Here is a 119,360-nt window from a genome sequence, read left to right on the forward strand (position 1 = left end):
TTAGCTGAGGTAAGCTAGGAGATTTGATAACAAATACAATGCAGACCAGTTTTCAGATGATCCGTGTTGACAAGGAAGACTCCTGTTGTTTCTTAATCAGGAAGGAGGGCAATAAACCTCTTGCTGTGCCAGTTCGTTAGGACTGGAATGCATTGTGATTAAGTAAAGGAAAGCAGCTCTGACAGATGTAACAGAGGATTTTTTAATGGAAATAGCTCTTCTGACTTCAGAATGTTCAATAAATGTGTGCAGGGTAGAGTGAAGGTTGCTTCATCATTGTAATGAGATTGCAATGTAAATGCAGACAGTTATGTGAAACCAGGAGAATTAGTGAGAGTTAGTGTGGAGTATAGATAACTGCAGACATAGAGGTATCTAATGAGTATGGGAATCGGCTGATTTGTAGATAACAGTGTGTTTTAAAAAATTGTTCCTTGGAGCTCTTCCTCAGAATCATGTTTTGACGCTTCTTCACTTGTGTCTGCCATGATAAGCTTCTTCTAAGAAATCAAATGATTTCTGCATTCTTAGTACTGCTTTTAATTTTAGTAATAGAGTTCATTTGAATTTTTTCTGACTTCTGCTGTGCTAAAATACAGCCATGTTTAGCTGTGCTAAAACATAGAGAAACTGAACAAAAATGATTAACATTTTAAATATTGACATATATAACATTTTCAATATTTACAAGAAACAGTGCAGAAACTTCAGCAAATATTTAGCATTCTGCTCTTTATTATCTCAACAGAGAGTCTTCTGAATTATAGAGGACCAGGAAGGAACCCTGAAGAAGCTAATGTCCATAAACTGGAGACTTTAAAGAGTGTTTTAAAATCTACTTGCCATCTAAAGCCCCTCTGAGTTTTTCCCTTATTTTGTACAATCCAGTGTCTTAATTCGCATGGTTAAACCTCCCTGAAGAAATAAAACATAGAGGGATAAATCACTCTACATCCTAGTATTTAACTGGACTTAAAATCCTTGGGTGTAGTGCCAAGGGTGCCACCAGCCCAACGGATATCTGCCCCATCTCCTTTGCCATCAGAAGGAGCCAATGGTAACTTTTGTTTCATGCAGCATTTTCCTTTATAGACATGGCTTGCACCAAGTGCAATGAAATGCTAGTGCAGTGTGACTCACTTGCCCAGGGTTAGAAGAGGCAGTGAGCACCTCAGCAGGAGAGGCGAGGGTCTGTACGGTGGAACAGAAGACAGAGGACAAACTGCCCTTTGACATAGCATGTAGAGTGCATGTAGCTGCCAAACTACCCACCCTGAGGTGTCCAGAGCAACTCCTAATGAAATGGTCACTTGTGGAGAGCTTGTGTGTCATGCTGGAGCGCGTTCAAAGGGGAGACTGAGGTGGCCCACCTGAAGCACAGCATGAGGGCCACTCCTGGGGGCTCATTGGACCGCTGCCACCAGACAGTCTCATGGATGCTGCCTGCTCCCCTAGCCCCAAACGAGCCCCGCAGTCCCAGTGTGAAGAGGAGCGCCCGCATCTACAACCTCGATGCAGCAGGAGGGCACAGTTGTAGTATGTATTTGGGGAACAAAAGTTTCCTTATACCTTGACAGCAGGGCTGCCTTCAAAGCCCTTGTTCAAATAGAGCTATGTTTATCAAATTCCTCTGCACTGACTGTATACATGCCTGTTATTTTAATTCCTTTGAAACTGTTAAGCATTCAGTGATGTTTCTGTCTGAGGCATCAAAGATGGGGATTACTAGATATTTGTGCAACTTTTGGACTGTGTGGATCAAGATTGGGCAAAAATCAAGTATGTGGGACTTCAGAGGTTCCCCAGGCAGAGGCTCAGAAGGAGGGAAATCTCCTGTCCCTAGTGGCCTGTTCTGTGACAAAGTGTGTCATAAAATCGCAGACATAGAATAAAAAAGCCCACATATTGCTTTTGATAACTACTCACCCCGAGGCTTTCTGAACAGATGGGAGCACTAAACACCAAAATTCTTCAGCTTACAAACTGGCAAAAGGCCCGGCAGTACTGCTAACAGAAGGAGCTGTACGAGCTCTTCATTATTTACAAATTGAAATTCTTCTGGAAAGAATTACTGTAATATGTAGGACATGATCGCAGGGTTTTGGCAAAATGTATTAGAAACATGAGCTATTGATCCTAGGAATTAAATTAGATCTTGGAAGGTTAAAGTGTGATGTTGTCTAATGTACCGTGAGCATTACCTCTAATGGGAAGTTGTTTACACCTGTTGCAAGTGCTGTAGTTAGTGCATGGAAGTAGGTCTGAGCTTCAGAATCAGGGAGGCTGCAAGTCAGGCATGCATGGAGCCTGCTAGGGGTGCATCAGTGATACCGCTAATGGGATGTGAAGCCACTCTGTGGCTTAGGTTTTGTCAAATACAAACTTCGGGTCTCCAATATCTATGTGGAAACATACTGCAAATAATTCAGAACCTAGAATGTTTGTATTTAAAACAACAACAACAACAAAACCCTTTGTTTATGCTTCCAAAAAGCTTACTCTTTAGGATTCAAATACATCGAGTCTAACAGTTCCAGCATCCCACCACATAGTCAAATGGAAATAACACGGTGGTAAGATGGGGCTCAGTTACACTCAGTGGTTCCTCTACCTTCAGAGGTCTCACAGCCCTGGGCCCTGAGGTGGATAAGAAGTGGGTCCTGCTACTATGAGGTGAGGCAGGAGAGAGAGCTGCAGGACAGGGGCTGGATGCATCTTGCTTCTTGAGAAGCAGCCGTCTCCTGGTCTCCAAAGGGCATCTGCCAGTACGTGGGGAGGGGAAGATTCCATCTGGCAGACTGGCTGAAAGCAGCACGCTCTGGGTGTGAGGCCTATGTGCAGACTGAGCTGGTGGTAGCCTTGTCAGAAGGAAGACCCATGCCACTTGTCAGTAACATCCTCACCGTGAGTCCTGAAGCAGATGGTCTCTCTCTGAAATACCTTCCTCGTTAAACCTTCATCAACACTCATGTTGTTTCCTTTACGTGTTTGGGTGTTGACGTGATGTTTTGTTGAAAAATTCCTGTCCAGCTCTACTCAGTATCCTTTCCTTCACTGGGCTGTCAGCACTCTTTGATTTGCCAGGCTTATGGCAGTCACATCACAAGGAAGCTTGTGATCTGAATCAGTGATGTATAAGTGCTTCCCAGAGGATGCACATGATGGAAATCCCAGTTATTGGTTATTATTGGACCGATGGGAGCTTAGGACTGGGAAAGAGATCATCTTACGAGTCTCACTGTAGTAAGAAGAGCCCCTTTTTTGTTCCCCTGAAGTCACTAATTGCAATGGCAGTGCTGTTCAGGCCCCAAGTTTGAAACCATCCGCAGAGAGCAGAGGAGCCAAAGAACAGAGTAGCCTGTCTGAGTCATTTGGACTCTTCCACAGGCTCAATTTTTTTTTTTTCCTGAGCTTTGGTTCTTTTTTGGAGTATGAAACAAGGTCTCCAGGAGGCAGTCAGGCTAGGGTTATTTCTGCAACGCATTTCAGGAATATCCAAACCAGCTCTGGCCAAGACGTAGTTGCCGTGTGTTCTGCAAAGGTTGCACAAGCTCCAGCCCAAGCCTGCTGTCTCTGCACTGTGCTCAGAAAGCAGCAGAGAAAGGAGGCTCAGGCACCACATCGCGGGACTGCAGCACAGGCGGAGTATTTGTGCAGCTGTGCACATGAAGGTGGGCAGGCTCTTCCCCCTGCTGAGGAGCTTAGTAGCTCTCTCACTGTTTTATTCTCTTCACTACAGAACACTGCACTGCATTTTTCTGCAGGAAATCTTACATTCCTTCTCCCACCAGCTTGCCTGTGTGGGGCATCAATAAAAAGCGGCTGCCTGAATCCTTCCATGCCTTTGCACTTTTACTTCTGTCAGATTGTTTTTAAAAAACATAGCCGAGTTTGACCAGTGCTCTAACTGGGTGAAACCAGTTGTCTTCATTTGGCATAAACTCCTACGGTACACAAAACTCCAGGCAGTTGGGCTGAGTTACTACCTCCTCCCCACCGCCTTCTTCATTAGCTTACTTCTTTAAATATTGTTCTTTCCCATGTAGTGAATGCAGTTGTCAATCATCTGCCAAGAGGCTTAGCAACCTGAACCTGCTTCCTGAGACCTGTGAAAGCTGAAGGTGCTGGCTCTGCTTGCCTTCACACCTGCTGCATTTGAGCACGTGAGAAACAATGCAAACAGAGAGGTCTTTATTAAGGAAAAGGGGATTTAGTAATTGGTCTGGGAAAACACAGCATCGATTACATCTGCAAACAGATCCAAGTGCTTGTGCTTCCTTTCCAGTAACTGCAGTGTGCTCCCAGATCCCACGGCTCTCATGGGCAATCTGCCCCCTGGACACAAGCAGCAATGACCCCACATGGCACTATCCAACCTGCTAGTAATCAGCTCGTGCAGACAAAACCCCATAGCAGCACCTCTTTGGGGGGAAAAAAAAAAAAAAAAGTGTTAAAGACGGTGATTGGATTGCCAGAGCAACATGGATTTGTCTGGAAGAGGATTTGGGTATTTTTTGAAGGTGTTTTCCTCCCGTTGTGGAGCAAACAACCAAGTGTTTCATGTTCTCTGAAAGGAGATGCAGCTGTGAGTACACATCAGGGGCATCCCACAGCTGGCAGAGCAGGGCACAAACATACCACATCAACATCAGCAACAGGCTGACAGAGCTTCCTCTGAACTATTCTGCAGAGTGTTTGGATTCCTGCAGCCCGACACATTCCAGCCATTTAATGAGAATCTGGGGACTTTTACTGAGATCGCATTTAGGGACTCGAGAAGAATATTTGCTGTGGGAACATCAGTCCCTTATCTTGCATGGAAATGGCATGAAGCCACCCTGAATTTATTTTCTCTTCAAAATCCTGGATCTTGCAGAACACAGGGAAGTGAAACAAGGTGATAAATAACCAAAAAAAAAGTGAATTTTTTTTCAAAGGCTTGACATCGAAACGCATGCCTGAAGCTCACTGTAGCATGAGCTAATATCAAGAAGTTAAAAGCAACTGGCTATGAATAGAGGCAAATTTCTGTTTAAAATATAAAGTCCACTCTACAATCAAGAACGGCTCTGTGAAGTTATTTGTCAGACTCTCTCACTGCCACACTATCATAAATTGATTTCAGGCAGAGGATCTGTGAAATTTTATCTGATTTGGCCAGATTCCAGTAACATTCAAGAAGTTACGATTTCCAGGAAGGAGTTATGAAATTCAGAATGAGAACACGTTCTCTATCACCTGCAGAACCACGAATTCTAGGCCAGCGGCTCCCGGCTGTTTCATAAGAGAGGCTCACCAGAGAAAACTGCTAATAATATGTGCATGTACAACCACCCCTATTCTGCTGCTTTTTCCCCTTCCACTCACCCTCACTGCTGCTGCTGCTGCCACTCCTTTCCTCCCCTCCTCTGGTCACCCATCACACTCCCCTCTCCCTAGCTTTTGTCACCATTTCTGCTCTCTATCAGTGGCTTCCCGCTGTCACCTGCCCATTTGCTGCCAGAGACATGACTTCACAGCACTGCATTTTCTCTGCCTACCTGAAGTCACTGTGAAATGCTAATGGACTTTTTCAATAGGTAGTTGCGTGAGTTGAGATGCAGGCTTTTCCTGTGTAAGAAAATATGCACTTCCTTAACCACCGACAACTGCAAATAAAATCTCTCAAGTGTGAATGTATCATTATACAGCTGTGATTGCACTGTATTGCAGTTCTTGACGTAACAAAATCACAAGAATTGCGAGGATAATGTGAGGAAGCAGTCTAAGAAAATCTGCAATTGATTAAAAAAAATCTGAAGCAGCACTTTCCTGGTGACCACGAAGGACATGTTTGAAGTAATCCATGAGCTTTGAAATTGGATTAGTCGATCATTTCATTTCACTAACATTTTTTATAGGTTTGTATAATAGTGGAGTCGCATAGCTTATTTTCAATGGCTTCATCTGAAATCATATCATAAGAACCCGTTTTTTTTAACCCTTTTTATAAGTCCTACGAAGTTTATGAAATACCTCTTAAAATTCTTTTTTACATCCTTTTATTATTAATTCCACTCATCTATCACTTGCACACTTTAATAAAAAGCCACTCCTTTGTGAAGAAACATCTTGACTGCAGCTGAACGGAGCCCCGTTGGCGATGGCAAGAAGAGCGTTATTGCACAAACCTTTGGACAGCAGGCAGCCCCACAAACCCAGCATCACGGGCCGGGCTGTAACAATGCGAGCTAGTAAAATTACTCTCTCCTATTTGCCGAATTGCTTCTGTCAACTGAATGGGTAGCGGCACCAAGTGGCTAAAATACAGACTACAAATATCACCCGAGGATTTCCCAGCTGCACAGTACCTGTTATTGCCAGATAGAAAGCCCTGCCTGCCCTCCTTGATTTGGATCCATCCTAGCAAGTTCCCCTCCTAGCCTGCTTTAAACCCATGAGAAAGAAAAGAATCTGGCATTTGGGTATCTGATTACCCTTGGAATATTCCCTTTCTTTCACTGAAACAGCTATATACATATATTTTTTCCCAACATTATTTTCCTGTGCAACTGCTGCTGTTGCCATGGAAGTTATATAATTGTTTGTTGCAAGGGATTGCGATCCACATTATTACAAATAGGAAGCAAAATGTCTGCAGTGAGCTTCTGCCTATGTACAGCATATGCTGTAAAACAGGGGAAGCTGCCCGGCCTTTGATATGACGTACATGCATTTATACATGTGTTTATGTTATTTATATTCATATATGTGTGCACTAACAGCATGCTGTGGGTGAACAAACAAGCATTTCTAGAACAGAGTCCAGTACTCACTGGCCCATGTTGTGCAGTATTTGAAAGCTAGCATGGAGCTGTGCAGTGTTAGCACTCAGAATCATAGAATCACAGAATCTTCCAAGTTGGAAGGGGCCCACTAGGATCACTGAGTCCTGCTCCTGGCTCCACACAGGACCACCCAAACTTTAAACCGTTATTCTGAGCGTGTTTGTAGAAGAAGCCTCCCTAAAACACATCCCCCCACGCAGACATGAGGTGAGCTGATGCTCAAACACCCTGCAGACTCCATCCCCAGGCTGGGTAACAGCACCAGTGTGGCTGCAATGGCGTGGGCTGAGAGCCAGGTCATCCAGAGATGTGCAAAGCCTCCCTAAAGCACAGATAAGAAGGCTTCCACTGCTCTGCTGCAGGCACAACTCTCACAGAGTTTCCTAACACATGGGTTTCTTGATGCATAGTCTCAACCCTTCAGTCTCAGGGCTGAACAAATGAGGCAGATCACAAGTGCTTGTCCATGGAGGGGAGCACATCTGCAGTACTTCAGAGAGAGAACCTGTGTGTAGGAAGCAGAGAAATAGCAGAAGACATGTGCTGCTTAAAAATGAGAGATACTGATAAAGGTGAGAGAGAGCCCTCACTCAGGGCTCCCCACAGGCCAGGCCTTGCCTGCCGACTCATGCCCATAGCTACATTGCCAAGGCTGCTGCCAAATGTAGCCTACAGAGCTTAAAGTCAAGCTGCTCTGTCCTTTATCCTTCAACACGGAAGGATTGGAGGGACAGTTTCAAAATCTGATTTCCTTTCTGCTTCCTTCTGTGGGAATGGAATGTTGTTTCTGCATTTGATATTAAAAAGAGCAATTGGTTTGAAGAAGTAGAACCTAATGCGTTTGTATTCTGTAACTTATCCTTAGAAATAGTTGATCTAGGAAGTAAAATACCATATATGTTAGCGGCATGTTTTAGAAACATTATTACTGAATTATGTGATTAATTCTTTCTTGCAAAACTGTAATAGTTGTTAAATGTTCCAAACAATGTGAGTATAGTGCTAGGGATTAGAAAACATATTGTAGAGTTGTTCTGTTAGGATAAGAAACTCCCAGCAAAAGAAAAATAGATTTAGCAAAAATCAAAGAACTTATGGCCTCTACACAAGGCCGAACTGTCTCACTCCATGAGAAGGTTGGGATGTGACAGACAGGCACCAAGATACTCCCGTCCTTCTCCCGAGCTTATCTTTGTGGAAAGAAGGACAAGCAGATATCCACAAAATAATGATTAGGTGTGGAATAAGTTAATTAACTACAGATTTACGCTTATGTAGCAAAAATTTATGTTTGTCCAGTGTTTCCATATTTAGTGAAGCGTCAAGAAGATTGTGAACCTAAAGTACTCAGCCAATAAGGAACTAGTGGAGAAAGAGATAAACGTCGGGGAATGGGGAATAAAAGATGTAACTCTGTTTTCTGGGTGCGCTCCTGTTTGCAGGAGGCCCGCCATTGCAGTTGCGAATAAAATCTGCTTTATCAGAGATACCATCCCAGAAAATTATTTGGATATTTCCAACACTTCCTTCTACCACACCAAACTTCAAGCACTGCGGAGAAGCAAACCTGAAGCTTAACTAGTTACAGACTTTCACTTTATGGAATCAATCTTCATGCTGGCTAAAGGACATCCTGCTGCATGAATGCTCACTTCAGAGAGGAAGATGCTGTCTCCAGCCCCCACCCTTCCAACAGTGTTTCCTCTGCCCACAGCAGAAGTACATATGTCTTAGCCACCTACCCTCATGGGTTCACATTCTAGACAGTGAGTGTGGTGCTCTGGGGCTTTCTCCATATTAGCTCTCCAGCTGCTGGGCAGAGACCTCAAACAAGATAGAACAGAAGAAAGTTAACAGTTGTTTCCCAAATAGCCAGAGAAAATCTGACAGATCTTACCCATGTGGACTCTGCTCCTGCAGTTAATGAAGCTTGGGAATAGATTGTCCTGGGAGGCAATAGACTCTCCATCGCTGATGACTCTTACAAACTGGAGAGATAAAAAATCTCTTGAGAACTATTTTCTTGGGGCTGTTCCTCCATTATGAGAGAGGGAAGTTGAACTAGGACATCTTAAGGTACTGTTCTGCCTTATTTTCTGTGTTTTCTAGTTGTGGCTTTTCAGTCTCTAGAGGTCTCTGACTGATGTGAAGGGACTTTCTGCACCCAAAAAAAAAAAAAAAAAAAAAAAGAAGCACAAAAGCTCCAGTACTCCAAGGGCAATGCTACTTCTTTGTAGTAAAAGTAAAATCCTATTCTGCCTTAAGCCTGTTAAGAAATACTTTCTGATTAGTTTTGGTCAATTAATAATATTCTGATTAATCCACAGTATGTTGTGTATTATGTATTGTGCAAACATTATAAAGTCTGCATTACATTTAATCTTGTACTTTTAAATAGAATCAACATCCCCTTTTCATGTTTCAGTCACTGCTGTCTCTCACATCTCAGATAATTCTTCTATGTTTAATAAATGTTTAGTAGTGAGATATTTTCTCCTCAGTTTTCCCAGACTACACTTTGAAAATATTTGGTCTGTAAAATCTTAGCCTCATTTTGCTTTATTCAAGGCCTTTTCAGCCTTCGTGTTCTTGGAGGCCTTCCCTTTTTCACAGCGATAATGAAGATGTCAGCAAGAGAAGGCTGGGAAGGGATCTCATCACTGTTTATAAATATCTAAAGTGTGGGAGTGAAGTGGATGGGGCTGGGCTCTTTTTAGTGGTGCCCAGCAACAGGACAATGGGCAATGAGCAAAAACTGCAACGTAGGAAGTTTCATTCAAACACAAGGAAGAACTTCTTTACTGTGAGGGTGTTGGAGCACTGGAACAGACTGCCCTGAGAGGTTGTGGAATCTCCTTCTCTGGAGATATTCAAAATCCACCTGGATGCTCTCCTGTGCAACCTACTGCAGGAAACCTGCTTTAGCAGTGGGGTTAATCTCCAGAGGTCCGTTCCAACCCCAATTATTCCGTGATTCTGAACCCCGTGATTGCAAGAGCTCTTACCTGTTAAACCTTTAACAGGTAAGCAGGGTGTTCTAATAGAATGAGAGAGTGAGAGCCCCCTTCCCTATTCCTCCCCATACAAAAGCAATTTGAAGGAGGAGAAGAAATAACAACTTCAAGGAGTGATAAAACATGAGAGAAGCATATAATATCCTTACATCTTATAGAATGTCACTAGCCTGACTTTGGGATGAAGACACCAAACATGAATGCAGAACATAGCTTCCCCAGTACATGTGTCATTCCTATCCACACACATCTCCTTCTTTCAGCTATTCATTGCTCATAATTGCTCAGGGTCAGTTATTTTCAGTAAGATGCAGTCAGAACATTAATTTGATTTGGTGGGACCCTGCAGAAGGGATCTTCTGCAAAGCAAGACCAACTATGTCTTTCCTTACCAAGATTTCCTTTCTTAAATACTTCTACTGGTTGATGCTATGAAACTTCTCTTTATTAACATTTCCTAATGTCAGACTTGAATCTTACAGGCTGCAATTTTCCTCTGAAGCAATCAACCACAGACATGGGGAACAAACAGTTTCCTTTCCTGTTGCATTGTTGAAGATCCTTGCAACCCCTCCCAGCTTACCCTTTTCTATTACTCTCTGGAGAAAAATCAGTCCAAAACAGTTCTAATTTATCCAGTCCTGTTTTCAAAGGCCCATTGTCAGTTGTGTGCTTCTTCTCCTGAAGGGTGATGCCCTAAAACTGGAGGAAAGCCTTTAGCTGCTGCCTCACCGCTGCTGAGTAGGGCGGAAGGATTACTTCATTCTCTTGCAGGCATTATTCCTGCTCATGTCAATTTTTCCTCTCCAAGTAATTTTTCACAAAAGCATGATAATGTTGACACGTGTTTCAGCTTGTGATATGATACCTCATGAATCCTTTCCTGTCAAACTTTTTTTCTCCCAACCTTGGGCCTAAAACACTGGTTGTTTCACTTAAAAGTGGACTGTTTTACTTTCAAGGAACTTGCATCATCTTTCAAGCCATGGGTATTACAGCCAAACAAATTATGTGGGTTTTTCCCCCCTACTGAATTTCATCTTATTTTTCCCCCAGGGTACTTCTCCAATTTGTGAAGATCATTTTGATTTATAATCCTGTCCTCCAAAACGCTTTAAGCCCCTCCCAGCCTCGTGTCTGCCAACGCTCACTGCAAACAATAACCCCAGGAGACTTTTGAACACAGCTGTTAAATGTTGAATTTATGCTGAGCTGCATCACCTTGGGGCAGTTTCTAAAAGTATTTCACCTTAGCAGATTAAGAGGCTTTAAGAACATTGAAAAAGGAAAGAGTTTATTTACTGTTCCTCTTCAAAAGGAGACTAATCTGGGCAAGTAAACCGTGGTAATCCAGAGCAGTCCTGTCTGGACTGTTTTTCTTGCCGCTCTTCCCTGTGTAAAAAAGCAAGCTTCTTGCTTTGCTCTTTGAGCCACTGTCTGATTTCCACATAGTTCTGTAAAAGATGTAATTCTTGAATTGTCTTTCTGAATCCAGGCCTAACTGTGCATACCTTGTCTTCTAATTTATTTATTTTTTTAACATAATGATGATTCAAAGGCTTTTTGTGCATGTTAGATGTTCTTAGAAATACTTAACAGAAATGCGCATGCAGAAAACTTGTGCTTACCAGTACAAATGAGATAAAATGATAAGCAGACAGAGTGTATTGAAATAGAGCACTATAATCTTTCAGACATTGATTTTGCAGACCAAAAAAAAAAAAAATCATGGCTTTTTTTTCTTTTAATTCAGACTAGAATGCTATAAGAATACTACAAGCAATATACTCGTCCTCTCCCAGAAGACAAACACATCTGGTACCCTTTCATGTAGACTAGATCATGAAAGATTTGAATCACAGAGGTTAGAAAAGATCACTAAGCTCATCTAGTCCAGCCATCAGCCCATCCCCACCGTGCCCACTGACGATGTCCCTCATTGCCACATCCACACTGTTATTGAACACCTCCAGGGACAGTGACTCCACCGCCTCCCTGAGCAGCCTGTGCCAGTGCCTCATCAGAGGTATGCTGTGAGAGCATGCTGTGGCTCAGTAAAGTTCCACTTGAGCTACAATCTGTACAGGGAATATTTTGTTCAGTATAAGTGGTGTTATTAAAACACCTAGAGGGTTGTTTGAATCAGAGGTCATCTATTACATTACCTGGTGAATTACTTAAGTTACAGGATATGGAGAACATAGATCATCTCTTATGCATGCATGGACGATGAGAAAAGCCACAGGTATTTGTAGCAAGAGAAAAAAGAAATAAGGTATTCCTACAGATAGTAATTAAGCTCAATGTCTTTTGCAGTGGGGAAGCTGAGTGACCGGTTAAACCCTGAGTTTTCTTCCTTCCACTGATCTTCATTCAGGAAAAGAATCTTCTGTTTCTATTTTTCTCTGATGCTCTCTGACTTTATATTTACAATGTGAATTTCATTCAAGAAACATGAGAAATAGGACATGCAACAAGGAACTGTTGCTCAGACCTTGCACTGAACAACATCCCGGATGAAAAGGAGAGGAATGGAGGAGGAACATGTTCATATATTGGGATGTAAGCCATTTCCACAGGAAGGGGAATTTGTAAAGAAGCACACAGCACTTTTAGAAACATGAAGACAAGTCAACAGAAGAAGGGAAAAGGGGGGAGGGGAGGGGAGGGGAAAGGAGGGGAGGGGAGGGGAGGGGAGGAAGGGAGGAAGGGAGGAAGGGAGGAAGGGAGGAAGGGAGGAAGGAGGAAGGAAGGAAGGAAGGAAGAAGGAAGGAAGAAGAAGGAAGGAAGGAAGGAAGGAAGGAAGGAAGGAAGGAAGGAGAAGAAGAGGGAAGAAAGGAAGGAAAAGATACTCGGGGTACAACCAGAAACTGCAATCTCTTCTGGGTGAATTTGTTGCTGAACCATCAGAGAGAACGACCATTCAGGTTCTTCTCAGAATTAACACAGTGAATAGAAACAGGAGAAGAAAAAGCTGTGTATTTCAAGCAAAATCCTTACAAATTAGGGGGATTGCCTCTGTTTCTTTAGAGCAACTATTGTTTAATAGCATCCAAGAAAAGGCACTTGTATTTTGTGCATGGAGCTAATGAAAAACAATTAAAATTGTAATTAAAATGATTGATTCCACTGTTCTCAGGTGCCAATGTTATTGCACATCTTGGGTCTTTCTATTGGCCCAGAGGGGAAGTATTGAGGAGATAATTCAGCAAAAACTACCTTTATAGCCTCTGGACACAGACCTGAAAGTAGTCTTTGTTATTTCACTAGGTTAATTAACTTGACTAGCTTAATTAAACAGTTTTTCATTAAAATGAATGAAAAGACAATTAAGTACACCTTGTCACATCAACACTGTTTTTTAGAATAAAATCTGATGGAAGACTGTTGATATCCAGAAAATACTGGAAAACATTCTCTAAAGAAATTGCTTTTTTTTTTTTTTTTTTTTTTTTTTGGTGTGCGTGTGTGTGCCAAGGTTGTCTTTCCCTCTGTTGTCTGTTTGACTCCTCTTAGACTACAATAGAAGAAAAAAAAAAAAAAAAAAAAAAAAAAGTGCAGCTTGCAAAGTGAAGTCCTTGAGTACTGATTACCCTGCAGCACTGCACCAGTTTGTCAGCCCCTGACATCCTGTTTCCACGGGAAAGTCTCCAGGACACAAACGAAAAGGAGGAAATGAGAGCGATGATAAGCAATCACAAGAATGATGACTAAGGAGTTAAGCTTGGGTCAGCTTTCACCTTTCCTGAAAGACACGTTTCCAAAAAACAGCCATGGAGGCAGCGAGGTGAGACTGTCTATGGAAAGGTTTGAGCACTGAGAGTGAGAGATCAAGGCTGGGCTGAATGCCAGAAAATGTTCAGGTTCCCCTCTGAGCAGAGTTGGCACTTCTTCATTGCCTTCCTATGCACAGCCAGTTGCAAAGTTATTCTTTTTTTCTGATGTCATATTTTTTTATGGTAGGTCGTAACTACTGTGATCTTTAACTTTGAGAAATGATATTGTTGTTCTTTCATCAACAGTACTTCAAAATACTTCAAAGGTCATTATAGGAGGAGACGTATCATACCCAAATAGGTGCCTAGATACACAGACCCTTGAAAGAACAACCATTTGTAAAAAGTCACTTTGTTTTCTATGGTGAAATCAACTTTAATGCCATGTATCTCCATGTATCAGTTTATCTAGCACCAGTGTATTGCTTACATGTTTAATTATAAAAGCCCAAGATGCTTTTATGCAGACATGTTGAGTCTCGCTCTCACAGATAAGAGCCTGTGGAGGCTTTTTTCCAAGTGTCCTGCAGAAGCAGATTCAGTGCGCTGTCATCTCTTAGTCCACACCCTGGGAATTAAAGGATGTGATGTCAATGTTACAGAGCAAAAGTGAGTATTTGGAATGTGATTGGAGGCTGGTAGATCCAACTGATGTCAGTGGGTCTACCATCAAGCAACAGTAACAGCTCCTGTCATCCATGAATGTCAGGGTAAGTGCAGGAGCACTTGCACTCTTTAGAAACTATAAAAAATTGAGGTCTGTTGCTTCATGTGTAACAGCCATTGGCAACTTTCTCTTCAGGCTAATTCCTGTCCGCTACAGCAGAATATTTCTGAAATCTGATGCAATTTCCAAGTGACATCTTTGTCAAATTACAAAATTCTGGCTGCGGCCAGATTAACAATCACAACCAAAAGCCAGAGTTATAAATAAAAGTCAGTATGTTTACGCACATCTGCAAAGAGATTGCACAAAATTGATATCATTTGAGGAAATCAGAGAAAAGAGCAGTGGGAATAAATAGTACTTGACCAGTTCAGAACCTGTTCTGAACCCTGAGCAGTTCCAGGTGCGAAAATGCTATGATGACTCTTGCACCAACCCTGTAATTAAAGTGGAGATGACAGTTCTTTAAAGCAGCCATTCATTTTGCCTGCTTCTGAGGCAGATTATAACAGCAGAGTGGCGCAGCGGAAGCGTGCTGGGCCCATAACCCAGAGGTCGATGGATCGAAACCATCCTCTGCTAGGGTGTGTTTTTTGGGCAGCAAGCTGTAAACTAGATTCGATGGGGGAGGGAGATGTACTTCTAAGTAACAGAGAAGAGACAGAGAACACTGTCACTTTAGGAAGCAGCAGGGAAAAAACTCAAAACTGCTCCATAGGAATTAGGGAGTGCTCCTCTAAGAAGATAACGCAGCTATCAGCATTCAATCACCAAAGCTATAAGAGTGTAATTCTGAAGTGGCTCTACACCAATGCACACAGCACAGGACATAAGCAGGAGGAGTTGGAAACCTGATGCAATTTGAAAATTGTGACCTAATTGCTTTCATGAAAATGTGGTGGGATTAATAGCACAACTGTAATACTTCAATCAGGGGCCAGAAGGTTTGTAGAAGCAGTAGGCAAGGAAAAAAAGGAGAGGGGAAGTTGCCTTCTGTGTTAAGAAATGGATTGCAAAAAGCTGCCTCTGAGAAACTGCTGTTGGGAGCCTGTGGATTAAAATCAAGGACCAACCCAATAAAGGGCATCTGGTGGTGGGAGGACTACTACCTGATCAGGGGGAGCCTGTGGATGGTGGCCATCTTGCTTCAATTAAGAGAAGTGTTGTGCTCTCACGCTGATGGGGAATTACAAGTACTCCAGATGTCTACTGGAAAAACAACATGGTGGCTGCACGCAACCCAGGAGACTCCTGGGTTCCATTAAGAATAAATTCCTGGTCCAGGTATTATACTGACTAGTCAGAGGTGCAATTTTACTGGACCTGGTGCTCACCAATGCAGAGAAGATCACTTAAGGAGGTTAAATTTGGGTGCAGTCAGTGCTGTAGTGACCAAATCCTGGTTGAGTTTGTGATCTCAAGGAATATGGCATTTTAAGACTTTTTTAGGACTTGAAGATTTTATTAATGGAATGATCTGGGCTTTTCCAATGCAACCAGGTGAAATTTTTTTTTAGTTCAAAATCCGTATTTCTAAAAAGGTTTTGCTAAACTTATCTATCAAAGATTGACTATAAATCAGTTAAATCTGTAAGGTTTGTAAGAAACAAATAGGTGAGAACAAAAGAGAGCAAGGAAAGCAAGTCAAAGTTCAGGAAATCCTAAAGAATTAGGCAGAGAGACACTCTGCAAATATCTGTGCTGATGGAAGGCAGCTGTTATTGTGTTTCTGTGATGGGGCACTGAACAAAAGTTCAACAAGTCTTTAATACATAGATAAATTAAGAAACAAGCAAAGCACCTGTGAAAAGGATGTGCGCATTTCACTCAGCCTCCTTTCACATCAACAGGTGTTACCAAACTCCTATCCACAGTCTTTGGGGACGGTCACCATTTCCTTTACCACTTCTAGACCATACTCAGCTGTTTGCCACCACAACTATCAGCCTGAGTTTATCAGCCCTCGAGATCTAGCAGAAGAAAAACTTGCAGAATCACAGAATCACAAAGGTTGGAAAAGACCCGCAGGACCATCCAGTCCAACCATCCACTGATCACCAATAGTTCTCACTAAACCATGTCCCTCATCACAACGTCCAAACATACCTTGAACACCTCCAGGGTCAGTGACTCCACCACCTCCCTGGGCAGCCCATTCCACTGCCTGATCACTCTTTCAGAAAAGTAGTATTTCCTAACGTCCAGCCTAAATCCCCCCTGCTGCAGCTTGAAGCCATTCCCTCTAGTTCTATCAGCAGTTACACAAGAGAAGAGGCCGACCCCCAGCTCCCTACAGTCTCCCTTCAGGTAGTTATACAGAGCAATAACGTCTCCCCTGTGCCTCCTCTTCTCCAGACTGAGCAATCCCAGCTCCTTCAGCCGCTCCTCATAAGGCCTGTGCTCGAAATCCCTCACCAGCTTTGTTGCCTTCTTTGAACCCGCTCCAGGGCCTCAATGTTTTTCTTGCAGTGAGGGGCCCAAAACTGGACACAGTACTTGAGGTGCAGCCTCACCAGAGCTGAGTACAGGAGGACAATCACTTCCATGTTCCTGCTGGCAACACTGTTTCTGATGCAAACCAGGATGCCATTGGCCTTCTTGGCCACCCGGGCACACTGCTGGCTCATGTTCAGCTGAGCATCAATCAATACCCCCAGGTCCATTTCCTCAACATAGTCTTCCAGTCACTCTGCCCCAAGCCTGTAGCATTGCCTGGGGTTGTTGCGGCTAAGTGCAGGACCCGGCATTTGGCCTTGTTGAACCTCATCCCATTGGCTTCAGCCCAGCTACCCAGCCTGCCCAGAACCCTCTGTAGGGCCTCGCTACCCCCAGGCAGATCCACACTTCCATCCTACTTGGTGTCATCTGCAAACTTACTGAGGGTGCACTCAATGCCCTCATCCAAGTCATCAATAAAGATATCGAAGAGGACAGGCCCCAGCACCGACCCCTGGGGAACACAACTTGTGACTGGTCGCCAGAAGGATTTAAGTCCATTCACCACCACTCTTTGGGCCCAGCCCTCCAGCCAGTTCCTTACCCAGCCAAGAGCATACCTGTCCAAGCCACGGGCTGCCAGCTTCTGCAGGAGAATACTGTGGGAGACAGTATTAAAGGCTTTGCTGAAGTCTAAGTAGACTACATCAACAACCTTTCCCTCATCCACCAGATGGGTCACTAGATCATAGAAGGAGATCAGGTTGGTCAAGCAGGACCTGCCCTTCGTGAACTCATGCTGGCTAGGCCTGATCTCCTGGTTGTCCCACACATGCCATGCGACCTCCCTCAAGACAATCTGCTCCATAACCTTCCCTGGCACCGAGGTCAGGCTAACAGCCCTATAGTTCCCCAGATCCTCCTTACAACCTTTCTTGTAGATGGGAGTCACACTGGCAAGGCTCCAGTCTTCTGAGACCTCACCAATCAACAAGGAGTGTTGGTAGATGATAGAAAGTGGCTCAGATATCACCTCTGCCAGTTCCCTCAGCTCTCTCGGATGAATCTCACCCAGCCCCATGGACTTGTGACAGTCCAGTTAGAGTAGTAGGTCTCTGACTGTGTCCTCCTGAATCGTGGGGGGTTTTGTCTGCTCCCCAGCTGAGACTACCAGGTCAGAGAGTAGAGTACCCTGAGGATAACTGGTCTGACTTTTAAAGACAGACATAAAGAAGGCATATAGAACCTCTGCCTTTTCCTTATCCTCACTGGTCACATTCCCAGCTTCATCCAGTAAAGAATGGAGATTCTCCTTGATGACTGGCTGGTTTAGACACCTTAATTGGCTGGTTTAGACAGCAGATTGGCTGTTCTAGACAGCTTAAATAGCAAACAGTCTGACATAGACTGCATAGATAGCAACTGCTTATTAGGCCCTCAGATGAGTATCTCCTTTGCAGGTGCCAAGCAGCAGTAAGCTCTCCTGGGAGAAAAACCAAAAGAATTTACAATAGGTTCCTGGTAATTTTTCTTATCTAGTGATGCAGCTAAATGTGGCAGGTGAAATCTGCCCTCATAATACTGAGGACATATTTGTCTAACGCTGAGGAACTGACCTAAAAAGAAGGCTTTGCATTTTGGCTCACATGGGAAGGGCTGTATCATAACACATTTGCTTGTTCCTCATTTCATCCAAATCAGTAGTGACCACACCTTGCTCTAGATCTTAGACACTTCCACTGTGTGGATGCTACCACTGTCTGAGGACACAGCCAGAGGAAGAGCTTGGGTCACTTTTGAAAGCACTTGTACTACCAGAGATTGTAACTCAACCTGATATCACCCTTCCTAGCAAGTCTGGCTTAAGAATGAAGCACTGGAAGGGGCCCTGTACCAATACCATGGTCTTGGAATGCCTTTGTGCCTGCCTTATTCAACACTGCCTTGGATGTAGCAAGATACACTGACACACTAGACCCATCCCCAATGAACTATGGGCAAAGCCAGAAGTCCTTCTGTGCAACAAAACAAAACCCATCTAAATACACCAGCAAATACAAGTTTTAAGGGCATTGCCACAGTTTGGCCTATGCCATCCAATGACTTTATTCTGCTTCAGCACAGTGCAAGCTAGACAGCACCACTGATCAACCCTACAGCTGTAAAAAAAAAAAATATTATATTTTTCAGCTCTGCTTCTTTGCAATTACTTCATGGAAACATTATTTTGCTGGATGCCAAGGTACAAATGTTATAATAAATAAAATTAAAAGAAAGTACATTCTAGATAAAACACAGCTGTTGATATATATCAGCTGTGGAAGATAAGTTAAGCAGAAAGCCTATTAAGTTATTTTCACTTGTGATTGCTATCTGTATTGCACGTGTGCCTTCCTGTAATCCTGTAATTTTATTTCCCGTGTATATAGTGCCTTTATTGGTGTTGACCCACGGAGATTCCTTGAGAGCTATCTGATTTTATTTATCTCATAAGCACAGAAGACATACATGTATTCAGAGATCTTTCTGTTGTCTGATGTTCCATAGGAAGGTTATGGCACAGATCACTCAGAACCTAGATTTCCTGTTTGTGTTTCTGGCACAAAATCTACCTTCTCAGTGTCACTTTAATTTAGATTATGAGTAATTTTCAATGTAGAGAAGAGCAAACTGTATTTTTCCTGTGTGTATTTCCTGTTTTTTTTCTCTGTATCATTGCTACTCTATCTCAAAGTACATTTGAGAAGAAAGGAAATAATGTGATATATTAAAAAAAAGCATTTTATTTATATTACAATTGTTTCTTGATCTCTTACCCAAAATTTTATAGTATTTGTAATGGAGATAGGATGAGAACCTCCTTCCTTGCTTGCTTCCTTCTTCCTTCCCTCTCTCCCTCCCTTCTTCCCTCATTCCTTCTTTCCCTCCCCCTTTCACAATACAGAAAGCATTAGCACCTGGGAATATTTCAACGTAGGCAAATACAAGTCATGAATTCAGGGCAATCTCCTCTACCCTCATCTGTTTTACTTGCAGACCTGTCAGACTTGATTGCTCATTTTTTGCAATGGCGATTGGAATTTCCTCCTAAGGGTCACAAAGGAGTTGTTCACGAAAAAAGCATTTCACCACCATGAAGACCATCAGAAAATGCAGAAGAGTCAGTAATTTTTTAGATTAAACGATGCATAAAAGCAAAACAAACCAAAAAAATCAGAACTGAAATCCAAAATTGCAAACTCAGTTTCAGTATTCAAATGCAGTTACTTTGCAAGGAAAAGAAACTCTCAGAAGAACTTTTTTGCAAAACTGCTCAGCGTTTCCTTTTTATTTAGTCTACATTTAGTTACATTGAAAACTGACTTAGCTGTGTAAAGAGAAATGCAGCTATTTCAAATATTACACTAAGGATGAAATGCTTGTTAACGGTAATACTACCTGCTGTTGCTTCATAAGCAGAAGGTTATATATTTGCCCTTAGAGAAAAATAATTTCAGAACCAAGCTAAGGTGACTCCATGTGTTAAATAAACAGATCAAACCAAATCTTAATTGGGCTCTGAGTCCCAAAAGAGGAAAAAATATCAAAGTTAAGTGAAATAAATTAAACATAAAAAAACACATTTCATTTATTGACTAATATTTTGTCAGGTCCTCTGCAGAGTCATCTGTTCTGGGAAGCTTAGCGTGCGGATGAGAAGGAGGGGGGAGGTAGGCAGCTGAGCCTCAATGGGAGAGGCAATCAGAAGTTAATTCAGGATGTGTTCTGCTAATATTGATGAAGATTTAAAAGAGAGCTCATTAAATGTAGATCCAAGCCCTGGTGTGATTCACATTCTAACTTCAGATCTCACGTAACTCACTGAAATCAATAAAGCTTGCTTCAGAAAGCCAAGCTTTTTTAGGAATTTTGTACTCCCCCAGCTTTTTTAGGAATTTTGGTTGGGGTGCAATGTGAGGCAGTGGGCAGACACCCCAGTTTGCCGTGTCTGGTGTGCCTGAAAAATAAAACAGAGACAACAGGAGTATAGAATTACCAAATATGGGACTGGTGACCAAGACTTTCCTTCTTCTGCTTAGTTTTTATAGAGTATCCCAAAATGATTGCACCATTTTCCGGACTTCTGTATTAACAGTGAATGTTAGCAGCATTACAAAATACACCCGCAGCCTTGCTTTCTATTTCCATGACATCAGTAGAAACTCAGCTCTGCTGGTATCCTGCTGGCTGCCTCTGGAAGAATGGATAGAGGACAAAAGCTCGTGTTTACTTTGGGGGCTTGGAAAAAAATGTAGCAGACTTTGCTGCTTCAAGAACTGGGCTACTTATGGGTAATATTCCATGAACTGATTCCCACTGCACAGCTGCTTCAGTGGCTCTCTGAAGCGCAGACAATATTCAGTGATGTAAGATAAGGACCTGGTCCTAGATACTGCTTCCTTTGGAAGAGAGAGGGGACAGAAATAGAAATGTGCTGCAGGCAGGGATGAGTCTGATTTATCTGGGGGTAGGTGGTGCCTCCTGCCCTGCCTTGGGAGCTCCTGTACCCCACACAGCTGGGCTGCTTCCTTATGCATGTATCCAGATGCAATCTATCTTTCCTGGGTTCTAGAATAAGCACATTTGGAAGCAGAATGTTGCTGTGTGAGCAGTTGGAGGAGCTTGCAGCCTTAGGAGCTATCACTGTTGTATAAGACCGAGCAAGTCTGGCATCACCCACTTCACCAAATCAATCACTCATTGACGTACACATGACATATTCTAAACAAAAACCCAAAGAAACAGTCAACTGGTCAGTACTGAACCAAATTCAGCAAATGCAGAAGTCAGTGTTTCTATGATGGGAGGATTGTCCACAGAAGTCACAGCAGGATGTGCTCTGTGGCCAGTACCAGGGATGTCTTGCAGGAAGGAAGCTGGCTGGCTTTCCCCATAGCCTGAGCAAGATGTGGATCATTGGGATCTTTGCATTTGCACTTAAAGAGCAACTAGAAGTCAAGGTGGAAGTCAAGGAGCTGCAGGCAGTGTTTGTTGGTAGTGCATCTTTGCATCTGGTGAGAAAAAAGACCTGCGCAAGGATTATCTTTCACATTTCACAGAATCATAGAATCACAGAATTGCAGGGGTTGGAAGGGACCTCTAGAGATCATCGAGACCAACCCCCCTGCCAAAGCAGGTTCCCTACACCAGGTCGCACAGGTAGGCGTCCAGGCGAGACTTGAATATCTCCAGAGAAGGAGACTCCACAACCTCCCTGGGCAGCCTGTTCCAGTGCTCCGTCACCCTCACCGTGAAGAAGTTCTTACGCACATTCGTGCGAAACTTCCTATGCTGCAGCTTATGTCCGTTTCCCCTCGTCCTGTCTCCACTTACCACTGAAAAGAGACTGGCCTCACCGCTATGGCCGCCACACCTCAGATATTTATAAACCTGGATCAGGTCCCCTCTCAGTCATCTTTTCTCAAGGCTAAGAGAAAAGACACGCTGGGCAGATTTTGTAGTCACTGTATGTGAGATAAGCAGATGAATCGTGCAGGGTTTTGAATGTTATGGTACTATGTGTCCTAGACCCTGATGAGTGCAAGATGGTACAATATTTTTGCTGACCAGAGCAACAGCACTTCTTGCACAATAACTGCTGTTGAGTGAAGCAATGGAGAAGGATAATACAAATTCGCTGACAAATTGTACTTACTTCTTGGAAATACTCTGCTCAACTCATATACAGAGACCACTTTTGTTCTAGCTTTTACCATTCCACTTAGCCCGGCCGTAAAGCCACTTTACAGTAAAAGCAGTGCAAATGGGTCGGTGTTTGAGAAACTGGCGTCAGTTTTGAACATTACGCTCACTTCCTAGTAAGAGCGGCCATGGGCCTGCACCATCCTCACCCAGGTTTACCAGAGACACCTGATGGAGAACATTAAAATGCATCTTTGCTACCTTTCACAATCCCACTTTTCATTTAAAAGTCAGCAAAAAAATCACATTAGCTGAGCATGCAGCCCACGGGTCTCTCAGTCCATCCCAGAAATGGAGGACACTGAGTTGGAACTGGATAGATCTTTCAGGTCCCTTCCAACCAGTGCCATTCTATGGTGCCACTTTCCGATCGGCCATACCCTCGGCGCCCGGTCCTCGCCCCGCGGGCCGAAAGCCACCCGCCCCGAGGCAGCAGGGCCGAGCAAAGCAAGGCACACGAGGCAGGCTCTTTGTTCCACCTCAGTCGGGACCGAGAGGTTGTAAACAGAGCTCTGACATCTTGCTCTCAGCGGCAGCGGCCGGCTGGCTTACTGGTGTTGCTCTAACGCAGAGCGTCGTAACGGGCGGCGGGGTCCAGCGGGGCGGCCCGCAGGGAGGGCGCTGCGAGAGCTGCCCCTCCGCCGGCTCCCCTCTCCTCACGGACGCTGACAGCCCAGCGGCCGCACCTCACGCCCATCCCGCGCTATTCCCCGGTGTGAGTACCGGCAGCCGAGGCGGCGGCACGGAACGGCACGGCGCGGCACGCCTTACAGCCCGCGCGCTGCCGGAGCTCGCCGCGCCCGCGGGGCGCCCTGGCTGCGGCCGCTCAGCACCCGCGGCCGGACACCTCCGCAGGGGCCGCACCCGCCGCCGGCGCCCGCTTGAGGCGAGGCAGCGGCGGCGAGGCCCGGCGCCACGCCTCGCCCCCTCCGCGGCCCCGTCCCGGCCCCCCGCAGCCCGGCGGCGGGGCCGCCTCCCGCCCCTCGTCCGCGGCGAGGCGAGGCGAGGCGGGCCGGGCGGGAGAGCGGCGACGCGCGGCGGCGAGGTGCTTGAGCAGCCCTCCCGGAGGAGCCCGGCCCACCTCTCCTCCCGCACAGGCACCCCCTCCTCCCCGCCCCGAACGAGGAACTGCCCGCCCGCGCGCAGCCCGGCCGCGGCGGAGGAGGGAGCGGCGGCGGCGGCAGAGGCGGCGGCGCCCGGCCCCTGGGCGCAGCATGGCGCAGCGGCGCCCGCCGCCCGCCGCCACCTAAGGCGCCCCGCGGCGCCGAGCGGAGCCCGCGCCCATGGCGGCGCCGCCCGCGCTCAGCTGGGCGCTGCCCCTCCTGGCGGCGCTGGCGGGCGCCGGCGGCCACCGCTCCTTCGAGCTGCCGGGGGCCCCCATCGACAACATCGAGGTGAGCGGCCGCTTCGTGCTGGTGGCGGGCGGCGGATGCCTCTACGAGGTGCGGTCCGACCTTTCGCGGTCTCGCCGCGTGGTGCCGCCGGGCGGGCCGGGCTGCGGGGAGCCCTCGGGCGTTCGGAGTAAGCTGCTGCTGCTGACCTACACCGAGGCCGGAGACGACGGCGAGCTGCTGGCCGGCTGGACGCAGGGGCAGGGCAGTTGCGAGGTGTGGCGGCTGCCGGACTACCGCCTGGTCCTCAACCGCACCGAGGTGGTAAGCTGCCTGCCCCGCGGCTCCACGGCCGGCGTGGTCTTCCGGCAGGCGGACGACTGGTACCTGGCGGTGGCGGCCACCTACTACAATGGCAGGCGACTGCCCCCCGCGGGCTGCGAGCCGTCGAAGTCGAGCGAGACAGCGGCGATTACCGTGCGCCCCATAAAGACCCTGCAGCCTCGCGGAGAGTGGGACATCATCAAGTACAACAAGGAGCCTTTGCATTTCGTGGACGCGCTGTGGTGGGGTGGTCGCCTCTTCTTTCCCTACTACCGGCTGAAGGCCGAACTGGACAAGGACCCAGAGCTGCCGAGCATGGTGGTCATGCATCAGCCGCATCGCTCAGAGCACAGCTTTGACCTGCAAGGCCAAGTGTATCTGGACTGTGGTTGCAGGAGCCTCCTCATCTCCTCCAGCCTCATCCGCCAGGAAGAACGGGGTTGGTGGGTGGGCGTCTTCCACCACAACCACGGTGACAGGGCCTGGGACTCCACCGCTGTCTGCGTCTTCAGGATGGAAGAGTTGCAGGACCCAACCTGTGTGTACATCACGCACTTCTACTCGGGGACCAACTGCGTAAGTCTGGGCATCGTTTCACTAACTTTTCATCCCATGTGCCATTGCTCTTGTTGTGGTGCTGTGTGCATGATTCACAGAGTGTCCCTGGCAGACAGACCCAAAGGCACACAAAGTTCAGGGGAGCTGCAGAGCTGGGCCGGGCTCTGAGCATCAGCACGTGCTCCATCAGCCCTATGGGCCTGTGCAGCGCTTCCTGTTTCTCGGAAGGTGATCCCTTAATGGATCCTGGAGCGTGCTTCCCATCTATGTCTTGGGAAAGACATGTCTGAGGGAGCACCTGAGGGCATCCTGGGTCACGCCCCAGTCTTGGGTTTTTCACTCCATGCACCCTTTTCTGCCAAGAATCATTCATCCTTCATTGTATTTTCCACAGAGCATCTCCTACCTCATTCTGTGCGTTCACATCTCATGTCATTGCAGCTACATCAGGAATAAAAAAAAGCCCATCAAGCTGACTCCTGTGCACTGGGCTGTGTGCGTTGCGCTGCCCGCTGCTCACGAGTTATTTATGGTTGCTTGTTCAGCGGTGGGTGTTCTTCAGCCCTGCTGCGACTGGCCGTGTTCAGGAGGGCTCACAGCCCTCAGCCGTGGTGCAGCAGGCAGCAATAGCCATAGATCTTTGTTGTTGAGGTGGTTACATTTTCGCAGGCAACGGTATCCCTTGGAGATCCCCTGGTCACCCACTTCTGCAACACTGTTTCTGAGCTCCTTCATCCCTTGTTGTACATGGGGAGGGAGGCAAGGCCACCCGCTTCACTGCAGCTTCTGCAGCTGGTCAAGAAATGAGGGAAAAAGGAAATTCAGACGGCTAAAAATGTAATTTGGGACAAACAGGTGCTATTGCAAGGCCCATGTGTGCTTTCAAGTCACTCTCAGAAATCTTTTCAGAGTTACGGTAAAAGGAACAATGCTGAAAAGACATGACCTATTGCAGCTTCCTCTGTGTCCATGGGGTCTGCAGCTTAACCCCTGGCTCCTTGCTCTCTTGTGGCAGGAGTTTGCTGAAAACTCCTTGAAGTGTTTTACCATCCCTCCTTGGCGACAGAATCTAGCCCACAGCGGAGCAGAGTGCTGAGATTCTCCCAGATAAAAAGCTACCTGAGGGCACATGTGATTCAGTCTTATCATTTCCCTGCTGAATTGCGAAACTATGGCCAGGGTTAGAGGATGTAGTTACAAACAAGAACCACATATGTGGATGAAATAACTGTGCTGAAGTACATAGTGAAACTGTCACTACAGTGCCAGAGCCAGATTGTTGGTATCCAGTGCCATTGTGAAACTTACTGCACAGTGCTGGTGCTCTCACAAGGCAAACCTGCTGAATGAATGTGAAGTCCTCCTCCCAAAACATCTGCCTGCTAGTAACTGCGTTCCTTATTTCTAATTACTTATGGGATTTCTTCACAAGGTTCTTTCTGAGCCTACAAAAGCAGAAAGAGAAACTTTCCTGGACTGCAGATACTTGATAAACACTTCTCCAAGCCCCACAGTAGGAATTCTGAAAGAATCTTTGGGAGTTCACAGAGTAAGGTGATGCATGTCAGGTGAGGCCGGTGTCTGTCTGACCTGTGTACCTCTCTCCTTTGCATCCAAGTGGCTAAACACCAAAAATGAGCAACCCACATCTTGAAGGATTCATGGAATCATAGAACGGCCTGGGTTGAAAAGGACCATAATGATCAAATAGTTTCAACCCCCCTGCTATGTGCAGAGTTGCCAGCCACCAGACCAGGCTGCCCAGAGCCACATCCAGCCTGGCCTTGAATGCCTCCAGGGATGGGGCATCCACAACATCCTTGGGCAACCTGTTCCAGTTCCAGCATCACCACCCTCTGTGTGAAAAACTTCCTCCTAATATCTAATCTAAACCTCCCCTGTCTCAGTTTAAGACCATTCTCCCTTATCCTATCACTATCCACCCTCATAAGCAGCCATTTCCTCTCCTGTTTATATGTTCCTTTCAAGTACTGGAAGGCCACAATGAGGTCTCCCTGGAGCCTTCTCTTCTCCAAGCTAAACAAGCCCAGTTCCCTCAACTTTTCTTCATAGGAGAGATGCTCCAGCCCTCTGATCATCTTAGTGGCCCTCTTCTGGACCCATTCGAAGAGGATTGATTCAGATCAGACTCCTGTTACTCCAAGGTTACTATCCCAAAAGGTCTGTCTTCCTCTTGGGAATGTAGGTTATAATTGGGAACCATACTGAAGAATCTCAACATTAAAAATGATCGAAGTGGTTATTTGCTTAACACTATGTCCCTGACTCCAGCGAGATCATTAATTGTGGTGTTTTGGCACAACAGTGAATACAGTTTACCACTGATGGGAAGATGGTGTTTTAATACTTTGTGAGATAGCGGGACATCAGAGTGTTGTGTAATACTATGACCTGTAACATTACATGACTAATTATATTCCCTATTTAAGCTAATGATATATGCTCTTAGTTTATAAACACAGAAATAAAAGTATCTAGTTCAGCTTTAATATGTTTTTTATAGAACTGAAGGTTAGGCGAGGCTGATGCAGAGTAATTTTGGAGATGACAGGCCCATATGCTGCTTCTTCTGGGTTGTTTTAGCCCGGATCCTTCTACCGTCTCTCACCAAATCATGAGTCCCTACAAAGTGGAACATACCCTTCTCTGACTCAGAAGCATGCAGAGCTCAGAGCTGGCAGACAGACAGCGTACAGCACGGTATACAGAACGTGTGTGCCACAGCTGGCAGGGGTTCTGGCCAAAAAGGTGTGCCTTGTAGCACAGAATGCCAAGAGCACATTTTAGAGAGTGTGTAGAAATAGCAGCAAGCACCAGTGCTTCCTTGTACCTTAAGTCCAATCTTTTACAGACAGTGTTTATACTGATCAGATTAATGTGCTGTGATGTTATAATTGCCTGTAATGCAAGACCTGCATGGTGTTTGTGACTGATGGACCTTGTTCAACAGAAGCATTGAAGATGTCATGTCTGTAGGGTGCTGCATGTCTTAGTCATCTTTGCCAGGTGTACTTGAGTTGCAGAGATGAGACAAGATGTGATGAGGTATGTGTGCACGAATATGTCCTGACAGTTTGTGGAGGAACTGCAAATACCATTTATTCACTTCAAAAATGAGGTTTATGGTAAGAGTATATGCTAAGGATTAGTGGCAGTTTGATTTCCTTCTGATTCTGTTATATTCTTCGCGTTTCTGTAACTATTCTGATTACTTTCAGGCACAACATTTTACTTGTCCCACAGCTGCTTGTGTTTGCACTGTGTTGGCACTGTGACTCAGTAGTACACTCAGGGCTTACCTGAAGTATCTGTGCTCCTGGATTCCTTGCTCTGTGGTGTCTGTGCTTGTGAATTTCCTGCCCTGCTATTGCTGCATGTTCCACTGTGAGCTTGTTCCTATAAGGTACCAAGCTTTCTGGCCCTAGCCCAGTAAAGCACTTAAGGGCATATTTAACATTAGGCATATAAGTACTTCCATCATTTTCAGGGCAGATACCCACGCATTTAAAGTTAAGTGTGAACTGGAGTACTTCGCTGGATTGGAGCCAAATTGCCTGCCCTCCTGTAGGATCTCATTGTAGGTGTGTCATCTCTTTGGTCTTGCATCAGTACTTAGGCTAGTGCTGACATTTGCAGTAAGGTTTAATGTAGGATTTGAGTCTGTCATTCAAAATGACTGATTTTTAAAATCCTTGCTTACTGGCTTTATCAAAAAATATGTGACTGCTGAAAACCCTTTGGAATCTCTGCTGATAAGAAGAAGCTAAATTTGCTTTCATTTCATACACAAAGCATTTTGTCATGGTTGGCAATTTATTCTGGAGGTGTACAATACTGTATTCCAGAGACATGATCCATAACCAGCAAGAGACAACAGAACTTGTGACACTTTGAAAACCTGTTGCAGTTCTGTAACTAGTTTGTTTTCCTCTGATCCATCCATCTCTTCATTTTGTGTATATCTCCTTACACACACTGTTGAGCTGTATGTGTTAACGGACTTGATCACACAAACTACATGTATGTAAGCACATCGTCTTCAGGATTTCTGTAGATACTAAATCTGAATTAACCAAATCTTTTTCTTAGTTTCTTTTCAGAAACTTGACTGAGACAAACTTTTTCAGTGATTACAATTATAAATTAGAAGATTCTTAGCCAGGACATATGAGGCATGCTAGAATCTGTCACAAATTTCTTCCAGTAGTTTGTGTGAGCTTTTAGAAAGCTATTCCTTCTGTTCTGTGGCTGACGGGGAGCTACAAGAATAGAGATCCAGGATCTAGTGGAACATAGATAAGCAGATGCTTTGGAAAAGTGTTCAAATGAGAGAATGACGACAGAAGAGAGTTGTAGGAAATTACCTACCCACAATGAGAAATCTGGAAATTAGATTTGTGGTTGAAAATTTGCATGGGAAACAAAAGGCTTTACAATATTTGAGGGAGGAAATCCTAAAAAAAGGCAAAGTGGCTGTGATAGCTACTAAATGACAGTTCTGTTGAATTCTTGTCTGCTCTTCGGTACAAATAGATACAGTATGGCCTGTTCACTGATTTTTTGTGTTATTCAGTGGGTGATAAACATTGATGTATGCTGCGTAATTTATCAAGCTTAGTTTAGAGTCTTGGGACAAATATTAGCTGGTGGAAGCTTGACTGAAATCCGGTTTTGAAGTCAACAGTTGCATCAGTTTAATCATGGCCATTAATTTGCAGAAATTACATTTGAATTTGTGCAGTAACTCATTCCAAAATGATTAATAATCTTTTATTTAAGGAGAGATTTACAGACTTCTAAATATCATTTGATATCAAAATTGATTCTGCAATTAATTTTCCAGTAGTAAAGTCGTCTCCCATGTATTTCACCTGATGTTTGACAGACTTCTCAAATTAACATTTTTAGAGTTAATATTTCTGTCCAATTACAATGAATTTTCAATTTCAGTGTCCATATTTGGTGTTGGAAATAAGTCACACGAGACCTGTGAGTTCTCACAATATCTGTAAGAAGTAGAGTTGCTTTTACTCATCTGGCTTCCCCAGGTGTTCTTAATGGAAACTTTTGAGAGCCTGGGGACTCGAGCAGAGGATTTTCTTCCTTGGGACCGCAGAGTCATTCAGATTGAAAGGAGCATCAGAGGAGGTCTCTATTCAGCCTCCTGCATGCAGCGGGGTGAGCTCTGAGGTATTGGATCTCAAAACCTTCATGGACGGAAACTGCACAACCTCTCTGAACAACCTCTTCTGCTTAATTGTTCCCATCATGATTTTTTTACACATGAAAACACTTGTAACATCCCCTTTTTCATTCTGTGGACAGAATGTTCTTGTTGCCCATAGTTTATGTGTCTTGCCATTTTCAACACAAGGTGAACACTGATTTTGCTAGCTAGCCCATCTCCTGTTATGTCTGCTTGTTTTTCTGAGTTTTGTGCTTGGAGCAGGTTGTCCTGAAAGCCCTGCCCTTCAAAGTTGCCTCTTGGGGGATCCCATTGACCACTTCCCTGAACTAGCTGAAGCCTGGAAGTGCAGCATCTGTACATTGTTGTTCTTTCCTCAAGATTCTGAACTCAGTGATTTCATAGTTACTACAGAGAAGATTGCCATTGATTATCACATCTCCAGTCAGTTCTTTCTTGTTTGTGAGTAGCAAATCCAGGACAGCATAGCATCACCTTTCACTGATCCTGTAGAATTGATGAGACCTGGACTCCTCCCTCCTCCAGAGCTCTGTAGTCCTCATTTTCTCTAGGCAGTATCTTAGATGTCCACGGGGGTGTGCAATACTGGATGGTAGCCCAAGGGATGGAACATCATTGGCAGTCTCTCTGCAAGAAACCTAAGAAAAGAAACCTGTTTTAGCAGCATTACTGTTTAACAGATGTGTGCCTTCATCTCTCAGAGAAGGGAATCTCCAGCCACTGTCACCCACCACTTCCTCTTGCTCTTTCTGTTACTGTTCATTTCAAGCCCAGTTGCTCTGCAAGCCTTCCTTAATAGAGCTTGATCTCCCTCCTCATTTGTTGTTAGGGCACTTTACTGATCCTGTAAATTCAGATCTGGGGGCAGAGGAGGAACATTTCTTCTGCTGCAAGAAGCTTCTAGCATCCCATGTCTCAGAAGCCTCAATCAGGCTTTTCCTCAGGTCTGGCCTCTGAGTGTCTCTCCTGCCCTTGCATTGTGAAGATCAGGATTTTGTGTCTACAGGATCTCTGTTTAGACCTTCATTTCCTATTGTCCTCCCTGATGTTCTGCAGTCTGCTCACCTGGGATGGTTTGTTCTCCTAGCATTGCTACGCAGTATACAAATTTAAAAAAACTGATAGATATCAAATTTTGGAACAGATCAATTCCTCATTCCTTAGCCATAACAAAGGCTCACAGCATGCACTGATATATGTTTGTTACCCACTGATGTCATAAAAATTGATGGAAGAGGTTGAAGGGTGGTCCCAGAATGAGGTTCCAGGAGATTTCTCCCACTGGGAAAGACATTTATGTGTTGCTGCAGTGTTGACTGTTGCTATACAGAGTTCACAAGTTTTATGTCCTTTCGTATAGTTGCTTCCATTTGTTCACTCCAAATTCTCAAACCCTTACTTTTTACTTATTGGCTAACTGCAATATGTTGAGAGCTGTTTGAGCTAGAGTGCTGCCCTTGCCTTCGAGGTGTGAGAATCAAGAGGAAATCGAGACAGAAAGACAAGTGTGAATATGGTTGCTGCAGCTGGAATCATATGGAGAGAAATCTGAAAATGAGATGCAAAATATGAAATGAATAAAAATAACTTTAATGCCAATAACCAAACAGCATAGAAAGCTTGATTTTAAAGACAAAATGTAAATTTATTCAGGAAATCTGTAGGCTTACCTATCGCTGTGAAAATTCTGGGAAACAATAGATTAAAATAGAAGAGCACAACTGAAGAATTAAAAAAAAAAAACCAAAAACTTTCTATAGCAGTATTTGTTGTCTTTTCGTTTGCATTTCTTGTTTCTGTATGAGCCTGGAAGTGTTACAGGATAGATGATTATGGAGATGAATGGCTCTTCAAGTATAAAAGAGGTTTAGATCGTAAATGTGTTTTAGGGCTGGGTTTAGCTGTGAAAGAGAAAAGCTTTGGAAGGCCCTAAAGTGCTGTAACCCCATTAGTTACACTGGAAGAAGTAAAAGGGCTTGTTAAAAAAATAAATGCATGTGGAAAAGGGATGACAGAAGGGTGAAAGCAGCAGCTGCACCCTGGAGGGAATGGGCAGAAATGGAGAAGTAGGTTGCAAAAGAGAGAAGACAATTTTTGTTGTGGTTGTCCACCATCTAAATTCCTCCTCTTCTTATCTGTATTAGCTCAATGTCGCATTGACCCTCCCTCTAGCAAGCAGAGTGAGGGGAGGAGGCTTCCACACTTGTCAGTACTGGTTCCTCAGTCAGATGAGGAGGATGCACTGATATGACACTAGTTATTTTACTTGCATGTGGGTCAAAATAAAATCTGGCAGCAAGGCTTTTCAGAGACTGGGTGAGTCCTCCCCTCTTCTGTGATCCTATTGTACCGAGTCTGCAGGAAACCTCGGGTGGTTTGTCTTCCTAACACTGCTATACAGAGCACCGAGAGAAAAAATCCTAATTCTCTTGGTAATCAAAGGCTGGAACACTTCATCTCCTCACTCCTTGGTCTGAGCAAGGGCTCATTGTGTGTACCAGTGCTGGAGTTTGTTACCCTCTGATGCATGCAATCACTTTTCCTTCCCCATATATAAAAGAGACCTCTGTGATACTGGAATCTTATGCCAAAGTGGGTTTTACTGAAATTCTGTGCCAGTACATGGCAGTTCCTATGTTTTCTTCCTGCTGCATGAAAAAAAAGAAGAAAAAAAAAGATCTTTAAATATGAAAGTTAATCAAGTCTTCTTTTACTCCAAATGGCTGTTCTTGCAAGCTAATTAAAATAATTCAGATGACTGAAAAAGATTTTAATTGACTTAGGATTGCAGTTCAGAAAAAAATGTATTTCTATGTGGAAAGGCTTTTGGGGTTAAGCCAGCATTCAAGCATGCAGGAGAGTTGGATTCAGCTGTTACCATGTTATAGATTTGTTTCTTTTTTGTTGTTGTTGAAAAAAAAGTCTTTTGTTGACTTCGTAAGTTTGAGAAATGCCTTCACCTTTCTGCAGAATGTGGATTTTAATAGTCCATTCTTACACTTGGTCTAGTGCAATAATGCAAAATAGGTTCTTGCACTCAGGGTGTTCTTGTAGGTTTCAGCCTTGAGGCTGAAATTCTGGGCATTTTAAACTGACCTATGAGGCTTATTCTCAAAGGCCTAGTTCTGCCTGAGCTTTTCCCCCAGCCTCTCACAGAGAAGGGGCTTCCTTTAGACATTTGGCTTTCTGCAGTGAAGGTAGTAGATCAGGGTTGTTTGGTATGGTTTTTTTTTCATTGTTCCACAAGATGTAGGGATTTCCCACACAGTGCTCTCTTTCATGAGCTTCTTACATGCATTTGTCTCTTAACTTTATCCAGCTTGGTCAGAGAATTTTAGGTAACATTTGATTTTGAAGTTTGTGCAAGTACATTTATGTCCTCCCTGACATGAACTTTATGCTGCTTTGTATCATTTTTATATTTATGTAGTACGCAAGTCTCAACTTCCTTTTAGTGTAAAGCAGGAAACCATACCGGGGAGGATGAAGCTGTGCATTTTCTGGCAAGAGAAAAGAGTCTGAGTGTTTGAAATACATCCTTTCTCTAGAACATTTGCATATCGTTTTATGTGGTTGCTGAGTGTATCTGTAGCCCTTCTGATAGGTGCTGTCAGGTGATGGAAAAAAATGGTTGCATTGAGAAGTACTGGCAGTCCAGAATTGTTTCAGAGCATTATGTCCTAAAGAAGAGAAATTATACTGAAAATTAGTGTGCAGCTTTTAGACCAAGTCTGTGTCCCACTGAGATCAGTGGTTTAGCTGCAGTAAATGTATTCTCTATTGTGGATGTGACCAATTGCCCTGTATATAAAAAAGGAGTTTCATGTGCCATTTCCAATGATGTGTTGCTCTGAAGTACTGCCAGAATAAAAATGTTACCCATGCTATTTTCAACAGATGAGTTTTCTGAGAATCTTTCCAGGGATTCTTCTTTTTATAAATATTTTGTAGTACAAGTGAATAACTTTGTAATGGTTTTCTCTTATATCTGATTTTCAGAAGGTACAATCAATCAAGAAATCACCCACCTTGATTCACTCTGGATTAGTGGCTGTTTATGGCACAGTTGTTTTAAATCAGATCGTTCTCTTTCTGGGAACAGATGATGGACAGTTACTGAAGGTAAGTAGAGCATGGGAATTCCTCCCTTCTGCATTGACTACTACTGTGTTCAAATAAGTATGTGTTTCCTATGGTTTAGTACTGCATTATGAGCAGATATACCACCTGGAATCTCTATTTCTTTTTTGTTTGTTTATGAAGTAATTGCCGCATTGCTCCTTGAAGAACAAGATAACTTTCAAAAGCAATTATGTATCCTGCTTAAAGAGCAGGGAAACATTTCATTAATCTGCTAATGCCCTCAGTAATCAATTTATGGACTGTGGCGTTCTCAGTTACTCTGTCTTTTGTTTATTTCCCTGTTTTGATTTTCTGTTAAGTGAGGTAAAAAGCATGTCTGCCTCCTCCAGTCACTCCAGTCCCAAGTTCACTCCTGCCTGAACTGCTGGGGCCCAGCCCAATGCCTTGGTACCCAAGGCTCTCTGCCCAGACTGGGATGTGGCTGCTACTTTCCCCTTTTCTGGTCCAACCATCAGCAAAGCTGAGTACGTATCCCAGAGAGACACAGACACTCCCAGAGACACTGACATGACCAGTAATGGGAAGCATAGAGTCATGGAATATTTCGAGTTGGAAGGGACCCATAAGGATCATCAAGTCCAAATCCTGGCTACACACAGGATCACCCAAAAGTTACATAATTTGTCTGAGTATTTTCCAGATGTTTCTTGAATTCTGGCAAGCTTTGTGCCAGGCCACTGCACTGGAGAGTCTGTTCTAGTGCCCACCACCCTCTGGTGAATAACCTGTTCCCCTCCCCTGCTCAGCTCAATGCCGTTCCCTCTGGCCCTGTTGCTGTCACAGAGAGCAGAGCTCAGCGCTGCCCCTCTGTTCCCTGTGAGGAGCTGTAGCTGCCATCCGGCCTCCCCTCAGCTCCTCTGCAGTGGGCTGAACACACCTCTCTGCCTCCACTACTCTTCAAAAGTCTTCACCTCCAGACCCTTCACCTCCAGACCCTTCATCATCTTTGTAACTCTCTGTTGGATACTCTCTAATAGTTTTTAGGTCCTTTTCTCCTGTGTTGCCCAAAATTGCATACAGTACTCAAGGTGAGGCCACACCAGCAGAGAGCAGAATGGGGAGTCCCTTCGCTTGCCCAGCTAGCAATACCATGCTTGATGTACCCAGGGTACGGTTTGCCTTTCTGGCTGCCCAGGCACATGATTCACATAAAATGCCAACAGAGCCAAGACTCCATATTCATTTCTGGGAGATACAGAAGTTCACTCGTGCAAAAAGGCACACAGCACACTCTAGGTTCACAAGCATATATACATACACATATTCATGGGTCCGTCACATACTGGTACAGTCCCTGTGTCCGCCCAGCACCCCTGCCTGGATCCCAGGCCCTGGAACTGCTTCTTGGTTTGCCTGCTTGCTGACTAGTCCAGCTTGAAGTTCATGGGTCCCACAAGTACCAGCACAGCCCCTGGACCTACACCCCTGTCTGGATCTCAGGCCCTGGACTTCACAGGATGCCTATTTGTCAGCTGGTTCAGCTTGAAGTTTTCAGGTTTATACACACACACATCACAAGCACACCAGGCCGGGGAATCCATGCACACTCACCCTGCCTTGGCAGGCAGCACCAGATACGTGGGCTGTGACCCACAGCCCCCATTCGACTGTTGCACCCACCTCATCACTCCAGTCCCCCCCAGCAGCTGGTCTGGGAACACACAGTGTTCCTGCCCCGTGGCATACATGTAAGAGTGTAAATATGCAGAGACGGTGTTAAGGAAACATTTAATGAGAAAATGTGAAAAGATATGGCGGGCTGCAGTGATGAGGCACAGGGCCTGGCCAGACAAGTGTACTGATGGTCTCAGTTTTACCTATGACATGCCTTTTTCTTCCCCTTTCTACTCTTTCCTACCTATACCCTTCTTTATCCCTCTTGCTTCCCTTCCTGTGCACAGCCCCATGGGTTTGTAAAGCTCTGTGGTTTCTGCACTTTCCCAGGGCCCCCTGGTTTACATCCTGTGGGTAGTATACACATTTTATAGCCCCTGACTGGAAGGTTTGTGTCTTGTGATTGTCTCTGAGCCTAGAAGTCCTCCATCAGATAACCCAGCTGAATGATAATAATGGAAAAGGTCCTTTAAGGATCATGTACCTGTAAAGGAGCAGACGCTCTGTTTCTGAATGCCTTAACATTTTCCAGTGGAAATACTCAATATTGGTGGATTTGAGGAGCACTGGAAGGCAGCACATTTATTGGTTTGTTAGCCTGTGTCATGTGAATAGCTGTCCATTAGAAAGTTCAAGGCCCATTTTGCCTTGGTTTCTGAATAATTGACCTAGATAGTTTAAATCGGTCACGCAGAAATGAAAGTCATCTTATCTCACTCTCAAACTTCTTAACCATTCAGCAAAACATATTTTATGCTTTAATTTCTTCTGAGTTTTGCTAAAATGTGCATTTCCTGTCTATGTTGCAAAGGATGGCTCTTTTATGGTGCTTTTTTGTTTTGTTTTGGTGTTTTTTTTTTTTCCAGGCAGTTGAAAAGGAGTATAATAGCTTAAAAAGCTTTTGTCCATTTGATAAAGATGTGCTTTTGATATTGAAAAATAAAATTAAAGTCTTTCATGTCTCCTTAGCACAGTGAAGACAGTGAACATTACCCTATTTAGTCATGTTTATGGAAAAAAAAACTTGTATTTGTGTTAGTATGCTTATTAACTTGCAAATGAAAGTTTCTGTGTTCTCTGGTTCTCTTGAATTTGGTGAGCAGGGTGATAGAAAACTACAGTTGGGCAAGATATGATGGAACACCACAATATATGTATAACCAGGAAAGTCACAAAGAAACTTCTGTCAAATTACTAGCATAGAACCACATTTACATTTTGGGTGCCTTGATGTTCATTTTTTCCAGAAGAATAGTACTCTTCTCCACTCATAGAAGTATTTAACACAATATAACTCTGAGATATAGGTGTCTCTTCCATATTCAGTTTCTGCGCCAATCATGAACATACTCAATGAGTGGGATGTTTCATACACTAAAGCAGTAGCAGGTTGCATGCAAAATTTTGTCTGCTATGTATGTTGCAGAAATTCTGTTCTGATGGTCTTTTCCTCTTTCTTTCTGCAGCGCGAGAGCCAGTGCAGCACATGAACTGTATCAGGGCACAGTAAATCATCTCAGAGATCTCTGATGTTATTAGTGAAAGAACAGAAAATAGGTTTCGGGTTAAAATGCTAACACATTGATAAGGGGGTTGTGAATAATTTCCTCTCATGTGTTTTAGGCTATTCTTAATGAGGATATGAAATCTAATTGCCCAGAGATTTTGTACGAAATTGAGGAAGAAACCTCTATTTTTCCCAAACTTCGACTTGATCCAGTAGATAGTAACTACATCTATCTGTTCTCTGCCAATAAGGTAAGCACAGCACTAAAAAATAAATAAATTCAAATAAACTGCTGCTTTAAAGACTTCTGCCACTTATAGATGAAGTATCAGTTTGGGTCAGTCAGAGTCCAAACCGTAACATCCAAACTGCAGTTACCAGCTTTATGCTTAAGATCGGGTTATGCTCTCTGAGTTTTGGTTGCACTTCTGCAGAGCTTAGAAGAGCTTCTGTTTCCATGGTGCTGCCCACTTTTGCTCTGATCCAGCAAGGCCCTTAATCCCTTGATTATTTTATGCCATTCAGTCAAGAGAGTCAATTTTTTTTCTTTTTTTTCCTGGACTCTGGCATTATACAGAATCAAGCCTGAAGGTAGCACACAAAACTAGATTCTATGAAGAGTTCCTCTGAAGTAGTAATCCAGGCATTGGTAGGCTAGAGCTTGTTATTCAATTGGGGATTTTCTGATGTGGAGAAATCTCTTAATTTGAGAGATAGCTTTGAATTTTTAGTCCTGCTGAAGTCAATAATAAAGTTGTCATCATCTTCAGGTAGGCCTACACTTAACAAATGAGTGAACAGACAAACAAACAAACAAAAGAACAAATCCACAATTAGAATTGATTAACATGGTGAGGCTGAGCAATCCTGTAAGCTTCTGCACATGGGTACCCATTTCAGAGGCTAAGAGCAGCTCCCAGTAGCCCATGCACTTGTTGCAGCATGTCCTGCAGCAGGGCTGCTGAGAATTAACTCAGCAAGCTCCATTGTCTCACCAATAGTTGGGAAAATGTCAGGAAAAACATAAGGGCCATCTGAGCAGGATGGGATTTTACCCCAGCACATGGCTACTTTATTTACATTAAGATCACTTCTCCAGCAGTGAACATAAATGATAGCCTGCTATCTGAGGGAGTGGGTAAGTTGGTGGGAGAATTCCTGACTGATACAAACCACATATCACCTACGCAGAAACTTTCAAAATTTCAGTCAAAAATATGTAAATATGTAAATATGTAAATATTCAAGGGAAAGGATTCCATTTTCTTAGGCACTGGTGAAAGAGAGACTTGTTGAAGAGGAACAGCAGTTTTTAGGAGTACATGCTTCTCTACTTATCTCCTGTAGCTTAAATGAGACATCTACTCTGTGTTTTCTTTGTTTAATTGCTAGTTGTTTAAGATGTTGGTTAGTTTCTGAGCATATTATCTCACACATCTGCAGGTAAATTGAATTTTACAATTTGTGGTTGGAAGAAAGTGAATACCTATATACATACCTGCTACATGTCCTTGTTTCTGCTCACAAAACATAGGAACTTACAAATTTGTAAACAAATGGCTTGAATCAGGAATATTTTTCTTATTAATACTATTAATTAACATTGTTATTAATAACATTATTGTATTTGTAAACAGCTTTCTCTTTTTCTTTTTCCTTTCCTTTTCTGAAAATGGCTGACTAGGATATTCAAGCTGAATGTACAAGTATAGATACATACAATATAGCCACAATTATCTATATTTGCTTATTGAAATAGCATTTGCTTGCATGCATGCTGAGTAGTTGCATGCGCTTGTTCCAGTGTGCACATGCAGTTACCTGACATGTTGATGTAAACACAGAAGCATTTTGTTTTGAGCATGCATTTTGAATGCACCTTCATCAATCATTTAAAAATTTCAGTTTTGATGAGAGGAAAACTATGCTGCTAAGCAGAGCATTGTTCATAAAATAAACCTCCTTTCTATTGTTCCCTATAACTCACTATGCTAATCAGACTGTCCTGCATTACTCTGTCCATGCTGGCCTTTGAGTAGTAGAACCAAATTGTCATTGTCAGAGGAGTTTCACCATCTGATGGCAAAATGCAGCGTGTGTAAAATAGGCCACACATTTCTATCCAAAGGTCTTCTGGCAGAGGGAAGTCCATAAGGAAACTTCTCTGAAGGGATCGTGCTTGACTGATGTCAGAATTTTTATGGTAACCCTTAATTTTCTTGTTTCTGAAGGCTATTTTAATTCGGTGTATTATTGCATTCTTTGGTTTTAGGTGAGAAGAATACCAGTTGCAAATTGTGGTAGATATGTTTCCGAGCAAGAATGCTTATCTGCAAAGGATCCCTACTGTGGGTGGTGTTCTTTGAATCAAAGGTATTTTCTGGTGTCTTAGCCTTGCATATAAAAATAATGCATTATTACTCAGTGTACATTTTTACAGGCTTGGGGATATTCAGCATCAAGATTGTATCTACTGAATTTTTATGAAATCAATCATTGCCATAAATGTGAGATGCTTTATTGTAATGTGAAAAGGAATTTTGCACCTTTTAAAGCGTGTGTTAGCCCTTAGATTTTTGAGTTCTACTCATAAAATGTATGTTAAGCTAAAAAGAAGAAATATTATGTTTTTAGAATTGATTGAGAGGTAAAACTGTCCTTGAAGCATCTTAAAAGGGAGCTGCTTGCATCGGAGAACAGGGCAAGGGTGCTCAGTTGCCTTCAATATTCATAGTGCTTTGGAATCACTGCTTTTCATTTAGGCTAGAGGAGAATTAGTTTCTAAAAGCTTAATCCTTGCATCTGAGTGATTAGTTTTGCTGCTTTCTTTGAATCAAGTTTGAAAGCTACTGCATGTCTTTGGCCTGGATTTAAGGAGCTCCTGGGTCTTCGAGCCCAGTGTTGACAGCTGCAACCCTCATCAAGCTCCATCTTAACTTTAAACAGACCTTTTGTTCTCGCTGCATTGACTGCGTGACTCTTCAAGAATTTCATTTTTCTCCTGGTTAAAATCTCTCAGCTTGTTTTCATCACACACGTATTGGTGGTCAGGTTATACTTGCCTGTTCTGTTGCCCACATTGCTTTGGCTTCAGTAGGGTTTGTTTGTCCCTCACATTTATCTTTTTGTGAAAACAGCTCCCTTCTTCACTTTCATTTTGCAGTACTGAAACAGCTAACTTCACTAAGCTCCTTTCATATAAGACACTGCTTTCTTTAACTCTGTTGAAGTTCACCCTTTGTGAAGTTTTTATGCATCCTTTTCAAATAAGGGTGGCCAAAGCTATCAAACTATTCCACAGGAGATTTCAACTGTACATTGCTCAGCAGTCTTCAATCCCTCCCAGTCTGTTCAGGAAGCACCTTACTTACTGTGTCCTGGGATCACAAATGTCTTTTTCATGTCTGCATCACATTGATGGACCACATTCATCCATGATCAAATAAAGCCCCCAGGCCCTTCTCTTTCTCTGTTTTCTTTCCAGCTGATGAGTTTCCAGTCTGTAGCACATATGGGTTGTGAGATATTTATTGCTGTAGGTACATGTTCTCATACATCATGCTTCAAAATGTCATCCCGTTTCAAAGTTACCCAAGCTTTTCTGTGTGATAGTCTCACCCTACTCTGCACGGTAATGTTCCCAACATCATCAGATGCTATCAGTATAGAACTTCTTTTTATACCAGTTCATCACTGGTTAAAGCATTAAAGAAAACTGATTATGAGATCGATTTGTTTTACCACGTTACCATGGTTTTGCATTTCTAAAGGTGCTTATCAGAAGAGAGTAGGTGTTTATTCTGTAGTGTTTGGGTTTGTTTTTCTTTTTCCAAAATCTCTTCCTTTCTTTTGGTACCATGTTAGACTGTATAAATTACAGTGTTAAGCTTTTCAGGCTTTTAGTTGTCTTATAAAGATAACAGTTATCAGTCAGTAAATCCCCTTTTTATGAGGGAAATCACCATAAGTTTCCACCTAGTTGAAACAGAAATAATTTGAAGAAAAAATTGATTACTGTCATATGATTCCTCTTCAACGCCTACATATTTTCTTCATTGTTAGCACTTAGCATCATTAGATGCCTGTTTTTTTGGAGGGAGCTCTGATTTTATCAACGTCCATACATGTCCATTAAAGCAATATATTACACAATAATTTTTTTAAGACAATGTGAACTCAATCCAGTATTTTGATGAAAAATACACATATCTTATTATAAGTGAAAACAAAATGAAACAAAATGTTACTACTCTATTTCTACTCTGTCTTCCATAGGGACAAATATATTACATATTCCCCTTTTCCCTTAAAATCATTCAGAACAATTAGTCATAGAACAGTGTGATTTCCCTTAATGTTTATGTATTTTTTAGATGAACCGTATTTATCCAAAGTATGTTACAGTTATTCCAGTAGAAGGCACTGATGTTTTACATGTATTTTCAATATGGAAATAACAATATCTATGTGTGCCTGAAATTTGATCCTGAAAGTTATGGGGGTGTTGAAAGCAGAAAGTGCCACTTTGTCTCCCGTGGAAGTCTTTTAAGAGTCCTTCTCCCTAAATTTGCTCTTTTCTCCCAGTTAATTAATTAACTTCACCCTTTGCTTTGTGTCTTGTCTTGCTGCTATGCCTAATTCTCTTCTGTGTTGTATAGGGCCTGATCCAGTCTGCCTTTCCAGGAAAAATAGAGTCCAGAATCTTTCAGCTACCTTTGCTGCATTCATATTTTCACTTTCTTAGTAGCTGTCTGAATTCATGTTACTTTTCAGAACCGTACTTACATTCATTACAGTGTGCTTGCAAACTGTATATTTTGTCTCAAAATAGGGATATAACAAAACAGTTTTACCCTTAAGTGAGTGAAATTCACGTTACTTTTGGCTTCTACAAGGCAATTATTAAAGTTTGTGATGAGAGATATCAGATCCTCTACTTCCCCATGTGGCTGTTTCCTATGAAATGACCATTCTCCACTGTACATTTTTTGAACGTTAAAGATAATCTTTTAGAGCATAAAAGACAATTTTTCCCTGACATGAAGACAAGTACAGCCCTTGGTAAAAAGTGATAGTACATTTTTGCCATGAAGCTCCTAAGTTCTTCATTGTAGATGAGGGAAACTGGCTCACTGCTTATGTTGCTCTGGTGGTCTAAGAATATAAGTATCTTTGTCCTAGGACAGTTTTGAATATTCAGCTTTATCAACTATTTTCATATTTAATATTTTAGTATTAATGTCACTGAAACGCATGTCTTTACTTAGTGTCAAGTATGACAAGCATGTTGCCTTGTATGTTCAAGGGTGTGATTTTCTGCCTATCAAAAACTATTGGATGTCTCTCTCCCATTCCTCATTGCCAGTTAGACTTATTTAACTACATACAGCTGAGCATCTGGTTTATGGGCATCTGTTGATGACAGATCCCATCCATCCTTTGTGGTTCTAAAACAGTGGTCATGGACCTTTGCGATCTCAGTAAGGTGAAGAAAGACCTAAATGAGACTGAAATTTGCCCTGGTTAAGTCAGTTTGAAATATGTCAGACATACTCTCAATTTTTGATAGTGTAGTTATGATTTGAATGTATTCAGATGCAAAGCTCCACAAGCTTCTTATGTAGCAGTTTCCTCAGTTAGACCACAAAGGAAGTGACCTTGTGTTTAAATGCATTATTGTTGCCAACATCTTGATTTAAAGAGAAGATGGCTTTATGGCTTGTATGGTTTGTTGGGTTATTTTGGGCATTTTCAAAAGCGATAGATTTTTTTTTTTAAGTTCTTTCATGTGTTCTCCTTCTGGAGAACAACCACATTGCTCACGAAGTACGTTTATGCAGTGAGCTCCTAGTGGAAAGACTATATCAAGATCCACGTGTTTCAAGCATGTCCACATTTCTAATTTTTAGCAAAAGAATAGTTCCCTAAGGCACATGTCAATGTTACGTGATTGAAGCTAAACATACTTCTACTTTTGTAGAAAAGTGCTGTTATTAAAACATTAATATTAAATACTGCTTCTACTTATGAATATTCACTTTTAACATTAAGATACATGCATTTAGAAATAACTTTACTTGCTTGCTTTAGAAAATTACTTGAAGTTAGTCCATGAATTGTTCATTAGCTGTTCACACCAGGTAGTATTTTAAGGATTCATTTGTCAGACTCAGTGATCATCCATCTAATTTGTATGTCAATGTCCTCTATTCCTTATTGCATTTTTTTCATTTGTGCAATATTTACAATACTTATATATCCTGGTATTTCCTCACTCTTTCTTAATTTTGTTCTAGTGTATAGTTTCTTCATCCTACAATTTGGCATCTGTAACATTTTCATTTCCTTTCTGCTATCCTACTTCTGAAATTAATTTTATTATTGAAGATTGAGATATATTTTTTGAATTACCTTTTCAAAACAGGTGTTTATAATCAAAAGCAAAGGTTACTATTCATATCAGTGGACAACAGAGGTGACTGGAAAGAATGATTAATTCATCTCAGCTTTGCATTCAAAGTGTGGCTTCACATCTGAGCTTCACCCCCATCTCCATTTACATTGGAGAGAAACAGCAGCTTTCATAATGTGGATCATTTCACTTTGGCATTAATGTCTAAAATAGGTTAGGATAACTTGACCCTGAAAGAGCGTATTTCTCTCCACTGAGTGTAGAGGGAGATGGGGGAGGTCAGATTCAGAGCTGTACAATGAAGTAGTCAAAATTCAGGGTAATGAAGTCTGTCCCTGGCTACCAAGTCTGTTGTTACTTGCCAAGCATCTAACATTTGCTTGAGTCCCACTGACTTAATTAGGTCCCTAGAGCATATATCAATGCATTGTAATTTATTTCGATAAGCAAAAGATTTCACTGATTGTTTCCCCAGAGCTTTTTGCAATTATAACCATATTCTCTGTAAAAAATCAATAGCATTCCTGTAAAAAATCAATAGCATATTAAATAAGTTGAAGTATAGTGTCTGAAATCAAAGCCACCATAAGAAAGCTAGTATGATCTTATGTATAATTTTAGGTGCACATTAAAAGAAAATTGTACACGTTCAAACAGCACAAAGGGTTGGTTTAACATTTCACATGCACCTGATAAAGATCTGAAAATCCTGCTAAGGTTCCCTGCCAGAAATCAGGTATGTACACCCAGTTTTATGCATGTTTGTTTACTGTGACTTAAAATGTGTTGTGCTGTTACTTACTGCAGCTTCCCTTGTTTTGACATGACATTCCATATATTAATCTCTCTTACCTCAGCAATTGGCAAATGTATTGGAAAACTCTGTAAGTTGAATATGTAGATCGGACAGATGTTCTCTTCCTCTCCTATAAAATATATCTTGAAGCAATACTTCATGACGTTGTCTCAAAAATTTGCTCTACTGACAAAGACAACTTTTCCATTATATCACTGTATTAGTTATTTTCATATTTCCAGTGACTATGTATTAAGTTCATTATGTAAGTTCTGAGCTTTGTAACAAGTTATTAAACATTCACTGGGATACACATACTAGCACAAATGCATCTTTTAAGAGCTTGATATTAGTATTTGCTCAGTATCTGTTCTCAGCAAACAGAGCCTTGAGTATTTGATTATCAAGTATTGTGACTGGCCACTTAATCTGCATGTTATTGTTTCTGGTTTCCTGATTGAATGCATTAATGTGCTCACATTTGTAAAGCGCTCTCAGCCAGAAACAAAGAATAATTAATTACAAGACAAATTCTGTTTCATAATTAAGTGCATTTTAGATATGGATGCAAATGTTGGCTCTCTGTGAGGATTTGTAATTCTTACTCAAATATTTTGAAGGAACTATAACAGCATGTAATACTGCTACAGCAAAATTCTTGTTTTAAAATCCAAAATAGTCTAGATTGCTCCCCTCACATACATTAGAGATCCATTTAATTTGTGCAAGTAAGCCATGCTGTTCCTTTCTGGACTCTTTGTATTGTTTTTCCAGTTGGGAGAGGTCTTCTCCTTTGAGAAGCTGCCTAATGAATTGTCTGCTGCTGCCACAAAAGATTATATTTCTGCATTTCATAGTTTGAAGTTTTCTGTAGAGACAAGGGGGCAATTTAACAACTTTTACAAGGTATCTATTGAATGCTTATGTTCTTATCATTTTATAGATTTCTGTGTCTGCAAGTATAAGCAAAACCCTTACTTCCTGTATAATAAAAATTGTAAAACCTATTGAAATGCCTCATGAAAATGTAGTGCTGAAAAACTCATCCTGTGTCTGCAGTCTCGCTACTTCAGTGATACTGGATCATGGTATGTCTTAATATTACATTTATTTAATATTTATTCACTGTCATTTATTACTGAGGAGAACTGTGCATAAATACAGATCTTAGAACAGTAGGTAATACTTTATATTAAATGTCATTAAAAAAATTATTCCTGTTTTGTCAAGTGATTTTGAGTATACTTACAGTACTCTTGATCATTAACAATTTGTTATTATGAAGTTCTCTCTAGAGGTAATAAAACACATTAACCTGTTACTAGAAGCAGCTTCTTCAAATCAGCCTTCAAATCAGTAGCAGTGCAGTGTCTCAGCTTTGGGGCCTATATTTACATGATGCAGTTAGCAGATATGTAAGGAAACTTAGGGAAGCTGCAAGGCCAGTCAAGCTGGCTGGAGCCATGGAAGCAGTGCTGGTGCAACGCTCTGCTTTGACAGATTAACCCATCTTAGCCCTTCTCTCACCTGCAAGCTGAATTTGTTTTCAAAGCAAGCTGTACCAGCATAAGTACGAGGAAAATCTCAGCGTGAATGTCTGTATAAATAATAATCTCAACATTCAGTGAACTTTTTCAACCTAATTTAGACATTTGTTAGAAAGTGATTTTCTTCTAAAAGAGCAATTTCACTGATGTATCTGTCTGTGTCTAACTGAATTTCTTTCATCTTTCTAAGTTATTGGTTGAATCCATTTGCACTTGTTCTTTTGCTACATTGTTCAATTGCAAGTTGTTCTCAAAATTAGAGACCTGATCTGTACTGGATGCATGGATCATGTGATCTGTTTTGTGCGTTTTGTGGGTAACTTCTCCTGGAGAAACTGGCTGCTCATAGCTTGGACAGGTGTACAGTTCTGTGGCTGAAGAACTGCCTGATGGCTGGGCTCAGAGTCACAGTGAATGGAGTTCAGTTCCATGGGCAGCGGGTCACGGGTGGCATTCCCAGGACTCAGTCTCAGGGCCAGTTTTGTTTAACAATTTAGGACAGGAAGGCTCTGCAGAGGGATCTGTATAAGCCAAATCAATGGGCCAAATATGGCCTCATGGCATCCAACTAAGCTCAGTGCTGGGTGATGCATGTGGCTCATAACAACTCCATGCAGTGGTATGGGCTGGAAAGGTGCCCAGCAGAAAAGGGCCTGGGGGTGTTAGTTGACAGCCAGCTGAACCTGAGCCAGCAGTGTGCCCAGGTGGCCAAGAAGGCCAATGGCATCCTGGCCTGCATCAGAAATAGCAATGCCAGCAGGACTAAGGAGGTGATTGTGACACTGTACACAGTGCTGATGAGACTGCAGCGTGAGTATTGTGTTCAGGCTTTGGCCCCTTGCTACAAGAAGGATATTGAGTTGTTGGAGTACGTGCAGAGAAGAGCCGTGCAGCTGCTGAAGGACCAGAAAAACAGACGAGGAGTGATTGAGGGAAATGGGGCTGTTTAGTCTGGAGACGTTGATGGGACACCTCTTCACTGTCTATAGCCACCTGAAAGGAGGATGCAGTGAGGAGGATGCTGGTCTCTTTTCTCAGGTAACAAATGATAGGGCACAAAGAAATGGTCACAAATTGTGCCAGAGGAGGATTAGATCGGACAATAGGAAGAATTTCTTCATGGGGCTGGTGGATAGACATTGGAACTGGCTGGCCAGGGAGATAATGGAATCCTGTCTCTGGAGGTATTTAAGAGATGTACAATTTGGTGCTAAGGGACATGGTTTAGTGATGGTATGTGATAGGCTAGGTTGATGGTTGGACTTGATGATCCTGAAAGTGTTTTCCAACCTTATTGATGCTATGATTCTATGTGAGACTTAGAATAAGGTAGTAAATTATGGAATATCTGGATTTTTTTATGTGTTCCCTAGTTTTTGGCCCGAAAGTTCAGGGGATAATTCATCACACTAGAGTCTTATTGGACTAACAGGGAGAGAACAACCCGCTTGCATTGCTTTGGGAATCTATATAGAAGCACAGAGCTCTTTTAATCCAAGTTGTCTTTGCACTTATGTTGCTAGTGTTGGAATACAAAATAGGGATAGGTTCCCCACAAATCTGAGATTTCAGTAGTTCATCTAAAGCTTTGGTATGGCAAAGGTTCCTCTAGAATCATTTAACTTTTGTGTGCCAAGTTCCAAGTTCTTGTCCAATACAAAGTCTTTTATTCTTGATTCTCAAATTAAGTTCCTGTCCAATATTGATTTGAGAATCAAGAATAAAAGACTTTGTCCCCAGCAGTTGACAGTAAGGGTGATATACACAAGTGTTCTGGACTATTAAGCTGGCTTTAGTAAACACTGTAAGTGGGTTTTTAAGAGGAAAAAAAGCATTAGAGAGGAAAATATGTCCTTTATTAACTCTTAATTAACCTTTGTTATTAGTAATAAAAATATTTCCTGCAATTAAGGAATACATGGTCATCATTCTGGTTCTCCATCTTCCTGGACTAGAACTTTTTTTTCCTCAATTAGCAGGTTTTTAGAATATATAGTATTATGAAACCTTGCTTACCCTGCCTATGCTTTGTGCCAAAGTTGAGCCTTTTTACTGTGTTAAGCAAAAGGTTGTGAGCTTCACTTGTACCTGACAGTAGTACTGCCATTCATGTGCTCCTATGACTTATGTTATAGTAGAAATGTAGGAGCTATGTTGACTATTTATGGTACCTCATGTAAAGTGGCCTCAGTTTCACCTGAATATGCAATTGCAAAACTCCTTCAAGTGTCATTTCCAGAAAAATGGAAGGAAGGGAGGAAGGGAGGAAGGGAGGGAGGAAGGAAGGAAGGAAGGAAGGAAGGAAGGAAGGGAGGGAGGGAGGGAGGGAGGGGGAAGTAGGGGAGGAGGGGTACGGGGGAGGGGGGGGACTTGGAAATACCTGCTATTCAGTGCAGTCTGGTGCATTTCAAAGGTCAGTCCAGGCGATGCAGAAAGCAATAGGTTTGTTTTCCATAAATTTCAATATAGACAAAATCAGGAAACCATTTTTGACAGTATTCTTTCTAAAGTATTTAAATAAACTTAGAAGAAAGCATTGCCAGAAACTGATAAATTTCAAGCTTTTACTTATTACCCTCCAGTAAAATACTGCATTTTAGTAGCTCGTGGTTTGATGAACGAGGGAAGTCATTCAGGCAATTTTGTGCCCAGCATGCCAGATTTCTGCAGACATGTTGATTTCTGAAGATAAAAATGGGTGTTTGGTGGAGGATTTCAAAGTGTTTGTACGTGCTCATCTACATCTTCAATTACTGAAATAACTTTAAAGTCAGACTCTTTGCTTTCCATTTAGTAAGGTATTTAAGCACACCAACAGTCCCAAGGGTTGTTTCTAACAAGCTGTCAGGTGGCCTTTGCAGTATGCGCCCAAGTGCCATGCTGGCATGTGGAGCCAGGAGATACTACTTATTTAGCAATTTAAATGTAGCCAAAGCTGCTTTTCATCTGAACAAGCCAGCCTGTGATAAAGGCAAAGCTTTCTCTACCTTTGCAAGGTGAATATACTTGAAATCTGTGTAGCTTTCCTATATTAAAAAGCTATCTGCTTCTTAGCATAGGAAAGCTAGGAAGGTCTGCACACGTGGGTTTCATCTGATCTCAGACACTCATTCATTTTGCAGACGTACACATCTGCAGGCACACAGATGAAAGAGACCATGGCTTAAGTGGTATATATCTAACTCTGTTTTTCGATGTGGTATTCTGCTCATGGGAGAAGATCCTCTTTCATTCCACAGCTGCCAGCGAATTGTCGGTATAATAATTACTAGCTGAAATAATAGCAAATTGACTCATGCAATCATAAAAGATTTAAATAGGATGAAAATTGCTACTGCATAGATTACAAAAGAAGACTCTGAACCCAAGTGAGACAGAAAGAGATAGAAGTACAGTATGTCGGGGTCTCCTGCATTTGAACAGTCTGTTCTGTTGTGCTGGAAAGCTTCAATTCAGAGTCTGACTGCGCCACAGATATACTGTTTGTTTTTTAGGAGACAATTATATTTTGTGATGACATTTCCTTACCTATATCTTGTCAATAACATTACTTGTCTATATCATGCATAGGTGGCATATAGTTCAATTAATGAGTGTGTGTGTAGCATTTGAATAACTTTTGCAGAAGGGTGCTATGGAAGGACAAAATCTAGTTTATTTTTATTAGAAAAAATGTGAGGAATATGTGTGTGAGGGATAGCAGGTACCATGTAGAGAACGACTGAATGCACGCAAGTCTTCAGGTCAATTATTTTTTAACAAGTATTTCTTGTAATATTCAGCATTTGTCTAACAGTCACATTTTTCCAGATTGTCTGGTCCTTGAGGCGTCGCTGTCCTCAAACTCTTGGAATATCACAGAAACATTTCAGTTGGAAAAGTAAGAACCTGCTTCCTACTGCAGTTCTTTGGGGGGTTTATGTGTTTGCACTGGAAGTATGCTTGTTCTTTATTTTTGTTATTAAAGAAATATGCTTCATTAAAGATAGCTGAATCCCTTTTCTTGGCCCATTTCCTCCTTCTCCTCTTTTTTTGATTGCCTTTAGAAAGGTACTTCTTCTGATGACTCTTTTATTTAATGGGACTCTAGCAGCTGTAGGAGAGGTATTACAATGACTGAATGACAAGTGTCTGAAGAGATAATAAAGGATGTCATAATGACATTAAAATCCTTTTTGTTCTTTTGAAAAAGGTGGGCTTCTGGTACTCAGGATAAGACCTAGGTCAGAGAAATCAAGAGAATCTGTGAAAGTCACCTTATGGAGCTGTTCTTTAACTGAACAGGACGTGATTCAGATGTGGTACATGGATAACATGAATATGTTTTAACAAGAAAAAAAGCATTTAATCTGCTAACAATAACAAATACCTGTTGTTCTGTACATATATGTACTTTTTTCTTTTTCAGAGCCAAACTCATTGCTGAGAGCTTGCAATAGAAATCATCTGTGCCCAGTACATGGCCAAAACCTTTACGATATGTGGTTGTTAAAATCTAGGTCTGACTAACAGATACTCCAGGTAGCTATAGTATTTCCTTTCAGAACGCCTCTCTCCTTTACGAGGAGGCTAATTCATAGGCACCTGTCATGAAACTGAACTCCTGCTTTTTGGGAAGTAGCACATTGCTGCCTGGTCCCTGGAGCAACATAGGGAAGGAACTGTTTTCCTCTAAGGCACAGCATTTCCCAGCATGGATGGAACTGAGAAGAGCATGCTGCTCTTGGCCATCCTCTGTGCTGATCAATGCATCAGATATGAGCTGGCCTCCAACAGGCCTATTTTTTGGTAAGGAGAGGCAACAGCAAACTAGAAATACTTGCTAACGCTTATGCACACAGAGTAGAAGTTTGGGAAGTTTGCCCTTTTCGGGATAGAATGTACTAACTGGCCACTTAAATACCAGTGAAGATCAGAGCAAAATAAAATATAAAGTGCTCTGCCTGCTTCTTGCTTTTCAGAAATATATGACTTTCAGCACCTTAACACAGACTCTATTTCATACTAAATTTGTCCTCAGAATAAGCATAACAGAACAGTAGGTTTGGAGGGTAGACTCAGGTTATGTTTTACGTATTTCATTACATGCTTGCCAGGTTTTTCTCTTGGATTTGCGCGTTTTTTTCTGTCACTTGAAATTTACATTCATGACTGAATCTAGATTGAGTCCCTTGGTCTTACAAAATCTCTTGTTCTGTGTATTAACAGCTGTTCACGGTGCATACACGACGGTGAGTGTGCCAGCTGTAATTGGACACGTGTCTCTCCTGCCACTGCCTGCCAGGTGAAGTTTGTTGAGGAGAGCCGGAATCCCCTGTGATACCTTTTTGTTGTATTGTTTACATCTGAGCAGTAATCTGTCTCTTTCTTGTCCTGACATGGAGAAATGCTGATTTTTTTCAGGATATTTGCAGTGTCCAAAATTCTTCCAAGGATATCATCACAGCCCAGAAATCAGAGGTTAGTTAGCATTTCGAAATCAGCATTACTGAAGTACTGTGGGTGGGGGGAGACATTTTTGCAAAATGAGAGGACTTTGCAGAGGAACTCGGTTATGGATGAAGAACATAGAAAATGTTCTTGGATTGAAACTGTTTTTCTTAGTGCTTGGTTGATATTTAAAGGTACCAGCAAAGTTTTGGGTTTCAGATCCACGCATTGAGACAGTAAGCATGCAAAAGTCACATGACTACCTCTAGATGCAGTATTTGCAGAATTACTTAAATTCCATGTTTGTTGTGTTTAGGCACTCCACAAAAGCTTGTGGGTAGACTGGAGATGGAACTAACCTCCATCTATCCCACTCAAGCTGGATCACCAGAATGGAATGTTACTGGTGGCACAGTACCTGTCTGAATCTGGTTGTTCAGTTCTCTCCTGAAATCGTAAAGACTGTGTGTGAACTTACTCTTTTTTCCTCATAGAACAGCCTGTTAACCACAAGGTTATCTCTTTATTCTTTATGATCAAGTGATTTTATTTTTTTTCATAAAACTGAGCAATCTTGTCATCCTGGTTGCTTATGACATGCAGGTATTAGGAGAGGAATGAGTAGTGAAGAAAAATTTGATTGATGAGTAACTACATAGAGATTTGCTCCCTACCCATTTTGGTTTCTGCTTTACTGTGAATGATAGCATGGTTGGTATAAATAGGCACTGTGTTCTTATCTCTAAATGTTTCATTAGAACTATACAAACTTTTACCTGTGAAGACAGGAATTACCTCCTAAATCCAGCTGAGGCCTTAAACAAGATCACAAAATTTGTTTTATTTTCCACAGAGAAGAGTGTGATTTCAATACTTGTGCTTCTGAACATTAATATTCTGGATTTGGTGTGCATACAAAGCATTATTGCTGGTGAAAGAACAGAGGAAATTCTTCTTTGCTCTGCTTCCAAGTGAATTAATTTGACACTGGTAAATAGTTGGAGTTCTTTGGGAGATGGCTTTCTTCCACGTGCCTTATCTGGAAAAGACAGTGATGGACAAGGCTGTGAAAGCACTAGAGGCAGCCCCAAGACAGATGTTTATTTAGACATGATTGATCCTTTCAGAGGACTTGAAATTGCATTTGAAATCCTGTTTTCCTTTGACTACTGGGGCTTTAAGAAGAACATATTGGAGGGTCAAGAAAGAGGATTTGTGTCTTCCCACAACCCTAGCACAGCATTTATATTAATACACTTTCTTTTGGTGATGAGAGCTCCAGCCCTCCTCCTGTTTCCAGCTGCTGGTTTCCATGCCTGCACCCTCCTCCCCTTGCACCACAACAACAGCAGGAGTGATTGTGCACGTGCATTTGACAGGGGAACTGATTTGGCTGGAAATCAATGTTTTGTTTCAGCAGATTGTTTTTCAGCTGGGTCGGCGGCATGATCCATGTCTCTGTGTGGCTCGAAGTCCTGTGCCAGCACTGTTGAAGGAGTGCAGGGACAGGCATGAGCTCCCCGGGGAGGCAGAGGCTGATTAAACCAGGCCATTGCCAAGCATCTCACTGTGACCTGCAGCCGCACTAACCGCAGCTCTGAGGATGTGGCTGTCACTGTTTACACAGCCCCAGGGAAGCACTATGCTGTCCGGGCTGGGGCTAGGTCTCGAAGTTCAGAGCTCTATTGGAGCTGACAGGGTGGTGCTGATTTACATCACCTGAGGACCTGCTGCACCCTTTCTTTGTGCCTCTCTTTCATCACCATGGCATCGGCGTGCCTCACAACTTCTGGCTTTTATAAATGACTTTCTGCCTCTGCTGTTTCCTTCCCTCACACTTGCAGGGGCCTCTTCTGGCTAAGCAAGGGCTGCGTGTGCAGGATCTGAGGGGCAGTGGGTCCCTTGCTCGGAGGAAATAAGGACTGCCAAACTAGCTGGCCTGCAAGAAAGCCTTGCCTTTCCCGCATTCAGCTTCTTCGCTGCTGAGGAAAGTGCTGCAGATTGCCACAGGCAGATCTGAAGACTGGCTCTCCAGTGATGGAGGCAAGCTGGCCCCAGAGCTGCCCCTATGTGCCTGACGTCATCCAGCACGGCAGGGTGCAGTGAGGAGGCCCATGTCACAGCACTGTGGTGAAGGCTTAGCTGGGGTGAAGCTTCTCTTCACCCTGGTTTCAACTTAGCTTAAAAAGAGGGAAGAATGCAAGCAAAGCATTCTTTGCAACAACCACACCATCTTTCTTTCTTTGCTTAGAAGAAAGCACCCAGTGGATGTGAGCTGCAGTTCAAAGAGGCCTTGTTTTCTGCCTGCACCCCTGGGCACCCTGTGTTTCTGCCTGGTGCTTGCTGTCTTAATGTAGCTATGCGGGTCTCTGTGTGCTTCTGTGATACTATATGATCCTCCTGGTTGCCTGGGGGAGCCCTAAGCAATTTTGGCCTCCATTATGTAGTGTTTGGCTTGTGACTATGTGTGAGACACTGGGGCACAAGCGGAAGGACAGGGCAGGATGTAACTGCAGTAAGGCACTGCTGTTTCGAGGGCTTCAGGATCTCAAATTTCTGGCTCATTCATCTTCCTCACTTACCAAGGATTAATCTGATCCCCAGGTCAGGGTGGGAGTGAACTTTCCCCTTCAGTGGTTTGTCAGGCATTTCCTTTGCCCTCCTCCATTATTCCTACCAGAAGTTACCTTGGAGCAAAGGAAATTCATTAACAAATTCCTTGCTTTTGCAAGCCCTTTGGCCCTGGCCTTTGCCCTCCATTGCTCTTTCCTTAAGGCACAACCTGTGGCTTTTAGTCAGCTGTGACAGGTCTCATGGTTGTTCTGCATTGCTTAGGCGCCTGATGGTACTGTGTGGGGAAAATGCACTTCTGAAGCAGGCGGTGGCTTTTTTTGCAGAGGACTGGGATTGGGACCCACACCATCCCCTCAGAAAATGAGCCCAAAGTCTTGATGCCAATCTGTGTACACAAAAAGATCAGTGGGGAGAAAACTCTGTGGCAACAACATTCTTAGCTTTCCTAAGAGATATTGCATTAGCTCTCAGTGTCAGGGGCTGAACTTACTCAAGAATACATCCACAGGCAGACTTAGCAGAAATCAGGATAATCAGAAAACTCTAAAAACTGAACTAAAACTGGTTGTGCAGACAGTCTAAAACCAAGCCAGAAATAATTTCCCTGAGGAGGTTTCAAACATTTTGGTTTCACATGTGTATTTTCCTGGTTTTTTTTGAATGTTTACAGTTTTCTTTTGATGTCTGAAAGATGCACAGAGAGGAACCTGACACTGATTATCAAAATAGGGAAGCATCAAAACTGAGTAAACATGAGATGCTGACAATCACATCAAGTCAATATGCTAGGAAAAAAATCTCTTTCTTGGTGCTGTTAGTAAGTTAGAGTAAGTAAATGTTTTAAAGATACACAAAGAAAAACACATAGAAAAGCCCAGTTTAAAAACTAGGCACACTTACGTAAGACTGACAGCATTGATGCAAACTAGGGTTATTCTTAAATGCATGGAGATAGATTTGTGAGCTTCTTTGCATCAAAATGGAATACCAAAAGATTTCTGCAGTTGTGCTTCAGGTAGTAAAGCTCATTCTGGGCTATTTCTTGACTTTTCATTCTGGGATTTGACTCTGCTTTCCTTTTTCAGGTCATGAGAACTACCTTCGTTTGTTTCTCCAATCTCTTGTAGTGACAGCACTGTGGTTTTTGTCTCATGTTGTTTCGTAGTTCTTCAAGAGTCATGCAAAATGTATCATTTCAAACTGGGTTTTCATGATACATACCTTCCAGCATGTCAGATTGTGATTCCTTCTGGCAGATTTCTTATGAGATAAACTGAAGTATAAATTATGTAGGTAAAAATAGTTGGCTTGTAAAGAAATTATGATTGACAGTACTTCCCAGGATCAAACTTAACAAGATCTGAAATTAATAAGAAAAATGCATCTCAGTGCCATCAAACCCACATTTCTGAGCGGTGGTTGTTTTTGCTGCTGTCTAACTGCCTAGCCTTTTTATAAACAGATTTTGCTTTGCTTTGTTTTCTAATAGCATATCAACATTCATTCCATCGAGCCTTTGTGGATTTCTACGTTGGGCAAAAGTGAAATAACAGTCAAAGGAGAAAACTTTACACATGCATCAGGCATAAAACTGATACTGACAGGAAGCAGTGGATGTAAACAAGAAATGTGAGTTAGCACAGCTCTGAAAAGTACTGCTGTTTATTTTGCATAGTGTAAATTGTTTGTTTAGATTCCAAACCCAATTTTTCCCTAGCAGCACTAGGGTGTGTGAACAGCTGTTCAGGACCTCTCCTCAGCAAGTATTCCCAAAGGATGGAAATGAGTGTGGTGTTTGGTACAGTACAAGATGTGGGGTGGGTAGGGGGGAATTTTTCTCAACAGTGGTTAGGGCATGTCTGTACATGTGGCCCTTTGTTTCTTGCAGCAGGCAACAAGAAATTAGGTCACAGGAAAACCAAAAACCTCAGCTTTTCTTTGGCTCTCCTCTGCTTCAGATTATTCCCCACATATTCTAGGATTTGGCTTTTGAAGGCACAGACAAGACGGCAGGGAAGGAAATCTCCCATGCAACAACTTGTACTTTTCTCTATTGATGATTGCACAGTGTAAAACCCTAGGTAATTAGACTATCTTATTCTCAATCAGTCATTTTCAGTAGCAGCTGCAGTGGCTGCCTGTGATTACCAAGCCCTTTTTATATAACTTGCACTTGAGCAAGTATTCATATGATACTGTTCAATTTTTACTTCAACCATGAATTTTCTGAGAACCATGGAAAACAAAAGAGGAGAGAGGGAGGGAAGAACAGAGATACAGAAAAAGAGGGGAGAGAGAAGAAAGAGAAGGAAGACAAGTGTGGGGAGGGAGGGGAGAGAAGGGGAAAGAAGAGAAGGAAAGGAGAGAAAGGGAAAAAAAGAGGAAGGGACAGCAGAGAGGAAGAAAGAAAGGAGAGAAAGGGAGGGAAGAGCAAAAGATGAAAAATGAAACAAGAAAAGAGTGAAAAAGAAGAATAATCTGAAGATTCTCATTCTTGACTAGCTTTTGAACCATTTTGTTTGAACTGTGTACAAAATAGCAGGAAAATCACTCATTGCATTACATAGCCTTGTCGCAAGGCCTTGAGACCAGTATCTGTACCATATTGTATAATTATTGTGACATGTAGCAAGTTCATTCAAAAGAAGCCCTAGTTTCTCTTTTCCACTCCCTGCTCTCTCTCTTCACTTCCTTCTGGCAGCTCAAAGATTCATTCCTTTCCTCTCTTCATCCTTTGCGTTAGGTTATAGGCTTCATGTAGTAACACCAAATGAGTGACATAATGGCATCTGTGATTCAGCATCTGTGACTGTTTTCTTTCTCCTCCAGCATTAAAGTTAGAAATGTGATAAATGATACACAAATGACATTTGCTCTCCCACCAATGCGCAAAGAGGCCAAAAGTGTATGCATACAGGCTGACGGGAGAAAATGTTCACCACCAGTCACCCTGCATTATGTTTCACTGCCAGCATGTTTTGGAATCACACCAAATACCTCCTGGATCAGGTAAAGTGTGTCTTCCTATACTTTTTATGTATTTATTAAAATGTGGTTCCACTAAGCCAGTATGCGTGAGCGTTCTTCCTTGGCCAGACTGCAGCTAATATGAGCATGGATGACTGCAGTAATGTGTTGTGGAGGATGAATTTCTGCTAGTGAACTGATTTAACATTTAACATATAGATGGGGTCACAATAGATGCAAGGATGATTCTGTGACTTGTAGGATTCCATAAACTCCTTACTGCCTGTCTCAAGTCTCCATAGTAGAAGTTAGAAGTCATTTCTTCATGCTAAAGCTAAATCCAAAATTTGCTAGCACATGCAAATTCAAATTTCAGTTAACTTTCTTTCAAACTCTGATGAATTTCTTGGTTCTCATATACACTTCACCTTTGAAACAATATAAAGTATCAGTGAATTGGAAGGGAAAATACCCAGCACTGAAGTGGAAGGTGCAGCCTTGCTTTAGGATTGGGTTCTTTAAAGCCAAAAGAGCTCCTCCTTTCAAGCCTCTGCTGTGTTCTGCAAGAAGCTCTCAGCTCTGGTGTCAGACTTGCAGGGTGGTTTGAGACATTCTCAGGCACAGCTTTCCACCTGTCCGTCTGCCTGTGCAGCAGAGTAGCAGAAGGGATTTTACCCGCTTTCATGTTCTCAAGCTGACATCTTGGCATCAAGCACTGCCAAGTGTGGGTTTGAGGTAATGCATTGGGCTGGCAGCTGCAGGAGCTGAGCAGCTATAGGGCACGTGCCCTTGCCTCCAGGTGAGATGCAGCACAGACAGCTGGAAATTAATAATACCTTAAACCACTCCAACTGTGTTCAGCAGAGATGATGAGCCAGCCCTCATACACAAGCACCATTGTGTGTGATGAGACAGATGGTATGAACATTGACAAGCATGTTCCCTGCAAGGTGCCTGGCACCATTGCTTTGTCCTGAGGAAGGCAGGAATTAAGCACAGACAGAGCTGCTTCACGACAGAGAAATACCATGATGTTCTTTCCTCAAGTCAGAATATTAACTTGCAGTCTAGTTCTTAGGCTGTGAGAAAAGAAAGCGCAAGAAGAGTTTTTTTGAAAAAGAGTATGTGTTTGTACGCTTTGAAGTCATTTGGTTTTGTGCAAAAGCATTTGTCATAACATTATGAAGAAAGGATGGCATTACGCTATATAGCTCAAATTATCTTGTCCTGCATGTTGACTCTATTTTATAGGCTGCTACCAAAGGAAAATGCATGAGTAATTCATTCACAGCTAAAGCTTTAATAGGGAGTTTATTTGTAGGAAAAGAGATCATTTTAACCTTGCCTTCCCCTTTCTTTTTTTTTTTTAACAGTGGTGGTCGCAAAATAACTACAACTGGTAGAAATTTGAATGTGGTGGACAAAGTGATTATTTCAGATGACCAGAGATCAAACCTCACCGTAAGTCTTAATCTCCTTTACAATACCAAATGGAGGTCTATTAAGAGATTAGGTTTTGTTCCTAAGGTTTTAGGAGGATCTCAGCATTTTTCAAATGCTTACATACACTTAACATCAGTCATCCTCCTAAAATAAACACGACCACTTGTAGGATTATGGTTGCATATATTCTGAGTACAGGATCATGGATAAACATAAGCTACTCTCCTGCATGATCCTCTGTGACATTTTCTATGCTCCAGAGACTTGTTCCAAAACTGTCCTTTCTTGAGCATCCCCTCAAGCTCCAGATGTGGTTCAGTTAAAGGAGAGGATCTTGTATGTCTCTCTGGCACCCACATGGTGCCAATGCCTCAGCAAACAGGAGGAGACGATATAACATTGAGTTGAAAGCCTTCTTCCAAGGCTGTGAGGCGGTGTGCATCCTGTTGCCCCCAGAATTTGTAGCACAAAAACCAGAAAACAGTAGCACTGCCCCGTGGAGTTGCCCACGGGATGGATGTCTGTAACAAACTCCACTTTGACAAGTGCAGGAGTGGAGACAGGCAGTGCCCAAGCGTGCTGAAAAGCTTGTTCTGCCTGTCTCATAGGACCTCCATTGAGGGGAAGGTAAGAGAATTCATCGTCACTGTTCCCATCTCAGTGCAGGAAATAGCTGCCTTTGCAGTGTTCAGTCAGCCTTATAACAACACACAGAGAGTGTGGTAAATATGCTTAAAAGTAGACACAGTCTCAACAAAGAAGCTTTCTCAGGTGCTCTGCATGCAGTCATGATCATAGGGAAGACGTTTACCAGTTATCTGTGTGAAGTCAGGAAGGCTTTAAAATCATTTTGATTGCCTCTGTTTGTAACTGTACACACTGTTGAGTACTTAATGACTGTCGCAGCTTTGCTATTGCTTTTCTAGATCTCTGAGTATCCTCAAAATAAATCTGAGTATCATTACTTATCGCCAAGTCTGAGCCATGCAACGGAGGGTAAAGTTGTTGATATGATATTTAAAGTGGAAACTACCTTTGTACCGTGTGTCAAATTGCACTATCACCCTGACCCAGTGTTCATTAACTATCAGCTGCACACTGAGCTGGATCCTGATCTGGAATTAAAAATATATGTAAGTTTGAAAGTAAAAAACTGTAATTACTTATTTAAAACAGTCATTGAAATTTCTGTTACATCTTACCATATTTAGTGACTACTTATTATCTTCAATTTTTTCCTCTAGAAAGAAAATGACAACTTGAATATTTCTAAAACTGAGGTAGAAGTTTATCTGTCATATATGAATGGTTCACAGACTGCAAAGATATACTTCAGTGTCCAAAATATTACTGAAAAACCAGACCGTAGCACCATACTGTGCAAATTCAAAAGGGAAGGAACAGAAAAGATTGACTTTTCCACAGTGAAAGTTTTTGTAAGTAGAATTTCCCTTTATACAGTTTAACATAGGTTGTTTATACAAATGTTGTAGAATGTACCAGCACATTCTGGTAATGAATGTTCCTTTAGAGGGAGGAATTGGGTGCATTTTCTGCTCCCCTGGTACTTGGTTGTCTGGTTATGTTCCTCACATCTAAGCATGCCTCCCCAGCATAGGTATCACTAGCAGTACTCAGTTCTTTTCCAGCCTGGTTGCCATTGTAGTGTAAGAAGTGGTTCGTGCAGCCCAAACTGAGCTTCCTCCTTCTAAGGTCCAGGAGAGTAGCAGCTTGTCATACCTCTGGCTGCAGCACAGAAATTAATAATAAAGCATTACTGGGAGTGCCAGGATCTGTAAGTAATCTGCTGCTGTAGTGTGACCGAGAAGAAAGGATTCTGTCCTCCTGTTCACTTTTCCCCTTTAGAAATAGTTAAGTATTTTGATCACTACAAGAGAAAGCATTTCTGAATGAAAAAAAGAGGTAAAATTCAACATGCACCAAGGAGACCAAAATATGAATACATGGCACAAAGCCAGGCCAAATATGAGAACATTAGCATGGATTCCAAGGCTAAGTAATATCTTAAGATATTTGCTCCGTGATGAAGATACTTTTTTTTTTTTTAATGCAGTTATCACCCTGGTTAAGGAAGAAAAATGATAGCAGACTCTTTTTGCAGTGTATGCTGGTGTAAAACTGGTATAAAGCAGAAATGACTGTATTGACTTCAAGGCATATGGCATATAGTAAAGATTAACGAAGCTATTCTCAATTTCATATCACTGTTAACTGATCTCCCATCTGTGGATTCTGGCCATCTGAGCCACTTACAGCATGAAAAAGTCTTTCTGAGATGGGTGTTGAATTTAAATATTAACATTGCCTTGCAATATCACATGGCCACCCTGCAAGCTTCGTAGGAATAACTGTCACTAAAAGGTCACCACCTTGCTAGGGCAAATTAAATGCAGTAGTAATAATTTAACATTTTATTTCTGGTGCTTAATTTTTATTTTTTTTTTCCGACAAGAAAAATGTGAAAACAGGATATCATCATGTGGTTTTTTTTTCAATCATAATAACGTTCAATCATGTAAAAAAGTAGATCCTCTATGAAGAAAAGATAATCTGGGTGCTAAAGATGAGACAATCATGGCTTATGAATAGATATCTCTCTTGCCTCAGTTTTCATTCAGAATAAGGATGTCAAGTATGGGCTCAAAGACAGGACGATCAGTTTGCAAAGAAGAAAATGCCATTCTAGTGACAGAAACAAGATTCAGACAGATAAGGGGGCTCAAGGCAGGAAGAGTGGGCTCATTCCCATCACAGCACAGAGAAAGAACTGGCACATGGTATTATAGACTTGGTAGGAAAGATTAAAGAAAAACAGAAACAGTACTGTATGACTGGAGATCAACAAATATACAGCCAATATTTAAAAAGCAAATAAAACAGAATTCAGCAAAAGTAGGCTTGCTGATTTAATCCTAGCTCTGTCTTCGGCTTTATATTGTGTTTTGAATGAGGGGCTCTCTAGAAATAAATGGAAAATGGAATAATCTCCAACTTCTTTTTAATAAAAGCAGATTATACTGTATCTGTTTACTTGGTAATATGAGTGATTTTCTCAACAACAAACAACAATAGTTTGCATGTACCTGGAAGTAATTCAGTAAAGTACTTAACATGGTCATTATGAAGATGCTAGAAATTAAAACAACTGAATGCTGTGTATGGGGAGGTGACAAAAATAAGGTATGCACTAATCACATTTGCTGATGCCGTAAAGTTTGGAGGCATTACTGGTGTAGAAGGAAATTTCAAAATACCACATAGGAAGAGTGAAATGAACGTAGGAACAGAAGTCAGATGATTTCAGGTATTCCATATTTAATCTGATTCATGAGCAAAATAAATAGAGGAAAAGACTAGGAAGGTTGTGATGAAGATTAAAGATATTCTAAGTGTGAGCTGAAAATTAAATGAATGTTTTGCCTCAGTTTTCAGTAAGCAGGGATGAGTAACAGAAATTTCTGCTTTAGGAGCACTTTGGTTAGACATAACAAGAGGAGAAAGGCAGATACATTAATCAAGTTTAGCTACCAATGCATTCCAGCCTCGGAAAAAGCAAATGGGATCTTAGGAAGGCTCAGACTAAAAGTACCTTGTATAAGAGCTTGAAAACATGTAAACAACAAAGGAAAAAGTACATCTGCTGGAGGAAATAGGCCTGCTTTCTCTTCTGTACTTTTCAGCCCCAAATGTATGAAAGCTGTATCCTTTCAACCCTATGGGTTTTCTTTGCCTGCTCATGTTGGTATAGCAACAGTGTGACCATCCAGTTGGCAGTCTGCTGGTTGCTCACCTCCTGTGACAAGCCAGCAATTGAATCTGCCTTCTCTGCTGTAACCCAAAATAATTTCAACCCAACTCTCCCTTTCAATTATCTGAGGCTCATTTCTATCCCCAGCATTTGGTGGTATTCTTTTTCTGTATCAAAGTGTATTTTTACTTCTAGTCTGTTTATAATCTTAGCTACCCTTTATTTATGTGTTTTCACAGTCTTCTTGGAGGTCCTTCTTTGCAAAATTTCTTCTGTCGTAATCGGCAGTGGTCTGTGCCTGAGTTCAGTGTCTGACAGGTTTCAGAACTTCGGTGTATTCCTAAGAACTAATGTCTGTCCTGCCTTTGGCAAGCCCATTGGCTGTGGACAGTGTTGTACATGTTTTGTATGCTGTATTTGTTCTGAAGCTGACCTCCAGGAGCACCCAGCAGTCCTATGTGAAGAGGTTGAAATATCTGCAAAGAAAAGGGGAAGAGGACAATGGGCCAGGGCCTCTATTACAAATGTTACTTCCCTCATTATCAGCTGGAGTTTTACCTTGCTTTTCTTCTCAACAGATAAACACTATGTGTGCAGAGAAATGTTTTTAACTATTGCCTTCCTGGCTTCAAATGTGCTTCAAATAATTTTTTAATATATGTGAAATGCCATTGTAAGTATTGCTGAAACACTTGTCCTCTATTAATACAGCCATTGCTTTTCTTCAGGTCAAATTAGGAAATTTTGAGCTTGAAGTCAAACCAACGTCATCATACATATATTTATATGTCCTAATTTTGCTACCTATTGTAGTGGGTGTCATAATAGGTAAGTACTATCACATGTTTTCAGTTTTTGATTTGCTGTACATAAACACAAAGAAATGCTTAAAAAGAAACTGAAACATACAAAACAGGAGCGAAACCTTGAGCTTATTATAAACTGAAATTTATCAAAAATATACAAATACATGCACAAGACAATGTGCATATATGCATCCCATATAATGCAACTTTCTTGTGTAAGACACTTGCAGTCTGGTGTTTTTCTCTTGTTCCTGGTAAGAGCAGGCAAAGTTAAATCTGGTCTGGTGGTGTAGTCCCATCTCAGTAGACAACAGCATGTTATAAGGCAGTCATTTTGACCATTCTGCTGGGATTATTCACTAGCAGGTAGTGAGGCAAGCCTTAGGATCTGTATTTTTATGTCAGGCAAAATGCTCAGGCTTTTCCAACAGTCAGAATTGCTGATTCTCTCCCCTCCCAGGGGGTGGATGAGCCCCACCCAACTGTTCATCATCAGGCATTAATTGTGGTGCTTCTGCTTAGTCTCATCTGGATAATTTATGAATTTGTAGGTCGTTACAAAAATGAGGAAGAACCATCATTTCATAATTGTCCCCTTCTCCTTTTGCCACTCCTATTTTCTAAATGTCTTGACCTGGTTATGTATTTGTTACATTTCAGTTTATTGTAATAAGCTTGGTGTTTGCCTCTTCTTTTGTTTGGTTGGATTTCTTTTTAAAAAGTGCATTATTCTTTACATGGACCATATGCAGCACCTTTTCTCTCTCAAAATAAGCTTTGGAGAATTTAACAGTCTAGAAGTGGATTTCCTTTTCAAAACTGCTTTTTAATCAGTGCTACTTTAAGTAGGCCGTTAGTAGTAGAAGTGGTTGTTATATGCTGTACCTCACTGCACAGGTTGTATATAGCAGTGTGCTGTACATTCAAATAAGGATTCAAATGTTGGATTCAGAATTCCAAGATGTCATTTCAGGAATGTTTTTTATTAAATACGGTTTTAGATCATTTAGTTTAGATGAACTGGGGCTCATGAGTACTGCCACACTGATGATGGTAGAAGCATTAATCCATCTGAAGATTGCAATTGAATATTAATCTCCATACTACATTATATTGTTAATAATATTAAAATAGGGCCTTTAGTGGAGTTGTCTGTTCTGAAATTTCTGTACTCAGACTCTGTTTTTCTTCCTTTTTAGTGGCATTCATAGTTACTAGATACAAGTCCAAAGAGTTAACTCGTAAACAGAGTCAGCAACTTGAACTGTTGGAGTATGAGATTCGGAAAGAAATACGTGAGGGTAGGTGTAAAGAGCTTTATAGTGCTCCAGTGTACAATATAATTTCTGATCTGAAACTGTCAAGAAGAAGCTCAAATTATATAAACATTTTAATTTAATGCTGCTAAATTATTTTTGTGTTGCATCAGAGTTCCTCTTTAATGCAGGTCTGCTCCTCAGTAACAGATAGCACTAAACTAATAGGATTGCATGTAATAATTTCTTTCAACAAGTGAAACTAAAAACAAATAGGTACTTTCCACCCCCTGATTTCTTCAGAAAATCAAATCCTCTTGACATGTATTGGGTCTAAGTTTTAACTGTAGAGATGATTTTGTGTCAAGTAAACTAACTCTCTGGGTGGGGAGGGGGGTGTTTTTACAGGATTTGCTGAACTGCAGATGGATGAATTAGATGTGGTGGATAGTTTTGGAACTGTTCCTTTCCTTGACTACAAACACTTTGCTATTAGAACTTTCTTTCCAGAGGTAAATATTTACAAGTCTTTCAGTTGTCAGCCCTGTATAGTAATGAAAAAGCTAGAAAGGTATGGATCAAATAACAAAATACTACACAGTCTCTGCACATTGTTTTCATAAGAAACTCTTCTTAGATCAACAGCTACCAAAGAGCACTTTAAGGCTGTGCATCTCTATATTTAACCAAGCCTAAATGCTGTAGTTAAAGCACCGCTGTTGAATTTTCAAGGGTTGTGTATACATCAGCTTCTTTTTGTCCAGCCTCGCCTTTCAGGCCGTCCTAACAAAACTATAATTTACCCATTGCTTTTTTGATCTCATGTATTCATTTCCTGTGCTATAGCTAATTAAAGTAACAGTCAGGCTAGGTAACATGCTAGCTATCATCATGACATTTCCTAATTAGACTTTTAGAATGAGGAGATGGCTCTCAAGTTGTGCTGACTGCCTACTTCAAGCTGCTGACAGAAATGATAAGACCTTGATTCAAAGGAATACGAATCAAATTCTTTAAAATTACATAAGTGCTTAAGTGCTGTCCTACTTGGAAGTGGATATTTTCGTTGGTCTTTGGAGTAGTTTATGGCACTGCATAATAAAAGGACTGGAGAAGCCTTCTCTTGAACATTTTCCTTTGTATATATATATATAAAAATATATATATTTGTATTTGTTATTTATGTGGCACATTGCTGTGCTGCTAAGTGCATTTGCTACAGCTTTCAAAATTATACCATGATGTTAAACAGTGCTGACTGGCGTTTACTAATTGGCAAAAACTCTGGTCTCAGCTGTTAATATTTTGTTGTGTAACTGATGCCAATGAGTGGAAATGTTTGCTTAGTACAGTGGTGTTTTAAGTTATAGCTGGTGTCTTTGTTTTTGTTTAGCTGCATGCTGCTTGGCAGATGTCATTTATCACTGCTTTGGCCTCGTCCTGCAATCTTATCTGCACACTGCTTTGCTTTATCACTGCATGTAAGCCCACGAAAGACTCCTTGTGATAAAATTAAACCCATGTGACAAATGCAGAATTGGAGCTCCTGCTGGTACAGTGCCAAATAGGAGTTACTATATCAGGTTCATATTTAATGTAGTACATATGCATAATCTTTATATACTTGAGTCCAGTTCTCACTCCGCAGGAAGTTGCAGTATCTCTCCTTAACCTGCTATGATGCTGCCAGTTTAATTTGTATGGGGTGACTGGGAGGTTTGAATTCAGTGGGCCAACAAAACCTACTTTCTGCCTTTTTTCATTTCATTTTGTTTTACTGGGCAGAAGTGTTCACTCTGTGTAAAGAAAATAAAAAGGGGAAAAAAAAGGCACAAAGTGTGTCACTCTATTGCATTACATAAGATCAGAAAAGAACAGACTCCTTTTTTTTTTTTGCACTGGGGCAAAGTGCACGTTGTATGTTACCTTGCAGCCCTGAAGTGTTTCCAATGAGGACTTTATCTTAATTTGAAATACCTATAAATGGAGGAAGTGAACTTGCCTGTTAGCTCTCTGCAGCCATGTAGTGTCAGGCAAGTTATTAAATGTCTTATGTATCAATCTTTCCTGCTAAGTGGTTATCATTTACATTGCATGAGTGTTCAAATATACCTTGTGCAGTGTGGATGTGGCAGGAGAAAAATGCTTTATTAAGCAAATATTACAGATAAGCAGAAAAGACATAGTAGATTGCAATCTTGTGTCAGAAAGGTCAAAGTAAGATAAACCACAACTTCCCTTGCTAACTTGATGTGTTCAAATGATATCTACATTTTGCTCATTCTGCCTTCCAGTGAGTTCAGTGGGTTTTGTCTCATATAATCTAAGCTGCTCAAACATGAGCATCAAAGCTGTTCACTGAGCATCTTCTGTAGTTGATGTAAGGAGAGACAGCTCAATGTGATTCATCCTACTTGCCTGAGACATCTGTCTCAGAATGAGATTAGTTGCTGAAGGAGGGAGTCAGATACCTAAAATTAAGAGTGATGCACTCTTCATTCTGAGCTTCCTGCTGCTCCAGTTTTCTATATTTAGTCCAGCTTGGTAGCTTTTGGTTTGAGCTTAATGCTTGTAGGTGTTAAATTAAACAGATGTTACAGCTATTCTTGAAGTACTCATTATGTTCAGCCTGATTTTCACTTTTCTTGTGAAATTTGGTTTATTACCTCTGTTCTTTCTCCATTTTCCACATTGTTTGGCTTAACACTAATATGATTGTTCCCTGTTTCCAACTATTTTTAACCTTCTACGTGATTCTGGTTGCATCACAGACAGTGGGGGAGTAGGGAGAGAAAATGTTACTGGTAGGTGATGTTAAGGGTGCTGAACAAGTTCTGAAAAAGATGAGAATAGCCAGTAGAGGATGAGGAGGATAGAAAAGAAGAAAACCTGAGGCATGTGGGAAGGGGAGAATTAAGAAACGAGGGGCTGCCAGCATCACAGATAAAACATTTGCAATAGTAAATATTATTAGTGTAAATTTGGTGCTGAAGAATGCTGCACTTGCAGGCTGTGAGAGTCACACAAGGAGCATAAGCAAAGTGTCAGAGAATTGGGGGTGTCCCTGTGTTGTGATAGCCTTCACTAGGGCTGGGTGTGCAGTGGCACCTGTGTCTCTGACAGCGTGGACCTCCTGGAGAGTTCATTTGGGAACATTCAGAAACTGCTCTGACATGAATGGAGGCAGATGAACTCAAGTGTCACTGTGCTATGAAAACCCTATCATTGCTTTCCAGCAGCATGCAGCCAGGAGTAACCCTTACTTGCTTGGAGATGAGGGTAACGAACGGTCTTTCCTGCAGAGCATTATTTCATTGCTGTGCTAGTGCAGCTCAGCAGCGTAGAGTAACACACAATGGCACTGAAATCAATACCAGGTTATCTTCTGGAGTTTACTTTTCGGTGAACCTAGAAGAAGTCATTGTGTAGGGCCAGGATTTCCACTGTTTTATTTCAAGTTGCATGCCATCGGGAACGTGCTTGGCATATTTCATATGAAACTTCTTGTATACATCAGAATGATATATATCACATGTCTTATATTTTAGTCAGGAGGTTTTGCGTCCATCTTCAGTGAAGACATACCACAGGTAAGTGTGATATGTCTCAATAAATATTTTTTCAGAAGTGGTTGTAGACCTTATGGCTGTGTTGTCCTGTAACACATCAAACTGCATTTTCTGTATGTTCTTTTTCCCTATGGGGGAGGTTACATGGATTTATGTGTAGAAGAAATTTGATATGTAAGATTCCATTACCCAGTGCATATTTAAATAAGATGAACAGGATCTAGTCGTGCCACATAACAGGCAAACTTAGCTGTTGGCATTATTTTGGGGATATGCCAGAAAACGTATGCTCTTTCTGCATGCATTCCGTGTTGTACACAAATTCATCCTAAGTAAAATCCTGAGACTCATGAAATGCAAAATTCCCGCTGATTGAAATGAGGCCAGGGTCTTATCCCGTATGTTGCTTGCCATCATTCTGAACATGAAGAATCCATGGTAGCCAAACTACAGTTTGCTTATTTTTCTTTAACTGTTACAGAGCAGAGACCAAACACGCAAGGATGAAAGCTTCAACATGTTGCATGCTTTAATTTGTAACAAGAACTTTCTTGTTACTCTCATTCACACTCTTGAAAAGCAGAAAAATTTCTCTGTGAAAGACAGGTATAGTATGATTTTGCTTATCATCTTCAAGACAGAGAATTAACAGGAAAAGCCAACGTAGATTGTAGCATCCAAATGTAATTTCCACTTCTTACAAAACAAACTTACATTTCTCCAGAGCGTTTTTCCATCTTCTCCATCTGCACACACTGTGGAGGGAAAAACATTGCCGTTAAACAAACCATTACAGAGAAATCAGAATGTTTGTAGATGTAAACAAAGAGGGAAAGGAGCAGGAAAGCTCACATCAAAACTGTAAATACTTCCTGCAGTTACATCAACAGTTTTACAGTTTAGAAATGTTCTGTCACCAAAGCAGTCGTAATTCTGCAGAATTAAATGTAGAGACAAATTATATGTTTACAAAATAATCTCAAGAGCAGATGGACTTGCATTTTTTATATTTTTGTAGACATCGGTGGGCAGATCTAATGCCTAAAGATTAAAAATTTAAGATATAAACTGTGCTGAGAAGTGTTTCTTTTATTAAAGATATTTTTTGGAAGAGAAATTTCAGATATTATAGCATTCTCTTTTGTTGTGTTTTTTTTTATTTTGAACAGGTGCTTGTTTGCATCCTTCTTGACTATTGCACTACAAACTAAGCTAGTTTATCTAACCCATATTTTGGAAGTGTTGACAAAGGACTTGATGGAACAGTCAAGCAACGTGCAGCCTAAACTCCTGCTTAGGCGAACTGAATCTGTGGTAGAAAAATTGCTGACAAACTGGATGTCCGTTTGCCTTTCTGGGTTTCTCCGGGTATGGGTACATCTTTTCACTGCATCACATACAAAAGCAATATTTTAACTGATTTCTTCCATAAGGAATGTTATTGGGATCTGTATAAAGTATTGTTTAACACATTATTAAAGTGCCCTCTTCTAGTTTAGTTGACATATCATCAAGGGGATGTAGGAAAAGAGATGGACTGTAAGAAATTATTGTTTCATTTATTTGGATGAGATTTGGATAATTTTGCAGCCATAGCTTATCTTTTTCTCATATCAGCCATTATTTCATGTTAAAATGCAGTTTGTGCCTGTCTGTGCAAACTGTTGGAAAGCTGCTGTGTAGGTGAACGTTTAAGGAAAACCATCTCCTGGAAAACTAAACTTCTATCCAGGGTTTTTAACCTCCAAACAGCGTTGTAAATTTCAATAACTCTATAACTTCAGGTGGAAACAAGATGAGAATTTTTTCCTTTGCAGCTTGTTTATTTTAGCCCTCTTGGTAGCATTTTGTTCTTGGTTTCAGTGCTTGGTTATGTTTCCTGTCTCACTCAAAAGCACGATGGTATCATTCGTATCAGTCCTGCTTGTATCTCACTGATAAGCATGATTGGTATCACCTGTATCAGTCCCACTTGTACCACTGATACAGCAGAAGAACCGTTCGGGGTTCAGCAGTTTGAACATTTTTCCTGAAACCCCAGGAAAGAAACAAAGAGTTGTCAGAGAGGTTAGTTCTCAGTACACCAGTTGCTTTTACAGAGCTCTGCTAGTAAATTGCCTCAGCTGGGCTGCAGGAATGGTGTTGCATGGAGCCAAAGATCCATCCTTCTTTTCTCAAGTGTTTGCCTGCATCCTGGGGTGCAGTTTGGAAGGGGAAGCTCAATACCATTCACTCTCACTGATAGACCGTGTATGTCCCACCGCTTTTCTCCCAAGGATTTTTTCAGAAACCACAATAAGAGAAGTAAGTTAAAAGGAAGCCAGATATTACTTTGTTTTCTCACAAAACTGAAAAGGAAGAAGTAGCTGAAGTATGCACATGAACACGAGCACATCTCCCCCAAACATGAGCAGTTTGGTGGAACTAGGAAGCATCTGCCAGGTTGAGAAGGAGCAGCTTGTCTGTAGTGTACTTGTGCACAGCAGGGGGTTGTGAGCTCTTATGCCACACACTCCAGCTGTCTCTTACTATTTGCATGAGTCCTTCACACTGAAAAGCAAAGACAAAGCATGGAGGTTAAACAAATAAGTAGATAGTGTTCAGAGTGATTTCTTTTCCTAATTGCAAGATAATACGTTAGTTAAAAGGAAATGTTTGTTACACCTTTTTTTTCCTAGTTATTTATGCCTGTTTAGTGACTGCAAAAATACATTCTTTGTGTTTGTTTCTTGTCCTAGGAGACAATTGGTGAACCTTTCTATTTGCTAGTGACAACCCTCAATCAGAAGATAAACAAAGGACCTGTTGACGCAATAACTTGCAAAGCCCTGTACACGCTAAACGAAGACTGGCTGCTGTGGCAAGTGTCTGAATTCAAAACAGTGGTATGTTTGGCAGTTTACATTCTGAAAACAGGCAACTACAATGTTTTCTTTTTTTCTAGTAAGGTAAATGAAGGCTCTTAGATGCAAAGGTGATGGTTAAGTTCCCAGATAGAGAAGGAGAAAATTACTATTGCTCACAAAGTTTCAAAATCCAATAGAGTTTAACGAGAGGATGTTTTACCAATATACATTTTAAAAATAGCTGTCACCTTTTGCTTCACAGCATGTTTTAATTAACGAAGGTTAGGTTTAGTCTAGTCTCAGTGTATTAAAATTTCTTACGATTTTAAAGTGTTCTACAAAATTGTAAACATACTCTTAGAATTTTAACTACATTGCACTTCTCCTGTGAATGAAAGAATGAAATGCAGAGGTTCTATTTTTCTGTTGTGTTTTCTTGTGGCAAATCTTCAGGGAGCAATAATTTGCTATGGGCTTCTATGTTGTTAGCTCCAAATTAACAAGGTTACAGTGTAATGCATTTGAATTAATAGCTTAGTTAAAACTAAGCTATCTGGGAAACTTAGCTGAGTTTCTGAACTTTACCATAGATCTCTTTCCCAAAGCAACAGCAAAATGCTTCCTATTTCACAGTTACACACAGAATTCTTTGAAAACTGGACTTCCCTGACTGTCATTCTGAAACTGTGAGAATAGACAGCAAAGATTATTGCATGTTCGAGCATGTAAAAGTAATGACTTTTTGAGTAGGAGATCTGAAAAAGGTTTTCAGATTAAGTGGAATTTTTCTCCAGAATTTCTAAATTATTTTGAGTTGGAGAACTCTAAAATCTGCATTTCCAATCATTCCATGGCTTCATTGCTTCTCAGCTCTTGACTTACTGTTGTAGTTACCAGACATACTTAGGAGTGGAGTAATAGAATCATTTGAGTTGGAAGTTCAGTGGTCATCTAGTCCAACTCCCCTGTAATGAGCTGGGACACCTGCAGCTGATCAGGTTGCTCAGAGCCTGGTCCAGCCTGACCTTGAATGTTTCCAGAGTCTGGGAAGTGTGACCAAAAAGTAGGCTTCAGAACTTGGGAGCAAAAATCACCAGGGCAGCAGCTACTGTGGCAAGGACAGTGCAAGTGCCAGTGGCTCTGGAGGAAAAATCAGGCCTTTCCACAGCCCATACTCTGAGGCAAGGCTTCAGTTTCCAGGTCTGCATGTCCTCCATGTTTGGATCTGGAGGTCCTAAGATGCCTTGTATTGGAGTAAACTCATGACTTTGGAAATTTTGACTGATCAGCAACCCATTGGATTAGCTAGATCAAAAGTCGGGTCATATAGGAAGCTCACTGAAATAATAATTTTCTGTGTCAGATTTCTAAATTTTCATTTTCTGCTGAAAACTCTGATAAAATTACAGTCAAATGTTCTCAAAGCTCAATGTGCTTGTTGCTAATAGATAACATAGGATCATCCAGTCTTGTGGAATTGATTGGCTTTTCTTATTTATAGCATAAATTTACATTGAGAGGCACCTTGGGGGATAGCTGATTCTGAATCTACTGAATACTGCCTTAAATTCATTTCCTATTATTATTTCTGTGCGTGCAGTTACTGATAAGGTCTTGTGGGCAGCTTGCAGTGAAGAGAGGAGAAGTGGTCTGAAGGACTCATTATCTTTGGGGAAGGATGTCTGAGGATAGATGAGGAAGTGAGAGCAAAAAGCCTTTCTCAAATGTTTGCTGACTTGTACTTTGTATTCTTGCTTTTAAACTGCTTTTATAAACTATGGTGTTAGAAGATTAATAAAGTAGCTTTCTCTTCCATGGTCCTATGGTATATTGGACTCAAGTGAGAAGTGACTGAATATTCCATTTAAAACTCTCAGAAGAGGAGAGAGTATCCTGCACTGGAATTATGGAGATGGGGTGTTAAGGACTCTGGCTCTGGCTGGATGGAGAGAAAGTTTTTTTGGTGTTTTGTCTGAGTTTTATACTGTAAACTAAACTGTGTTGTGAAATAGATTTGGGTGGAACTGAGAGGCTATCTGGGTGATGAAGCAGGCCAGCTGTGCAGGCTTTCTCTTCAAGAACAGGATTTAACAGATGTTAAAGTAGAAGGAGTCAGCTTTTCTTCTATTTCTAACATCGTAGGACATACAAGACCTGATTCTACAGAGAGGGAACCACAATTGTACAGACAGGGAGCAATGTTCCTCCTTTCTTTAGAAGCAAATTACTGTCTAAAGGACTGCATTTTTGTTTTCTACATCAAATAAATTCTGAGCTGAGTTTTCAAGTGCCTTTGTAGATTCGGTCACTGCAGTTGCATTCTCAGTCTTGCAATCTTTTGTAAGTATTTTAATTTTCCCCTTTTGAAGGCCCTGCAAAAGTGGCGTGCTAAAGCATGCTTGTTCAGAGCAAAGCATAAAAAACAACCCAAAAGGGGGTGTCAGGAAGTTACAGCAGCACATATGCAGACAGCCAGCGTCCAGAGTGTTGTGGTATGTAGGCACTTGAAGACACAGGGAGGCATGTAGTGCAGAGTAGAACTCTGAAATCAGTGGCAGGGCACTACAAACAAGTGTAAGCAATCTACATGCATATCCTTAATTCAGGAGCAAGACTTCCATTCCAAACCAATAAAAGCAGGATACAGCCAAACCGAAAATCAGAAGAAGCTCCATAGGTAGCAGATTGGTCCGTGGGCACGAGAAGGAAGAAGTTCTGGGCATGCAGAAAGAAGGGCAGGAGAGATTTTCTAAAAATCAGGCCATTTGTAATAGGAAAAAAAAAAAGAAAAAAAAGAATGAAGAATTGTGTTGGTTTTGAATTACATTAGAGCCGTCCCTTGGCTAAGCTGTGTGCATTTTTTAAAAAGGTCACAGATCTTGGGACCAGCTGACCCCCTACAGTTACCGCTCTCTGCTGGAAAGGGCCAGATATTGAATGGGAATGAGCTTCTGAAGTCAATATTCAAGCAGAGGGATTGAAAGAAGGATGCTTTTAAAAGCAGTGGTCCAGTGCAAGCTGAGAAGCCATGTGGGTTTCATGCTGTGCTTGTATTTGAGTACTGAGAAATAAAACTGCCTTGAAAGAGATGTGGATGCGTCACAGAGCCTTTCAGAAGCAGAGGAAGCAAGCCTGCTTTCTCACAGGCAAGGCAAGCAGCTGCAGCTCTCGGTAGATAATTTGCTCAGTGACTGATGAAAAAAAACTGTGCCCAGCTGAGTGTTACCATTTGACTGAAGTGATTTGTTTTAAATAGAAAAGCTACACAATGTGGGCCTGACCTGGGAGAAATTCTTGGTGGGATCTCTCCTGTGGAAAATCAAGAGAGGATCTGATCATGTGGTAGAATTGATGTGTGGGCACTTAAGAGCTACAAACTTATCTTGAATTTTCAGAAGGGATTTAGACTGTTGAATTCTCTTTGCTGAAATAAGTAAGTTTGCATTTTTAGATGAGAAAAAATGATTTAATTCAGCTAACAGTTTTTTGTTGAAGCAAAGCTGTGTGGTGGTAGGAAGTTGTTAAAGTGTTGAACTTCTTTACTAGTTAAAAGAGGGGTGTTAAAAAGATAGGAGGGATGCAAGGGAGTAAAACAGAGACAGAACTGATTTCCTACTAAGATGCAATGGATGTGGTATTACTGGTCATGTTTGTGAGAAATAGAAAACTGTTACAAGTGTGTGATGTCTGGAGATTTTTATCAGCAGAAAGGGACACAGTAACACCAACACAGGTATTGTCTCATGTACCGTTTTCTATGCCAATTTCTTGGCTTTACTATAGCTCATGACAAACAACTGTTCTGTCTGCTTCAGGAGGATCTTGTGATCACTCTGCTTTTTTCCTGTTTCTAGTATTTTAAGGTCTGGAAGATAAGGGAATAGATTTAAGGTAGTATCACTGTTTGCACATCTTGGTGTTGTCTCCTTTACTTTACTTTACTGTTCTCTTTTACTGCTTGAAAGGTTTTCTTGCTTTTTTAGTCTGTCTCATAGAAGGCCATATACATTTTTCAGATGCAAAGCTGAATACAGAACAGGGTAATGAATAAGAGCCCTTGAATTTCCTGGATGAATTTTCTTTACATCTAATAAAAGAAATGGTATCACGGCATTTCTTTATTAAATCACATCTCACTTATTATCTGTTATAGATATTAATAGCTTTACTGAATAATTCATTGTTTGAGATTCATTTTCAGGAAAACGACTTATCTGAAAAGGTGTCTGTAAACATTGTCCTCAAATGTCATTGTTACTGTCAGTGCATGAGTGAAAAAAAAAAATGTTTTTTTAATTTATTTATTTTTTCTGTCTAGCTAGGCTCTAAGCTAGTTTCCAAACAAGAAGTTCCAGATGCTTGCTGCCTTCTCCTTAAATAGCCCTAACAATTCTTGCAATGTGTGTTAAGCCTTTGCTGAAGAGCGCTGTGACTTTATGTTTCTAACCACTAATTTTTAGTGCACAAAATCCCAGCTCTACATACTACTGAGTTGCACTGAATGTCCTGTAATTTTCTCCTGAATCCTACCCTAAGTTAACTTGTGCTGTTTTTTTTGTTTGTTTGTTTCCTTTCCAAAGTCTTGGAAAAAGGCCTAGTAATATTTCCTCACAATGTCCATGTGTCCTCCTGTGATTTTTCTCGGTGTTTTCTGACCCTGATGGTTCATCATAAAAGGCTTCCTTAATTTTACAGTCCTTTCTGATTCTTTTTCCAGTTCTATGCTTTGTGTCTAAATGCAGTGACTGTGACTGTCAGCTTCTGATTAATGGTTTCTAAAGATGGGGATTGTGCTGTCAGACAGGTTGAATGTTATTTGTGAAAACTTCAGCTGCAGGGAGAAGACATAATCATAATTGGCTTTCTAGCTCCTCATCAATTGCTTCATCTCTTAAGATTAACTTCTGCAGGAAATCGTATCGGTAAAACTGTCTGGCTCCCCTGGTTAGAGACTTTGTGTTCAAATATTTCTTTGAGTCACAAGGTGTCATTTTCCTTACAGAATCGAAACTTCAAATTAAGGAATCTGTAAATGACTTATATTCCACCTACATAAGGAGCTACCTTTCTCTTTTTACAGTCCTGTCACCTTACAATGAGTTGAGCAGGCCTAGGAGGACACTCGTACTACTGAGTGAAGAGGCTGCACACTTATGAGCAATCTGTGCTGAAAAGGAATAGCAGAAGAGTAAAAGACTGCTTCTCTTGACAGTCCAAAAGGGAAAAAAAAAAAAAAAAAATGCAGTGTAGGAGCAAGATTCAATTAAAGGAAGGAGCATTTCCAAGAATGTAAGGACAAATGGGCATCGGTTGAAGAGTGAGCAGCTACTCCTGAAAGATCAGATTGACAAAGACTTTGATTCAAATGTAGAGGAGAGATCTCTAAACTCAAAATGCAGTTAATCTCTGTCTACTGTTTTATCCCACAAGATCATGACCTCAGTGAAGTCAAAGTCAAGGACAGTACTGCTGTCTGTTCAGTTGGTCTGTGGGCCTGACCAAGCATGACTCCCTCATTCTTGTGCCAGTGTATTTTTTACTAATTTTCTGCATGAAATCCCAACCTGAGGCATGGCATATAGTCTGTTTGTCCTTCTGCAGGCACTGTTCCCACATCTCTTCCTCTTCTGTTCTATCTGTCCTTGTAGTGGACTCATTTTCCTCAATGGACAATTAAACCTCTCCATGTCCTGATGATGAAGTTATTCTCAGATACTCTAGTTATGTCCTAGCCTTCATTAAATCCTGATCTTCACAGCTGCACGACCCTGTTTTAATAATTCTTTTGCTTCTATAGAAACAGTGAAATTAATTAGTGTCTTATTGGACTACTTCTTACACCAGCAGCGTCTGGTAATTTCTACATTTGCTGGGTAGCAGAGCAGAAAAGAGCACTTAAGAGCTATTAATAACTATTCATTTTTCTCAGAAGAGATAAAAGCATGTTCCTGCAGCAACCTGGACAGAAGTTCTTTCCTTCACATGACAGCAGGAAAAAAATAAACATTTATAGTTGCTTCCTCTTTTAACGATCACTCCTTTATTGAGTTGTACGTGCAGTCCCCACATTTCAGTCACAAGATAGTCATTATATCAGAGGTGTCCAACAGCCAGAATGATTCAAGTACGTCGATTTTTTTTTTTTTTTTTTTTTTTTTTTTTTTTTTTTTTTTCTCTCTCTCTCTCTCTCCTTTGCAGGCACCTAGAGCGCTTGCTGTAATTCTGTCTGGAGACATCACCAGCACAACATCTGCGTGCATGCAGCTGAACAGTGATGTCTCTGTGGGCAGTAAGCTGTGGCACTAGGAGGGATTGCTCTCATCACCATGCAGTAGCTGTCCCGTCGTCATCCATTTTTCCCCTTCTTTTTGGAAGCAGCTGATTTGTCTGACCTGACCTGCCCAGAAATAGAACCTGGCTGAAAAAATACCAGAGATGTTCACCCAGTCTCATTGACCTGACTTGTGTGCAGTCTAGCAGACAAGTTGTTTTTTTTTCCAGCTAAGAGTCCCTATGAACTGAAGGGCAGAGGTGCTACACCCATAGGATCTGTTGAGTTGTTTGACATGGAGTAACATAGCGTAGGTTAAATTACGCTATTCTCTGTGCAGATCTGGATCAGAACTTTGGGTTCTGACTCCTGCAGTGTGTTTCCCTTCCACTGCTTCTGCAGCTGACCATGACAGCCCTGCCTCTGGGGATGTGGCTGTGTGTAGACAGACACTGATGTCTCCAAGGGAGGTGTATTTATTTATTTATTTATTTTGTATGATATGGCTACTCGGCATAATCTGCTGGTGTAAATATTATTTTAACATTGCTTCCTATCTGCTCAAAATCAATCATGTTTACCATGACGACTTACTTGGCAACCTTATCAGATCTCTAGTCACTTACAGTTTTTGCTTTTAAGACATTCATTTTAAAGGCAAGAACTGTTTTGAGGTCTGTTTGTTTTTGTTGCTGTTAGTTTTTTTTCAGAACATGTATTGTAATTTTTCCTGGCCTCTTGTTGTAATTCACTTTAAAAGATTTGCACAAAAGCAGAATACGAAAAGGCACTTTTGGAAATACATAGCTGTGTATCTTTGATTCTTCTGACATAAGGAGTTGTAAATGCTTCATTGTTTAATTTGTTCTAATAATCCTTATTCAAAATAGCTTTAATAATGAATATGCTGAAAACGTGTCCGGTTTTCTGTCGGGAGATTGCTGTAGGTTTTCCATGCCAGATACTCCCTTTAAGTCAGAATGACTTGTGTTTCTTCCCCCAGACTGTGAATGTTATCTTTGAAAAAATCCCCGAAAATGAGAGTGGAGATGCCTGTCAAACTATTCAAGTTAATGTGCTGGACTGTGACACCATAGGCCAAACCAAGGAGAAGAGCCTTCAAGCTTTCCTTAATAAGAACGGCTTTCCCTACGGTCTTCAGCTGAATGAAATTGGTCTTGGTAAGAGCATGTCACTGTGTTCTATTCTCATAAAGTTCACTGATCTGTCGGTGGAGTTTTCATTCTAGGAATTCCTACATTAGGCTGTGATATATATATATTATTTAACTTCTAGGAAGAACATTATTTATTACAAGGTATTTCTAGGGAAACACTACATGATTTATAGTACAAGTTAGAACAGCAGAACTGCATTTGCTTCACTTCTGCAGAAACTTCAGTATGCCTTAACAGTAAACATGCTACCCTTTGTGTCTTCTAGTCCTAACATAGCCGTAACACCAGGGCACACTTGTGCAAAAGAATAGCAGGTGGTAGCACCTCTAAAATTCTGTCTTGACCAACACAAAATAGCTTCCGTGAATGGAAGCCGTCCTGACTGTCTCTCCATAAGAATAATCTGTAGTGTGGGATTGCAAAACCACTTCCATGTGAACTTGCAGAGGGACAGAGAGAAGCAGAGCTTAGTTGGGAGCCACTTGTACAAAAATAATTAGGCGGTGTTTTTCTTTACAACCATCTGTACAGTGAGAATGTGGTTGAGATGTAACTGTTTTCTGTTGCTGTCATACTGCAGAACTTGTGTCTGAGGAGCAGCAAAGAGAACTGTTAGATATTGATGGTTCCTCTGAGATGATTGAGGATGGGATAAGGAAGCTAAATACCATTGCTCATTACAAGGTAAGCAGGAAAACCATGAATAATAAATAGCAGTGAATTGAGAAGCAGTTTTCCCCCCAGTTCTAAATGCTGTCAGCACAGAAATAATCTCGATTGATTAAAATCTTGGAGGCACAGCTGAGCATCACCAACAGAAGGAAAGAAATGTGACCCACAGTGTTCTTGCCAGTGAGTCACATTTTCTACTGCTTTTCAGAGTTTTGCTTGTTGCAGGGCTCCTTGCAGAGAAACAGTTACTTTAGTCAGACAATTCAGATAAAAGATCATCTGATTTCCAGCTATGATCACTGCCTTGAGCCTCTTCTATTCTTTGCTGCTGAGTTTTTTGTCTCATCATAAGTAGCTATGAACCTCTTCCCACCTCATATTTTCATTATCTGAGCTTTTGTGGAAGCTCATCAAGAGTCAGAATAAAATGGCTGCTGAGATGAGTTTGATTTTGATTCTTTACAGACCTTGTTCTTAACTCTTTCCCTTTTTCTCTGTTTTTGCTTCCATCTTTGTTACCACTTATAACCTAATTTTTCTCCTCCGATTTCAATTGCAACCAGTTTTCAAACAGTCTTTTTTAATGCTGCACTTCTCTCCATCATTGCAACAATAGAGGCCCACATTTAGGGACAGAACCCTTTTGGGAGTAGCACATTGCAAAAACATAGCAAGCAGCATTACCTGTTAAGGAGTTGCCACTGATGCTAGACAGCCTGGAGGGCAAGAGACTGAGTTAAGGTGTGCTGTAGATGGCTGGCCTGAACTGATATGGTAGCTCACATTTTGATGCTTACCGATAGATGTTAGGAATGAAGTTTGTATGCTGAGTACTTTTAGTGAGCTTTCTTCATGCCTCATTGTTGAAAGTCTGGCTAGAGCCATGACAGTCAACTTTATTTAGATAAGCTTTGCTAATGAGTGTATGTCTGTGTCATGCAATGCGGTGTGGTTCTCAGAAACCAGAGCCAACCCTGAACAAGTTGCTGTCTGCCAGTACAGTGCCATCCAGAGACAGGAACAAGGACTCCCAGCAGAACTGATTGTAGCCTAGGTGGAGCATAAGGCTGTTCAGGTCTGAAGCAAGCTCCTTTGGAGTGACTTCATAGCTTTCCGTAGGTGTTTGTTGCTCTCCTTACATCCTTGAAAGACAGAGGTGAACCAGACATCCTGAGTCCCAGTCCAGTGTCTTAGAGATTTTCTTGTGCTTCTCTTGAATCTTATCTATACGTCAGTGTGGGATCTCCCTCCACTCTAGCAGAGGTTTTGTACAAATAAGGACACTGCAGTTTTGCAGTTAGTATCTATGCAGTAAAGGTCGTCGTAGGTTTGCATCTGATGAAGTATCTAAACTTGTGCCTAGTGTGATAGTACCAGCCCTTTTTACTGCAGGCAGCTATTACAAGTGTTGCCTTGCTTTACATGCCAGCTTTTTACATTCCTTGAGCTCGTGGTGTGCTGTGGCTCATGGGTGCCATACCTCGTGGCAAATAAGTTTGCTCCAGTTGGTCACTGCCATCCCTGGGTATCTTTGTCCTAGACCTTGTTTTCATCTGTGGTTTCTTCAGACAGATGCAAGTTAGATGGGAGGTTTGGTTCTTTTCTACAAAGCTGTAACTATACTAATTATAGCTTAGCAGCTGCCCTATGGAAAAATAGCACTGGGCATATCTGTTAGATATTTTAGTCCATTTTTTTCTGACCTTGAGAAGACATGTTAGGCAGAGCTTACTGGCATTTTAGGCAGCAGTTTAGTAGCAGATATCAGGAATTAGCTTATCCAGTTTATTTTCTTGTATGTATACTGATGCAAAAAGGAACATAAAGGCAAGCAAAGCAAGAAGGGGAAACTTTGCACTGTGCACTGTGTGAGGGTAGTAACATTGCCTGAGCTTACCACCTCAACAGTACCTAGAGTTTTGTGGCAAGCCAGAACTTTTCTTTTTGCTTACCATCCTTAAACAGTACAAACTAATCAAATATCTGGAACTGGGAAGTACCTTCGAGTCTTTTTTAAGACACTCAAGCATGAAGGTGTCTTAAAGAGTGTAAAGATCCTCCACTCACCAGCCTCTCTCGAAAAAACAGGCAGTTTCTACTCTAATTTTAAATATGCAGAAGTAGGGGGTGTTCATGTTTTGGTGTAGTGTTTCTGAAGAGAGAGATAACTTCGTGTGTTTCTTCCTCATGTGTTCCTTTTTTTGTAAGTCTGTGTTCTTGGTATGGACACTGATATGATTATTTATGAGGTCTACAGCATTGCTTGCACGCAAATAACTACAGGCCTTGGCAAGAAAGCTGCTGATTATCATGAAGTCTTATTTTCCACACAAGAAGACATCTAGAGAGCCACTTTCAGATCTACTGTCCAGTCGTGGATATCAGTTTATCAGGCTATAGTGGCATCACACTCTCTAGGAACCAACACAGACCTTGAAAATAATTATTACAGGGAGGAGAGGAGGCCTGGAGAGCAAGGCGGAGGCACAGAGCCATACTGCATCTTCCGTTTTGCAGAGCTGCTTTACACCATGTTGTATGGATCTGTGCAGATTGCCCTTCTTTGTTCCCTCAGTGAGGCACCCAGCTCAGTAACGAAGTTCAGAGCAACCCACCACAAAAAGTTAGGCAGTTGAACCCCAAAATAAGGGTTTATACTGCGAGGTTTTTTTTACAGACCAGAGTAAAAGAAATTGTAAGTATGACCACTGCAGAAATAATAAAGAAGGGGATGCATGTTCCATTCAGTGCTAAAAGCGGCTCTCGCCCCAGAAGTAAAAGCCAAAGCAGGGGCTCGGATCCTGGTCATGCTGCAGCAGCACCTCCACTCCTGGCAGAAAGCAGAGTTCTCTCCTGAGCCCCCCTTCTCCTCCAGTGCAGAAGCTTCCACCCCAGCGTTGGGCTGCTCTTCCGCTCCTTAGGGAGGGACTGCCAGCAGCACGTGGCCCACGCTGCTCAGGGACTGTTTGCCTGTCTTCAGGGACGAGAAGTAGGATTCCTGTTCTCTCTGGACGTTTGTCATGTCAAGAGAGAGCCTTAGAGCGGATTCCCACTTGGGCCAGATTTTAAACTGCTTTGTGTTATCTGAAGAGTTCTGAAACACAGTATGATAAGTGGAAACACTGCAAAAAAAATAAAGCTTATAGAATAGATTATATTTACTTTCTGGGAGCAAGTGTAAGTGCGTAATTCTTTTGTGCAAGACACAGCTTTTGATAGAGTATCTTAATGTTTCAACTGGTTTCTCACACTAGGCTGTCTGCCAAGGTTTAAAAAACACTTGAAATATTTTGGCAGAGATTCCTTCTTAGAACTGGCCAGTTGTTTTTGTAATTATAGAGAGAAGTAAACTGGCACTTGGCAAAACCCAGCGTTTGACAGCAGAGCAGTGGTATAGTTTTCAGTGTGAGCCATTTTGGACTTGTTCTTTGACAATAAAGGCATGAGTTGCACTTTCATTCAAAGATAACACAAGGAAGGTTGTGGATGGTTTCCCAAGGAGGTTGTGGATGCCCCATCCCTGGAGGCATTCAAGGTCAGGCTGGATGTGGCTCTGGGCAGCCTGGTCTGGATGTTGGCAACCCTGCACGTAGAAGGGGGGGGTTGAAACTAAATGATCATTGTGAAGACCAGGCCTTTCTTTGATAACACTCACTGTCCTGGCAGCACTATAAATTCAGGCAAGGAGAAGGAAGATCTTTCCTAGAAATCACAAAGTAACTAGATATGCATTTATGCCCCATGGAACATAAGGTCAAAATAAGTTGGTGGCTTTGGGAATGAAGTTTGAAAATAGCTCTGGGCTAGACCCTCAGTGTGACCTATTTCAGCAAGACGTGTTTGATTTGCTTTCAGATTGCAAATGGAGCAACCATAAAAATCTTGAAAAAGATGACAAATACCCGATCAGGTAAGAAACGAACTGCAATCTATTTGATCGTTTGTAGAGAATGGGCTGGGGATGCAGAGAGCTGAGCTATGACAGGTTGTGTCTCAGTCAATAGCAGCTCAGAAAAATTGGCACTTCAGCAGAACCGAGCCAGATGAAGAGCCATGCTACCTTGGCTGTGGGCCTCTGGCACGTACAGTGGGCTCAGGAGGAAGAAAGAAGGCAAAGTAAGGAGAGGCAGGACTTATAGTCCTTGGCTTCGAAGTGATTCAAGGTACAAACTCACAGACAGGAAAGCGGGGAACCCCAGATAATAGGACAAACTGATGACACCAGCACAGTAAGCGTGCCCTGCTCCAGTGTGTCTGCCCTTGGGGAGAAACGCACGCGTGGCATGTGACTGTGACTCACCGTGCCATCAAAGTGGGCATCTGAAGCTAAAAGACATGCCCCTGGGGAATGAGTCATGGTGTGGCATTGCCTTCTCCCTCAGCAAAAACAGAGTTGCCCATTCACAGTCATTGCTTTCAAACCTGACCTCAGCCTGCCTGCACCAAGGGCTCTTACCAGAGATGAAATTGTGCAGTCACCTCCTCTGCTGCTGATCACCCTCCTCTCAGAGGGGCTGATATTTGCAGCCAGCTTACTCCAGCAGCAGCTTAGAACTGTCTTAGTGGGACAAGTTGGAACTAGGATGTGACCCAAAACTGATGCAATTGAGGTTTCCCCCACCCTGCAGGCAAGAAAGTTTGACACTGATCTGCCTGCTCAACACCCTCATGCATCACAGCACAGAATTCACAGCTGGTAGCTGTGTGTTTCATTAATGTCTGTTTGCTCTTTGCTTTCTGTTGTTTAGATGTGGACTACTCTGATGAGCACTGTCATTTGGTGAGTTCAGTCATTGCACTGTTACGCAGTAGATGTAGTACTGGACTGTATCTGTATCCGTGTAATCTCTCTAACCTTATCATGACAGATTTTACCAGACTCTGAAGCAAATAAAGACATGAAAGGATCGGGTCACAAAGGAAAGCAAAAATTCAAAGTGAAAGAAATGTATCTGACAAAGCTACTGTCAACCAAGGTAAGCTGCGAAGGTCTCGTTTAGGGACTGGTGTTAGGCTTGGCAAGTTTTGCATGAAGAAGATAGAAATTTAAGCAGAAATTATGCAAGCTTCCTGTGCATTATCAAATACTAAATAAAAAGCCTGTAAAAATCACTCTGCAAACTACTGACTGTGACCATTTGTAAAGTTAGCCACACTTCAGGTTTGCTAATGCTAGAGTTCTAAAATACTCTTATTCACATGTTCACACACTCCATCTCCCCAAGAAGTGCCACTTTTTTTTTTTCTTAAATTGGGGTTATAGAAATTGAGTTTTGCTACTGAGCTCCACAGAGCAAGAACAGTCCCTTTCAGTCAGTAATTTATTTGCCCAGCTCAGAGGCAACTTATGTTCCAGTGCCTGAGTTTCAGCAAATGCTGCCCATGAAATGAAATAATCTTTTTAGGGTCTCAAATGAAGCATCCAAAATAAATAGATGAATTTTTAAAAACAGGGTCCTTGGGATTGGTAATATAATTACTTAATATGTACAGTTGACATCCCTTGGAGTAAGCCACATTTATTCCCTCCAGTAATGTCATCTTGTTTCTGACGTGCTCAGATGGGATATAAAATTCTTTGAGCAGCATATTACTTAAAATATTAATCAGTGCACCACGCTGAGAGCTGTGAGATACAAGAGGCCTGAAGGGATGAGGATGACGATCGCCTTCTTGCATTTAAAAAACTATCAATCATCATTTAATTAGACTGTTGATAGCATCTGAGGCAATTTGGGACACTACTTGAAGTGGGAGTGAAGTCTGGTCACTTCTCATTAGGCATGGAAACTAGCATCAGCCCTTAGGAATTGCTGGGGTAAGCCATTAGTGAAGATGTCACAGGGTCCGTCAGCAGCCCAGGCCTTGCTTTTGTCAGCCAAACAGCTTCACTTCCGGATCAGAAATACCAAGCATTTAGTTTTTCATCTTTGTATGCCACCCAAAGCCACTATCCTAGAATTAAATCAGCAGCCACAGCGCCTTGGCTGAGAGGTGCTACTGGTGAGAGCAGCTCACATTCTATCTGTAATGGCAGCTTGAAGGCTCATGCCCTTAAGAGCTGGTTAAACTTCAGTTCCTCACCTCCCTCTTGTTGCAGCCATGTGTTGCAAATGCTTTCAGCAGAGGTGTGAACAGTGTCTGAAGAGCTGATGTACTTTGTTCAGGAAATGCCACGAGCGATTCCTTTCACGTACTGTTTGTCACTTGTTTCCCATTGGCAGAGCAGTAGCGATGTGTGAAAGCGGTTCATTACTGTGGGGTTGTAGTTTCAGTTTTGTTACTGACTGTCGGTTGCCAGTAGCCCATGGCCCAGGTGTTTGCCACAAACACATTGTCATTTCTGTGCATGGTTCGCCTGCACACATTCAGCTCTCAGCGATGACAAATCTTGTTTTTCTCTTGTGTAACCGTAGCACTCCTCACTTCCTTGCTTCTCAGGTTGCAATTCATTCCGTTGTCGAAAATCTCTTTCGGAGTATTTGGAGTTTACCTAACAATAAAGCACCTGTTGCCATCAAGTACTTTTTTGACTTTCTGGATACCCAGGCCGAAAACAAAAGAATCACCGACCCTGATGTGGTTCACATATGGAAAACCAACAGGTACATCTGTGTGACAGGCACAGGAGTGCATGTGCTCTTCAAAAGCGTAGTTGCAAAGAGGGTCATCCATAATCCAAAGGATAAGATTTTGGTAGGTCAGGTTGAAGACATGTCCCCCTAATGTGAGGACGTGGATTAGGTACTGATAAAACCCCCAGAACTCCCAGGGCTTTGGAGTTTGCACACTGACTCCAGAGCCAGAAAGAGATTAAGAGTGGTATTTGTAGGTGGAGGGGGGACCGATGGATGTGTTTGCTCTGTAGCCTCTGTTCCCCAATGCCTCTTGTAACAGCAAGCAGCACAAAAACATGCTTCCTTCCATGAGTACAGTGCAATTAAAGTACTGTTATAAAGTAGTTGTGTGGTCTGAGCTAAATCTTCAGCATGCTTGTTCTTTCTCTGTCTAGTCTTCCTCTGCGCTTCTGGGTGAACATACTGAAGAATCCCCAGTTTGTCTTTGATGTTAAGAAAACGTCACATATAGATGGCTGTTTGTCTGTCATCGCACAAGCCTTCATGGATGCCTTTTCTCTAGCAGAACAGACAATGGGGAAGGTAATGCCGCCCTGCATGGCTATCGCTAGCTCCTCAACCAGTGATTATTTTTTTTCTAACTATTTAATTATTTGGGGGGATGAAGGAAGTCTTGAATCTACTGAAGCTGAGGGCAAAATTGGCTGTGGTGTCATTAAGCCAGGCTTCCATTTCTTGTTGCTCCATCTTAGAAGACTTGAAAGAATTCATTGGAGTGGACAGATACAGCAAGTGAAGCGTTATTTGTATGGTTAACTGCTGCGTATCTTCATAGCATGATCATCAAGCTCCAGCACCCTTGCACATGCAGGGTCACCAACCTCCACATTTAATACTGGACCAGGCTGCCCAGTGCATCATCCAATTTAGGCTTGAACACCTGCAGGGACGGGGCTTCCACAACCTCTCTGGGCAGCCTGTTCCAGCACCTCACCACTCTCTTGGTAAAGAACTTTCCCCAGTATCCAACCTAAATCTTCCCTCTTTCAACTTAAAACTATTTCCCCTCGTCCTGCTGTTATCTACCCTTGTAAAAGACTGCAGTGGATAGAATATATGGAAGAAGATGGAAATGGTATAAATTTTAAGGAAGTTTTTAAGTAGAGGTCATAAAAGCATTAATGTTATTTAAGAAGTATTTCAAACTGTGCAGCTTGCTGATGTGCAGAAGACAGTCATAGTAAGCTACAGGAATCAGTGAGAATACCTGAAAGAGGGCAAAAATTCAACACAGTTCCTTTCACGGGTATTAGCCACTTTCTCTTTATATACAGAATTATTTACTAAAGGAACAAATCTAGAAATCTTGCCTTCAAAAGTTCTCTAGTACAATGTCAGAAGTCTGGGGACCAGAAAGGACTCCTTTTTCCTGAGGACGTGTACAATTAATGAATGTACAGATGCTGTGATATAATAGAGAGCTTGGCTATGTAGTTGTTACACCAAAGCAGAAAACAGAAATGACAGGTACATTCACCTGTATCCTGGGCTCACATAGAAAACTCTGATGGAGTGGATCTCCAGAAGAGATCCTTGCCCTCTGGTGATCAGCTCTTAAATGGATCTAGGAGAGGTGGAGCCAGGCTCCACCCCTTCCAGCAGCACAGGTGAATTGCCTTCACCTGTGCTTCCATGGCTGACTCATTGCTCGCCTCAGGTGATCAATCAGAGGTTCAGGCCGTGATTCAGCAGCTCCATACAGGATACATTCCTTTTCTTTGGAGCAAATCTAGCAGTACTTATTCGGGCTCATGCTACCAAGGAAAGAAAGCCAGAGATTTTTCAGACTAAAATTTTGTAGAGAAAAATTCAGTAATTTCTTGTGTGAGCTGAGCTGTACCAACTGCTCATTTGTTAAATAACAAGTAGTGTGCTCATTTCTCATGCTTCAGGAGCAGCGTGTTATGAACTAAAGCTTATCACCTCATTTGCTTGGTGGGGAAAAAGGGAGATGAGCACAGTCAGTTAAGTTTCTGTACCTACCATCCACTGTGAAGTCCTGTTGCTACAACAGCTTCCATTAGTCACGTGAAAAGAAGGTGATTTGTGATGCCATTAACATATTGTTAGATATTAGTAAAATAAATTTACTGTCATGATTTTTAGCCTTTCATCTTAAAACATTCTTTATAGACACTTAAACAAATATGCTGAAAACGCTTCATCACACAGTGGAAACAGGAGAGGCAAGGTGTCACACAGCTATGTCACTTAGTCCCCAGAATTTAAATTTGAGTGGTTACAGGAAACTACCAGCCCCCACTTTTGCATGTTGAAGTCATGGTTTCCAGATGGGGCTTTGGCTTCTACCAAACACCAGCACTTATTTCCTCAGCTGAGCCAAAAGCTGACTGGTCAGCAGTGCTCACCTGGGCTGCTGAAGTCCTGGGGAAAGAACAAAGTCCTTTTGGCTGTGCTTGCCTGGCAATCAGCTCTGCACACTCTTAAAGTCCCAAGAGGAATGCATGGCATGGAACAGTGTTCTAGGGAACCTCTACCAGCACAGGGGTTAGCAGGTTCTCTGGCATGTTGCCCAAGGGGAACTTGGGTGCCAGGATCCCTAGGCCTGAGGGGTGGGATGGCATCCAGAGAGACTTAGACAAGCTCGTGCGGTGGGCGCAGGAGCACCTCAGGAAGTTTGACAAAACCAAGCGCAAGGTCTGGCACCTGGGTGGTGGCAGTCCTTGCTATCAGTACAAGCTGAGGGATGAAATGGTCAAGCACAGCCCTGCCAGAAAGGGCTTGGAGTTACTGGTGGATGACAAGCTGGACATGAGGCAGCAATGTGCCCTTGCAGCTCAGAAAGGCAACTGTATTCCAGGCTGCATCAAAAGCAATGTGGCCAGCAGGGTGAGGGAGGTGATCCTGCTCCTGTTCTCTGTGCTGGTGAGATGTCACCTGGAGTACTGCATCCAGCTGTGGAGTCCTCAGTACAGGAGAGACATGGACCTGTGGGAGTGTGCCCAAAGGAGGGCCACAGAAATAATCCAAGGGATGGAACACCTCCCTGTAAGGACAGATTGAGAGAGTTGGGGCTGTTCAACCTAGAGAAGGGAATGCTCTGGGGAGACCTGAGAGCGGCCTTTCAGGATCTAAATGGGGGATGCAAGAAAGAAGAGGACAGACTCTTTAGCAGAGTCTGTTATAATAAGACAAGGGGAAATGATTTCAGACTAAAAGAGGGAAAGTTTAGATTGGATATAAGGAAAAAGTCTTTTACAGTGAGGGTGATGAAGCACTGGCACAGGTTGCCCAGAGAGGTGGTAGATGCCCCATCCCTGGAGACATCCAAGGTCAGGCTGGAGGGGCTCTGAGCACCCTGATCAGCTATAGGTGTCCCTGCTCATTGCAGGGAATTGGACTGGGCGACCTTTGAAGGTCCCTTCCAACTCAGAAGATTCTGTGAACTTTCTACAGCTCTGCTGCATCTGCTCTCCGTTGAGCCCTATACTTCAGCTCTGACAATTGTTCAGGTCCAGAGAGGGGCAGAGGAAAGATTAGAAAGAAAAACATCTGAGAGACAAATAATCAGCACTCTTGATGCCATTGAAAATAATTACATGGCAGCTGTCACAAAACACAGTGAGCTGTTACCAATGTCTGGTCTTCATCTTTCTTCTGTAACCTTGATTGCTTGCATGGAACCACTGCAAAGAGAAGTGAGTCACACAGAGACACAATTAGATGCAATTAACTGTGTGGAGGTGGAACCTCTGGAAATGTGTGCTGTGAAAACTGACAATGCTTCCAATATTTTCTCTTAAGGAAGCACCAACAAACAAACTTCTCTACGCTAAGGACATTCCGCTGTACAAGAAGGAGGTGAAGGCGTACTACAAAGCCATCAGGGATCTGCCTCCCCTGACCACTTCAGAGGTTGAAGAATTTCTAACTCAGGAATCTAAGGTGCGGTTGAGAAGTGGGAGCTTCGTTTGCTTTTTTAGAAAACGGAACTATCTGACCAGAGCTGTTTTTCTGTTCTAGAAACATGAAAATGAATTTAATGAGGAAGTGGCCTTGATGGAAATCTACAGATACATTGTGAAGTATTACGATGAGGTAAGCACTCACTGGGCCCAGCACACTGACCAGGCCAGGCCTCTCCCTGCTGGATGCCACCGAGGTGGTGTTGCTGCAGTCCCATCTGCATGTGGGTTTGCCAGCCCAGGGCGTGATGCACCCTGATGTTAGCACTTCTTCACTGCACCACACAACTCTCCCTGCAGAGAAAGCAGCCAGTGCTTTGTGTTGTAGTGTTTGCACAATATCCCTTATTGCCTGCCATAGCTCCTGTGCTTGCACTCCTTTTCTCCGGGGAGTGAGAAAACAGATCAGGTTGCAGCACCAGGGATCTTAACAGTTGGCATGAACCCCTCAGCAGAGCACTCAGCCCTGCAGCAAGACATGTCTGCTCTTTTCCCATCACAGCCCACTGCTCCAACAGCCTTTCTCTTAAGGAAAAGAAGCTATGGTGCTATTACTAACAAAGAACCTTTTTCACCTGGATTCATTTTGCCACTGGCTGCCTCCAGGCCACCCTGTGAGGAGCTCCCTGCCCTCACTTTGCCCCAGAGGGATTCTCGTTTCAGTTTGCTCGGCTGTTCATGAGAGGCTGCAGAGGCATCGGAAGTGCAGTCCCAGGGCCTCTCAGCAGCACAGTGGCTGCCTGGCTGCAGTGCCCAGCTGCCAGGCACCTGGTGGCTCCTGTTTCTGGTCTCCAGCATCTTGAGTTATCTGGCTTTGGCATCAAACTTCTAAAAAGCTTGACATGATAATTGGAAAAGCAGGACAGTTTATGAAGCTTATTAGAATTGCTGACACAGAAGAGTTCAAGATACATTCCAATCTTAATGCCAATTTTTGCTCTTTTGAAGGCATAAAACCTCACTACACTTAACCCCACCCTTAGGACACTCTCCCTGTGCTTCCCCCAGGCACTGAGGGAGGGGGGGGAGGGCAGGAGGAACAGCTACACCTCTGCCATTGCTCTTGGCCCCTTTGTAGCGGTGCATTCTCTGACACAGCAGTGCTCAGGGCTGCTTCCCATTGCCTGCTGGGTGCCAAAGGAGAGCTGTGGGGTGGCAGCTCCTTGCCCTCAGCTCATAGGAAGAGGAGAAATAAAGTTTGAGTGCAGATCTGCACTGGAGTAAAACTGCCCCACGCACTCCAACAGCTGAACGTGGAGGGGATTCATCTGCTTCTTAGCTCGGCTCTGTCGTTCTTGTGTAGAAGTGTTGCAATTGCTGTAATTATAATGACTTGAAAGGAAAGCTACCAAAATGAAGTGCTGAAGTCAGAAGAGAATGTTTACATACAGACGGGCATTCAGATGAGTTCTTCTGCCAGTGGCTGCTGGAATGCAGACAAGTAGGCTTTAAAGAGCAGCGAATCAAAGAAACACTAACAAAATGATTCTCTTTTTTGCTAATTGTTAACAGATTGTCAGCAAACTCGAGCGAGAACGGGGGTTTGAAGATGTCCAGAAACAGCTCCAGCAAGTAAAAGCCTTATTTGATGAAAAGAAGAAATGCAAATGGGTTTGAGCAAAGCACTGCCTCACAGCATCACTGCGGGGAACTTGAAATAAGCGCTGCTGCTCCCCAGGCAGTTCTGAATGACTCTGTACAGGGCTCGAGCCACTTGAACACTGCTTCACTCTGACCATTCCATACCCGAGTTTGGGAACAAAGGGTGCACAGGGCTGGATATTGGACATGCCGATGTGACGGTGCAGCTGAGGCTGGCACTGGCAGCCCAGAGGTTTTAGGTACTTGAACCCAGGTACCTTTTTGGTTCAAAGCTGCTGCCTCTGTAAGCTTCCCACAGACTGAAAAGCAGCTTGTAGGATCTGCACGCTGCAAGCTTGGAGTTGCCCATGTGAACCTTTACGTTGCTTTGCTCTGTTTTGAAAAGAGAAAGCTGATGGTTTGCCACACCCTTCCCACAGCCGCAGACAGGCTGTTGGGTCAGCACGCTGGCCAGCTGCAGGCTCCTTCCTTCCAGACAAACGTAGGCTGGCTCCTGTTGCAATGAAAACCAGCACCCAGTGACACTTGGAAGAAGCTTGCTTTGCAAGGGGGTGGGGCTGAGCTTTGAAGCGCAAATGCCACATGGCAGGAGTTTAGAAATGGCTTTGCAGAGGGAGCCAACCACTGATCAGGGCTTTGGAGAAGGGACCTGCACTGGCATCAGTCTGTGTTTACATTTCTGCCTCTCCGTCCTTACGCAAGCTGTGAAACCCCTGTGAGCAGCTTCGCAGGTGTAACCTCTGTGACCACGCTGCCTCAGAACAGGCAGCTGTGATGGCTGCGCTCAGAGCACAGCCCCTCTCTGCCAGCTCTGTCAGCCTCACCGCCTGTGTGCAGGTGGCTCACAAACCCAACGCCAGCATCTCTTTGTATTTTTCCAGGTTGTCCAAAGAAAGGTTTTGTCAAAAGAAGGTTAGCTGGGGCTTGGGCAGCCTGCCCTCATCCTGCTGGGGTGGTTTTTGAGGCGTGGATGTTTTCAAAGACTTGTGAGGAAGCAGCATTGCTTTTGTGGCTGACACCCAATGGAAGAACTGTGGTGCCGCTCTGCTGCCACACAGCTGCACTTCCATGTGAGCTGCAAGGTTTGGTCACCATGGGCTCTGCTATAATGGCACATACTAAAGCTTCAGCCAGCACCCAGGTTTCAGGCAGGGCTTTGATCAGCGGCATCTCCTCTACAACGTGGGAGACGGCCCAAGAAGCATTGCCTCGAGGCTCCTGAGGGCCCCACCACTGGGCAGCCACACGCTGTCCTCTGCCTTGGTACAACTGGTTCACACTTAGAGTAGGCAGCATCTTCTGGGGCTTGGGATGAGGCGGAGATGTGGCACATGGCTCCCAGGCAGCTGAGCGCTCCAAACTGGTGTTCCCGTGCAGCACTGCCTTGGTGATGCCCAGAGGTCACAGCACACCAGCAGAGCAGAACTGGCCAGGCTGGCTGTGCATGGCCGGCCAGCAGCAGGGGGGCAAACAGCCACACGTGGGCAGAAGGAAGGGTGTCTGCTACCATGGGAAAAACAAAACAAAACACGTTGCCTACTGGTCTGCCCTCTCCCTGCCGTATGATTGCACAACTTGTTCCTCTTGCAGATCAGAGAGGGGAGCTGCCAGTCCGTACTGTGATGGCTTTGTTTTAATTCAAGTCTTATACTTGCTATTAAGTTTACACTTTATACTTGATGGAATGTATGGCTTTGTTCAGGAAGCTGCACTACAACGTTGCAGTGCTTTAGCAGTTCTCTCCTCTGCCAGGCATGATAAGTTTCATTTAATGGAAAAGAGCCGAACCAATTCTAACCTATCTTGCCCTCTGTCCTAAAGGAGTGGACTGTGGCTTGAGTAGCACATAAAGGCAGATCAGCTGTACTTAAGGGCTGTGATTTTTAATATTCTTAACCTGACCTTTTTAAGCAGCGTCAAACTAATCAATTATAAAGCACAGTAACTACCACTGAAGGACAGGCATCAGCAGTTTGCTCACTGCACTCAGACAGATGTCTCACGAGTTGAGCTCCATTTCGGTTGTTGGCTGGAAGTGCATTAGAAGGAAACGCGCTCGTTTTGTTCAACAGTGACCTTCTGTACAGGCAGAAGCACAACTCACAACTTCTGCTTGGAAAGCTGTAAAATAGAATCTGTTTGCGTGGGTCTGATCCTGTGAACCTCACTCTGTGTGTTTATATGATGAGAAAACTGAAACCAGTCCTATTCTGTATTTGTACTACTGCTTGTTTGCTGCAATAGCGTTAATGATTTCTAGAGATTAATGATGTGTTGAAGCAGGCCCTGTAGCTTTACCTACGGCCTGGAATAGGATTCTTGCCTTGTATCGGAGCCTCCTAACCAGCTTCACTCTGTTGTAGCCCATTTAAAGTCATGCTGGGACGTTGTAAACCATGAAGTGGATCTCACAAAGTGACGTGAAGTATAATGAAGTGATTGTAGCTCTTGTGGTAGGTTTGGGACCTCATAAAACATTGGCACAACTCCCACCCTCACACTCTGCTGTTACTCGGACAAAACAAGGTATGACTAAAGCTGCCTTCTGGCAATCCAACAAGTGCAGTCGCATTCTCTAAAATGAAAGCAAACCTCTCTTGAACTGATTTCCACATGTTTACAGGCGAGCAGCTATTGCAAACAGCTTATTTTCTAACACTAGCTTACAGAGCATTATTTTGCAGTCATTTAAAGTCAAATGCTACTAATGTGTAAAGTAATTCCTGTTGTACAGAAGTTAACCTGTTGTTTAAAATGAATGGTTTGAAAAAAGTGCAAACGACAAATACATGTTGGTGTTTGTATGGGTTTATCTCAAATAAAGTGCATTTGAAGACTGGTTAGATTACTTTGTGTATCTTAAAATGATTAAGAGAGCAAACAGTTTTGTAGCGGTGCCCGGGCCAGGAGGGGAGTGCAAGATGCAGTATAATCAGCTTCCAGTGCTTCCAGCAGTTACAGGTGCCATGCACTGCTTTCCTTGGAGAGCACTTAGGAAACCGTAACACAGCGCTTATATTTACCTATGGCACAGAAAATAAAACATGCTGGAGAGCAAAGCTGAATCCATGATAATGTCAGCCACCATCTGCAGTTCATTCCTCAGCTGTCTGTTCTACAGTTCCAACAATATGCAGTCAAGTATTAAACACTTTTCACTAATGAATTTACACTAGAGTATCCTGAAAAAAAAAAACAAAACAGCAAGAAAAAAAGCCATCCCACACCTCCAAGTTTTCACTATCAAGTCATCAAAAATTAATTGAATCTCCATAGGTGTTAAGCTGATAACCAAGGAAAACAACTTAAACCTTAAATAAATAAATTTATTGTAGCTGACAAAACAAGCTACAGTGGCAACAAATACAAACTCATGTTTTCTTCATGTGAAGGCAATTTGTTTCATCTCTACAACATTATTTAAAAAAAAAAACTGATCACTGCTTCTTCCCGTTACAAAACCAAGAGGCACATGGACAAGAGCAAAGTCAGGAGCACCCATTTCACCCCATTTGTCCGCATGGGAACTTCAGAGTACCACTCCAGGCATGGATTCCAGCAGCTGGTTTACAATCCAAACCTCGAATCCACAGAGCTCCGTGCTGGCAAAGCCCTACAGTGAGTAAATAAGGGAATACAATCAAAATGTCGTTTATTTCATGTCTTGACTTCCAAGTATTTGTATAGCATTTCAATAAAGTTATTTTCAAAATGCATTTTCATTTAGATACCATTCCATTCGCTAACGGATGGCAGTCTATCAAAATAGAAAACTACACAGAATATATTTCCCTCACCTCAGCACACAGTCGTGCTTTGGAGGATATTAAGAGCACGTAACCAGGAGAAGCTACTGAAAACAGCACCTACGCTTTGCACGCCTTATGTGGAGTCCTCGCTCTGCACAGCAGCTCCCTCTGCTCCCCTGCTGGATGCCAGCTCCCTGCGTGTTCCTGCTGTGAGCCGCTCCCCAGCCGGCCCAAGCTCCTGCAGCTGCTTTCTCTGCGTGGTTTCGAGATCTTCCAGCCGCTTGCGAAGCAGGGAGAGCTCTCTCTGATGCTGTTCTTCCTTGAAATTAATAAAAGTGGCTCTATTATATTTTGCATACCTTCAAGAGACCAAAACGAGCAGTCGTTTCATTTTTTAAAGTAATGATTTTGAAACAAAAGCTGTGACGTTTGAAATGTTGTTATTCATTACATTCCAGCCCCCAAAAGCCCCCAGTTCTAGCAGGTCTCGCTCTGACACTCATGGCAAACAGTAGCAAGAAATGGGAGCACAGCACTGCTGCTTTAAGATGAAGATGCGCAGCAGCTGTGGCCTCACCTTAGGGACAGCAATCAGCAGTGCTGGCTGGGCCACCTCAGAGAGATTATCACCCTCAGAAGCACTATGGGATACACAGAATGCTTTTAAGCCCAAAAGAAATGGAGAGTGGCAATACAGTTTTGTAATTATTATGGAGTCATGATGTGAGGAAAAACACTATGGCATTTCTTGTCCAGAGGGATTCATTTAAAGCTTCAGAATAAGCACAGAGGGCAAAGAACAGGGTTAGAACTGCATTTGTTACATTCTGTAACGTGCCCTTTGTCTTTCAAGAACTCCTTCCCACTGTCATAGAATCACAGAATGGCCTGGGTTGAAAAGGACCACAGTGATCAAATAGTTTCAACCCCCTGCCCTGTGCAGGATCACCAACCACCAGACCAGGCTGCCCAGAGCCACATCCAGCCTGGCCTTGAATGCCTCCTGGATGGGGCATCCACAACCTCCTTGGACAACCTGTTCCAGTGTGTCACCACCTCTGTGTGAAAAACATCCTCCTAATATCTAACCTAAACCTCCCCATCTCAGTTTAAAACCATTCCCCCTTGTCCTGTCACTATCCACCCCTGTAAGCAGCCATTCCCCTTCCTGTTTATATGCCATTACGAGGAAAGGAACATAACTAAAGGGATTCCTCCCTCTTCTTAAAGATCTTCTGCTCCTCTCTTCCTTACCACTAAAGTCCCAAGCTCTTCCCTTGCATTACTGCCCCGTGCTGTGACACAGTACCTGAAGGAGGAGGAAGGACACGTCAGGCCCAGGAGGCGGGACAGACGCTGATGTCACACTGACTGGGTTCAGGGTTGGGATGCCAGGATTCAAAATCAAACTCCGGAATTCGTTGTGTCTGCGCTGCAAGTCCTTCAGTCTCCTCTGGAGACGTGTGTATTCTTCATAGGAAACATTCTGCCTATGAAATAACATTTCTTAGTGCTCTAAATACTTACGATCCCGACACGGCAGCACACCTCTCCGTGAGTACTTTGCTGCTTATTGTCCTTGTGCAAGAAAACTACCATAAACTACCATGAAGACATAAGCGTGGACCACCCGTGCGTATTTGTCTGCCTAAATGGCTAAGAGTGCCACTACACAGTAACCTACAGCAGGATTAGATTTTACACTGAATAAACTAAGCTGCTAATAGCATTCACAGTGGTGAGCCACAGGTGCACCATTAAATTCATTATTTGAACCAAACCATCCATACTGCACAATGAAGAGAATAAGAAGCTGGTCCTTCCAAGAGGGCGTTATGTCTGTTTCCTTTGTCATTCTGCAGTCAGTTTTCTTTCCTGTCTTCCATCTCCTCACACTGTGCTTTCAACTCCAGCACTGCTTCACTCACATCTCTTTTTTTTCGTAAAAAGAATTTGTTCTTTTGAAGGGATTCCTGCAACCACATCTATATAGTTTTCAGATAGCTTTCCTCTTCTATCTCTCCACCACCAACACAGCCATCAGAAATGGACTCCACTCATAGAATTCCCATGCGAACACCACCATTAGATTGTACTGCAGTTACCACACTAACTAGCATGCATCTTCAGAAGCACTTCATATTCTGAGTCAGATTTGGGGCAAATATTGTTTTTTCAAGCTAGGAAAAAGCAATTATTTATTACCTATTTAACACCTGGTTTTCTTTTTCTAGTTCTTCTATCTTGGCTTCCAAAAGTTGCAGTTTCTCTTGCATCCTCCTTTGTTTATTATCATTGAGAGTCTTTCTCTGCCAAAGAGACATTTCAAATAAAGCAAAGTAATGCTTTGATCATTGAAATCAAATCCGTCCTGCACGTGGCTTAATGCTCTCACAGGTCTCTTCTCACTGGTGACAGGATGGGGGGAAATGGCCTCAAGTTGCACTAGCGTAAGTTTAGGTTGGAGATCAGGAAAAATTTCTTTACATAAAGGGTGGTTAAGCACTGGAATGGGCTCCCCAGTGAGGTGGCTGAGTCACCATCCCTGAATGTGTTTAAAATCCATTTCAATGTGGTGCTCAGGGACATGATTTAGCAGAGGGTTGTTAGTTTGGGTAGTATGATTAGGTTGTGGTTGGACTTGATGATCTTTAAGACCTTTTCCAAGCTGAGTGATTGAGTGATTCTAATAACCAAGCAGTCCACCTCTTAAATGCACAGAGATACATACAGAAGAAACCCTCACCAAATTGCTGATGGCATTTAAAACAAATTTGTCAGCTGTAACATTCTTGTGCCTGTCACTTTAACACATTTCTCTGCTAAGAACTGTATGTACTTTATCATTATATACAGCAGATTGCAAATCAGCTCTTAATATTAAAACAATTCTGGTCTGGAAAGCTGAACTTTTCATAAATAGGATCGTTTACAAAAGAAGAGCCAACGTGCCTTTTTTTGAGCAACTGCAGCTCGACACAGCTTGTTCTTCACCTCGTTGTATTTCTCTTCCTTCTCTGTGATGCGCTGAGTAAGCAGATGCTTCTCCTCCAGCCACTCCATGCGCTTGTATTCTAAAGTCCTTCAAAAAGACAGGTTAAAAGGGTAAGGAGTTACACAGATGAAGCAGTTTTCTGGCTTAATGCCTTAAGGCTCTTAAAATAAACACTTCTTTTCACAGCTCTCGTCTTGAAGCTTCCGACTTAAATGTGACTGTGCTCAAGACTCACCACATTTGAACCCGTGCATCAACGTAACCTTAGAGGTTTTACATCTTCAAAGGAAATGTTGAAGACTAAATCCAGCAACTGTGCAGAGAACATCTCTAAATTCCAATCAAATCATCACACTGGAACACAACATGAAACAACTGTGCCAAGCATCAGCTGTCAGAAGGGCTGATGACTGCTCTCTGTGCTCAAGAGGTGAGGCACAGCAGTGGGTTGCTGCCATTTGTGCTACACAAATCCTTTGTAACAGAGAAGTTCAGACTTACTATTCTGTGCTCCCAAGCAGAACAAACACCAGCATGACAAGAAGCTCCCACAGAGAGGCTTCCTAGACAGCATCCCAGCTGAACGCACGCCACCGCCAACATCTATTCTTTGTTTAGAACTTTGCATGGTTGTAACATATTAAAATTAGGCTGTGATCCCTACAGTGGACTGGGAAAGGAGGAAGTTTCTCTGCTGGATTTTTTGTTGGAGCTATCTCAAAGCAGAGAAGAGCTAACTGCCTATTTAACTACTTTGTGACAACAAAAAAAAAAAGTCAAATGGTGAGCAGTTTTTGAGAAACACATATCTGTATCAATGCATCTGTATCACCTCAGACTTGGGCTGATGCAGTTTCCCTGATGTGAGTCTTGATGATTCTCCATAAAGCTCTCATCAAACACCCTTTCCCTTCCCCACAGTGTTAACATCACTCAAATCAGAACCAGGATCCTGGCCTACCTGAAATCCTTAACTGCTCTTTTAGTCAATCGCAAAAAAATTATTACTACCCCAGGAACCAAAGAGAAATGCACTGCTGAACAGCAGAACTTCAGCTGAGACAGTGGTTAAAAATCACACATTCTTGTTTATTTTTTTAAGGAAATTCCACTAACATTGTTCCTGAAATGTTTAACAAGTGCCTCCTTCAGCTCATCTCTCATCTTTATCAGTTTATCAGGCTCATGGTTTGCCTTTGGCTCTTTTTCTCATCTCACTTTCATTTCCAAGCTTAAGCCAGACACAGCTAAATTCTTTGCCTACTCTTGCTGTTTGCCCAAATAGCATTAGTTTAACTTATCTGAAACTGGTTATCTCAGCCTCTCTTATCTTTTGGCCCTTTTTTCGCTTCTCTTTAAGCTATATTGCTTTGGTGCTCCTTAACTTTTGGGGTTCAAGCTCAAAAGAATTATTGAACTGAGGAAAGAAGTCACACCAGCCACACAGTCAGAAAAAAAAAAAAAAAAAAAGGGAAACATCCCAAGACTTCTGTGGTAAGAGAAGGACAGACTGGGAGAAACTTGCAGGTAGGCTGCAAAGCTTCTTAGTTTCTGCAGTAGCAGTCTTGGTGCATCTCCTATTATCTATAGGCTTATAAAATTATCTTGGCTTCATATCAGCTAAAAGGATGTGGTGGAAGTGCACACATATAGGCTGGGTCCCCAAAAATCTTATCAAAGCACAATAATACAGTCACTTGTTTCACTTTTCGTTCTTCAACACTCTTTAACATTCAAACACTGTGTGAAATTCTGTTTTCAGAATTTCACACATGAAATTCTCTACATGCAAGTTTTCTGTTCACTTCAATAGAAATAGAATCTCATTTTATAAAATTGGTGCATTTCATTTTAGTCAATAATTAATTGTAACAGGTAACCCCTACTTCTGAAGTTATCAAGAGCAAAGTTTTTATATATACAGCATAACAGAAGGTATGGCTTTTTTTTTTTTTGTCAGCACAATTGTCCAGTCTTTCCTGCTGACATTTAATCATAGAATCATTTGAGTCGGGAGGAACCTTTAAAGGTCATCTGTTCCAGCTGCCCTGCAGTGAGCAGGGACACCACAGCTACATCAGGTTAATTTCAGACATTTTCAGAATCTACATCCCATACTGAACAATCCATGTGAAAGCAATACAAGCAGTGTGAAAACAAAAAGTAAAACCAAAAGAGAACAAAATTTACTTCTCTGTTTCCAGTTGGGCTTTTTCTGCTTGAGTTCTTGCATTTTGACATTCTTGTCTCAATCTTTCTACTGTTTCCTTCAACTTCTGATTATATTCCAGCAAATCACTTTCTGACCGAGAAAGTGAAGCAACTTGGAGTTGCATGTCTTGAATTTGCTATAAAAAAAAAAGAAATATTTCCATTTGAGAAGATAGGCAAATATCTACATAAATTTTGAGATACTGCACATGTCAACTGGCTGCATTCATTTATCATAAACCTTTCTTATTTGTTCCCTTTCTCCTTACTCAATAGCTTATCTAGCAGTTTTACAGTAAACTACTACTAGACAAGAAAGAACTTTTCTATTGCTGCTGAAATAAGAAAGGGAAGGAGAGGAAGGAATCCAGTCTGAATCTCCTGTAACTCAGGGAATCTGACATTAGGCCTTAGAGCTGAACAGAACCAGAGCATCACGGCACACCAAGGAGCGGAGCTTTGGAGCTACTCACTCTTCTCTCTCCGTTACAGCCCTCAGTGGCTGCACCAACCAGTTCACAAAAGCAAGCAGAGTCTGAAAAGTCCAATCCCTGCAGTCAGCACAGAAAAAGGATGCTTATTCCCCTTTTCCTCTCCCTAATTACATGCTCAGATATCCTAAAAAAAAATATTAACTTCAGGTACACAGAGCTTCCAGACTTCTTTAATGGACAGCCATATTTATATCTACCAAGGAACAGTATGGCTGAGCAGGAGTTAAAAGAATTAGGTTTCATTTGCATCACTGCCATTAATTCATCTTGCAATAGAAATATATCTTTTTACACTAGTTTATTCGTTTATGAAACATCTGCTAAGCACTTAAGAACCTCAGATGAGAGATGCAGTGTAAATGAAGAGCATTACCTAGAAACAGTTTATAGTTTCCATGGAAACCGAATCTCCAGTTAAATAGTGCATAACCATATTCAATATAGCAGCCTATAAACATTCCATTTTGAAATCACCGATACCTACAAAATGCACGAGGCAGAAAGCTGTAATCCATTTATGAAGGTCCAGGAAAGCAGGGCTGATTCCTGAACACTTGATTTACAGAGCTGTTAAATGCGTTTTGTCCCTCAGAAAAAAAAAATCCTTAAAAAGCCAATCTGATCTTCAGACACTGGACATGGTAACTGCAGGAAAGGCTGTGTTTCTCTATGAAACATTACCAAAACCCTTACCTGCTTTAGATCATCTCTTTCACGTTTCTTTTCTTCGAGCTCCTCTGTCTGAATAGCTTGCTGTTGAATTTTTAATCTGAAATTGTTTAAGATACTCTTATTTTTATCTCATTAAAATATAGATGGTAGCAAAGTACAAAACAGCCTGACAATAGAACATGCTGCATACATATTTAGCAGTCTTACCAATTAACTACAAAGTGTCTAACAATGTATTGTTATTGATGACTACCTACGGTGGTTTGATTGGTTTTGAAGTGAGAATTTTGCTGGTTTTCTCATACCGACCTTCATACAAATACTACAGCAAACCAACTTTGCTGAGAGTTATAATAAGGAACTCACAGATATCATTGTCCCAGTTTGCCAGTTGCTGACACGATGCCACTGTGCAAAGAAAAATGGTTTCTTATAACACTGCCATTTGCAAGTGGCCAACATGGTCCAAATTCCAACACAGAATGAAATTTACTTCTTCAAAATGTTCGTTAAAGTTGCAGTGTTGTTGAGGTTCGGATGAAAAACGTTCACTTTTGATAAACAGCACATTTTTTTCTCCTCCCATCTTTTTACATGCTGCACAAGATACTTTGTTTCATTTCACATAATCAACATTTACATGCCCATAAATAGTAAAGCTGTCTAATGACTAGTGAGAAGAAATTAGGGAGAAAAAAAAAGAGACATCTGCTTTAAGGTTAGGAAAGGCACTACCGCAGACACTGAAGTTCCCTTTTGCTAGATTCTTCTGCCAGCTGTACCACACGTAGCTTCTCTTCGTACTGATCCTTTTCAGTTTGTCTCCAAGCATCCTGTTCCAACTTCACCTTCTCCACGTGAGCTAATCTGCTCTCGAGTTCTAACCTGAAACATTATTCAGTATTTACAGAAGAACCGCGACAAAGCGCTAAGAGATTGTTACTAAAAGTGACATTTAAGAAGTCACTCCAAACACCTCCCGGGACTTTTAGAAACAGAGCAGTAAATCAACACATACTTTTCATCCTGTAAGGCTGCAATTTTTCCAAAAACTTCCTCTTTGGCAGCTTGCACTTTACGAATCAGCTCTTGATCCTTTTCTACTAAAAGCACTTTATGACGCTCAACAGCTTCCTTAAGAACTTCTTTGTCTGACAGCAACCCTACATTATACATTAAAAAAATACGTTAAAATATCATTATTGATGTCATCCTGATGAAATTCATGATTTAGAATCACTTTATCAACAGCAAAAAGGGAGTTCACAGGATGGAATGTGAATGAATGAAAAAATAAAACAAGAAAGACAGAAGAGATCGTCATAGAATGGCCAGGGTTGGAAGGGACCTCAAGGAACATCAGGCTCCAACACCCTGTCACATGCAGGGCCATCAACCTCCCTATTTAATACTAGACCAGGCTGCCCAGGGCCCCATCCAACCTCACCTTGAACACCTCCAGGATGGGGCATCCACAACCTCTCTGGGCAGCCTGTTCCAGCACCTCACCACTCTCACAGTAAAGAACTTCCCCCTGACATCCAACCCAAATCTTCCTTCCTTCAACTTAAAACCATTTCCCCTTGTCCTGCCATTATCTACCCTTGTAAAGAGTTGATTCCTCTCCTGTTTGTAGGCTCCCTTTGGGTACTGAAAGGCTGCAATGAGATCACCCTGCTGCAATGAGGTCTCCAGGCTGAACAAGCCCAGCTCCCTCAGCCTGTCTTTGTAGGGGAGGTGCTCCAGCCTTGTGATCGTCTTTGTGGCACTCCTCTGGACCCTCTCCAACAGCTCCATGTCTCTCTTGTACTGGGGGCTTCAGACCTGGACACAGTACTCCAGATGGGGCCTCATGAGGGCACAGTAGAAAGGGACAATCACCTCCCTGTCCCTGCTGACCCAAGCCAGCACCAATCAAGATAGAAACAACCATTCTAGGCAGATGAAGGTTATGGCAAACCTGTGAAGACAGTCCAGTAAAAGATGGGTGATGATTTACATCATCAGCAACTAGTCCTAGAAAGCTTTGGCCTTACAGTACAGGAGGCTACTTCACATTGTCAACAGGTTCAGCTGTTACCTGGTTGCTTAGACCATTGCCTGTTTTGTTCACAGAACAAGTTAGAAAATCTATTTTGTTCCACAAAAATGTTTAACCCATCTTTTTTTTTCCTCAATTCCATGGATACAGAATTGGAAAGCAAATAAAACTCTGAAGTCTTCTGGTAACTTAAGGTTTCAAACAAATTGCAAATAGTTGTACTATTTGGCAGTAAATAAAAAGGCAAAACCCTAGGAAGTACATTATTTGAGACAGATTATGCTCAACTATCACAAACCAATTAATTTTCACAAATGCAGGTCGCCCTGTAAGAGTCCTTCATAACCTGGGAGATCAAGTGGTAGGGTACAGTTATTTCAGACACTGAAATGAGTTTTCTGATTTATATCACTTAGACTAGAAGCAGAAGGTGAAGATTGCTGGGGAACACTTGGAGGAAAAATAATTGAAGAGCTCTAAGTGAAAGTTATCAAAGAAACCACTAGAAATTAATTTCACTAGAAATTTATTGTGTAGTTTACCATCCATTTCACTCTGAATCTTGTTTCTCTCTCTTTCTACTTCATTCTTAGTTCTTGCTGCCTCCAGTTTGACATTTGTCACTTCTAATTTGTGTGACTGTTTAAGTTCTTCTACCTATGAATTAGAAAAATAACAAATCCACTGAAAATAAATACATACGTATTCACAGCTTTACTGTTTTTCAGGCAATACTTTGCAAACAAGAAAATCTGTCAGATTTGAGGCTTATTTTAAGTATATCTTCATAAATTTCTTTTTTATCCACAGCTTTCCTGAAAGAAATACCACAATATCCAGATTTGTAGATAATAGTTAATGGTGATTACGTAGGTATTATAACACTCAATCTATTGACATGTTTTATTACTTCGAGTCAGACATTGAAAATTCAGGAATGTATTGTCATTCATCTTGAAACACAAGGTTTCTGTGTTCCCTAATGAAGACAAAGTACCCAAATACCCCATAGGTTCCAAGAACCAAGCTGTCTGACAATGGACATGGATTTAATCTTTAACCAGACAGTTACTGCAAGCTATAGTGTAGGAAATACTCTTAAAGAGTTAGCAAAACCATGCAGGATTACCTGTAAAAACTCAGCAAATATCATGCATTTTGCAAGCAAGCTTCCAAACGCTGGAGTAGTACTGAAAAGATTGCTTATTTCAACTGTCTTGCTGGGACACTGATCCAATATTGCATACGACCCCAGTGCCTCACTAAGCATTAGCATGTCAGCTTGCACATACCTCACTTCTGACTAAAAATCCCTCAGAGTCGAGCTAAAATTAAGTTCAGTGTAATCTCCCTAGAGTAAAACAAAACGGTGATATGCAAAACCAAGATATCCATTGCTTCCCCGAAGTCATGTCAATGTGAAGATCACTTATCCCTTTCATCACCCTTGACCTCCTGGAGTGCTACACTACTTTCAAAATCCAGGCCTTCACAGATGTCAAATGCATTTTAAGTCAAATACTTCTCTGCAGCTGTGACGTGCACATCAAACAGCCTCTTAAAAACAGGAGTCTTAAGAATATCAAATCAAAGACAATTACTGCTTGCACAGAAACTTTTTTTTATAGTTTAGGCATTTGTACACAGTAATTACATGGTCAATGAGAATTAAATACCTAGAGGAACGCAGTCGTATCAAAAATCCATTCACAGTGACAAATGTAATTACAACCTGCTAGTACAAGCAAGTGGCAAAAGGTTAAGAATGACACAGTCGCTTATTAAGTAACTACGTTAGTGGATTTGGTTGCTTAAATATGGAGCTGGGAACATTTTAGGGTAATTTGCAAAGAAGTAAGGTGGCTTTTCTAAGGCACAAGATTCAGAGGTCCATCTTTGTTCAGGAATAAGTTTGAGTGGGTGTAGAAGTGCTGGGGTGTCAGTGGATGACGTGATTTTCTGCTTTCATCCCTTCAGCTGAACACCTTCATTTTCTCCAACTTCTGGAGACTATTGATTAAAAAATGTTTCATAAAAGTTTCTTCCTCCAATTCATCATTCCTGTTCGACAAGTATGACACATTGCATAAAGAGGTTTAAATCTGTAATATATTCTATTCATATGGTAAGTAAGAGCTTTTTTCAGATTAAGGACCAAAACTCAACGCTTCACAGTCATAAATGTGTACTATAAAGTTTGTCTTGGATGAAATCTGAGATTGCTAAAGAGCAATTATGGAAGAAATTGAAGATATTTTTTCCTGTGTTGTGTCCCTCTTTGAGCATATGCCCATATTAACCGTCACACCCATACAAAGAACGTGTCAGTGTTACTTTGGAGAGTATAGTTAGAAACGCTGGATAGCTTTAGGTCAACACAGTGCTTAAGATAATTCAACTAGAGAGACAAGACCAAAATTACTGGCTTTACAGTTAGTTCAGAGATAACTAAATCCTTTTCAAAAGAGCTAGAAAACAGGATGGAGTTTGTTACCAATAACTGACAAATGTGCTAGAAACTATCAGTCAGTATTTTCTCCAGCAAGGGAACAATAAGGAACAACAGTATTTATTAACTAGGTACTTAGGACAAATATGATGGCTCAGATTTACAAGTAACAATTCCACAAGATTTGAGGTTAAAAAAAATAATTCCTAGTGCTTCAGTTTTGCTTCCTTATTCAAATACCATCATAGAGAATTGCATAAAGGTCTGTCTGTAAATTAAGTGCTTGAGGAGGAGCTGCAGCCAGATGAATCTGGTGTCCATGTTGATCTAATTATTGGGAAACATTGAATAGTGGCACCAAGTTTCTCAATAAGCACTTGCAGGTTTTCCCTATCCTGGAAGCCTTTTGATTTTTCTTTTTTTTTTTTTTTTTTTTTCCCCCACCGAAGGATTTTTCTAAAAAATTCACAAAATCCCTAAGATATGGTGCCAACCCAACATGTAAGACACTCAAACACATTGTTAGACAATGAACTACTTAAAAAGATGGAATGCAATGCTGTACAGAAACATTTCTGTACAAGCCATGCTGGCGTGAGTCCAAGACTGATGCTATAGTAACACTACTGTCTTGTTTCACATGCAACCTAAATCTCAGCAGGTGATTCCAATGCAGATAACTCAGGAAAGAAAAAAAAAAAAAACACAAAATGATGTGATGTTCCAGGGCACTTCACTGAGTTTATGAGGAAAGAATGCTTTTTGCCATTAGGATAAGCTGGCTATCCTCACCAGTACTAAAAACATGAAGATGCCTCTTCATGCATGGTTACATTTAGACAAAAAGATCTCTAAAATGAAAAAAAAAAGTGCATACCATCAATTTTGGAGATATCGAGATACTTTTAGGAATGAAGTTTTTCCTGTCAAGTCACACACTCTATCTACATCTTCTATCTGATATTGGGAAGAAAACCCAAACCTACTCTAAGTCACAGAAGAAAATATGACCTTATTCTTAATGTAAAATATAAACAGAAAAACTTATACATCATATGAACAACTGTTTCAGACATCACAAAAGCACTTACTTTAGCAGCCAAGGAATTGACTTCTTGTTCAGATTTGTGAAGTTTGCTAGTTAAAAGAAAGTTCTGCTCACGACACATCTGCAGTTCTTCCTCAATCCGACCAACGTGTTGTTCAGCTGACTTCTTTTCTGCCTTAAATAAAAGAGGTCTCTGTGAGATTTTTGGAGCAGCGCTGTCTCTTGCTATTCACCTGTATGGCTCAAGTGATCCCCAAATATTACTGACCTTTCATGCAACTATACACAAAAATACATCAACGTTGGTTAACAATATGTTTCCATACTGTAAGAGTCTCATGTTTTACTCAGAAACAACAACTATTTTGATTAACACCGCCTGCACAGAATCACACACGTCTGCAATCCCACTTCAAAAGGCAGAGATAATCTGACTCAGTTAGAAGGCAGCACCTATTGCTACCAGTAAATTACTCAGCTCTAAATACAGGAATCACCAGTACGAGTATTATAGCCTCAAGACATGAGATTTATTAAAGTATCAAAAAAGCAATTATACCTAGATTTTCACCTTATTTTTTCTAATGGCGTATTTCCAGCAGGATTTTTTTTTAATACGGGTTTTCTAAATTAAGAATATTATGATCCTCTTTAAAATGGGATCAGAGCACTTGGCAGAGATCCACAGCACTTTGTAACAAAGTTATATAACAGTTAAAAAAGCGAAAAGGAAAATAAACCATATATCCATATCTTGCAGCTATGTGAGAAGTCTACATGCAAAGACTCACTAGCTAGGCAGATAGCAAGAACTGAAGACAAGGAATGAAGAAACTAAACTAAAACAAGCCAGAAATAAAAGTAGTTCTTAAAAGAGTGAACAAAAGCCAATAACCATTTACTCGTGATAATTCATTGAAGAGTGAAAATACAAAGATAAAAAGGACAAAAAGAAGTTTTTCAAAATAGTGACAGTTTTCCTGTAGCAGATTAACATATGGATGTCAGTTTCTAACTGCAACTCAGTGACAACTGCTGACATGAGCATCTTATTGACTGTGAACGTGGCATCACTCACAAAGACACAAGACAACAAATAAAGAAGAATCTTACCTCTAGAGACCTTGCCAGACTCTGCAGCTCAGCTAACTGCCGTACTTGCACCCTTTGGACATTTTCTGCTTGTACACCACAATTGTCTCTTTCTGCTCTTAGTTCAGCTACTTCTGCTTCTAAGCCTTTTAATTTCTGATACAGTTGTGCTTTTTCTCTGGAGAGCACCTCCACACGTTTACTGTCCCTCGTGGGATCAACACGAACCAGCTGATGATGGAGCTCTTCTTTATCTTTCTCCAGCCTCGCAATCTAATGGTTGTTAATTGGAAAAATAAAAGCCTTTACACTGATTAGGTGTCACAAAGCAACAAGTACACTGGTTGACAATTCAGGAAAGTTCAACAGTGTGCATTTAAGTTATTATGAAATTACATTAACATTTATATTAGAACAATTAACAGACACAGCAGTCAATGCCTTTTTTTGATTCTGTTTTCACCAATAAGGCTCATCCTCAGATGTTCCTAAACTGCCTAGCAATTGGTGGAAGTAACTCAGCAGCTACAGGAGAGGAGGAAGTTGGGGATCACTTAAAGCACTGGATACATGAGTCCTTGGAATGAATCTTTGAGAAATCGTGGCAATCAGAAAAGGTTCCCAAAGACTGGAAAGAGGCAGATGGCAAACCCACGATAAGAGGGGCAAACCAGTCAAGGAGGAAGATCCAGGTAACTACAGGATGGTCAACCACACACCTGTCTCTGGGAAGGGTACAAAGCAAACCCTCTCAGAAGTTTATCCACGTGTCTGGAAATGATAAGATGATGGAATGTAGAGCTTATCAAAAGCAAAACACGCTTGACTTACTTCCTTCTAGGAAGAGATGCCTGGCACTGCAGACTAAGAAAATACACTAGATCTCATCAAATTGAGGTGAGATACAGGCTGAACAAGTATATGAAGAAGTAGGTGGAAGAGTTACTGCTGCACAGAAAGGAATCTGGGTATCCTGGCCAACAGCTATAGTATTAGTCAGCAGACAACTGTAGGATTTGTCAGAGTGGCCTTGCAGCAAAGATAACCTACTGTAACTGGTGATCTGGCAAAAAGACAGCCAGCAGATCCAGGGAAATGATCTTCCTCCTCCTTCCAGCTCTTGAAGGACCACAGCTGGCATACTGTGCCCGGTACTTGAATATTGACACATTGAATAAGTCCAGTAGTAGGACACTGAGAATGCTGGAGAACATGACATGAAGACAGGCCGAGAGAACTGGGCCTGTTCAGCCTGGAAAAGAAAGGCTCTGGAATAGCTACTGTTTGCTACAGTGATCCTCCAGGAAGAGATAGAGAAGATGGATCTAGAATCTCCTCAGAGGTGCGTGGTGATAGGAAGAGAGACAACAGATACATGATGGAATATGAAAAATGTCAAATAGACAATAGGAAAAAATGTTTACCATGAAGGTGGTTGAATACTGGAATACTTTGCCCAGAAAGGTTGTGGAGTCTCCAACCTCACAGATGTTCAAGGCTAGGCTCAGCCTGGTGCTGAGCAATCCAATCTCATTACATCTTATTATTTAAGCAGGGGGTTAGACTAAACTAGAAGGAGGTCTCTTCCAACCTACCATATAATTCTATAATTCTGTAACCACAGTATAACTCAAGCACACTAGTAACTGAAGACAGTCAGGTGACTCAGCCTGTCAGAAAACAAAGCAAGTTTCCAAGGCAGTACAAATAAATACAAACTCATCTTGAGACTGTAACAAACATATACATATAGATTCCAGTATTCCAAAATAAGTTACATGGTCTAAATGTCTTGTGAAGACCGGGGGCAAAAGAGTCAGAAAGTAAGGTCTGAAAGAGCTTTCTCCATATTTGAAGACACAATATTCCAAACCCTGCTCAGCAGCAGCACTTTTAGAAGTTCCATCAGTGATTTCTACAGAGCAAAGCCAAAATCTGCAGCAGTTGCTCTCTAAATCCCTTTCATGAGAAGATTGAAGTCTTACTGCGTGACATGCCTGAGGCAGCATTAAGGAATTAGAATGTTTTTGTAGCCTCCTTGCAATAAATAATGTGGGAGGTTGAAAAGGTTCTAAACACGAGAAAGAAAGCAGACTATATTTTGCCCTGGGCTCAAGGTAATTCCATTCTCTCTAAGTGTGCTAATTAGTTGCAGCATTAGCACAAACTCAACAAGCCCATAAGACAGGCAGGCTGTAAAGCACCATGTGCAGTTAGCTCTGGGAAGGACAAATGTTCTGGTTTTAATGCTTTTCATTTCTGAATTTGGACTGATTTTGAAAGCAATGATTGCCTTTGATTTGTGCCTCATGTTTGGACTAATGCATCCAAATCTGGCATCTCCTGATATGCTCCCAGACAAATACTTAAATGAATATGCAAATGACATCTACAACACTCATTTACGCTGCTGCGTGTATTTAAGAGATGAATAAGATGCCAATTTATTTAGCTACACTTTTGAAAGTCCAGTTCTGATACAAACAAATTATGGATTGCTTATTCAGGAGTTGACACAACTGAAATCAAGTTACCAAAGCTTTGAGTATCCTGTCAGTATCACTTTTACCACTACTTTCATAACCCAACCTAGTTTCAAGACATGTGCCCTTGCCTGGTAGCAACAATATCTTCTGAACTTTTTTCATTAGTTACTACATAAGTAATTTACTTTTTTAATCAGTTGCTCATCCATCTTATTAATTTCAGGTTAGCGTAATGTCTCATATCCTATCAAAAATGTGATTTCCAAAAAGCATATAAGCAGAGCTACTAGTTGACATTCATCAGAAGGCAAGTCTGCTCTTGCGATAGCACATACGATATTGCAACACATGACTGAGTAAGCCTACAGAGACAGCCTGAGGCTAAGTCATGAAAGTGTTTTGAGAGTTATGAGAGCAGAAACAAACACTACACAATGAAATTATGTCAAACTGACGACCCACCAAAGCACCAACACTTTCACAGCATTCACACAGCTTTATCAGATACAGTTTAAACTAATGCAATATCACGTACCTCTGCCTCGTATTTTATTTTCTCCTCCTCTAAAACATGTTCATGTTCTTCTTTTTGATGCTCAAATTCTGATTTCAGGAAAGTATGCTCATAACGAAGTTTGTTATATTCTGTTCTGTATTTTTCCATTTCCTAGATCAGACAAATGAAACGTTCAGTATGAAGTTGGCAGTTTTATCTCCAGCTTCAAACATCCATGCAACGTTCCAGTCGGTTCATAAGGGTTTTTGTGTTGGAATGGATCCCTCCCTATCCTAGGGTTTCAGCCTTCACCACCTGGGGCAGCAGTACTGAACAATACCAGGCAAAGCTAAGTCACACACATCGACTGCCTTTCAGTTTCAGTTTCCTAAGGTTTTTAGGAACAGTTACAAATTGGTAGCCACCACTCTAAAAGAAACAAAATTCAATACTTGCTACTTACATTTTCTAGTTTCCGATAACGTTCTGTCATTGGAGATTCCAATTCCTGTTGTATTTGTGCTCTTAGCAGCTCTAATTTTTGAGGAGTTAGCACCTTCAGACAGAAATTCATATTCACTTATGTACATCATAACAGCCCAAATATCCATAAATAAAGTATTTTAAGTAGGGCTTCAGTATTTTAAGTTCTAAAGTCTTCGAAGTTCTGCTTAATTTTCTATGTTTTTCTAAGGAATTTTTCAAATGGTAGTTACAGAAGCAAAGAAATATAATATTAATGAACTAAAAATATTCTGGGAAGATAACAGATTTTAAATGTCAGCACTCACTGGAAGAAGCAGTACAAATGTCAGTCAGTGTCTGGGGATCCTCTGTTAGATGCTGTATTTGTTTCCTAGGAACTATGTCTCACGTTAGTTTAAGGAAACAAGTAACTATAGAAAATGTCATGAAACTGGACTTAAATGTTTTTGCTGTTGTTTGTTTGTTTGCTTTCATGATGAGGAAAGTTGCCATTGAGAAGAGAAACAAGTATCCACTCTTGTAATCACCAGGGCAGATGATTCTCCTCATATCAGGACAACACACAAGGACAGAGACAGAGGCTCAGACTGAGGGTCTCGTTATTAATGTAGTACATGACAAAAGAATTTGGAAGATTTTGTTAAAAAACAAAACAATCTCATGCCACAGTCACTCTAGGGAAGAAACACTATTCAGATTGACTAGGTTTCAAGATACCTGAAATAGATCCAATCCAAGTATATGCATGTTACAAACAGAACTAAAACATGGCCCTGTTACAGGATTCAAGTCCATATTAAGCTCTGCCAGTAAATTACCTCACCTGCATCTTCAGTTTTTCCAACTCTTGCGTTTTACCCAGCAACTCCTCTCTGTATTCTGCAAGAAGAAGCTGGAATTTGTCATGTACAGCCTGCTTTTCAACCAGCAACCGCTTCAGTTCATCTTGGGATTTTGTATACTCTTCCTGTAACCTGTAAAGAAAACAAGTTTCTTTTATAGCTACCCTCCAAATTAAAGCTCAGAAAGCTCATTTTCAGAAACAAAAATTAAAATATCAAGATTGAATTAAGCTTTTAACATCCTTCTCCTGTAATGCATTGAAAACTTATTTCACACCTATAATGTCTTAAGAAATTTTGAATTATTTTCTGCTTCTATTGAGTAACCAATACTCAAAAGTGTTCTTAAGTAGAGAAATAGCCGACACACACAAAACCCCTTCCACCCAACACCAAGCTCCATCTTTTAACAGTTCAAACAAAGAAACCTATTTAAATTCATGTACCTTAAATGTTCTGCCTTTATAGTTTGATAATTTGCTTTATGATGTTCACAGCGCATTTTTTCATCAATCAGAAGCTTTTGCAATTCTTGTGAATTGGCCACATCACCATTTCCAACCACGGGAGGAAGGAGACTGCCCAAAGTATCCATTTTATGATGACTGTTCACGATGGCTATTGAGAGGAGAAAGTAAAAAATTAACTTATAACAAAGGTACACCAACATCCACTTTTTTGGCTGCCATCCCAGAAGGCAGGATGACCTGGCAGAAATAGAAGCAGATGCAATTAGCAATCAAGGACACTCACTGCTTCACAGGCTTCTCATGCCATTTTTGCTTTCAATACAGAAGAATCCTGGCTCTGCTGTAACTCATATCAGAAATCTCCTGCTGAAAAGGCAGCTCTTCCCTGCTCATACTCTCTCAGGGACACATAATTAAGTTAGGAGGAGATTATTTGAGTCAGTACAAAACAAGCACAAGCATCTCGCCAGTGCCATACCATATAAAATGCTTCTTTTTACTTATTCTGTATGCTGAGAATCCAAGCATGGAGTTCATTTTGTCCTGATAACTATGGTTCAAGGAGAGGACACAAACATCAGACACAAACAGCTTTTGCTTATCGCAGTCACAGTCCTTCTCTCTACCTAACCACATCACGCTGCTCAGCACACCAGCACATCAGCTGGAAGAACAGGGACAATCCCCACTGCTGAGGTCCTACCAAGTCCTTTCTCGAAAAGAGGGATGATTTCATTGGCACCCACCTTCCAGACTACCCAAAGTTCAGCTCCAACACGTATCACCAACACATGTCACTTCCTCCTTTTTGAAGTTCATGTGGTGGGATTTTGTGAACTTTCCAGCAAGAGTTTTGCTAAATATGACAGTCTCAGGGGGATGTGAGAAAGCTGCAAATCACCAGATGCTGAGAAACGAGGAAGTATTATAATATACCTCAACAATTCTTTTTGATATTCAGAGCAAGATATTGCCTTAGACTTATCATTGCTGCACCTTCTAGAAGATGTGGGGGAGGGAGGTGAATTTTAGCAAGTTACAAGATTTAAAACAAGTGCTCTGCCATTTTAGCTTTCAGCATAACTGACTGGCGCCTAAGTGGCGGTGTGAACAAAACAACTTACTTCTCCAGCATCAGTAAGTACCTCACCTTCTTCACATTTGGAGCTGGACACATATTCTGCATTCTAGTCCCCAAATCTTCCACAGACCTACCTTAGATGCTCAGCATTTAATTTTCAAAAGCTCCAAACTACAAACTAAATGAAAATTATCTGCCAGATAGGAAAAGAAACATGCATTAATGCCTAGTTTCTTCCTCCGTCACTATATGGGGAAAGGTGAGAGCAAAGTCTACCAGTGTTCCAGTACCAGCACACAATGACAACAGCAACTGCTTTCATTCTGCTCTGCCCAAGTCTGCTGAGGATAAGGAGGAGGAAATTGGAATAAGGAATGTTCTCCTCAATGGCTGACCCATATGCACACACTACATGTTTTGTACATTAACAGAATAAATTCTGAAGAACCTTCTAATCAAACTAGGATCTGTTTTTCATTCCTGGCTTTTGTTGGTTGGTGAGAAACAAAGTACAGTAGCCATTTTCAGACTTAATATCATGGCATTTGCTATTGTTCAAGCAGCAGCCACATGGGAAAATCTGCTCAAAAACCTTAAGGACAATAAGCTATGTGAGAGGACAAAGAGAACTCCAAGCCGCATGCTCCTCAGAATTTCTAAGCATATCAACAAGGTTAATCGTGACTGCCATAAAAAAAAGCAAGCAACAGTACTTCTCTTCATCTCAGATCTCTGGTTCCATAAGCTGCAGTACCAAATGTAAATATCCAACTGTACACCACGCTGTAGAACTAGGCGCACAGGGATTGGGTCTGGACCCTATGGCTCACAGGAACAAGAAGTGCTTCTGAAGTCGTACGACAGATACAAATTCAACGCCACCACAAAACCATGGAGTTTTCTGACTAAAAGAAAGAGAGAAATAGAAATGCAGGCCTTTGCACTTTCAGTTCCAAGCCTTCACACACCCTCTCACAGCTTTCACTATTATCAGAAACTTCGAAGATTAGAAAGCAACACACATGCATTCATCTGCCTAAAGGCTGCAAGTAGAAGAAAAGAGGAAAGAAGAAAAGGGAAAGAACACAGCGCACAAAACCATTTCACACCCTCAAAAACCTAGATGTACTAAAGGCAACAAAGCTATTTTGGCTTGCAGAGACATCTAGTGGCAAACTTTGCGATTTGCAATGCGCAGCGATAGATTTCTCGAAGTCCCTTTCCCTGAAACTATTGACAGCAATTTGCAACATCTAAACAACTCGCTTTCTTCCTTTTTTTTTTTTTTTTTTTTTTTCTTTCAAAACAAAGTAGAATCATAGAATCACTCAGGTTGGAAAAGACCTTAAAGATCATCGAGTGCAACCATGACCTAACCATAGTACCCTAACTAATAACCCTCTGCTAAATCATGTCCCTGAGCACCACATCCAAATGGGTTTTAAACACATCCAGGGATGGTGACTCAACCATCTCCCTTGGAAGCCTATTCCACTGCTTAATACCCCTTTCAGTAAAGAAGTTTTCCCTGATCTCCAACCTAAACTTACCCTGGCGCAACTTGAGGCCAATCAGTAATTACTGATAGGGCTGCTAACACTCAACTACTGACATGAATTTCTTCTGTGCCAGGGGCATTATCTCAGCTATATCAGCTGATGCTTAGACCTCAACACCTTCAAATTTCCCCAAGACCACGCATGCCATTTTTGAAAAACACTTTCCAAGAATGCTAGTTAAAATCCCTGCCTCCCATGAAGACCTGTTTGAAAAGTAGAGAACCATGAAATACACTTTAAAGGAACTAAAACCCCAATGTATATAACATTATTTGTACGTTCATCATGCTACAGAACTGTAAACTTTTGTCAGCTGCTCAAATCCACACTATGAAATCTTAACATCATATTGTGCAGGTACATACAGAAAAGTATTGGTGCAAAGTCCTGAAGCTTCAGTTATATTTTTGGTGGAAAATGAAGCTAAGTGAAGGAAATGAGCTATGTTTCCTAGAACCACCTTTGTTCTGCCTTTCTTCTCCAGTTATTATCTTCATACAGAAAGAAACACTGCTTAAAGACCTATTTCACCTCTCTATCCTTTATATCTACACATCATGAAAGGACATCTTCCATAAGATCTTTGAGCTATATTATTTTAAATGCTGCATCGTTTTCTTTCTCAAGGGGTGTGGGGGGAGGTTCATTTTGTTCCACGTTACCCTCCTGCTTTCTCGAGCCTCATTCCCAGATCTGACATCCATCAGACCCTTCAATTTAACTCAAGAAGCCAATAAGCTCCGACAGGCAGAAAACAGCTGTTTTGTTTGGTGAGGTCAACGAGTCACAACCCAGCCAGCTGCAGAATCGGGGTGAGCAGGCAACCGGTACTGGCTGGCATGAAGGAACAGAGAGCCAAATAAGGACGCAGAAGGAGGGACAAGACTTTCAATTTTCAGACACAGAGAGCAGCTGCATCACTAGTTTAGATGCTCATGCAATCGCAGCCTTGGTTTCCAGATAAAGTTAGGTTACTTTAGCCCTACCTGACATGCCTCTGCAGCACAGCAGAGATCAGACTTCCCACCAACACCACAGTGAATGAAAATTAACACAAAACTGTGCATAACTCGAGAAACACAGAAGTCTGGCACTCTTCTGCCCCTGAACTTCGGAGCCTAGGCAAGCTGCAGCCCCGCCAGCCCCACACGGGACACGAGACCGAGACAACTTCTCTCTGAGACGCGTCGCCCGCTCCTCCCCGCTTTAGAGACCCCTGCACGGGAACGACGCTCCCGGACGAACAGAGCAAGGCCTGGGAGGGCTGAGTGCACGCCGCACAGCGGAATCCCAAGCAGAAATCCCCCTCCAACCTCTCAACAAACCCCCCACACCCAACCCACCCGACCGCCGCCGCCAGGAATTTAAAAATGGCGCCGCGCCCCGCCTCGCCTCACCTTGCCGCCTGCTCGCGCCGCCGCCCGCCGCGGCCCCGCAGGGTATCCTGGGAGTACCGGGACGGCCGCGGTGAGGGGGCGGGGCGACGTTGCCAGGGTAACGGGCTCACGCTGCCTCTCCGCTCCTGTTTGCGCCTGCGCCGTCGGCCCTGGTACCGCCCACACGCTATGGAGGCGGCTGCGGGCGGTAACGCCCCCGCGGCGCTGCGGGACGGGCGGCAGCGGTGTGGCGGGCTTGCGGTCTGCGCTCAGCGGTATCTGCGGCACTGCGACACTGCGACACTGCTGCCCGGTTCTGTGCTGTGAGGCGAATGAACTCCGTACTTCATTTAGCTGTGTCTAAAGAGGGTTACAGCCAGAAGATTCCCGACAACGATAGCTGTTTTCTAGGCAACCAGCTGGTATCAGCAGTGGGAAAGCTTGTGTCAAAGTAGAGATCTCTTATAGGCATTTGCTTGCGGGTACTGCTGGCAGCATGTGAATGGCATTGTCACTACAACAGCAGAGGTATCTATAACTGAGCAGCATGGCATCGGTGTTGGACAGCTGTACCTTGTTTGGTGTAAGCTGCCTGAAAAAATAATACCTTTGGCCTTGCAAAACCAGAAGATGAAATCACTTTTAAATGCCATAGTGCTGTGATAAGAGTCTGTCCTGCTTAAGCAGAGCCCTTTTTACAGTGGAGCTCATTAGGACTAGAATATAATTTTTAGCATGCAGTAGCACAGAGTATATGCTAGCACATAAGACCATAATAAATAGAAACTGTGAGGCAGCTTATGAAACCATTACTCAGTCAGATGTGTTGTACAGGACTGCTGAGCGCGCAGGCATCTCTGGTGTTCTATTAGCATGTACATAGGCTATATCTCACTTATACAGTGCTGATCATCTGCTTCCTTCCCCTCTACAGCTATGACAGAAAGGGATGTTTTCCAGATTAGTGCTAAAATTGTACTCATCAGAGAAAAACTGCAGGTGGAATTTATTGGTCTCCTGGGAGACTTCACATCTGAGCATACTGTACTTGTATGTTACAGGCTTCAGATCTGACTGCATTTCCATTCCCATTCAATTGGCTCAGTTCTAGCCACACTAAGATAGTTTTTCCTAATTTACATACATGTAGTAGATGGATAGGACTTCATGTGAACGATCATGCAAGCGCTCACGACTGCTTCAAATGTAAGCTCCTCCTTTATCAAGCATCGTCTCCAGGCAAGCGTGATGATATAGTGCTTGCCCAGCCCTGGTGGAGGTGAATCCACTTCCATTGGTAGGCCAACCTCCAAGGGCTCAGCGTCACCATCAGGTGGATCAACATCCATTGGCTCTGGTTCGCTGCTGCTCTCCTGAAGCAGAAACTTCTTTGGTGGAGGAGGATCTGTCCTCCTCCACAGAGTCCTGCACTGGGTGGGAAGGGACTTTAAATTGTTCCTTGTGTCAGATAACTGCACAAGTTGGTTAGAGACTGGTGTTCTGTTGTCAGAGTCGCTGCTCTGACAGTGGTTTATTTATAGTGGTTGTATTTATCGGGAGGTGGCTTGTGACCAAGCCATGGCAGTGTGACCCTAAGAATGTCCCATGAGACCCAAAACATGGCTGTGTCGGGCAAGGGGAGACTATGGCCTGAGAGTTGCCCTAGTTGGCACTAAGGGGATTCCACAGCGCTCCATTTTTGATCCAGTTCTCTTTAATGTTTTCATCAATTACTCCAATAAAGATCTGAAAGTTATATTAAATAAATTTGTAGATGATGCTAAATTGTGAGGAGTGTTGACTCCCTTGCGGGCAGAGAGGCTTTGCAAGATCTTGACAAATTGAAGGGTGGCCCCCATCTGCATGAAGAAGAGTAAGTGCTGAATTTTGCACCTGGGATGGGGCAGCTCTGGCTCATCTGGGGTACAGACTGGGGGATGAGGAGCTGGAGTGCAACTCCATGGGAAGGGATCTGCGTACTGTGGCAGCTAGAATTCTGGGTGCATCAGGCCTAGCACTGCCAGCTGTCAAGGGAAGGGTTTGTCCTGTTCTGCTCTGTGCTGTGTGACCTCACCTCAAGCACTGGCTGCAGGTGTGGGCACCATAGTATCAGAAGGGCATAAAACTATTAGAGAACGTCCAAAGGAGGCTACAAAGATGGTGAAGAATCTGAGGGCGAGGGGTATGAGGAGCAGCTGAGGGCTCTGGTTTGCTCAGCCCAGAGCAGAGGAGCTGAGGGGAGGCCTCATGGCGGCTCCTTGCAGGGAGTGGAGGAGCAGTGCTGAGCTCTGCTCTCTGAGCCCAAGGGAATGGCATGGAGCTGTGTCAGGTTATGGTCAGGTTGGGGGTTTGGAAGAGGTTCTTCACCGGCAGGTGATGGGCACTGGCACAAGATCCCCAGGGCAGTAGCCGTGACCCCAAGCTCCTGCATTTCAAGGAGTCTTTGGACAACACTCTCAGACATAGGGTTTGATTTTGGGTGGTCCTACATGGAGTCCAGAGTTGGACTCAGTTGTTCTTGTGGGCCCCTTCCAACTCAGGATATTCTGTGATTCTGTGAAAACACTGGTCAGAGTGTGCTATGCATTCTTTAAAACCTAAGAAACAAGCAGCTCAGAAAGATGATGAGTGAGACGCTGTTTTTATGTCTAGTTTGTTGGTGTGTTAGCAGGGGGTGTTCATCTCATCTCAGAAAAGGGCAGAAGTTATTAGCAGCTGGGGCAGACCCTGCTGTTTGTGAATTGAGTTAGTTTTAATATAGAAGTTGAGTTCCAGGCATCTGTGTGAGACTCGGCATGACAAGACCAGTCTGCAGGTGACCTAGGAGCAACCGAATGGGAGGAATAGGGAGATATAGGAAGTACAGCATGAGCCCAAAGCAAAACGCTGTTACTGCACTGTTCCTTCTCCATTCATGGTGTAAAAATAAAATCACTGCTACTGGC

At 42.0% G+C, this 119,360-nt stretch overlaps 2 protein-coding genes and 1 non-coding gene across 8 annotated transcripts; 2 read left to right on the top strand and 1 right to left on the bottom strand.

Moving 5' to 3' along the window:
- Positions 1-14,794: 14,794 nt before the first annotated feature.
- On the top strand, positions 14,795-14,866 carry TRNAM-CAU (transfer RNA methionine (anticodon CAU)). The gene has a single exon. It is a non-coding gene; the product is annotated as a tRNA-Met (tRNA).
- Positions 14,867-23,324: 8,458 nt separating this feature from the next.
- PLXNC1 (plexin C1) lies at positions 23,325-93,716 on the top strand. Of its 2 annotated transcripts, XM_010711920.4 has the most exons (31): positions 23,328-24,693; positions 33,902-34,024; positions 37,283-37,417; positions 39,439-39,539; positions 44,200-44,314; positions 45,318-45,462; positions 49,732-49,801; positions 51,130-51,205; positions 51,325-51,381; positions 55,415-55,554; positions 56,755-56,934; positions 58,266-58,353; positions 59,262-59,468; positions 59,580-59,771; positions 62,833-62,932; positions 64,110-64,211; positions 64,575-64,678; positions 67,715-67,756; positions 68,217-68,341; positions 68,905-69,103; positions 70,474-70,620; positions 77,856-78,033; positions 78,611-78,714; positions 82,558-82,612; positions 83,451-83,482; positions 83,571-83,678; positions 85,144-85,307; positions 85,715-85,862; positions 89,106-89,246; positions 89,325-89,399; positions 90,779-93,716. In XM_010711920.4, exons 1-31 carry the CDS (start codon positions 23,746-23,748, stop codon positions 90,881-90,883), a joined length of 4,506 nt encoding a protein of 1,501 aa, XP_010710222.2. In that variant the 5' UTR covers positions 23,328-23,745; the 3' UTR covers positions 90,884-93,716. The 2 variants fall into 2 exon arrangements, with proteins under 2 accessions (XP_085079232.1, XP_010710222.2); XM_085223106.1 differs by lacking the exon at positions 64,110-64,211 and having other exon boundaries at positions 23,325-24,693.
- A 457-nt stretch (positions 93,717-94,173) lies between these two features.
- CEP83 (centrosomal protein 83) lies at positions 94,174-116,555 on the bottom strand. 5 transcript variants are annotated; one of them, XM_085223119.1, is made up of 17 exons: positions 116,437-116,555; positions 112,376-112,547; positions 111,911-112,061; positions 111,065-111,157; positions 110,641-110,772; positions 107,641-107,892; positions 106,571-106,702; positions 103,573-103,687; positions 102,008-102,152; positions 101,725-101,874; positions 101,011-101,086; positions 99,803-99,960; positions 97,570-97,699; positions 96,823-96,926; positions 95,927-96,107; positions 94,739-94,936; positions 94,174-94,481 (listed from the first exon to the last, which is right to left on the bottom strand). In XM_085223119.1, the coding sequence occupies exons 2-16, from the start codon at positions 112,522-112,524 to the stop codon at positions 94,751-94,753; spliced, it is 2,154 nt and encodes a 717-aa protein (XP_085079245.1). In that variant the 5' UTR covers positions 112,525-112,547; positions 116,437-116,555; the 3' UTR covers positions 94,174-94,481; positions 94,739-94,750. The 5 variants fall into 5 exon arrangements, with proteins under 5 accessions (XP_085079245.1, XP_085079265.1, XP_085079255.1 ...); XM_085223139.1 differs by having other exon boundaries at positions 94,735-94,936; XM_085223129.1 differs by lacking the exon at positions 116,437-116,555 and adding an exon at positions 112,683-112,702.
- Between the last annotated feature and the right edge of the window lie 2,805 nt (positions 116,556-119,360).

Source organism: Meleagris gallopavo, chromosome 1 (genome assembly GCF_905368555.1).
Source record: "Meleagris gallopavo chromosome 1, MGAL_WU_HG_1.1, whole genome shotgun sequence".
Lineage (NCBI taxonomy): Eukaryota > Metazoa > Chordata > Aves > Galliformes > Phasianidae > Meleagris > Meleagris gallopavo.

Excerpts from the sequence above, each read along its gene's own strand:
- PLXNC1 (XM_010711920.4), top strand. The coding sequence starts at position 23,746 with ATGGCGGCGCCGCCCGCGCTCAGCTGGGCGCTGCCCCTCCTGGCGGCG. Across the intron at positions 49,802-51,129 it reads GAAACATTTCAGTTGGAAAA|CTGTTCACGGTGCATACACG; the intron begins GTAAGAACCTGC and ends GTGTATTAACAG. Across the intron at positions 59,469-59,579 it reads ATCTGGAATTAAAAATATAT|AAAGAAAATGACAACTTGAA; the intron begins GTAAGTTTGAAA and ends TTTTTCCTCTAG.
- CEP83 (XM_085223119.1), bottom strand. The coding sequence starts at position 112,524 with ATGGATACTTTGGGCAGTCTCCTTCCTCCCGTGGTTGGAAATGGTGAT. Across the intron at positions 110,773-111,064 it reads GTTATCGGAAACTAGAAAAT|GAAATGGAAAAATACAGAAC; the intron begins GTAAGTAGCAAG and ends TGTCTGATCTAG. Across the intron at positions 96,108-96,822 it reads GAAAACCAGGTGTTAAATAG|GCAGAATGTTTCCTATGAAG; the intron begins GTAATAAATAAT and ends GTTATTTCATAG.